This window comes from Oxyura jamaicensis, chromosome 11 (assembly GCF_011077185.1).
Source record: "Oxyura jamaicensis isolate SHBP4307 breed ruddy duck chromosome 11, BPBGC_Ojam_1.0, whole genome shotgun sequence".
Taxonomy (NCBI): Eukaryota; Metazoa; Chordata; class Aves; order Anseriformes; family Anatidae; genus Oxyura; species Oxyura jamaicensis.
The window spans coordinates 18970762-19095594 of NC_048903.1; the positions used below are offsets into that span (position 1 = coordinate 18970762).

The 124833-nt window shown below is 46.5% G+C and overlaps 4 protein-coding genes and 1 long non-coding RNA gene across 8 annotated transcripts in view; 1 reads left to right on the plus strand and 4 right to left on the minus strand.

Moving 5' to 3' along the window:
• JPH3 (junctophilin 3) overlaps positions 1–4658 on the plus strand; it is a 47854-nt gene extending 43196 nt beyond the window's left edge. Inside the window, exon 5 of the mRNA XM_035336799.1 lies at positions 3247–4658. Coding sequence (XP_035192690.1) covers positions 3247–3327 — 81 coding nt within the window. The 3' untranslated portion in view covers positions 3328–4658. The remainder of the gene's footprint in view (positions 1–3246) is intronic.
• Positions 4659–10069: 5411 nt separating this feature from the next.
• KLHDC4 (kelch domain containing 4) lies at positions 10070–35992 on the minus strand. Of its 2 annotated transcripts, XM_035336800.1 has the most exons (12): positions 35675–35992; positions 34621–34712; positions 33643–33721; positions 32559–32657; positions 29720–29856; positions 23023–23115; positions 21918–22077; positions 15596–15677; positions 13324–13532; positions 11759–12164; positions 10941–11057; positions 10070–10662 (listed from the first exon to the last, which is right to left on the minus strand). In XM_035336800.1, the coding sequence occupies exons 1-12, from the start codon at positions 35771–35773 to the stop codon at positions 10487–10489; spliced, it is 1749 nt and encodes a 582-aa protein (XP_035192691.1). In that variant the 5' UTR covers positions 35774–35992; the 3' UTR covers positions 10070–10486. The 2 variants fall into 2 exon arrangements, with proteins under 2 accessions (XP_035192691.1, XP_035192692.1); XM_035336801.1 differs by lacking the exon at positions 35675–35992 and having other exon boundaries at positions 33666–33721; positions 34621–34706.
• Positions 35993–55186: 19194 nt separating this feature from the next.
• On the minus strand, positions 55187–90407 carry SLC7A5 (solute carrier family 7 member 5). The gene is made up of 10 exons (XM_035336802.1): positions 89610–90407; positions 77120–77245; positions 64869–64974; positions 64086–64130; positions 62777–62900; positions 61572–61675; positions 60695–60791; positions 60202–60351; positions 58733–58910; positions 55187–56873 (listed from the first exon to the last, which is right to left on the minus strand). The coding sequence occupies exons 1-10, from the start codon at positions 90220–90222 to the stop codon at positions 56821–56823; spliced, it is 1596 nt and encodes a 531-aa protein (XP_035192693.1). The 5' UTR covers positions 90223–90407; the 3' UTR covers positions 55187–56820.
• Positions 90408–98059: 7652 nt separating this feature from the next.
• On the minus strand, positions 98060–117266 carry CA5A (carbonic anhydrase 5A). Of its 3 annotated transcripts, XM_035336805.1 has the most exons (8): positions 117250–117266; positions 108905–109020; positions 107329–107526; positions 103983–104101; positions 102533–102628; positions 102315–102377; positions 100262–100417; positions 98060–98370 (listed from the first exon to the last, which is right to left on the minus strand). In XM_035336805.1, the coding sequence occupies exons 2-8, from the start codon at positions 109005–109007 to the stop codon at positions 98191–98193; spliced, it is 915 nt and encodes a 304-aa protein (XP_035192696.1). In that variant the 5' UTR covers positions 109008–109020; positions 117250–117266; the 3' UTR covers positions 98060–98190. The 3 variants fall into 3 exon arrangements, with proteins under 3 accessions (XP_035192696.1, XP_035192695.1, XP_035192697.1); XM_035336804.1 differs by lacking the exons at positions 108905–109020; positions 117250–117266 and adding an exon at positions 116811–117060; XM_035336806.1 differs by lacking the exon at positions 117250–117266 and having other exon boundaries at positions 108901–109017.
• Positions 117267–117749: 483 nt separating this feature from the next.
• On the minus strand, positions 117750–121685 carry LOC118172803. The gene is made up of 3 exons (XR_004753863.1): positions 121582–121685; positions 118545–118733; positions 117750–118028 (listed from the first exon to the last, which is right to left on the minus strand). It is a non-coding gene; the product is annotated as an uncharacterized LOC118172803 (long non-coding RNA).
• Positions 121686–124833: the final 3148 nt, after the last annotated feature.

Consider the following 124833-nt stretch of genomic DNA (forward strand, 5'->3'; position numbering starts at 1 on the left):
GGGAGGCAGGATCCGGCCCTGAAGGCTCTGTCTGGGCGGCAGGCAGCACCGCGGTGCTGTGCCCCAGCTCCTGCTCGGCACGCAGGGCTGGCTGAACAGCCCCCAGCAGCTCCTGCTTAAAGAAGGTGCTGCAGCTTCAACAAAAACAACAAATGAAGGAGGAAAAAGGAAAGTTTTGCAGGCTGCTTGCTGTCTGCGGCACACGATCCCCAGGTTGGGAAAATGAGCTCAACCTTTGGCTTCCTATCAGCCCAGAGCCTGCGATGCTGCTGCCCTCAGGGTTTTCTCTGGGCTTCTCCAGGGCTCAAGGAGGCCAAAGATGAGGTAAAGCACCACCGAGCTACGAAAGCAGCATGCAAAGTTGCAAACTAAGGGCGATTTCTCTCATTCCTGAATGTGGGTGGCTCATGTTAGAGGTCTTGCACGTGGCATAGCGTTGTAAGGGCTGCGAGGTCCAAAACGGTGTCCGCAGCTCCGGCTGAAGGCAGCTCGCTGACCTCTTGCCGGGCTGGGCCCAGCAGAACCTCTCTGCCAAAGCAGAAAAGCAGAAGGGGCTCATCTTCTGCATGGGCACTGAGCGGGAATCTCTTCTTGGGAGCCGATGACATGTCCCAGCCTTGCCATCAAAGGGGAGAAGGGCAGGCGTTGCTCTGAGCAGAGGTGAAGGCGCAGAGACCTTAGGAGTTAGAAATAAGCCAGACATAAGCACCACGAAGTGCAGCAGGATTCGTAGCTGGAACTAAAACGGAGGTTTCAGAGGCCCAAAGCTGTTTATGTGACCAGCTGCCGCAGGCAGGGCTCCAGCCCCTGCTAAGAGCTGCGGGTGCGATACCAGCAGGGTGCCAGTGCCGGGGAGGTCCTCGCTGGAGCTAGCACAGGGGAGAGGGTCTTAAAAAGAAGGGGCTGGAAAAAGGAAGCAGAAATTGTGGGTTGTCAGACCACTGGGTTTGGGCTGCCCGGGCTGCAAAGGCCCTTCCCTCCCAGGGCATCCTCTTTCTGGGACATTTTTGCTGGCCAATGTGGAAGACCCCAATAGGCAGTGGCAAAGCAGGCGCCGTCTCCTGGCTCTGCACTGAGCAGGAGGGGACACAAGAGGCAAATGGGGGCAAACTGAACCAGGGACTTGAGCAAAACATTCGTGCGTGGGAACCCTGTTGCTGTGAGCGTGTGCACGGCACTCGGTTTGTTGACTTTCTGGCTGAGGGCACAACTTGGGCGCACTGGTGTATAAATCCCACCCCGTCACCATCCACAGGTACCAAAGGGTTGCGCTCTCGGTCAGGCCAGCAGGTCCATCCCAAAGCGTCCGTGTTTGTGAGGGCAAAGCTCAAACACCAGGGAATTCCGGGGCAGCCAGCCCTGTGACAGCCTCCAGAGCATCCCAGGCTCGTGCCAGCCGGTGGCTAAGTTTGCATGCTGCTTGCTACCGAGACCTTTAACAGTCAGAGCAGAGCGAGGGCAGAAATGGTCACTGCCTCTTTGGCAGGGGAAATCAAACCGCGAGCGGACCGAGGCTGATGTAAGTATGAGAGCAGCTCCGTCCGCCCCTGGCTGCGAGGTGGAAGGAACCGAATGCATTTTGTGCCTCCGTGGTGCCCTGCCAACAGAAACAATGACAGTGATAATCGCCCGCAATCTGTTATTGCATTAACACGAGCTCAAAAATCGTAAAACCCGGTAATCTTCTGAAATGAAGCTAAACCCCCCGAAAGTAAATAACAGAGCGCATCGCAGCGCTTGGCAGCCGTGGGGCCTGGGGGGAGGAGTGGCAGCGGGGGGGTGCTTTCTGTCTCGGAAAAGGCTTTGCGTGGTGCAGGCGGAGAGGTTTGCTGGAAGCAGCCAGGCGTGGATACCTGGCTGCCAGGAGCGGCTCTCTGCAATCCCCGCGTTTGGTTGGCTTCCCCTGACCCTGTTGCTAAGCTACAAACATGCCTTGCCAGCAAGCTCCAGCATCCGCGCTCCCACCCACTCCCAAACGCGAACTGAATCAGAGCCTGCTCAGAGCAGAAACCGGCCCCGTCCAGCAAGGAGCCTTTTCTCTTTATAATTTCCAGCAGCGCTGCAGACCGGCACAAGGACTGGCTCGCAAAGGGCGCCCACCCTGCCGCCAACCCTCCCCCCCAAAAAAAAAGAGGCACGCAGGGCAGGAGCGAGGTGCCGAGCAGAGCACCAGCACCGTCGCAGGCGGTTAAGGCTGGCGCAGCTCCGTCGCAGCGGGAATAGCCGAGGATCCCAGCGACGCCGAGAAATAGCTGCCGCCTACCCGCACGCGCGCTCGCTCACCCCGCCGCGAGCCGCGTTAACGCTTTAGGACAGCAAACGTTTTACGGCAGGGCCGCGGCGGCAGGGTGGGTGTTCTGGGGCTGTTCTGCATCAGGATGCGGCGGAAGGCTGCGGGCCTGGTGCTGCGTGGTGATGTCCATCGTGCCTGGGGTGCCCAGGGGGTCCGGCACATCCGAGTCGGCCGCGATGGGAGCTCAGGGAAGCAGCCCGCAGGGAACTGGGGAATGTCGGGTGAGATGATGCCAGGGCAGAAACACGGATCACAAGCTTAGCGATACGGTTTGGTGGAGGACTTGTTAGGGTTAGGTCAGAGGTTGGACTAGGTGGTCTTGGAGATCTCTCCCAACCTAGATGATTCTGTGACCGCCACAGGCAGGCGTTCCCACACCGACACCTTGCTGGGATGTTTCCCATGTAGTCCCCGAGAGTGGAATTTGGTCCATATCAACCTCAGAAAAAGTTATAAAATGTCCTAAAATGTACTAAAACATTGCCTTATTGGGGACCACCAGTGGCCTGCCCTTTGCCATCAGCAGGTTACCTGCTCTATCAATGGTGTTTATTGGAAAGGGTCCTTTGGAGACGCCTCCAAAGCATCCCCACGGAACCAGAAAATCCAATACTTTTTATTATTTTCGTTGACCACCTTGGATAACCAAGCAATTTTGGTCATTAATTAAGGTCAGATTTCCCACGTGCACGACATGGGGGAGTCCACGAGCCATCTCACCGGATGGATGCGGTGGGTGTAGGTCCAGGGGTCTGCCCGGCAGGCAGGGGGTCCGGAGCTCACATCGGGACCCCCACCCCACTTGGGCTAATGCTTGGCTCCAGCGTCTGCCCCAGTGGTGGCCCCGAGGCCCTGCAGGTGCTTTGGGGTCGGGCGCTGCGGGGTGCACATCCCTGGCCGTGGGCAGACCTTCGGGGCACCTCCTAACTCCTCTCCTTCTCTTTCTCTTGCAGGGCTCAGCTCCCATTCTGGTAGTCATGGTGATCTTACTAAATATCGGAGTCGCCATTTTGTTTATTAACTTTTTCATCTAACTCAAGACTGTCTTGTTTGCAAAAATAACAGTTACATGTATGAATGGGGGAAAAAAAAAACAAACAACCAAACAACAACAAGAAAAAAAAAAAAAAGGGAAAAAAAATCATAACTCGAACTGTCCTACGACAATTTCCAAGTCTTTTCACAGAAGAACAACAAACGATCGAGTCTCACTCACAGTTTGCCTTTTTTCCTGGGTAATGTTTTTTGGATTTTAGCCAAAATTCTTTGCTTGTATAACACTATGCTGTGTGGCATGGCAAAATGCTAGCAACACTCTGCCCCCCCAACACTGGAAAGGATGAGAAGGAATCCCAACAAAATAAAACCTCATTTCCCTTCCCCTCAACCCCCCCCCCCAAAAAAAAAATATCTATTTGTAACAACGGTAACCAACCCAAAACGGAGACTAGACGAGGGGACTGTGGGGAGATTCCGTGTCATGTGTACGGGTCCTGGGATGCTCCAGGCTGAGCTTCCCAGGGAAATCCACAACAGCTTTAACGATTAAAGTAAATGGGAGAGAAAAGCAAAATCAGGCAGCCGGTGCTTTTCTTCCCTTCTCCCGTCACGAATGGAGAAGAGTCGGTGGAAGAAGGAGGCGAGAAGGAGCGCGGGGAAGGCACGAGCCCTGCCTGGATGTGACGGACGGGAGGAGGGCGCCCGGCCCCATTTTATTTGTTTTTAAAACCAAGCTGCAAGGGGTGTTTTGCGAAACCCCATGGGGCGGGGGGGGAACGGGGAACACAAGGTGTGAGCGGCGGCCCCACCACCCTCCTGCCTTCAATCCTCCTCCCGGGCTGCTCCCCCTCACGGCAGGGCTGGAAAACCACCCCGGGCTGCTTTCTGTTCACTTTCTCCTGGGTCAGAATTTGTGCCCAGATTTCCCCCCCACCCCAACACCCCCGAGCCCACGGCGACCCGCGAGGAGCAGCACTACTCCGCGCCGAGCATCCCATCCCAAACACGTCCATGCACAGAGGTGCCAGGGAGCAGATTGGCGGGGAGAGAGGGCTCGATTCCGACCCACCTAGTATAACGTAAAATAAAGCAAAATAAGGTTAAAAAAAAATAAAAATGTTTTTTTTCTAAAGGCATCTGGGGAGGAGCACTGGAGCATGTCCCAGAGAGGAGGGAGAGGGTGGTGGGTTTGTCTCTTACATCTTGCTGTGGACTGTTTCAGACATCATGCTTGGGCTCTGAGCATGTAGTATTTTGCACTTTGTAATGCAGGATGTATATTCCAGCTTCCAACATGTCCCTGTAAAAAAAAAAAAAAAAAAAAAAGAAAAAAAAAAAGAAAAAAAAAGAAAAACAAAAAAACAAACGTCATTGGCAATGGCAGCCTCTAAGGATGTATTCTTTTCTTTTTTTTCTATGTCACTTAATTTGTTCGTTTCTACCATCTTTGTAATATGCCTGCCTTGATTTTCTCCCCTCCCCTGTCTCCCCCCTGATAATATGCATACTCATTAAAGATGCCGTATCCCTGTTCTGAGCTGTTATGGTCCCAATCACCAGAGCGTGGTCTTAGCTCCGCCGCCCGCCTACGGCCGGCGTCCCGGCGCCTTCCAAGCCCTCCCGCAGGGTTTCCTCCCGTGCCCTGGCACCACGAGCGCCGTCTTGCCCCACCTGGGAGCTCGGCGATGCTGCTCCCTTCGGGTTGGGGACCAAAATTCCCCCCCCCCGGGTGTCCCCACCGTGGGTCCGCAGCCCCATGCAGGATGTGGCCCCTGCACGGCTGCAGCGGGGTGGGAGGCGGGGGGGGACCCTCCCCGGCATTTCCCACCCAGAGCTGTGGGAACAGCCCTGAACGCGGCCTCAGCTTTGCTTTGCTTCTGTTTTAGCTGTTTCTCTGCTACCTTTTCAGCAGATTTCTTATTACACTGCACTGGATTGCTATATTTTTAACCAGAAATAAACTAAGGATTAGAGCATGTGCCAGTTAAATTCAGTTCTTTTCCTTACACGGTCTTTCTCCCTCCCTGTCGCAGTTTTTCTTCCTTCCCCCTTGCAGGCCGAGGGCTATGGGTGGACAGGGCAGATGTCACCGACGTACCTCCTGTTGCTCCACGAGAAGTCTCCACCCTCTTGGTACCTCACCACTGTTTTTTTGGCGTTTCCTTTTTCCTCAGTCACCTTTTTGTACTCTCCAATGGTTGCTGCGTGCCTGAGAGGAACCCAGCGATGCCCTGTTGTGGCTGCAGCCCCGGGAGCTCTGTGATGCATTCTGTAATTCCGGCCCCAGCTCCTCATAAAGACTCTGGAGAAGTTTTTTTGGTGCATTTCGGTGGAGTGCATGACACAAGGGAGCAGGTTAAATACATGCAAACACGGTATGGTATCTAGATGTGTCTCATTATCAATGCCTCTCGTTACCAAGGACAGGCACTGGTGATTTCACGGCTAGCTTTTTCACACCGGTGGCCGACTAGTTATTCCTGCTCTTGCCCACGTACCAGCAGTTATGTGCAGACACAGCACAGCAAACGCAACTCAGATTTTTCATCTCTTTATTCCTTGGGATAAATCCTTGGTCGGGCTGAAGTCTGTTCAGCATGAGAGATAGCCAAAGACTAATATTAATTGGCTCCCACCCCCCGTGTTTAAAAATAACGGCGCCTTTATTAATCAGGGGGAGCTGAGCAATTTGTCTTAGTCCTGGGCTTTTCACATCTGCCCAAGGCCAGAAATATTCTTGAGAAGTAGCCCGGGGAGAGAGGTAATTCAGCATATTTCCCTGTCTTACGAGCCCCGGACTCACACCTATCTACCTAAGGCACATTAAAACGTCCGTCACCGTGGTGTATAAATCTGTGTAAAGCGTCCATCCCTGCTGTTTTATGTCCACGCCGACAGATGCACGGGAACAGCCGAAGGTTTATCTCGTACTTTGTAGGCTGCGGCAGTGATTTTATGCTCCTGCAGCAGAGGGGCTGGAGGAAGCAGCCCACCCGCCGCCCCTCCTGCCCTTGTGCTGAGTGCCGGAGCTGACACGAGGGCTGCACATCCCCCGTGGGCACCCTCCGGCCAGGACACCCCTGTGAGCAACAGCTGGCTTGGCACCACATCTTTGGGGAAGGCAAGAAAGAAGGAACACAGCCCCTCCGCCCGCCTGCACATCGGCTTCTCACCAGCCCATCTGGCGTCTGCTTTGCTTGCACCCGAGACCTGGCTGCTGCGAGCGGTGGGCCTCCTGGGCCTGATCTTGCAGAAATAGCGAGCTGCTGCTGCAGCTATTTGTTTTGTGCAGTTGTGAAGCCTTGGTACTGCTAAAAAAAAAAATAAGTAACTCGAGGCTGCGACAGGAAGAGAGGCAAATTGATGTTGTATCGATGATGAAGGGCTTAACTGAAACCCGTGGAGTATTGGGATGTCCCGATAGGCTTTGGCAAGTTAAGGGAGGAAAGTAGGAATTTTTTAGAACTGTCTTTGGCTGTCATCTGCCTTCCAGCCCCAGTTTGGTACCCCGTTAACAGCACTGAGCCTAGCAGGACTCGGGCTCCCTGCCAGACTCACTTCTTTTAACAGGGTGAGGACCCCAACACCCAGCCCCTTCCTTCCTGCAGAAAAGCAGGCGCCACCCGCCCCAGCAGCAGCTGCGTTTTGGTGTCAGGTACCAGGTCCTGTCGGAAGGACAAGCTGTGAGAACGACTCCTGTAAGCTGCAGAGCTGCTCCCCAGCCCCTTCAGCACAGACCACGCTGATCCCAGGCTCTTTCCTTGGTTGCCCACCACGCGAAGTCACCGCGGGTTACTGGTGAAGGATGCTGCTGCTGTTGGGCCAACTGCTGGTTCCCAGCAGAAGTTGAAGCAGTTGCTGTGTTCCCTTTCCCCCTTTGCCCTCACAAAGTGGGATTCACACCTCTGGGCCAGCCCGCTTACCCTGGATGCTCTCTGGCATGCACCACAGCACGGTTCACGCGCTTCCACACCCCAATCACACACTAATGTGGGGAGAAGCATGTGCTGCAAGCTGAGCTCGAGCTAGATGTGAAACCACTCACCTTCTACCGCAGCCTTTGCTGTGCAGCTCCTGAAGTAAAACGCATTCCAGCTGGCACTCGCCCTGGTCTCTGTTCTCCTTTCTAGCTGTGCATGTAAGTGTGATAGAAAAACCTGATTTCGCCGTGTTGCTTACAATGCAATTACAGGATGCGTGTGGCCCAAAAGAAAAGGAATTACTGAATAGTTCCCTCAAAAAGTTAAATATATATATATATCTTTCAGCCTTCTTTTAGCTGAAAAAAAAATGTTTCCAGATATAATAAATTGAGATCCCTTTGTGCTATGTAAATGTTTACGTATTCACCCCTTTACAACAAGATGGGCAAATGCAATGCTCTGAAGGATGCCAAAGGAATAATTGAATTTTATCTGGGTGTTCATACATTAAAAAAAAAGGCACAAGCTGTTCTTTGCACAAATCAGACAAGAATAACTATTCCTATGACAGACACTGCTGGAGTTTCTCAGCTCCTCGTTTTCCACCAAATTCTAGGCCCAGCCCTTCCCTTGGGTATCATTTTAGGCATTTCACTGATGCTTGGCTGCAAAATACTTACCTCCTTCTTTTTTTGGGCCTAATACATGAAAAACTACCAGCTATCTGACCCAGCAACAGGCTTCAGTGGACTTTTAGTCAATGTTCAGAAGACTGAAGTACCGTTACAGCCTGACACCAAAGCATCACAGCTTAAATTTAAGTCCAGGGCAGAATCTCCTCTGTAGGCACCAAGCATAGTAGTCATAATCAGGCTTCCCTGCTCAGGTTTCCACCATGGAAATCTTTTACCTTTTATCAGAGGTTTTATTTGCTGAATCAACACGTGACAGCTTCCAAGGCTTCCAGGGTTACACCAGCATGAGATGGGCCGGCGTGCCCAGACATCCTGCGGCTGTCGCTGGCTGCAAGGCTCCGAGGGAGTGCTGCATTTGTCTCGTTTGTTCCTCTGAGCAGTGGCTGCAGATGCACCAGAATTAATTTCTGTCTCAAGTCCAACGGCTGCAAATGCTCCAGAGAGAGCGGACGCTGTGTGGGCTTCAGTCCCCACGCAGGCTGTTCCAATTACAGTGCTACAGGCTCATTTTGTCAGAGCTGACAACTGAGCCTCAATTTCCAGGCCAGGCCAGCATCCTCCCAGCACGCAGCCTAAGGATGGCCACCAGCACCTCCTGCACCGGGCTGTAAGACCAACCTCCCCCTATGCTGGCTCAACCAAAACCCCAGCACCAGGAGAAACTGAACCAAACTGCACTCCTGGGTCAGCCCAATCTCACAGCACAGCCACAACAGCCCCAGGAAGCCAACATCTCCTCTCCAACCCACCCCAAAGCCCCTTCTCCCTGGGCTCTGCGAGGCCAGCGGTGTGCTGGGAGCCTGTCACTTCCACTCTGTGCCTTCCCCAGTCGTCCTTAGCTTGGCACCGAGCACAGCCACGACTACGTTCCAGAGCCCTCGAGCAAAAGATGAAAGGAAAAACCTCAGACTATCACTGCACAGACTGCAGCTCGACTGATGCATCTGCTTCCCTCATCCAACTCTCTGTACCGGAGAAGGGCGGAGGGAGATTTTTTTCCCTGTGGCTGCAGTAGCACCGTTCAGAACTACTCTCCATCCCTGGCACAGCGCTACCAGGTTTCAGCGAGGGGGAAAACTTCTTTCCGGGTATGTGTCTGTATTAGAAATAATCAACGGGGAAAAAAAATGATAAAGTAGATCTGGCAAAAAGTGCACATTCCTTTCTCTGGCGGGGCCTTTGGAACCGAGCCCTGTGCACAGATGCTGTGATTTCAAAACCACTATTTTCAAACAAGGGCGGAAAGGAAAAAAGTCAGCAAATGCAACTCAGTGGCAGATTCCTCAAAACTTTGCACAGAAACCCATGGCTGTCACAAACACACAAAGCTGCTGTTAGCCAAGTGAGCACTACAGATTCTTGCTTAGGTTATAAATGAGTTGTTTGCACCTCTCCCATTATTTTGCATGCAAGGCTCCTCCCTGTCAAACATGTTTTTACCTTGACAATTAAATCACATGGGCAGCCTGCTCTACTTAGCCTTTATTACATTCTAATTAACCTTGTAGGACCTAGTACTGCTCTCCTGAGAGCTGGCTCCCTGGTGATGCCCCTGCTAAAAGAATACCCATGGCACCCTGGATTTCTCTGCACAAGGACAGCCAGTGCCTTCTGGTGTCAACTTAAGTCATCACTTGCCTGCTGCAACAGACACGCTTGTATCCCATCTGTTGTCTCTGTGGGCAAATGGCACTGCTCTGCTGCAAGGAAAGAGATGCTTTGAGAAGAAGGGCTGAGTCAAGGAAGAAGGGATGAAAAAACCCGTTGTGTGTAAGCCCACTTCCTCCTGACCTCAAAATGCCATCAGGTCTCAAGGTAGGACGTTTCACTGGTCATAAACTGTTCACTGATCACAACTGCTTCTTGGCTAATGTGAGAAACTGAAGTGGGGAATTCCACAAGCAAAAGCAAAACCCATTACAGATAATGCTAAAAAGGAAGAGACTTATTCTGTTGCATGCATCAGGGATTACGGTGGCTCCCATACAGACAACCTACGGAAGGATTCCCAGGTTTCTCCAGACAATGCAGCCACACCTCAGGGCTGCTGGTGCATCTTATTACCACTACCTGCATATTTCACAGAGGGGGCAGCAATCCCTCTTCCACAGGCTGGCAGAAAGGAGAAAAAAAAAATGGATGGGATCGAGAAAAACCAATTTGATGTAACAAAACAAAGAAATTTATTATAGACATCCCTGGGGACAAGTTCTGGCCCCAGTAAGGGTAGGGAATTTGGGACTAGAGAACCATTGTGATGTGCAGTTTGTCTTCACAGACTCCAAACAACTTTTGAACAAAATGATGACAGTATTATGTACTCCACTCTCAGAAGAACAAGTGCTTGGACAGCAATCCTGTTCCTCAAGATCCTCCCATAACCTCCAGGGGAATAATAGCACATTGAGAGCATTTACCAACCCGGCATACTGCGACAGGTCAGCCCAGAGGCACTCATATGGAGTTCCAGGGAGCTTTCTGGATACACTGACTGCCTGGCACATCAGGCTGATTTCAGTGGGGCCAACCACTGCTCCCAGCATGTTTCTGCACTCACAGAACAGCCTCAACATCGGCTAGACTGAATCTTCATAGAATGTCTTTGCCATGGCATGTGCCACTTTCACCACCTTCTTCTCCTTGGCATCTGGGCCCATGTTGCTCCGGGCTAGTTTAATCCAATACTGCTCCGTCCGGGACAGATAGTCTGCGTGCTTCTCATCAGGCTGAACAGATGGGTGTTGCTCCTCTCCTGGTACACAATGAGAGGAAGAGAGAAAGAGAGGTCACAAACAGCTAATGAAGTCAATCTGCTCTCCCATGTGCCAACCCATCCAAGGCTACGCTTCAGTTTACGTGTTTAAATGTAATAACCTAAAAACCTCTCAGTAGCCAAAGAAATTTTTCCTATACTCCTTGAGAACCGTGTACTATGAAAACTTCGCTGAAAATCTGACCTGGATGCCAGCAAGTATTGTACCAAAACACACTTTCTATTAGTAAGAAGTAAACATTCATCTTAATCATTACCTTCTTCATCTTCACTCTCTTCTTCAGAGCTCTCTTCTTCCTCTTCCCCGCCTTCTGCACCTTCCGTATCATCCTCCTCTTCATCCGATTCTGACTCCTCCAGCCATTCTTGTGCTTCTTGGATTAGAAAGAAAAGAGAAGAAATAAATAACAACCTGCTTCCTACTCCTACACCCAGGAATGTCATAGAGGGAGCCAGGGCAAGGTCAGACACGCTCCTTAAGAGTCCTGCTGTATTCATTTCCCTTGCAGACCCACACTGTACAGGGCCTGGATCTGACAGGCAGCAATGGACAGCAGGAAGAGATCTAATAGAGTCAGGAAGAATTAAACAGCACAGGACAGCTGCGGAAGACAAGCTGGTTAATGCCAACACTGACAAGAGTCAAGTCTCCTCCCAAGCTCTTTACAGCTCCACAATTACGAGAGAGACTCCTTCCTTTCTGCCCTCTGCCTGCTACACACATGTGGACTGCGAGCTTCCAGCGCAGGGATAAGGTTAGAACTTGCCACCAGTGAATAAAGACGCTCTGTTTACATGTCTTGGTTTTCAAAGCAGACAGACCAGAGCTCACTCTCTGAAGTCACTGCAAATCTCTGGACAAGACAGGTTTCTGCAGTGCATAGAAAGCACTATAAGACGCTGCATATCCCTTAATTCCAAGCTATTTCTTGTCCAGGAAGAACCACTGTTCATAGCTCATCACCACCCCTTGAGGAAACTCCACAGGTCCTTTCTAAAATACAGCACTGCTGGAAACCACATCCTGGGCTTTGCTACACTAAAGGCATACAGACATCCTACCACCAGAGCTTACTTGGATCCATCTCCACTAGCACTTTCCATTCTTCCATCTTGTGCAGGTCGATGCTGTAGAGGTCACTGAGGGTGAACTGGCGATCGCCCACCTCAAACATTCCCCCATACACATAGAGAAGCCCGTGCTTCACTGCCAGCATGGCATTCGAACGTGGGCACGGCTCTACTTGTGGGCTCAAAGCTCCATCTTCCTCCTCCTCCTCCTCCGATTCAGACCTCTCCTTGTCTCCTGCAGGCCCAGAGATCACCTGCTTGATCGTCATGACAGTCCCATCTTCTGCCACCACTTCTTTGACTACCTCCACTGGGCCTTGCAGAGCTTGCTTCTCCACCTCTTCACCTCCAGCTCCCTCTGCCTCAGCTTGTCTGCCACGTCTTCGCTTCCTCTTCTCTGACTTGGGTCCCTGTTACCAGGAACAAGGAGCAGAGGGAGACTGCATGTGAACTGTGTGCAGCTAACAGCACATACAGCAGTTAATACAATACCGTGGATGCTGCTGGGAGGGAAGGGGGGGGGCGGAATTCAATTATTTTTCACTAGAACTGTAAGTCTCAGGTGAGAGCTACAACCTTACACTCAGCATGAACTTCTACCAGCCATAAAACAAACAGCAGTGAAACCCCTGGAGAACCCGTGGCGTGGAGCCGCTGCCTCTATCAACAGCAGCACTGCTAGAGAGGGAAAAGAGCGTTTTTGCTCCCTCTCTTGCAGATGTGCACACACGTGCATGTGCACACACAGTCCAGTGATCTATGACAGGAGCAAGAGAAAATAACCTACCATTTTGTGAAATCGAAACAATTGCTGGGTGCTAAATTACAGTGCATTATCAGGAAGCACTCCAGGTCTTCAAAGTACCGTATGAAAAGGCTAGAAAACAGTCAGCTAGGAAGGCAGAGGCAAACACCTGAGTGGATGTTTGCCTGGTATTATGTGATTGACTTCACCTTTTTGAGGACAAAGCCAGAAACAGTGGGGGTGGAAAGAAAGAAGTTCAACCAGGTCGTTTGCACCTTGCTTCCCCCTTGAGAGTGGTTCAAACAAAGCTGAAGATCTGAGGGCCACATTTCTGAAGTGCCTATGAGTCAAGGGTTAATATTCCATCCCTTTCGGCAGCTCATCAACAATGGAGAAAAGGGGGAGGCCATTATCTCAATGCAACACAAGATCTTTTCAGAATAGCTTTTACAGAACTAGCTCACGTCAGACTTACACATGTGACTGGGAGCCGGCCTCCAGTAAAACACTGGAACTATGTTTTCATGCTGCTTTGCTTCATTTTGCATTACACAACAAGAGGGCACATGCAGCCTGACTCTCAGAGGAAGAGGACTGCCTCCTGGACCACTCTCACTCACTGCGCAAGCATTAGGGCTCAGAGGGTTCCTCTGTCCCCAGAAGGGTGACAGCCTGCACCACACCGTGAAAGCAGGGCATGGAAAACCCAAGGGGCTATGTGATGGGGAAGGACTCTGAGGAAGCTGCATGGGCCAAAAAAGAACATGTTACAGCTGATGAAGGAGAAGGAACCGAAGACATTTGTATTATTTTTAAAACAAGACCTTTAGCTGTCCAGGAAACCAGCGGTTTTTCCCAATATCGTAGAAATAAATATCATTGAAGAAGTCGCCTTCAATGCTCTCCTCCTCTTCCTCATCATGCACACCTCCAAACAGAAGGGAGCGGTTATTGGGACCCACTGCCACGGAGAAGCCAGACCTCGGGGTGGGTTTCACTCCAGATGGGTTGAGCCGACTCCATGCCCACTTTTCTGGTAACAGATAAAAACAAACCTGAGCGTCAGTAAATGGAGAAACGTGACCATTTTCACATCTTTTGAGATCCTTCAGTTCTCCAGCAATCTTTGCAAGCATCTCCGTGATCCATTCAGACACTCAGAACCGCGCCGTGTAGCTCAACAATAACGTTAATCAGAACACCACTTGCATTTCCACTTCAATCACCCAACTAATCCACACTTTTCTCCTACTCTTACAAAGCAGCTATGTTTCCAACAAAAGCAAACGCAGAGATCTGTCTTTACGGTGTGTTTCTCAAACAAGGGGCCTACTGAAAGGTGTGTACGCCCTTACAGGAATGTGGACTTCAAACCAGGATTGATTAGAGCCTTGGATGCCAAGGAAAGGTACCTCAGTTACCCCATGGGGATCACATCACACTATATTTTTTCCACAGGCCCCTTGTACCACAGTACCTTACCTGCCAAATTGCATCATTGCCTTACCCCCGAAGAATAAGCACAGTTCATTATAAGGAGACCCAAAGTTCAAAAATGAAAAAAGTGCTCAGGAGAAGGCTTGGGCTCCAAGCCCTTTGCTTTCGCTCCAATCCTTCCTACTGTGGATTTAGAGTAAATCCCTAAAATGCAGGATGGCAGAAGCATACACACTGGCTAGAAAATGTATTTCTGAAGGAACCACAATTTCAAAAAGATAAACTGTAAATAAGACATCGTGCAGGCAGGGTCTGGAATCCAGACAATATATGTGACCAACCTGCCTCCCCAAGTCCCACTTTAAGATGGTTGGGTTTAAAGAAATCAGCCACAGCTTCAACATTTTAGAAAATCAGACCAAAGAAGATTGTTCTACCCCTTTAGCCCAGGACAGAATACATCCTCTCCTAAGGGAAGGGATGGAACTCCTGTTTCTGAGGGCACTCACGGATAGATGGGAGAAAACAACCAACCAACCAAGCACTGTCCTTGGTGGTACAAGTATCCCTGTCATCTCACAAGTTCATATCCTAATCTTCTATCTTAAGAGTTTATGGATGACCCACAACTACTAAAAAGAGCTTCTCAAAAGCAGGAATTTCCAGTGTGAAAAGTTCTGGAATTCCAAGGATTTTCTGTTGAGAAACAGAAGAGCAGTGTTCAAAATGTCCCAGAGAACAAGAATTTCAATGTGTTGTTTTAATTCCCTCCTACACACAAACCAAAAAAAATCCCTAAAATATCTTTCCTTGTAGTTTTTCCTGAAGCTGCCTGTGCAGGCCAGAGCTCCTCGCATCGTTACACAAGGAGCCTGGAGACCCTCCAGTCCATCTCAGACTATTCCGGGGCCAATTGGGAAATGTCAACACAGACGATGCCACAAGCTAGAAGGGATTCTCCAACAAAAAGTACACCCTAAACCTCCCTCCAAGAGCTCTGCCAGTTCCTCGCAGAAGTTTCTCAAGCAGCTCCAATCCCCGATCTGTTTCACCGTGTCAGCGCTCCCATTTACATCAGCTCTGAAATCAAATCACCTGGAGATGAGAACCATGACTCCCTTCAGCCAGCCAGCCAGCTTTGCCCGGCAAAGACAACACAGCCTCATCTTTTCAGGCTGTAAAATGGACTGGGAGAAGGAGACAGAAGAGGTGTGTGGCCTGCACTCTGCTGCAGCAATTGAGCACCTCTCCCCCATTTTCCTCTGCAGAGCACAGCGGTGGGGAATGGCTGCCTGTAGGCGTGATGGCCCACCTTCCTTCTCCAGCATACATGCAAAAAAGGAGGACGTAACTTCTCTAGTCTCTCTTAGTAACTCCCATGTCTTTCACTCTAGCTCTACTTTTTAAGCTATAGTCACAGTATACAAATGCACTTAGCTACTCCTGGGAAAAAAAAAAAAAAAGAAATGCTTAAATCAACTCATTTGCTGTGTTTAGCCCCTAAGCAAACACTGGGGTATAGTGCTCTTAATTAAAAGGGAAATTTTGTCCTGGGTTTGGGGCTTTTGGCCTCTTCTTCAATGGAAGAGAGAGAATTTGCCTTCACAGTCCTGCAGCATCACTTCCAGCACAGCCCTCCTAGCTGGAGCAGCAGCTTACCTTCCTCCTTGCCTGAACCTTCAGCCTTCAGCAGGAACATATCTGTATGCAGGGTGCCTTTGTCAACATCTTTCTTAATTCTCTGCAGAGAAGGGAAAGACAGGGATGTTCAGCGAAACAATTTCGATGGCCAAAACCGCTGAAGGCCCAACTCTTCAAGGCCTGGAAAGTCACCCACATCAGGCCGTGCCTTTCTGAGCTTACCACCCCACAGAAAAGCCCAGTCACAGCCTGAATCTGCTTGTTCCTACATATTCCCACACTGACAAAGCGTACATTGTGATAGGGTCAACAAGAAGGCACACAGGTAGCCACGCTGTGGCTCCAGAGCTCACAGCTTTAGCATTCAAACCAGGGCTACTTTCTGTGATGAGCAGCAGCAATCTGAATGCCTCAGGAGGGAAGGGAGGCAGCCAGAAGGGACAAATGGAGGCTGGTGTCTCATGACTTCAAGCACGCCTCACTCGGTCCCATCCTACAAGCGAGTAGTGGGAGACGTGTAACAAACCACAAGCAACTTCTGCCTGTGACAACCGGTGCCTCCCTCCGCTCTGTGCTCTCCAGGCTGCGACAGATCCTGGGGCCCGTGGGCTCGTGAAGTCTGCAGGATGCAATGTGAGGGCAGGAATTTGGGCACCTAGGAAAATAATTATCACAGGGGATGAAAACTGGTTTTTACAGAAGAAAGCAAGGATGGGCGGCACCAAGGAAACCCAAGATTCTGCCTTTTACACTGCCACAGACAGCAGCAGGTGTTCTCGAGGGAGTAATTTAACATCTGTGCCTCTGCTCCTCTAGCTGTACGGGAGGGCAGATACCTGCTCCAAAGTGCCACACACAACTTCCAGCAGGGCTTGTACGGCCCTCTGGGATGCTGCCCCTGAACGCTGAGCAGAAGCTCAGAGTGTCTGTGCTGCATCATTTGCATAGCCCAAGTTTAAGAACTGATCTGTGAGCAGCAGACCCGCCGTCCCTGCCACCCCCCAGCATCCGTCCCACTCCAACAAAGGCGGAGGTGACAGCTCTGCCCCACAGCACGACTGCTGCCGTCATTAACAGTATTTGAGGCCCCACAGAGCCTCGAGTCAGCTTTCTCTCCTGAACAGAAAAAGAAGCCCCACTTCCACCCCTACTACAGGGGACCACAAACCACCAGCAAGAGCAGGATCAAGCCCCAGGTGAAGTAATTAATTGCATCATTTAAAATGCAGTTTTCCCTTGCTCCTTTCGCCCTAAGCCCCTGTGCTCCAGTGCTCATAGCAACATGCACCATTTGAAAGCAGCGCTGTGCAACGCCACCGTAGGAGGTCTTTTTATAATGTCATTATCCACCCATCCTGCATGCACAGCTCCTGCCTCCTTGTAATTCCTTTCCTCCTGGGGGCGACGGCATTGCTGTGCTGTGTGACCACTGCCAGGATGCAGGCAGTGGATCCTGGCAGAAGCTGGGAGGGTTGAGAGCAGTGCTCTGGAAGGAGCAGAGCTTTGGGTGCGTGCCATGGTGTCGTCTTGTTCTTGCTGTACCCAACCCAGCACCCTGCACTCGGTAGGTTTTGTTCCTGCAGGCTATGTTGTGCTGTTATTACACGGCCCCTTGCTCCAGAAAGCACACCCTGAAGATGGCTCTTAGGAACGGTATTCGATTCTTAGAAAGGCAGAGAGGAAAGGGGAACAAAGCGTTTTTGAGGCACTGCACAACACCGCTGTAACTTGGGTGATGTTGAAAAGCCCTGGGGAAGGCTGATAACGAAGCGCTGTGAGAAACAGGAGGACGCTACTCGCAGTGCAGCAAAAGGGAAGCTGTCGTGGGAAATTTGTTGCACGTCTTCTTGCTCTCTACATGCACATAAGCATCCCATCAGCACACTGAAAGACTCAGTCTCCAAGACAGGGTATCTACACGGGAGAGATCCTCTTCTGTGCAGTCACTTCAATGAAGTCAGCAACTGCTCTGTTCTACCTCCCATCCCACCAGGCACACGAGGGACAGGAAGCCTGCGGGATCAAGCATCAGTGACAGGCCTGTTTTCTGAGGAAGGGCATACACAGTGACAACTCCTTCTGCCGCTGACACTTTTCTAGCACATGGAAAACAAGCAAGACAAGGTTTTGCGTTGGTCAGTAGTCCTGATGCATCGCTAGAGGAGCCGGGGACACAGCTGGGGGGGCTCAGAGCCACCCACTCTGAGCAAAACCTTGACAGTAGGCTGCCAGGGCAAGAAGGTGTTAAAACACCTTCCAGGAACAGTGCTCTATGTACACCGATTTCACGGACTGGCAGTGCACACATTGTGGCATCTACAGTAGTAGCTCTGAATTCCAAGGGCTGTGAGTCACTGCACAGAGCAAACGCCAGGCTCTGACAATGTCACGCTTTGCTGTCTCTGTCACACAGGTCTTGAGCGGCAGAAGTCACCAGTGAGCTGCAGGCTGTGGACAGCTGAGCTACAGCAGCCTTTTTAGTCTGACCCTCACTTCAAACACACTTCCAAGCCTCACCTGAGCAAAGAGCTGTGAGAGACGGGCAGGGGGTTTCACAGCTTGCAGCACTGAAGCCCAGCCCAGCACAAAGTGCATGCCTGCTCACAGTCATGGAAATGGCATTTTTTTCTCTTCCAACCCCAAGTAGGCTGCTGTTTGTCCTCAAATACGAAGCACAGATCACGCTCTCATGTCTAGGGGCCACACAGGCTGAGGGGTGCAGATGCACAGCTGTCAAGCACAGCAAGATGAGCACTGTCTGCATGGAAGAAGGGGAGACAACATCTATTGAGAGAGCCGTTGGCTTCACTATCCTACAGGCTGCGCAGAATAACTGCATCATTTTTCTCCTGAAAACCACACAGCTCCCTGTAGTAAACACACTGCGTATGCAACATGACAAAGCTTCTTGGGCTGAGAAAACCCCAATGAGGTGGAGTGGGAGTTAGTTATTTGTTGTCAAAGCGATGCCTGTTTTCCCCAGCTCACACTGGCTCAAAAGCAGACACTTCACCAGCAAGCAGTACGCTGCTACTGGAGAGATCAATCCCCTCGCAACCAGGACACCCACTTGTTTGCACACACAGGTAAATTAGCAAGTTACAGGAGCTTTATGGGCTTTAGCTGAAAACCTCTACCTCCAGTAACAGCAAGAGCCATGCCCACCCCCATTCCAAGAGCAGGGGGACTGAAGCGCAGCGAGCTGTTCGCGAGAAGACTGGGACTCAGGATTCCCCGTGTATAACCTGCTAAACATGGCTAATAAAAGAGATCAACAGTGGCAAAATACATCCAATTAACAGAAGCCCTTAGCAGGCAGAACTGCGGAGGGAATGCTTCCCACAAGACCTTGCCGTTCAGTCTCCAGCCCTGCCACAAGCAATCTCCCAGCAGAATCCACTTCAGCTTTGCAGAGCTCACCACTAAAAAAAAAAACACAACACATGCTAGCCTACTTTGGCATCCAAAAGCCCTGCACGCACGCAGTGCCAGCCCCCCCATGGCTCCTAGGCTGCTTCCACCTGCAAGGTAGAGCAGCGTTAGCCTCCACCACCTCCCGGCTGCATTCGCCGTGCCAGTCAGACACAGTGTGCTCACGTTGCCTAGCAATAGAGAGGTCTCGCTGCTTTATTCAGCCAAAAATGCAGCTTGCTGCAGCAAGCCCCGTTCCCAGCAAGGGAAACGGGCGAGGACATCTTTAAGATCAGCAGGCGAGCAAGGCTGAGCGTCTCACGGGCTTCTGGGGTACGTTTCGGCAGAGCTGCCAATGCCTTCAGCAATCCCTTCTGTAAGCGACCATAGGAGTTGTCTTTAATATTCAGTCTAGAAATGATAAACATGAACACAAGGACACCGTTGTGCTAAGGATTGTGTACTGAAAGTATCAGGCATGCTCTTGTTCAATTTGTGCACCAACACCCCATGTCAGCAGCACTCAGGGTTGTACAGCTGGCATTTCCTTTTTCCCCACTTGCGCCCTGGATATTCACCATTTGAACATTCTGGGACAGCAAAATCGAGTGGCTGGCAGAGGAAAACATGTCTGGGTACCGGGGTTCTTGTCCTGCCTCTGTCCACGAGTACTGGAGCGCCTCAGACATGCCATTTGATCCTGTCTGCTTCCACTTCCCCAGCCAGAAATTATTCAGGTCACATCACGGGAATTTAGCAACACAGCCCAGAACGAAAGGCATTACTGAAAACCTACCCTCCGTGGTCAGTTTTTTGTCCAGTTCCAGCAAAGCAAGGCATGGACCAAACCTCTCTGCTTTTCCCTTCCTAGCTCACAGTGCCTGCTGCCCTGCCTGGAGACAGGCAGACTGATCACTTGACCAGGGAAACATTCTTGGCTGCAAGCCTGTAGCGTTGCTCAGGCTTCATAGGGCTCTGACAGCCAGCCTGGTACACAGATACCTACAATTCCACCCGTAACTATGAATCCCCTGGGCTTACGTCTCTTTTTGTTTTGGCAACACGCATTATACCCCACCACGCAGCTATTTTGGTACAGCACTTCAAGGCAGATTTACAAGGGCTAACGGGACCACAGGATGTAACGCACCAGAACTGCCCACTGCAGTTGGGTGGTTTGGTGCCTCTGCATCTCAAGAAGGCTATAGAGAAAATTCTGTCCGGTGCTTGGGTCAGTCTGTAGCTTGGCTGCACCGTTCCTGCCCCAAAATTCACCTGTGCTGCAGGAGACACAAGCAAAGTCTTTGTTAGGAATGGCACGTCAGAGAGCAGCAGACTCAGCTCTCTCTATTACAAAGGAAGGAGATGCATAACGAGTGCTTGTTATAATCTAAAAGCTGTTCTCCAAGCTGGAGAGGAACTGCATCCAGCTCTTATCCTCTCTCGGTGCCCTGCATAAAGGCTGAGTGCTTATTTGTCACAGCAAAAGGCTGAGGGCGGCTTTGCATTCCCCCATCCCTTCTACTTCATTTTTATTAGCTCAAAACAACCCAGAGCAGTGCAACAGAGCCCACCCTCGTAAAGCAGAACAGAACTGCAAACACGCGTCAACTTCTGTCTTTCCACAGGGCTCGGTATGCACTTGAAACCCAGCTATTTCCAGTAGCCGTAAGAGATCCACACCTGGCAGAGCATGCAAGCTTCCCCCAGCCTCGAGAGTGGGGGAACAAGTCAGAGACAGGAAGCAGACAAAGCCCTTTTGGGTAGAAAATGCCTTTGTATTGTTACTGCTATTTAATCAAATGCGCCTCTGAGGAGTTAGAGCCCTAAGCGCAGGCCGTGAGGAGGCACAAATGCTTCTAAATATATAGACAGACTACTCTCCTCTTTCCCTGCTTTTCTTCTTTGTTCACTTATTCACATCAGAAGAACAACGTGTCCTGCTCCCCCAGCGATGCGCTGCTGGAAGCGATGCCTTTCCACTGAGACAGTAGCAGCAGGATCCGGGTCTTCAGGCTGCATTCGTAACATTAAAAGCTTTTGCAGGAGCCTTTTGCTCAATGAAATATTTACTTCCTCCATCCCAGCATGGAGACAGGGATACTTGGTCAATGAGGACATATGGGCTAAAGGCCTACCCGGTATAAATTACCATGATTAACAAAGCAAGAAGCAGAGCAGAGGAAGCCTGGTGCTCATCAAAAGTCTTCTTTGGCTTATTGAGTTTGCTAACTAGTGCTGCTGCCTTAACTCTTTCCCTGATCCAAGACAACACAAGGCTCGTGGCAATAACCACTGCCACTGTCAAAAAATGCGGCAAATTCCAGTTGCTTATTCCTACCACTGTAACATCACCTCCTTTTGTTGGGTCAGATTAGCAGGAAAAATACGTTAGTTTTAATTAAGATCGGCTCCTCGGTCAGGACAATTAGAAGACAAGAAGCCACTTTTGGTAGCAGTACCGGCTCGCAGCAGCCTGAACACCACTGTGTATGATCAATGCAAGGACACACTTGCACAATCGCTCCAAGCTGGCACACCCACAGGCTAACTTGCACTCATTACCAGGGGTTTTTGGACATCTGGCAGCTGCCTGACAAGAGGAAATATCAGCCAGAGCAGGAGCAAGTTACACAATGTGATCACCAAATCTTGCACTGCAGACAACACTTGTGAAACAGGGCAGAGGGAAGGAGCAGAATGGAGATTTGAATTCCACTCTCCCACGTGCTAAGCCCATTGCTCTCTCCCAGCAGTCAAAGCACAGAACCCTGCAACCACCACAGGTCAAGACCATTGCTTTGGCCCTAATCAGGCAGTTTGAATTTGTCACATTTCAGTTTTCATTTTAGCCCTTTAGCTTTTCCACCAACTGTTCTGTTTGGCGTTTGGGAAATGCTGCACTGCCTTACCACGAAGTCCCTCCTACCTGTTTGGAGTAGCCTCCATAGATGAGAATGCTGCCCTCAGGAGTTGTAGCCATTTGACATCCCGATCTTGGAGCAGGCCCAATCCCCGATGGAGACAGCTTGCTCCAGGTGAAGGAGTCCAAGTTGAAGGCATATACATCATTATAATAGATGTAATCTCTACAGAGGACAAATCGGCACACCATGAGGTTTTATAATAGCCACCGTATAGGACAGGATAAAACATCACTTCAGAAACAGCACCAGGAACCTCTGAAGAGGTGCAACACCTTATTCAACTCTGCATTTATGGTTTTTTCTCCTCCTGTAGCCATGGTAATGTACAGATTTGTTCAGTTGAAGGTTACTATTTCAGTGCAACAATATGCATTTAACAAAGCTCCTTTAAGCGAGACCTCTCTGGGTTCTTTTTTTTCCTATGTTATTCCTTACTACAACAGAGCTTTCATCAACTCTTTCCAGGAAACACAATCCAAGGTGACTTAAACCAGAGCACAAAAAGATCAAAACAGATTAGTGCAACGTCTGTCTAGGGGGTGAGGGAAAAAATAAATATGTATATATACACACACACCCCTTCTCTTTCAGCTAGCCAACTCACATAATGCTAGTGGCAAATGCCCTGCACCGGTTAAACCGCCAAGCACTTAGCCAAATCTAGGGTAGGCTTTACAACTTGTGCTGCGCTCCCAGGGACCGCACTTACGCAGCTTAGCATCTCTGAGAAAATATGTAGCTCAGCTCCCTTCACAGTCCCCATGACAGAGTAGCTGTGACCTCACACAGTATGCTAGAGCTTACTGGGGAAGATGCTTCTAGGAAGAGAAGGCTCTTTGATAGGAGGCAGAGGCCAAAAGGGATGTACTGAGCTTTAGCTACGAGGATGAGGAGCTACTTCAGTGATTATCTAAGAGACACGATGATTTCTCAAACACTTGAAGGTTTTAAAAACAAGATCACTTCTCTTTCTAACATAAAAATACAGTTTGCTAACTACTGCTAAGGAAAATCCTTGTATTAAAGCCCGGCTTCCTGTTGCTTGTGAAATACTGTTGTTTTTGTTACAAAGGATCCAATACTACCAATCATCCTGCGGTTACCCACCTTGCACTCTCATGGAAACCTCCAAAGAGGATCAGCTGTCTTTTGCAAGCAACCATTCGATGCCCACTTCTTCCAGAGGGACCTCCTGATGCCCTGAAAGACAGAGAAATTCCACTCATCAGCAAAGTTCCCTTTCCTCTTAGTGGGCCAGTCCAGCCACGGAGGAACTTTGCTGCCTTAACACAGATGTATGTTTTTTTCCAGAACAGTACACGTCCTCTGCCTCTAACACTTGGTATTTGCAACACAGGCATTTTGCAATAACAGCTTTATTCCTAGGGATAAGCCATCTAGTCTCTAACAGTACCCAAGACTTGAAGTCTTTTCTGCTATGACTCAGGAGGTAATTTTTCAGGAGAGTTTAATGATTAGCAGTTAACTCCCACAACTGCAAGAACAGCACTCCAGACAGAGATGTTTTCTCTAAGTACCAGGTAAGAGCCAGAAACTGGCTCTGACATCCACTCTCCTTCAGTGTCGTAGGAAATGACCTATCCACAGCATCTTCACTCATCTACCTGCAGCTAGGATATACCATCAGACCAGTGAGAAGAGTGTAAATCACTTCGATTTCTTCAAGAACAAAGGCACTGCAGCAAAACAAGTTATCACTATTATCTTCTTATTACAGGAGCATCGCTGCTCTGCTCTCTTCAAGGCTGCATGACCTTTTAGTTAAATATGCCACTTCCATTTCCAGGAACGAGCAACATCACACCCCATCTGTCACATCCAAAAGCTTCTGGCAAAGCCGGGCAGCTGGCAATGACATCCCTGAGAGGCAATGAAGATGCACCTTCCTTCATGTTCATCCACAGGCACAGCTTCACATGAGACAGAGAACAAAGAAGCCTTCAAGATCTCTCCGAAGAAAGGAAACTTCAGGCCAAGCAGGGAGAAAAAAGGGTTTCGCTTTGTGTCTTCCCTGCTCCCTGGATTAATCTATCACATTTTTACTCTTGCTGAGGAGCCTCCCAAAGCACACCCAGCAAGGTTTCTCAATAGGCAGCATCAACACGTGTTAAATGGTTGCAGGAGCAGGGCCTAGAAACCTGCCCTCTGCTGAAAACAACAACAAAACCTAACCCCCCAACCCCACTGCTCCGCTTCTAACTGGCAGCGGGTAGCTGTAAAGAGCAGTGACAGATTTCTGTGGAGAGAGAAAATGAGAGCCCTTATTCACCATCAGAAATGACAATCTCACACCAGCCATAATGAAGAGCTCCAAGCAGCGTTTGGGTACACCTGAATTAATATTGATTGCTTGGACTCTTTATTCTAACAGAGAATAGGGTTTTCTAGGCATTTACTCGATTTTTAAGTACCGCCCTGCAGAACATCACCTCTTGTATTAATTTCATCAAGATCTGAAATCATTTTCTCTTCTGTAACAAAGCTTCCATGTTATTATTCCAGAGGATGGCACCTTTTAAAATCTGCTGTTTTGCTTTTTTTTTAAGGAAAGAAGGAATTAGAAATCAACATTAGCAATAAAACCTTGTTCTCAGAGAACATCTTCTGCCTTGCTTCTCAAACACATTTCCTGCAAGTCAAAAATCAATTCTGAATGGTAAAACGTTTATTCACTGATGCATGTGTTTTAATAAACAAGTTCCCACAAGCATACAATTAACTCCAAGTCACAAACAAAAACATCCAGGCTGGGGCCTGATCCGAATTCAGAGAAGTCTCACTGGCACCAGCATCAATTGCTCCCAATTACAAGGCACTTCTCCACTTTCCTTAGGCTAGCAATACAAGCTACAAGAGCAGATGCTGAAACAGTTTCAGAAGGCCTTATCCTGCGCTCTATTTTGCCATCTCAGCTTCCTTGGCTTTAGCATTACACGCCATACAGGAATCAGCTATAAAGGCCTGTTTATACACTTTGATTTAAGGAGATGCCCTCTACACTAGCAACAACTGCTCTTAGAAAGTATTTTTACACAGACCAATACATACAGGTCCTTCTTCCCCAAACACAGCACTGTAAAAACGCACGACACAGTCAAGCAAGAGTGGCAGTAGCAAATAGTCACGCTGCCGCTCCAGAAGGCACCTGCTGCTAGCTTGAAGCCTTGATTCCCAAACGCAGACCGTCTCTTTTTACCTGTGTCACTGCTCATGGTCCAAAACAAACATCTTGGAAATGGCTTCGCTGACTTTATGATTAATAGTCTACTTCATGGGGTTGACACCAGAAAGCAGACATGTGGGAGGGAGCTGTAAATTCTCCAGACTTTTTTTTAAAAATAGATCAAAAGATAAGTCTGGATAAGGACTGGCTCTACACATGTAAGCATAAGTCTGATCAAAACTGCTCCATAAGGAATTTGCTTTTGCTTGTGGAGTTACTCTGGGACTCATAGTAATGTTACAGACCTGAATTCAGCCCCCAGATTCAAGAATTAATGACTTGCGTGTCACAGTGTCTACAGGCTGCGTGAGTGAGCTACCTCTTCATTCATTCCTCCATCCAAAGGAAGTTCAGAAGAATCCCCAACCTTTCCATTAGGAAAAAAATGAAATGATGATGCACAGAACATCCCCGTAAATGGGCATTTCAGTAAGAAGCATGTTTATTCTCCAGTACTCAAGACAGCTGAAACCCAGGACTTCAGTGTTCAGTTTTCTATCTTACAGTTGACAAGTATTCTGTTATTGGCATACAGACATCACACCCAGATGTTTGTATACTTATTTAGGAGGTACACAAGTGAAAACACAATTGCCACAAGGCATGGAACCCCCAAACCAAATCCTTTGCAAAGTTAATCAACAGTTATACATTTGGATCTTCATCTACCAAAGCACAATCTCACAAGGCTCATTTCTGGTCTGCCAGAAGAAGTCTACACCAAAATACCCTCCTCTTCTTTATGCACCAAAGCACCTTTCTACCTTGTGTTGAAGGATCTGATCTTCCAGGTGACAAAGAGCACACGAGCAGGAACAGTCATCGGTCATAAACAAACCTGTGCTGAAAGGCATCCTGCACTGCAGCGACTGCTCCAGTTCTCTCTGTAAACAGCGTTAAACATACGCTTGTGAAATGCTACCCTGAAATATTTATAGCACCACATCTCACAAAACTGTGAAGTATCATTAGCATGCCAGAATTAAAGGCAAGGGAGCTATCCAGGTTCATAAGCAAGACAAAGAAGTACACAGAGGAGGGATCCGCCTGCTCCCAAGTACAACCCCGATGTGTGACACTCCCCATCCCTCTTCGAGGGAGTGCACTGGGCCACACAGGGCTGAACAGAAGTGCTCTCCCTAGGAAGGAATGAGGCAATTAGGTTAAAATATTGCTTAGCTCTAAGGCAGAGTAAGAAACTCACACACTGACACAACCTCACGGATCACACACATGATAAGGTGGTCCCAGTCAGTCAGCAAAGTCAGTTACTGGCACGTCTTCTAACAGGCTCAGATTTGTTGCATTTGGGCCATCTTTGTGCACCAAAATGCACGTGAATACAGCTGCCTGCAGTTTTTACCTCTGTCAAGCTGACTGACACGACTGTGGCTCTGCGCTAGGAGATGATGGAGATCCATTTCCCCAGCAGCCTTTGCAGACACGGAACAGGGGTGAGTTATTCAAGGTTTTATCTTCAGGAGTGTTTTACAGTCAAGCTTCTTATGGCACCAAGATGGTCTCTGGCACAAACCATAGGCCAGAAAGGACAACACAGTTGTCTGAAATCTAAGGTGTGGGGCTGGAATAAATAGAAGGAAGTGCAATGCAGCATACGTTAAAAATCAAGAGTTTCAAAAGCACAAAAAAATCCCTCGTACAACTCAATCATCTCTGTCCTTTGTTCTTCCCCTTCCCAAGCTGGCTGTCATCATGAGGCTGTATGGAAAAACAGAGAGGCAGCAGAAACTTGATTTTCACACTCAGCCAGGTTAGCATTAAAACAAAGACATCCTCTCACAGCCTCCTCCACCAGATGCCTAATTAATGCAGCTCTTGGAGCTCTGCCCGAGGACGGGGAGGAGATGCACTTTGTTTTATTTCAACACTGGAACCAGGGCACGGGCGTTTTCTAAATTATGGCAAGACTGAAAGACAGCTGTCCACCCAAATGCCCCAGGAAGTTCAAACGGAGTTGATCCTGCATGGGGCAGGGAGAAAGAAAAGATCATCTCCCCAGGGCACTTTCACTCATAGAATTTATGATGCTCACTTCAGAAATGTCAACCCATTTACCTACCAAGAGACAACAAAGCATCATCGTCTCCAAATGCATCCTTCCACTGTGTCACAGCAGCCAATGTGACCACCAGCACCCAGGGACAGAAGGTAGCTCTGGGTAGCTGGAAAAGCATGGCATCTAGAACTTGCTTCTGCTTATCACAGGAGTAGGAGCTCACCTTAACAGCCTGTTTCCCTCCTCACTATCCACAATAACCCATCACGAGCTCCAAACAAGTTCTCTTGCCATGGTTTAGTCCACCTGGGGCCAGGGACTGCTGGCGGTGTCCTGCAACTTGCAGCACGTGTAAACTTGATGCTGTGCTCCAGGGTGGGAGCAGAGGCTCTTGCAGTACACCCAGCATCCCCGAGGCTACTGTACCACATGAGGTAAGATGGAGGCTGAGCTGAGCCTTGTAACTACCTAATTTTGTCTTCCCAGGCAGGTCAGGCACTGCAGCATTTGTTTCAGGAGTGGATAACCCTAAATCAGCTCTACAGCAACGCATCTGCAAATCCACAGGAGAACAATTTGCGCCATCGCTGGTGGAACTAACGAAGCCTCATTTGGATTCTCTGATGGCTCACAAAAAACAATCTCCCGCCCTCGCTCTCCCTGCAGCTGGGTATTAACACTGCTCTCTGGTGAGGATTTTTTTCAACCCAGAGTTTGGTTGAAATGTCAACCCTTTCTCTCAGCAGGGACTCTGTGGGGATCATCACTTCCTCTCCCCCGCCTGCGTTCATGAAACTGGAAGGGCCGTAATGCATTCGAGCTCCATCCCCTTTATCTGGCTGAGGCTGAGCAAGGGATTCAGAAGTTATTTTGGGGGAGCTGGGAGGGGTACAGTCGCAGTCATTACGTCAGCTTTTGCCTCACAACAACAGGCAGAGCAGCCTGCACGCTGACAGGTCTTTTTAAGCCTCGCACCTCTTGAAGAGCCCTCCATCATCCCAGAGAGTTTCTCTCACCCCCACTTCTCAAAGCCAAGCAGGGCTCACTAGAGTAAACCCGGCTTCCTGTAACATGACAAATTACAGCTGCTATTAGATTAACGCTGCCAGGTCTGGAGCCAAGAATCACACTGACAGACAGGAACCAGCCGCTGAGGAACAGAGCAGTTTTCCCTCAGCCTCCCAGAGGTACTCAAAAGGATGATCCCCAGACTCTCGCAGAGCAGTTGCTGCCAGGATACCGCGCTGTGAAGCATCCTTTCAACCCTGCATGGTTTGGACTCCTTGGGATTTTTTGCTTTGGCTCCCCTGCACCTTCCACGCCAGAATCCCTTCTGTACTACGTTAACCTTAGCAAAATTAAACCTCCAAATTCCCCTCGTCAAGCAGTCCCAGTGCTCCCATTTAAAGGGGGGTGAAAGGCAGCCAGGCACCAGGCAGTGAGTCACTGCATGGCCTCAGGCATGTGCCGAGGCAGAGCCAGGGTATCCATTTCTGCATAGCTCAGCCCCGAACCACCCTCTCAATTACCGCACGAGATGAGACAGACACAGATGACAGGCACCTGCACTTCGTAAGCGGGGCAAGAATTGATCAGCCTAGGCAGATTTAGGGCTTTCCACCAGAAGCAAGGACAAGGAGTTCACGCTCAGGAGCTTGACGGGTCAAACAGCAGATGAGCAAACATTCAAAAGCTGCTGCTTTCCCCAGTGGCATCTCAGGGGTCAGCTGTGCAGGAGCTTCAGCCCAGCCAAGGCTGTGTTCTGGCTGGTTCCGCAGTTAGGAAAATCCCAAAGCACAAAAGAAAGTCTGAGTCAAAGTCAGAACCAAAGCCACATCTCTTGCCTCTCAGTTTACCAGATGACCCACCAGAACTCTTCTCACGTGTAAATATAAGTGAGCAGAAAAACCTAGAAGCCAAAGGTTAAGGAAACATTAGCAGACTTTGGGCCAGATCCATGGAAGATATGTAGGTGTCTTTACTCCTGTCAAACATTTCCAGGGCTTCTGGCACATACTTACCTTGATGGGTCTGAATTATTGCTTTGTTTATCCCAAGGAAACTTTAGACAGAAAATGCCAGTTATCAGGAGTGAACTTGGCTCTGGGGAGAAGACAAGCTGTCTTCTCAAGCAATGGCAAAATTGCATAGGATCCTTTAAGGTCTTGTACAGCCCATCCATGAGCACAGGCCCAGATGGAGTAACCACTAGTGTTTTAAAGTTGGATACCTACACTCACTGTGACTGGGAGGACACAGCACTGTTCAGGATACTCCTTTCTTCAGTTACATAATGCCCAGACACACCCATACTCCAAAAATCAATTAATAAATAAATTGGCTCTGTCCTCAATGGACTTGGAACACATTTCCCATTTCCACTTCTTTCTGGAGGTTGTCCTCTCCATTGTTTCTAGCATGGGCACCTCTGAACTCGAGAGAAAGATGGGAAATCACAGCACCATAGCAGGAACCAAGTTCAGACCATGCTGACACAGTTCCTCGTGAGGTCAACATCGTTGACTTGCGAACACACCACTTACTTGATCTGCTCCCAGGTCTTGGTAGCCAAATGCAGGACCCAGAGATCCTTGTAGTGGTAGAACTGCTCCCCGTTGGGAGATGCAAACTCCCCGCCGAACACCCAGAGCTGCCCACCGGCTGTGGGCACCACTGCTGCCTGTCAGGAGAAGGAAGAACAGGATCAGACAAGGGTGCAGGAACCAGGGACAGGTCAGATGCACAGTTGCCACCAAATATCAAGGAGTAAACAAGTAGGAGCAGCTACTGCTGCCGTGCTTGGCAAAAGCAGCTCTCTGGGGCTGAATGAGGGGGAATTTTGAACATAAGCTACTCATTGTGTGGCACACCTTCCCTAGGCACAGGAAGGTGAGCCAAGGAACTCACTTTCGAGCTTCTCTAAGAAGCATCTTGGGATGTGGTTTAACAGCACAGTTCAAATCTTTCTGCTCAGCAAAGGAAATCTCCCCACAGCCAAGGTTCAGCAATATTTCACCCACCCTTTAGTCGTCATGCAGAAGATGCACTGGTGGATGATGAACCCCAGGCCATCAGAGGAACAGGGGCACTTCCTGCCTCCAAAACGCATGTAACATCCCAACACTGGGCAGGCACCGTAAGGCAGGGAAAAGTCTTTTGGAAAAGGCCATTAAGTGCATAACCACCCTTTAGACACTACCATTTTTGGTAGATTATGAAACAAAAAACAGTTCAAAAGCCAAGCTGCAGTGCAAGTCCAAACCTGAAGCTTTCCAAGACCTGAAAGGCATTACTGCTCTTATCTGAAGGAAAAAAATAAAACAAACACTGAAGGAAGTGTGCAGTATTTGAACAAAAGGAGACTGTTACTGCTTTGACAAGCGGCAGGGAGAAGAGTATCAAAGGGATTTGTTTTATTATTTTTGCACAGAGCAGCATCAAAACACCCTGTTGCAACACAAGCTGACAGTTACGAGGCAGGAAGCAAAGAGCAAGACTCCGCTTAGCTGGAATTATTCACACAAGGACTAAGCAGCAAAAGGCAGGAATTCCAGAAAGGAATCTAAGCTTTTTTTTCACACATTTTTTCCAGGGTACTCTCACAAATCAATATTGTTATCCCTATTTCTTCAGAAGGGCTTCATTACCTGCCTGTCTTTTCCAGCAAGCAGCAAAGATTTCTAGCATTAAACTTATGACCATGCCCTGACACAAACCAGCCCGTACAGGCAACAATGAGACACGACAAAACATCGGGTGTGTTTGCAAGCAGGGTTTGTGCAAACATGAAGTTACCTAAGCAAAGGGGATACACGCCTGATTTTCATGGGTATCTAGTGATTAAAAGCTTAAGTGAAGGTACAGACAACAGCCTGCTCATACTTGTGTGTCACCTTGTGAAGAGCTGGCTCTAAATTCATTATATATTAATTATTATACCTTTTCCTCAAACAGCTCAATCTTACAACAGCCATCCATGGCTATTCTCCCCTCAGTTCTACTGAGCTGATGTAATGAAGCCAGCATAAGTCCAAGGACTGTGTGTCAGAGACCAGAGATGACAAATAAGACTGAAAACATGCACAGACATACTCCTGTTTACCTTTAAGCTAATGCAGAAAACGTGTTAAAAAATAAAGTCACAGGGAAGACAACAAGCCATTCAGCTAAAGAGGCTGAACTGTCTCCTGTGTGACTGTAATTAATTACCAGACAGAAAACTTATTGCTGAGGCACGACTCCTCTGGTATGTTCCTCATTTTAGATCTGCTATAATCCAGTTGCAGCTCCCTGATGCACAGGCTGCTCGCTCAGCTCAGATTCAGCTTCTAGACAGCCACCTGCTGGCTACCAACACACAAACAAGCACCTCTCAACTCCACACCCACCAGGCAACCTCCTTTTCACCTCAGGGAACAAGTATTTGAATTTCTGGCCTCCTTGTGGAATTTGGCCTCCGAAATCACGATTTTAAGCATCGCAAGGTTGCCCAAATATCAAGTCAAAGCCTTTCTTTTTAAAGAAAGCACACGCAGCTCAGAGCAAGGCTGGCATTTAGGCACAGAGTAATGAGGGAATATGAACCTAGCCAGAGTATTGGATCTTACTGGGAAGCTCTAAAGAGCTTTGACCACAGGTAGGAAAATAACATTCCTGTATGGCAGCTTTTGAAACGTACCCATCACCCAGCCACTTGCTGCAGCAGGCAAGATAATCTATCTGACAGCTGGCGAGGGCCAAAGACCTGCAAAAAATACAAGTCTCTGATCCAGTTTCTGTGTGCAGGTGTTCACGTAAAGTAAACATCACATCACAACCAGCCAGCGATGTTCACGACAGAGGCACCAAAGAGGTGAGGTCTAAGGGACTTTCATGATATCCCACAGAAAGTTCAGACAACTTTGTCTGAATTTGCAGACACCGAAGAAAAACGGCCTATATGCCACAGAAAAAATAATCACAAGCCAAAGGCAGGACACATCACAGAGCATCCGGGACACTTGGCTAGCAGGAATACCTGCCGCTGACAGGTCTTTCACACTGCTGGAGTGGTGGGATCTGTAGTGCCCACAGAGGCAGGCCTGTCAGCACTAATCACGCGCAGCAACCCAGCCACCCATAGCACTGTGGTCAAATTCTAAGTTACATCCTGACCAGCGTTTTGAAAATCCAGCACCTTCCTGGAATTTTGGGTGGTTGAGCTGGATCCCACATAGTGCAGCACAACAGTCCAAAAGAGCCTCAGCACAGGAGACGTGACACCACTGGCAGCCCATTACAAGGGGAATGCAGAGAAGCCAGAAAGAAACCCCTGGTAAAAAAGTAAATCTTTAGGATGGCATTAAACAATACCAGCTGCTGCTTTGGCACCCTGCACCTTACCTGGTGAGCACATCGCCTTGGGGGTGGGTTGGGGATCTCTAGTTTAGTCCAGCTGTTCTTCCGGATGTTGTAAACATACAGCTCATTATACAGGTAGGTCTGTGAGAGAGGAAAAGAAAAATACAGATCACCACAGCTCTCTGCTGGACAGGATCAGTCTGCCCAAGCCTAGACACGCCGAGGGTTATCTGTGAGTTAGGCAGAGAAGGTACGCAGCTCCAGCTTTCCATTCAGATTTGTACACAGAATGATTTAGGTTGGAAGGGACCTTAACAATCATCTACTTCCAAGCTACCTGCCACGGGCCAGGACACCTTCCACTAGATCAGGTTGCTTAAAGCCCCATCCAACCTGGCCTTGACAAGCAACAGCTCACCAGCCTCCACCAGGCAGGGAAGGAGGGCAACCTCCTCCACTAGCCTTGGAGTCAGCAACTTTTTTATTAGTGTGAGCCACTGGATGGGACTGTTCCTTCCCAAACCCTTGGTTAAGACTGTGACAGCTTGAGGTATCAGGGCTTACGAAGCTGAATCCTCAAGGTGCAAATAACACTGGGAGGCTTGAGTTTTCTAACTACAGTATGCGCTTCTCAGGGCTGGAAAGATCAATGTCTCCAGGAGCACAATAAGCACGTGCAACTTGCAGAAATTCAGTAAAGCATTTCCACTTGCAATTATTTGCTATTGTACACATCTCCAAGGCAGGCAATCCCTTGCCAGCTGCAAAACTGCAGAATTATCTTGCTTGGAAAGGTGGAAGACTGAGATTCTTCAACAGTTATCAAAAATGAGGGTCAGAGATGGCTACTATTAAGCCTGGAGAAATTATGAAGTCCTGAAATATTGATGCCGAGACAATCACTCTGACTCCTTAATGGGTTCTAGCATGTCTCCTTCCTGCCAACTGTTCAGGCATGAGACAGTATCACAGCAGAATTAAAAGGCTATTTTGCTCTCATTCGGGGACAAATACATATTTTATGACTGCTGCTTTGAATCTTCGCTTCAAATGAGACTCATGCAAATTACAGTAAAAGGCAGGGGGGGTGCAGAAAAAAGGAGAAAAAAATTGAAGTATACATTACTTTTTGGCCATTGAAATATTCACCTCCAAAAAGGATCAATTCGTCTTTCTCAGGGTGAGCAGACAAGGAGCCATTCAGCCTGCAAACAAGAGGGATGACCAAAAGAGTAGATGTTAAGACTTGTAAAACTCAGAAGCTTGCAGCCTTTAACTCAGCTAGCATTAGCACCTCAGCCCTCTAGACACAAAAGTCTCTCCATCGGCTGCCAAATTAGTAGGCTGCGATATTCACCCCAGGGTGAAAAACTCCCCAAAGAAATTAACTTCTTAAGAACTTTCAGCAAGATTAATTCGACACTGTCTGAAACCTTCTCCTATTTTAGGAGCACACGTTAGACTGTCATTTAACATGCCTTCTGACGTGAGCTCTTGAATTTTAATGTTGGTGCGTCGAGAACAAAAATTAGTTTTATGAGGGCCCATAACTATGGGTGGAACTGAGCTGTCTCACGTCAAATTATCTGCATCATTCGTCTGCAGTCACCACTGTTCACCACTCATCCCACCAAAGTACTACTCACTGTGTAGAGACTGACTTGGCCCTCCATATCGGGAGGAAAAGATACCACGCAGAGGGGTTTTTAACAAGCCACAGCAAACAGACATACAGAACCTAGCAGCATGTAGACCCTAGGCCTACAGATCAAGTGTCTTGTCCATCACAGCATATCCTTGTGAATCCTTTCAGCTTCCTAGTCCAAATCCAAAGGTTCCTCTTAACTCTTATTTTGCAAGGCCCTTTAACTTAATAGTGCTTTGCCTCCTTAGTTGTACTGGTGGGATGATTAAAAAGGGGGTTTCAAGTCTAAAAAAATATGTGTTTGCTCCCATTCTTAATCCAGGGATTCAATATACCATATATTTTATAGCTCCAGATATCAGCCAAGCCAGATATCATGCTCTCAGCAAGTAACTTTACATAAATAAATTTCATCAATAGCTGTGTAAGTGATGGCCAAAGTCTCACACGATCTCTTACCTGGGTGAGGGCGGTGGGCAGGATGTCTCAATTACTTGGGTCTTTTTAGCATCTAAACTCTGGAATTCTGCTATCAGGGCTTCAAGATCCTCCTGAAAATAAAAACAGACATAAGTTCCTTGATATGCACAGAACCACTTGCACACCATATAAAACCAGTGTTCACTCCTAGAATTTCCCCATTAAAATAAAAAAAAAAGAAGGAAAAAAAAAAGTCTGCATAAATTCCTCTCCTTCAACCACAAAAAGTGGATGCTGAGTACTTCCATATACGCTTTAAAGATTAGGCTCTCCTAAAGCACTGACAAGTTGCTCAGAAGAGGCCTAACAAGATGGCATGCAAAGTGCATTTAGCATGCACCCGCTATCCTGCAGCAAAAACACCGCACAAATGGGCAAGGAAATGGCTATCATTTCATCCCTGGCAAAATTATGATCAAATACATGCTACAACCCAACTAGTCCTCTTCTTTGCAATGGAAAACTACCCAAATGGCATGGGAAACTCTTGTCTACTGCCTGTTTAGCTGGAGAGAAACCTCCACGTATTTTTATCCCCTTCCAGGATTAAATTTAAATCTGCCTCCAAAGTGCAGAAAACACCGAGCAACGAGGGCACAAGCAGGCCGGCAGCTAGGGGGAGTTCCTGATCCGAAGTCTCTCCTACAGCCCCATGCATGCTCACCAGCTCCATCACCCAACCCTTCCTTGCCAGCAGCTGCATCCCAGCAAACTTCCAAAATCTGGGGATTTCGCCCCTGCAGCATGGCAGCAGCTCTCCCTGCAGCCAGCACAGACACACGCCGGCAGCTCCCCTGTCTGAAGCTGTGCACAACGCTGCATTCACGTAGGGAGCGCAGAAACATTTTCCTTCGCTTTTAAGGAAAAGGCTGGGGGAGATGGAAGGCAACTTAAATCACCATTTCTCATTCTCGTACCCTCCTTTCCCCGAAGTGCCCTCGACCACACGCCCCTCCACCTCAGCTCTCCCTTCCAAGGGAGCAGCGCCCACAAAACTCCCCGAGACCCGCACCGCCCTTCCGCCGCCCCTCACCTCCTCCTTCCTGGCTCTGCGGGACACCTTCCTCTCCATCTTCGCCGCCGTCTTCTCAGCCCCCTTCCCCTTCTTCTCCCGCTTCCCCTTCTTCCCCATGGCGGCAGGCCGTGCTAGGCCGCGCGGGACGCACCGCGCTCGCCGCGCCGCCCTCGCCGCCCTGGGTGCACCGCGGGGCGGGCAGCGCCGCCTGCCTCGGCCCGGTGCTTCCAGGCCGCGGCCCGCCTCCTGCCCGAGCCGCGGGGGCCCTCTGCAGGCCCGGCTGGCTCAGCTCGGCTCGGCTCGGCTGCTGGTGGCCCCGCCGCCTTTCCTCAAGCAGCTCCGGGTTGGGGCTGAGGGATGGCGGCGGGCTGGGGCTTTACTGTCCCGGTTCTGTGAGCCCCGCTGCGCCGGGCAGAGGTTTTTAACCCAGCTCCACACACTACCTATAGCGCACCCGCCGAGTCCGAGCCCCTTTTTGTGCTGTTTTTTTGTATTCCTCCCCTGAGGAGAGGCAGTTGAACCCACAAAATGGCCCCCTCCCTCACACAAAATGGAAGCAGAGGGCTTGTGGGTGGCCCCAGGGCATGAGGCTGGGGGGATGCACTGGATAAAAATAAAAGCAAACTGTGGGATGAAAGTGTTGGGGATCTGGGGGCTGCATGAGTGTTTTCGTTTTCAGCAACAGTTATGGAGAGTTTGTCATGTTGGTGAGCCAAAGGAAACAGCGGGTGCTGCAAAATGATGCAGGGCAGCTGCTGTTTAGTGATCCCTCGATGATGGAGAAAAAGAACAATTCATATTTTTATGTGGTATTTTATGTAGATGCTGAGCCTGAATAGAATTTCTGGGAAAACACCGGCTTTGAACACGTAACCAGCACATACACTGTAAACATGACTTGAGTTCAAATACCTCTTTGAGCTGCAAGTTTCCTTCATCCCACCATGCTGTACAATTACATTTGTTATTGTTCCTCACTTGCAGAGGAGTACAGTTACATTTTTCACTGAATTCCCACAAAAGCCTGTATTGCCTAGAGGCAGGGTGGTTTTCATTACTGTTCAACCCACTGCCTAACCCAAAACCATCAAGGATATCCACTGAAAGTACGGCTCAATGCTCACAGGTTCACCGAAACATAAAGTGTTATAAATTTGCTCCCTTAGATTAATTTACAGAGAGAGAGTTTTGTCCAATAATGCAAATGATTTTATTAAGTAAGCAGCCAACAAGCAAAACAGCGCTGGGCGGCCGGGGAGTCTCTGCTCCACCAAGCGTGTCACATCCTGGCATGTCCCGCGGCTGCGCGAGCTGTTGCTAGGGGGTCATCTCGAGCCCTCTGGTGGTCGTGAAGATGAAGGCCGCGGTCTTCCTCAGCATCCCTGCTCAGTTTCCCTCCTTATATGGTCATTTTGGCTCAGCAAGAATGCAGGAAGTGAAACAGGATGTTGTAAAACCAGTTCGACAGTTTATCAAAAAAAGGGGGGGGGGGTCACATGGGCTTTGAGTCTTACAATTGTTTACTTATCAGGAAGTTACCACAGTTCATTTACTTAACAGAATATAGTGATCGTGGATGTTCTGACCATGATTGTTGCGAAACTCCGCCCCTTAGCAGGACTTTCCTATTTTAACAATGAACAAACATCTATAACATATTACATAAAGTATGTGCCATGGAAATTGCAGTAAAATTCCCATGCTTTCAACATCTGCCTACACTTGAACCTCACATCTTGGAAACAACCCGAAGCATGAGGCATGAAGGGAAGAGCTGGGAAAGTGTTTTGAGGTTGCGGACAATGTACATCTTCACCAGGATTTTGTTTGTCTGGTCATTCTGAAAACACTGCGGTTACAACTAAAGCTGCAGCCTGCCTAATGTTTATGCCCAGGAAGTGAACAGAAAGCCACGGAGAGACCAGGTCAAGAGAACGGGGCAGTTTCTCAGCCAACAAGTTAGAAGCGCTCTGCTGAGTTCCCTGGCTCTATACACAGTCTAGGAAGCCCCCCTGCTGCTTCTTGGTCTTTAACCTCAAAAAGAAACCAGTGTGTGAAAACATGTCCCCTCTTGATGTCTCCAGGAATTTGGTCACTGGCTCCCCTTGGGGACAAATCTTCAAACTCTTTTTTTGGGAGACTTTGAAACGGAAGAGGCTACCTCTTCACCAAACGTGCTCCATAACTGAGCATGCAGAGGTCCTCAGCTCTGTGAGCTTAAATTCCACTCTCAAAACTTTGTTTTCCGTATTTGTGATTGTAGTGTCAGATGCTCGGGGTCATTTGGAGCTAGCCACCACACGGGGAAATACATTTGGCAGAACATTCTTGTTGTGAGTTCTCTGATCTCTTGAACTATACTGTCTGGTTTCTCATGGTTTGTGTGGAAGAAAAAAACAAAAAGAGGATGAAAGGACAAACAAAACTTTGCACTGCACTGTGAAAATGTAAAGCACAATATAAGCATGAACCACGGCATGAACCTCTCAGGGATAAATTTTCCCCAGATCCGCCAATGGGGGTAAATGTTAAGAGACGTGTCTTCCTCAAAGGGATCTGATGGACACTTGGCTGTGTAGAGGAGATTGAAGATGGTGTAGTGACAGTACAGATGCCCCAAGACTTGAAGGGAAGTCTCCAGAAGTGACTTAGGTGAGTTCTTTCCACAAGTTTCCCATCACCCTGAGCAAACCACGTTCCCACACGACGTGCGCGGATGTACGCCTCCACGTTCACACAAACATCCTCACCCAGCTGGAGGACAGATGTGTGCTCCCAAACGTGGCTGAGCCCGGGCGCGCACACACGTGCTGCCAAGCACAGATGTCCACACACTCTAATTTCCGTCTCGGTTTTTGTTTCTGCTTTGTTTGGGGGTTCTGAACTGTGTGCTGATAAGGAACATGGCATAAGCTTGACTTTGCCAGTGTTTGCACATTGCATTCTGTTGCTATGAAGTGTTCTGTGCTGTTATATCTGGCAGCCCACATCCAGTTTTGACCTATACAAAGAACACGTGGGTTTACTTTTTTTTTAATAGTCTGGAATATGCTCATTCAACAGGATGGTAAATCCAGCTGTATCAGCAAAGTTAAGAATAACAGGCATGAAAGCTTCAGAAAAGACTCCAAAGCTTTTTCCCACAAGTCTTCTTTGTGCTCTAACACTTGATTTATTTTTCCCTTGCTAATGCTTTCTGAAGCCAGTAGCAAGGAAGGAATTAACGACACAGATTAAACAGGAGGACATGCTGACAGCACAGTAACTAAAACAACCAAAAACGCATTGCAATTTTAGGAAGAGCCTGTGTTAAGAGTATCCTGACAGCAACCTTATAGAAAGATGAGGGCAAAGATAAGCCCAGTGAACAGACTGGGGACCACTTCAAGCATGCTGGCAGGATCCAGCACGGTGCCATTTTGGTAGAGTCCCTTCAGAGCAAGAGGAGAGGGCTGCAAGGGAGCATGAAACCATGCCAGTGTCACACCTGGGAACAGCAGTGTGCTGGAGAAGGTTTTGAGAATTTGCTGTGAGGAAGGACAGCTGTATTCAGCAGGCTGAGGGCGCTGAGTGCTGCTTGTATTCCAGGGAATACCAGGATGCCCAGGAAAAACTATTTTTATATATATATATTCTGCACTACTGTGTGTTAACAGGTCAGAAAACAGGTCCCTCAGTCTTCTCCAGGCTTGAGCTGCAAATTTTCTGCTCTGCACATGTAAAATAGGGAGGAGGAGAAAAAAAAAAATCACATTAAAAATGCCCTCACAGATTCTGGTGAAAGCATTTCAAAGTCACACATCTCTAAAAGCAAATATGGCTGAGGGTCAAGGGCATGTGCCTCCTCAAGGCTCACCTTGAAGAAAATCCCTCCCATCGGAAAGTCTGGGTTTTATTCCGGCTGTGCTCACAGTCCAGCAGAGGCCCCTCGGCCCCTGCTGATGTGCGTTTCACCTGGGACTGGATTCAGACCAAGCGGGCAGCTGCTGCAAGCCCGCGACAGTGCTTTGCTCCATTCAGGCTTATTTATAACCGGGAGCTGATAATATCTCATTCAATTGGCTTCCCGTATTTTCTGTTTTGAAATTGGTGCTTTTATGTCTTGGAAACAGAGGAAGCAGAGGAAGGCAGAGCCTTCCCTGGAGGGGAGTACAAAGAGGAGCTTTATTCAGGTACGGATCCCAAGGGATATCAATCTAAATCCATCAGCAATTTGTCACACTTGAAGCTACATTTCTCCAGTGAATCTGAATAGGCCCTTTCTCTTGCCATTCCAGTGGGACTTCGTTGGCTTTCTGTGTGTTTGAAAAGAAGCCTGCAGAGAAAGAATTAAAAGGCAAGACAGAGCAGGAGAATTGTTTAGAAATTCCCATTTTTGTTCATTAATTACGATGCAGTAATCTTGCACATTCTAGACAGGGATACTCAACCACTCTGGTGTTAGAGCACTAATTATTAGCACCAGTGCAGCAATAAAGAATATTTAAATGCCAAAACGAGCGTCTAATACCTACAATACAGTTTGGTTTTAGTGAGCCCCTCCAGACCATATCTGCACACGTGAAGCTTGCCCAGCCTGGCTGTACTTGGCTCATTTTTAACGAACGTACTCACAGTGAAAGCACCAGGACGAGAGGCATGGTAGATACTGGACAGTAAGTATTAATGTGTAGTTCCTGCTGCGTTTTTTCACTCTTCAGCATCACACCGTGCTCATTTGTGGGAGATGGCTCTGCATCTCAGAACAAGGTCATTCTGCACAAGCACTGGTTCCAGCCTTGAAGGTGGATGGAGCAGAGGAGCCTTCCCAGGGCAGCAAAACATTCAGCACAGTAGCAAGGCTGATCAGCATTTTAAGGGTGGCCGTGCACTGGGAGGATTAAAAACCTTCTGATTTGTGTAAAACAGCTGCAACCGCCTGCAAGGGTGAGGAGTGAATGCTGATTGCCTTGCAGTGCCAAGGGTTCCTGGTCGTGGGGCACGCACCTTTTCCTCTAGTGAGCAGCACAAGACTGCTAAATTATTTCAGCTGTTCACCCTGAGCAGCTGCCATGTGCTAAGTGCCCCCTCGCGCCGTTTCCTGAGCATGGCTTTCACATTTTTCAACTGATAAGCACCACAATCCAGAAAGGGCTTTCAAAGAAAGGCTTTGCAAATTTAACTTGAACGCATGTGAACATATGCATGTCAGCACAGGAGGACGGGACTTTTGGAGGAGCTGATGTTTTAATGCTAGTCAAATCAGCCTTCACAAACATCTTCGTAGAGTGGCAGAATTCTTCTGCACGTGTCACCGCTTTCTTTTCCTTGCCCTTTTTCAAGCATCCTATCACACGAATCGCTACAGGGACTGGTCTTTGCCTTCCCCGTTTCATCAGAGCAGCTCTGATGGTGGTATTTCAAGTGTGAGGGTGTCTGCAGTGCTGCTGAGCCATGGCAGCATTTACCAGCCCGGCCTTGAGCCTGCTCCTGATTAAAATGCTCCAGCAGCTGCACAGGCGATCTCTGTCCGGCTATTGTCACGTCTTTCTGCGACATTGCACCCCATCAATCTGCTCAAGTCAGTGTGCCAATTCCCAGAGCGGCGATGAGAAAGCAGAAATCTTAGTCTGCCTGTATGTCTGCCCTGGATCTTCATTAATTAGGCTAGTGAGCCATTAATTAGGCTACCTATGCTTCTTTAGAGATGCTTAATGGTCCCTGTGTAAGGCAGTCGGGTTCACAATGTCAGGGCTGGAGTCTGGCTGCTACCAGCTGGAACTCTTCTTCCTCACCTGTCATCGGGGTCACTTTGCTGTATTCCTGTTTTATTTACGAGCACGTTTCGATACAGTTCCACTCATTTATGCACAAAGATGACACAGAGCACTCCTCTCAAACGCCAATATTGTTGCACAAGTCCTGGCTCACCTCACCCTGGGCTCAGGGTTTTGTAGAAAGATTGGGTCCAGCCGCATAGTTTGGGGCTCAGCCCCATCCGTGGCACCCCAGACATCATTGAACTCCCACTGTCATTTCTAAAGAGAAGTTAAGTAATTAGGTTAACAAGGTAGAAAAAAGTGAGTAAAAGGAAACCACAGAAAGCCTGGGGTGAGAAGAGAGCTCTGGACAGCAATGGTCATATTGCTCGTAGGAGCAAAGTAGCCAAAAACACCATAAAACCTCCAGCCCTCATGTACACAACCAATTTTTTCCCCTCGTTATTCAGGTTCTGAGTCTGATGCAACCCGGCCTGGGATGTAGTAAGACTTGCAATGGCTTTCGTGTCCCACCAGATGTCAGCTCCTTTGCAGAGAAGGGCCCCGAGCCGGCTCCCAACTGCTCCATGGTGCAAGACTTGCTGAGAAGTTGCATCAGCTGCGGAGGTGTGCGGCTCTTCCTGGAGCAAACGGACAGCCCAGCCCAGCAGGGTGCGAGGAGGAAAGCAGCACAACGTGCTCAAGTTTTCAAAGATTTCTCCTTTGGCGAGGAAATCGCCTTTCAGATTCTCCAGATTTGGGTAGCCCCTACCTCTTCGGAAATGCTCGGTGATGACAGAGGAAGCGGTTCCAGCGGGGACTCAGTGCACTGTTTTTGCCTGCCCCAAGAACAAGCCCGAGCGCATTCGTTTCACCCAGCCAGGTTTGTTCTGCTGTGGCACCTGGAGTGCCCCGGCGGCTGCTCTCACCCACGGTGCCTCCAGGGATGTCTTGGACACAGAGCATCGGCTAGTGGGTACGGGTACCAGCCCCGTTTTCTGCTGCCAGGCAAATTAGATATTTGTTCTTTAAGAATAACCGGTGCTCCGTTAGCACCTAGCCAACCCTCGGTTCCCATTACAGACCCCTTCATCACGGGACATCGGAACATTCTGGAGGAGAGGAGCATTTTCTTTAATGGAGAAGGAACCACTGGCACCACGAGGCAAACGAAGCCCTGGTAGCATGCCGGCTGCCAGGGGCAGAGCAGGGTTTAGTGTCCAGCCCGGCTTTTGTTGCAGTCACCATACAACGCTCCCATTCAGGTGCTCCCAGGCACCAGTTTTCCTCCCTCGGTAGGGAAGGGGAGACGTCAGCCCCATCTCGCTGCTCACCTACCTTGCTCCCAAGGGGAGAGGCCTCCATCATCTCACGGCAGGTAGGCAGAGGAGGCTTACTGCGTATTAGCTGAGGAAGGGTTAGTTTGGTCCTCAGACAACCGAGTGCCAGGCCTGAGAGACATGAGAAGAGGCTGGGGTGCCTGTGAGGTTTCCAAAGACATTTCTAAGGCCCAGCGTCTGCCACAGATGCTTGCAGCCTGCCCCGTGAGCCGGGCTTGTCTCGTTTCTCACCTTTCCCTCTTGCCTAACTTCTGCATTTTGGTACAGCTGCGGAGGTGAAGGACAGGGATGACCCTTAGCGCTTGTTTTTCGCCTACCTCGGTCCCGATAACAGCGATGTTGATTAAATTAACTCTAGTGCTGATTAAATTAATTCTGTTTTGTCTTCACAAAGAGCCACTGCCCCCGGCCTGGTGGGTGACCAGCTTTTTCCACAGCTGCCTGGCAATGGATTTCCTGATAGTTCTGTGGCAGCTGTTGGGGCCAGATGATCCATTTAGTGGTGTACCTGGCTCCTGGCTCCGACAGGGCTTTTCCAGCCTGAGCAACGCACTGCGCAGGGATTTGGTTTCTCCCACTCCAGTTCAGTCTGGTTTTGCTGGCCCCTCCATAAAGATAGCTCCCCGCATCCCTTATCACGCTAAACATTTGCCCTCGGGAGCTGATGACCCTGGCGAAATTCCTTGTGGTTTTGCAAAAGAAAAGAAAATATTTATTCATTCTCAGTGGCTTAGGAAGGTAAGCCTGGGTGTGTTAACCACTCACCTGTGGGTAGACGTGTTCTCTAGAGACAGTTAGCAATGTAGGGATCATGAAATGTAGATAAAGCTCTTTTCTTCGAGCACGGTGGCTCATTTACAAAGCCCACCGTTAGCACAAACCTCTTCTCCTGCAGCGAGCGTCTGGCTGGATTCAAACCCCAGCAATTGGTGTGATTTAGTTTTTAAACTAAACATCACATCTGCTTCTGAACACCTTTCAGGGTGTTTTTACAGCCGTGATATCATAGGTGGTGGTTCCATATCTATCGACCACTGACTCATTTTTTAAAAGAAAAGGTTTAATTTTAACCTTAAGCCGCAGTCCCGGTGCAGCTAATACCCGCTAGGTTTTCTTTCACCGAATGAGAACCGTTCTCTCTCGGAAATAACGTCATGGTTTCCTTACCCGCAGCCCCATTGCTCTTACCAGAAAAAAAAAAAAAAAAAGACAAAAACCACAACGGAGGTGAAAAACCGCGTCTTGGCGATACGTAACGTCAGGCGTTTTCCAAATGGAAAGCCCGGCCGCGTGGGCAGCGGTCTGACACCCCGCGCACCGGCACTGCTGATGAAGCAAAGGGGAATTGGGGCCCGCTGGAAAGCCAATATTTGCTCTGCTATCTGCTGCTTGCTCCCCGGCACTATCTGGCGAGGATCGCGGGCGTAAGCGGGGTTTCTATGGTGGCTGTTGACACTCGGGCCAGCTTCGTGTTTTCCCACAAGATAAAACCGGGGCGAGAAGCAGCTCAGCCGTGCGGGGACGGTCGGCTGCTGCGGGATGCCCTATTTGTTACCGATTTATCAGTGGGAATGGGTACAAAACAGAGAAATGTGTGGCAAGGGGATCTGTTAGTGCTCTGAAGTGCACGGCACGGCTGCTGGGAGGTGCTGGCGGCTCTCCCCGCGCACGGGCTTGCTTGGCAAGGGGTTCAGCTCCCGCTGGGGTTCCTCGTTCCTACCAAATCCCTCACCTCTCCCCACTGCACCTGGAGCCAGCAAGGTTTGCACAATCCGGTGGTTAGCTGCTGGGGAGAGGCAACGAGCCGAGCACGGGGATAATCCTTAAACCCCGAGCATCAGTCTGCCTCCTGGAGTTAACCGGCCTTGGGGCTCATTCTGCCCTTTCATCTCATTTTCTCAGTTTTCCCCGCAGCCATTGCAGCGCAGGGGTGAGGATGCTGTGGGTCAGCCCTGTCCTTACGATGATGCTCGGAGCAAACGGCCCCAAATCACCGGCACAGCGCTCGCCCCACCGCGACGTGCACCAGGAGCAGGGCTGGTGCCTGGGGAGACCGTGGCACGCAACGGAGGCCGTGCAGCTCCACCGAGGGGCTGGAATTTGGTTAATAAAGGCAAGGGAAACCGAATGAAAGCATCCTTCCCCACCTAACCCCTGCGTGAATCAACAGAGCTGGCTCCAGTCTCCAAATTCTCCCAGGCTGAAGGATTTACCCCAGCGCCCGGGTGGGGAACAGGCTACGACAAGCCTTAAATCATTGGAAATCTTGTTGCTGCAGGAGATCCCTTTCTGGAGCCCGTTTCTGTGACACCGCTACAGCTCTGCACTGGGCAGCCTCTCGGGTAAAAGGCTCCTTTCCTGCAAAATAAACAAAAAGATCCTCCTGCAGGGATGAACCAGGGGCCATGGTTTTTGGGGAAGCATTTCCCCATGGCCCCAGCTGGCCACAAAAAGGCTCCCGTGGTCTTGTCCTGCTGCAACAGCTCCTGGAGGGGTCTTGCAGCAGGCGGCGGGCATGAGAGCGGTTTTCAGGCTCGGTTTGCTGTGAGCATTGTGTGCTGTGGTATCGGGCCCACGCAGCGAGGAGAAAATCCCATAGGGGATGTTTGGAAAGCTTTGGGGTTTAGCTCATCTGATGGGTACGGGAGGTGCTCCCAAATGCGGGTTACAAAACCTGTTCAACCTTTGCTCAGCAGTGACAGCACCCACTGAGAAACTCCACAGGGTACTGGAAAAAAAAGAAAAAAAGAAAAAGAAGTCTTATTTTTGCTTAAGTTTTTCACATTTTAACTTAAAGTATGAATTTTAAACCTGGAAGCTAAAACCAAGCCAGAGAGACTTGGGGCTTGCAGGCTTTTTAACTAGGTAATGCCAGGCCTTTGGGTTTCTCTACAACCCGTGAGAGGTACGTGAAGAAAACAGACACAAGTCACAAAAGGATTTTTCCATCCCCAAATGTTCACTCTAAAAATAAAACGTTGCCAGCGGTGGCAATTTCCAGTTACACGGCGTCTGCTCTGCGCTCCTGTAGGAGCTGGCGTTTTCTTTGGGTGCAATTATTTTCTCCACCTGAGGAAGAGACGTCCAATTAGCAGCTGCTCAGCCAGACCTTTCCGTTCGGCGCTGTGTCCGGCTCCTGCTCCCACCCACCAGCGCTGGGGTTTTGCAGAATTGCACAAGCGAACGCATCATGTGAGAGCTTAAACTTCGCGTTGCGGAGAGCCAGCGCCTCTGTGGAAAGCCTTTCAGGCAGCTTTGTCCGTCTGGGCTTTTTCCTAATGCAAACACGGCGCTGGCAAGAGGCTAAATGCCGTTTCGTGGGGGTGAACGCTGCAGAGGGGTGGGTGGACGGATGTCCAAGCTGCAGCAGGCATGCAGGACACGGTGAAACAGCCCCGCGGTGGCAATGCCCGGTGTGCCGCTGGTTTGTGGTCCCCGCGGCATCCCGAGGCTTCTCCTTGGCCCGCAGCAGAAATGCTCAGCTTGATTTTCTCAAGACTCTTTGTAGAAAGTTTCCGTGCACAGTTGCTCTGCGCAAACCTCATTTCAAGCCCTCATTTCAAGCCCTCGCAGGCCCAAGAGCTTTGCACGCCCTTGCTCACGCCGAGCTTTGCGTGGCGAGAGGTAACACGGCCCCTCCGGACATCTCCCGTTTGTGTTTCAACCGATCCGCTGCCTCCGCAGCACCACCGCCCCGCCAGGCAACGTGCACCGGCACCTCCCCGCACCTCGTTGCACCACAACCTCCCCCCGGGATGCCTGAGATGCCCAGACGTGATTTCTGAGCTCTCCCAAGCCGAAGGGCAGGAGGACCGAGCTCTCCGCGGCACACAGCGGCTACGCGAGGCGACGGGCAGCACGGGGAGCCCTCGATTCTCCAGACAAGTCAGAGCAGAAATGACCTCTCCGAAACCCCGAGCCAGGCTCCTGCCTGTGCTGACCAAACCGGCCAGAAAACTGTCCGAAGGGGAGAAGGCATTTGTATTCCCAGCACGTAGCTGCACTACGAGGGTTTGCACAGGCATCTTGCCACGTCCGTGCGATTTGTTTATGGCACAGAGCACGCACGAGGCTCTGCGCATTTTATTTTTATTACTCATTTTCGTGATAATGCTGCTGGCTTGCTCTGGAGGCTACAAGCTTCATAGCTCGGGGCTGGTACAGACAACACCTCATTTTCAGCAGGCTGGAGAGGCGTTTGAGGATGCCCTCCTCAAAGCTTGAGCTCTGCAAAGGGCCTGGCACGGTGCACGGACAGAACACATGGTTGCAGAGGCATGCAAGACCTTCTCCTCTTCCACCACCAGCCTTAAAAGTCAGAGGCATCTGCTCTTGCCAGAGCCTGACGTGAAGCCACTCGACAGCCTGCAGGCAGCCAGGACAAGCACATCGCACCCACCGGGGCAGCTCCGCGACCCGCGCGTGTCCCTGGCACCGCTGGTGAGCTGCCCTGGCCCTAAAGGAGGCGGTGGCAGGCGGTGACAGCCCTGCAGAGGAGCCAGGAACGCAGCACAGGGCAGGCTGCGGCCCCTCGGGCTGAGCCGTTTGCATGGGGGCCCCAGAAGGGCAGCAGGACAAATTCGTTGAATTAGGGGCGAGAGGCTCAGGAGAGAGGAATCGTCTTTTCTGGCTCCTCTCGTCTCTAATTCTAAGCAGGATTCAAGTCACGGGATGGCTGAACGCGTGTTTACCTTCCTCGCTGTGCAGCTTGGATGAACCCCAGGGGAATTTCCAGCGCTTTTTGCCCCCACTGAACGCAGGCGGCACCCTTCTTCTGCTCCAGGCAGACGGGGAAACCGAGGCACGGCCAGGCACGGTGGTGGCTGGCCAGAGGAGAGCCCAGCCGTGCAGCTCCCCCCAGCCCCGCTGCCACCTCCCGTGCCATCCCTCCCCAGGGGCCTGCGTGGGGCCAGCGGCTCGCGGGGCAGCAGCCGGGCAGAGGATGGCGGAGGAGGATGGGGAGGAGAAGCTGCGGGTGACACAGTGAAATTAGCTGGGATGCTCTCGCACAGCTTTTCTTCTTCTGTTTGCACTGAAGGGGTGCGTCTGGGCCGTCTGCCCATCCCTTCTCCTTCATTGTATTTCTCTATTTTTGAAAAAGGAGATCTTATTATGAAAATTCATGGCTAAAAAAAAAAAAAAACGACACTGAGGTACGCAGAAAACGTGCACATTTCAGGAAATCTGCAGGGAGGGAGAAGCTTTATAGGTCTCTGAGAAAACCCTCTGCTATATTTCAAGGTCTGGTGGTCGGGGTGGGAGGAATATTTTTGTTTGAGATCTACAAAACCTGCTCTGCAATAATCCGGTGTCACTGATCTCTGACACCTTGAACAGGTCTCCAGCAAAATCCGGACAGACCGGCATGTGCCGTGCAGGCACCCCCAGCCTGTTCCTTCCGAGGAGCCAGCTTTATTTCACAGCTCTTGTGCAACAGGTGAAATATTAGCAGCTCCTTGCAACTCCCTTTAAAAAAAGGCTTCCACGCAGAACTTCTGCTGCTTCAGTTTTAGGGGATGATTTTGTTGCCCAGTGTATTTTGCTTCAAGGACGTTTGTCCACCTCAGCTCTCCTTTTGTTACTTTGCCTCATGCCTGTATCACATTTTTGCTGCGTTTATCTGCCTCCGAGGATCCCTGTGTTAGCTCTCTCCACAGCTCCCCGTCAGCTCCTTCCATTCTTTTATTTTGCACCCTTGAAGCAGCTCCCAGCCCGTCACACCCCGCCCTTGAGGCAGCTTCATCCCAAAGCAAGCAGATTTGCTGCCTTTCATCTTTCGTGCCGATCTTCAAACAAACAGCAGTTTAATTGCTTTTTCTGGGCATGCCTCCCGTTTGCAGAGGCATTTCTACCTGCTGCTCCGAGGGCTCATGCTTCTTTGGTGGCAGACCCCCCAGCTTCTCTCCATGCCACTCAAACACGCAGCTGAACCTGCTTTGGGGGGAGAAAAATGGAAAAAAGTGTCAGTCCCTCTCCTGCACGTCCTTGCTTTCTCCTTCACATCACCAGCATCAGGACAGAGGGAAGAGGAGTGCAGGATCGGAGCTGGGGAGATGCTGCTGGGCACTGCGTTGGAGCCACGAGGGGCTCCCCTGCAGCGCATCCTTCCTGGGCAAACCCAGCATGGGGCTTTCCCTGCTGCTGGAGGCAATCTGATGTCCACCCGTCCATCCATCCATCCATCCATCCACCCACCCACCCATCCATCCCCCAGGCACACGGAGCTGTCCCCAAAGGCACGGCTGCCGCAGCGGCACCACAGGAGGGGACACCTGGGGTTGGGGAGCCAAGAGCCACCCCATGGCCAAAGGACCACGTCCCCAGCAGCCCCCAGCAGCCAGCTTTTAGGGAAAGCTCGTACAAAGCAGGAGCTGATCCCTTCCCTGGTGTGCCCATCCAGCCTTGGGAATGCGGAGATTTAGCGCTCCCCGAGGCACCGGCTGCACCAGGGTTGGTGCGCTTCCTAACAAACCCTTTTGTCTGAGCTCTTTTTGAACTTTCAGGCGCACGTACTTCTGGTCTCAGCACCATCCTGTGACACGGAGCGCATGATTAACGTTGCTGCGTGTGACAAAACGCTTTCTGCCTTTGTCTGGGGCCGTCTGCCCGAGCGCTCGCCCCGTGCTTGCGGAGCTGCCAGTCCTCGATTACTGCCCGCTGCCGTGCCGTGGCCAGCTCTGTGCTCAGGATGGGTGCTTGGATTCACCCTACGATGCTCTTCCCATGTCTCTGCTCACCATAGCCCCTGTCACAGCTCCTTGCAACATGCCCAGGCTACCCCTGGACCTTCCACAAGCACGTGCCCGGGAGCGGCGTGCACCTGCCCGCTGCGAGCGCGGCAGCCTCGGCTGGGGCCCTTTGCGGCTTTGAAGGTCTCCGAATCCTGGAGCCTTGCTCCAAAGCACGATGCGTTATCTGGCAGCGGCTCCTTGGGCTCACTCCCTGCGAAGAAAAGCTCCAGCATGGGAAGTTCTCCAAGAAAGCCTGTAGCAAGCATGAATGCAAATAACTCATTTCATTTCTCCGCTACCGCCTTATCTGTCTGCAGCGCGGCACCGGCCCCACTGCGGCTCTGGCAGGCTTCCTGCGGCCTTCGGAGCCCTCCTTGTTCTCATGCTGCTGCTGTCACTCGTGAATGCCACGTTTGACTTGTCTTATCGAGCGCTTACATTTAATTTACCGGAGTTTATTCTCTCTTCTGTTTTCCTTCTTTGCCCGCAGCCGTCAGTTTTTGAAGGATCTCTTTCAGATGGCGGTGGCGCTCTCTGTTCCGCTGTTTAGCCGCGCTGGCTTTTAGAGAGGTTTTCCTTAATTACTCTAATACCTCCACTAAGAGCCTCTAGTGCAGAACGTGCCCCTTGTTGCATACAATAGTCCTGTGAACGCGCTCCCATTTCTGCACCTCTAACTTTCTCCTTTATTACCCCCATGTATTTAAAGCTTCCGCAGTTACTGGGTGGGGGCCACGGAAGCTGTTAGGTTTCGGCACGTAACACTGCGGCTTCTCTCCAACTGTTGCTTTCTGAAGCAGCCACTAGACACACTACTAAATCAGCAATCGTCCTTCTTGTGAATTCTCTCATTGTTCTCAAGAAATAGGCTGCAGCGCCTGGAATTCAGTATCAATGAGTGCAACATGAGCAGGCATCACTGAAGACTCCCCCTGCTGCTGGGTTTTCTTGGCAGCCTTTCCAAGCTCCATTTTGGGCCTACTTCTCGTTGGTGCCTGCATGTGTGTCAGATGAATAGTGTCAGCACCACCTACTCCTTCGGGAGGGAAATCTGAGCTCTTCCCTCTGCACCCGATCACCGCGAGCCTTCCTGCAGCCCTCCCACCTGCCCTGTCTGCGCCCAAGCCCCCCGTCACCTCCCGCCACCCACGGAGCATCCCCAGCACACAAGGACACGGGGAAGAGGGAAGCAGGCTGGAGGATCACTTTCCCCTTGTGAAGTCTGAGATCTTCCTGCCGCCAGACATTTCAGCTGCGAGCTTCCAGCAGCAGCCTGAGCAGCATCCATACCCTGCAGCCGGAGCCCGGGAACTAGGGCATCGCCTCCTCCTCCTCCCACCTCTTGCACGAAGCTCACCCAGTTTCCCAGCCGCCTCGTTTGCGTTATGCAAAACCAGAACCGGCCACCTGGGCTTCAAATAGGAGGCTGGGGACGGACAGAGGAAGGGACGCTGTGCTTGTGGAGGAACACTTGGGAATACAGGGCTCAGGTGCACGCAGGGAGAGCCGCTGGATGGGGGATGAACAAGGCAACCTTGCGCAAAACCAAAGCTTTGGAGGCAAAAACCAGCAATGAGAGAGTCGTAATTCAGCTGTCTTTGTTAAAAAAACAAACAAAAAATCCCAAAACATAAAACAACCCAAACATTTAACAGATTTGTTAACCACAGACATAAAAGAATCAAGAATACTAGAAAAAAAAATACATCGCAGGAGACATTTTGTTTTACAAGGCAATTGGATTAAGTCACTACTGGCTGACCAGCTGGTCAGCTGTGGAATAGCTGTGTTGACAGGAACACAAACATTGTAAAGAGCATTTACTGTAGAAGTATTAAGACTAAAAGATATTTACCCTTTAAAATAAATAGAGTGTCATCTACAGCAATATTTAAATTAGTAAAATATTTTTTAAAGCAACCAAATACAACAAAATTGTAAATCAGATCTACATTTTCTTCTGTAGGTTAAAATCCTTTTTTTTTCTGTTAAAAAAAAAAAATAACACACAACAAAAATATGAACTTTAAAAGAACGGTATCGCTGAAAAGTCAGATTACTCACTAGAAGTGAATTTCACCCTGGCTTTTATTCTGAGGGCCAGAGCAAGGTCCGGGTACCACCTAAAATTGGCCCCATGCAAGGCTTTAGGTGGGGCACGGAGCCCACCGGGCCCTCGGAACCAGCCAGGATTTCTCTCTGCATGTGAAATTCGTCCCGGGCAGGAGACGCGGCTGGGTCGCATCCGAGAGCTCGCCGAGCCCCTGCGCCGAGACGAATGTCACCCAACGGGAATAATTCAGGTGCAGATAGAAAGTCTCTTTTAGGCCACTTAAAAATTAATTCAGTGTTTAAAAAAATACTTCTTTTTTCTCTCATCAACACGTAACAGCTGGAGGAAGCAGCACCCCTTCTCACGCAAGGAACGGGGGGGTTAAAAGCAAAGAAAATCCTCTGGACATCGGTTCCTTAGGGGTGACCTAACCTGAGCGACGTTTCCTACCGCCACGACCCGCGGCGGAGAGCGCCCGCACGGTGCCGGGAGCTCCTGGTTCTGCCCAGCCCCGCTCGCTCTCCTCCCGCCCAGCTCCACGCAGGGCCCTCGGCTTCCCCCCCGGCTGCTAGTTCCAGTTCGGACCGTGTAAACCGCGAAACTTGGCGAGCGTGGGCAAAACCAGCGCAGGGTGCAAGTCCTCACGTCGTGAAGCGAGGAGAGCCCCTCGAGCATCTCTTAATGCTGGGGTCCCGTGGGACGCCCTGATGTGGGTAAGGGCACCGATTTCCATCACCACTTCGTGCCCCGGTCGGCAGCCAAACGCCACCAGCTCCAACCGTGCCGGCCTTCCCATGGCCAGAGATGCTCGTGGGGCTCCCTGGGCTCCCATTGAGGGCTCTGCCGAGGTCACCACACCGCCAGCAAAACCCAGCACGAGCCCCGGAGGGAACTGGAGCTTCACCACTGCGCTGCCCTTTCTCAAGCCACAGCACGAAGCGTGGCTTCAAACTGCAAACCTCGCCAGGGCCCGGCGGTCCTGCGCCTTCCCTTTTGATGTCACGGGGAACGGAGTTGCGCAAGCCGCCGATGGAAAAGCTGGTGTCCCACAAGAACAGCCAGAGCGTTGTGTCAGGAGAGCAGTTGGCTGTTTTTGTCTTTATTTTTATTAAAGCCCGAGAACACTGGAGCCTCGGTTAAAGGCACAGGCACCGTCGCAGACCCAGAGGAAACCTGCTGACATCTCGTCCCAGCACTGCGAGGAAGAGCTCTGCCCAGACACCGCTGTCCCTCCGGGCCCCGTGGCACAACCCAGCACACGGGATGGACACACGGAGGAGCCCGATTTATTCCCCTGCCCGAGCCGCCCACGAGGAGAGCACGTGGAGAAGAACAAAGCGGCCTCGCCGGGGCCCCCATCCAGTTGAAGGGTCTTTAAAGTTTGTTCAAGCGACAGAGCCCCTTTGAACTCGGCTGTCCGCAGAGGGTGCCGTTACAAACAATAGCGTGTTTACCAGAACACAGTAGCTGGGATGGCGAACGCCGCAAATACTGCAGGAAATTTAAAAAAAAAAAAAAAAAAGCTTCCCCCTGTTTTTCTTGCCCCTGTTTTTGTCCGGGAGCAGCTTGCAGGGCTGGGCAGGGCAGGTCCCGTTGCAGCCTGGGAGGTTTCACAGTTGGGAAGAGGAACCCGCGCCAAGCCTTCGGCTCCCACCCCGCTGTTACCAGCCCCTGCGGGATGCTATTCCACGAATACCCCTAACAACTGCCCCCTCCCCCCCGGGACTCTAAAATACTCCAAAACAAGCTGCATCGAAGAACAGCGATAACGGAAAGGGGATTAGCACAACGACCAACTGCGGGCACAGCAATCACTGGCAGAAAAACGTAGCTGCGGCCCCACGGCTCCGCTGCCACGACAGCTCCGATGAGCTGGGGGCCGTATTTGCAAGAACACTGGAACATGGAATATAGTCACAAGGTACCTCATTTAGCTCTAGCTACTGTTGGGGAAGGCAAACGCACGGTCACTGCGGTTGTAGGTGTCCTCTGTGGGGAGGGTTCACCTCCCGTGGCGGGTTGTGCACAGATTACGACAAGGTGACTGATCACAGGCTCAAGAGAGTACAAGCAAACAGTAAAAACGCCAGAAAAATTCCACATCCAGTTCTGGGAGCAATGAGAAACTTTCCGTGAGAAGTCTCTACTGCTCCCCTCAGCCCCAGCGAGGCATCCCGTTCCCATTTTGAGGGACACAAACAGCGAGGAGGCTCGCTGAACCAAAGCCCACTGAACACGACCAGCAGACACTGCCGTTCCCTGGCTCGCGTTAAAGCTTTTGCCCTGGACAGCAGGTGGTAGCAGCACTTCCACCCACTGGAGAAATCGCTTTAGTTGGGTTTGCTTTTTGAAATGAAATTCAGTTTTACCTCCTTATTCGTTGTCTCCCTAAGCTCTGGCATAAAGAACCCCTCTCTCTTACAGCCATGCCACCAGGCTCTAGTGGAGGGGAACTATTGGCCTCAAAAACTCAGGGATAAAAGGAATCAGGCTTTGAAAGGTGAACTTTGTCCTGAACCAGGCTGAGATCTGAGCTGTGGCCGACCAAATTCAACATCTGCATGATTCTGTGCTGCTGCCTGGTTCGGTTTCTCCCTATACATCTCTTGCCACGGACACGCTGGCGAGGTCACCACGAAACCTATGACATCAATGCCAGGGCCAGCAGGTTAGTAGTACGAAGGGAAGATCCTTAGCAGCAAGTGGAAAACAATCAAAGCTCTTAAAAAGCAAGCAAGCCAGTTAAGGATTTAATTAAGATCAGTTAATTAAAAAAATAAATCTCAGTGTGACATCTCCTCTTTAAAACCAGTGTGAAAGGGTCACCAAGAGGATGTTGTTTATTCACGGTCTTCATCGCTGATGAAACTCATTAAGAGATATGCCCAAACCAAGCAATCCCCACGTCTGGGAGACTTGGACCCCTTTCTGAGCTCTCTGTGGACTGGACTTGAGTGTTAATTTACACTGGATTGCGGTGCATTTCCTTTGCATCACAAGTTAACTGCTGGTATATATTAGCACGGCGAGCCTCTAAATTCAATCCAGGCTCTGCAGGAAACCAGTCCTGAGACCATCACAGCCCCAAGGATGCAGGGTAAGTGGAAGGTGAGAGACTGGTTCTTTAGCCATGAAACAGGTCCAGCATAAGGAGTGATTTCCAATCACTACCCTGCAAAAACATCTCGGCCTTCAGCTGGAAGAGGATTCCTGGCAGGGAGGGAAAACTGAGCTCAGGCTTTATGGTTCATGACCTTATTTATGCAAATGCCTCTCCACAGGCTCTGAGATGCTCCAATTCATTGCACGTAGGTCCCTGAACAGCCACGCACTGGCCATAACTTTGGGTAGTTCTGCACTGCAGACATACCCAAACCAGCTGCGATTCTCCATAGCTTAACTCATCTCGAGCAGAGCTCTAAATTAATACATTTGTAGTGCAGTCGAGCTGGCTTGGGTATCTCTACACTGTAGTGCCATGGAAAAAGCAAAGGTTTTCAGCATGATGATTGTCTCACCTATTCCTGCCTCGAAGCAAAGGTGTGTGCCTGGTGAAGCAATAGCGAAGAGCTGCACGCGGATACTTGTTGGCATAACTGTGGTCATTGTCACACACACTGGAACAGAAGCTGCCACCTGCTATAAGATAAATGCCTTTTTTTTTTTTCTTTTTTTTGCCAAAGAGCTTCTTAAAAGGACAAAGCATGAGCTAGTACCATTGGTGTCCTTAATGCCTCTTTTCCAAAATGACTCTATGCTAAGAGGAGAATCCAGTAGGAAGCGTTAGCTCTTGGAGGATCCCAGATTCCAAACAGCTTAGTTTACAAAAATAATATATAGGAAAAAAAAAAATCAACAACCTAATTTCTAAAGCACAAGCACGGAGAACATTTGTAACAGAGACTCGTGCAGCTCACTTGTAGGGACAAGATGCATTGGATTTCCAATTGACCATCACCTCGACTGCAGAGGCATTACGAGCAAACTGTTCAGGAAGCCTCCAGTCCTTGGTTCTTAGAGCAAAACAACCTACAGCAGACCAAGATCAAAGACAGGCTCCAGGCTTTTGGGGATATCTGCCCCTTTCCGCCCCCCAGAGCCGGTTGGTCCCATCTCCCCTGCAGGCACTGGTAACGAAGGGCTCAGGGACAGGCAACGTGGGCAGCTCCCAGCAAACGAGCCAGGAGAATCCCACCAGAATTTTATCTTTGTCATTGGTTTAGGGGCAAGCATCGATCACGCTGAGGGCAATGAACAGGGCCACTTGCAGAGCAGAATGGTGCTCATCCCATGCTGGATGACAGCCTATCTATGGAAAACAAGGAGTGAGCAAGCTGTCTCGACTTTCTGCTAACTCATGCAATTCCCTGGGTTTACTGGGAAGAACTCCACCCTGGGGCCTGTACCTGACCCAGTGCTAATCCACAGGGCCCAGGGGTTGTTGTTCTGGTGGAGAGCATCCCAGAGAACTGGCTCAATAGCAGGGAGATAGCTTGGATCTGAGAGTTAAAAGCCACGTGCTCATTTCAGGAACACAAGGAAAGTCAGACAAGGCCTCCTCACACCATTTCTCTGACACTAATTCTGCTCTGCCTTGTCTCGCCTAAATCACTGCCCGTGGCACTTCCTGGGCAGAGCCCCGAGCATCCAGCAGCAGGTATTTAGGGGTGTGTGTGTGTGTGTGTGTGTGAGCGAGCACCAACACCAGACAAAGTCCTTAAACAACCTTAGCTTCTCAACCACCCCCTGTGACCAGGCAAGGTGGGTGGGTCGGGCTCAGGACCACCCTGTAGCTGTGTTTCAGCGCCCAGCCCCAGCCCCGACACAGGCACCTTTGCACAGCTGCTGATGCTCAAACTGCTCGAGAGCAGATCCGCCGCAGCCTGGGGGATGCTCAGCTCATCGCTAACTTTAGTTTTAGAAACCCTAACAAGTTACCCTACACAGAGCCGAAGTACAGTCCGCAATATCACACACACACACACACAGATGCCGACTGGACTCGCTGCTGCCGGACACGCAGGACCCCTTGGAAGTCACCGGCAGGAATTCCTCTTCCTGGTCCACGTTCGTACCAAGAACTTCTCGTGGCTGCTCGTCTGCCGGGCTAAAAGGTGGCAACAGGAAGGCTGGAGGAGGCAAGGCAGGGCAGGTGGCATGGTGTCAGACATGAAGCAGCTCTGTCGGGGTGCTCCAATGCCTGGGTTTTCTTTATGAGGGATCAGAAGTGTTTTCTCCTTGTGTTGTCTTAAAATAATATTGTGCGTTTCCTGGAGCTGAGTGTCTCTGCTTTTCCTGCTTATCATTCTTGAGGAACCACTTCCATCAGTTTCTGGCACACAGCAGTTGCGTGGACTAGAGGGGAGAAAGCAAAGTATGGGTCAAAGAGATTGCACACGGAGGGCCCAACATACATCTTGACTCGGTTCATGACACTTTGCCTCAAAAGGGGCAGAGTACACGCTTTGGTTCTGGGCAGGATTAGTCCAAATACAATTTTGGAAGTGAAAGCAAATGAACTACAGGCTGCTCTCTACTCATGCCTAGAACTTGAGCATGTAACATTGGGAGCTTCACTCCTGCAGCAAGGATACTACACTGCCCCGAGAGGCTCCTGTACCTCTCAACACCAGTTTTTACTTGCACGGTGATATGGTAACCACATTTGGATGCCAGAACTGCAAACAGTCCCAGCTGAGTCAGGCACAATACCAGGAATGGGCATAGAAAATATGAGCTGACAGTTTCCCTGACAGTTCTGAAAACCTTGGCTGTATGTGCACAGCTTCTTTAGACTCAAGAACCTGGGAGACAAGCAGCCCAGGGTGCTGAACACAAGGCAGAGTCCACTGCCTCACACCGCCACGCAGGATGATGGTGCGGGCACAGAGAAGGGAAGAGAAGCATTTCACTTCTAAGTGCGTACAGGAAAGGCGCTGGAATAACTGTATTTTTCCCCCCATTAGTTATAGTGGCTGCTATCTAACCACACCTGTGCTTTCTGCTGCTTCATCGTGCATTTGGACACCAAACGGACTTGCCAGGCAAAACTAACACCAGTTCTAAATACACTAAGCAAAAATAAACTCAGATTAGTCAGAAGTGATCAAATCATCTGCAACTTATGTATATACAAGTGTTTAAAGTTGACATGTTTCTAATGGGGCATTTGCAGGATTATCATTCTGTGTCCCCAGAATATTTTATCCTCAAAAGCTTTTGGTGGTGAAAAATAATTAATATGGTAATTTGCCAACCAGACACTGCAAAAATGGCTTTTCCAGGAACCGAGCCTAATACCCAGAATAAAAAAAACTGAGTGAGTGAGAGAGGGAAAAAAAAGAATAAGGACTGCTGAGCTCTGTTTAATGCCTTTTTCTTCTTCATAAAAAGCACCCAGCTGAGGCTGGACATTTCTGCTCGTCTGCTTTTCTAGGTCAACCTGTTGTTTGAGAGCTGGGAGACAGATGGTAGAGTTTAGTTACTTAGACAACATGGATTGACTTTCTTGATTCAGGTGTTCAGACAGAGGTTACGTGTCCGAGCTTGATCTTTCCAACCCTTCGAAACACACCACGGTGTATTACCAGCTGTTGGAAAACCTTACACAAAGATGACCTAAAAATTAGCCTCAGAAGAGAGAACGTCCAGGAGACATGGGATTTTCTCTTCCTTCTATGCTGCTGTCACATTTTGATGCCAAGGAGAGCTTTGACTGGATCAGAAACCTTAGCACTGGCTAAGCGATGAACTGGGACCAATTCCCAACTTAACAGCATTCAAATTTTTGGCCAACTGTGCTCAAACTGTTACGCTGTTCTTTCTTTTCCCTCCCAGCACCACTAGAAAGCTATTCTCTGCTGATAAAGGCCTGACTCTGTGCTTTTACAGGAGGCAGAAGGTAACCATGGGTTCACCGAGTTATGCTCCACTACAAAACAACATCCAGTTCGCCAGGAGAAGAAAAAAGGCATTTGGCCCAAACTTTGCAACTATGACAAGTCAAGGTGCATTTTGGGTGCTTGGTAGAGAAGGTAATCATCAGGTTAAAACTTGTTAGCATTAAAAAGCCTTGATCAGAGCCAAGACACTGAAGCCTCCACTACACAGATGGGAGCCAGTGCTACAAGCTGCAGCACGCTCACCAGGAAGCACTGCTGTTCTTGGAGCAAACCCCAAAGGCTGCACCCTTGCCCTTCCTCAGTAATACTTACAGATGCCTTGGAGAACCCACTTGGGCTTGTTTTGCCACCAGACCCCGAAGAAGTAAACAGGAATCCCACTGAAGATGATTGCAAAGCCAATCGCACATTCTACTGGTGTCATCCAGAAGGAAACAGCGATGAGAAACAAGCAGGCCAGGATGAAGAAAATGGGCAGGCAGACGTTCACCTAAAAAAGGACCCAAAGAATTGGTAAGAACTTTCATCGAGGGAACAGGGACAACTTTCCAGTGAAGTTTTTCCATCCTGGGAAGGGAAGGACTTCATGTCCCACTAATGGACTCTCTGTGGACAGGGCTCCTGGCTGTCCCAGGGCTCTGAACAGGGGGACTGGGACCTTGAACTGCCACGGGGTACCAAGTCAGCTAGCACTCCTCCAGTCCTGGAGAAGATGGAAGTAGACTAACACCTAATGTGCACTTTGAACAAACCAAAACATGGAGGTGTAGCTTGCTAAGATAGCAGGGTTCTTTCTCAGCAGTTTCTGACATTCAATTCCATACTTGAATGATTTCTTATAAAAAGCACGCGAAACAACAGCATCAAATTCAGCACCAGCCACAGCACAGGCCTTTGCATCTCATTTCCCAGGGGACTCAGCTACACTGCTCTGAGCAGGGCATCTGTTGAGCGCAGCCCAGGTGTTGTTGTTGTTATAAAAAGGAAAAACCAAAACAGCAACAGCAGAAACAAAGGAAACACGGAGAGTTACTTTGGGAAGGCACTGATAAAGGTTTGTGAGTTTGTTTCTCTCTGGCTCCCTGTTGCCTGGCAGGGACCTGAGCATGCTCGGGGGCTGGGGGGTGAGTGAGAAACATGCCTTTAAGGAAGGCAGACATGCTTGTGGCTGACATGATCTTGGCCTCCTACCAGATGGGATGCAGTACTGCCAAGCTGGCCAAGGACAAACAGAACAAAAGTTCTCATCTCTTCAGGCGTGGGTTTGTCCGCTTTATTAAACTATTCTAAGTGAATTCCACAATGGTACAGAGTGTTTCACAGAGAGCCACAGCCCAAAGCTTGGCCTGGGGAATATGTTAGTCACTGAGAGCTTCCCCCTGGGCTGCCCCACTGGAACACCCAAAACTCTGCCACCCACAGCATCCTTCGCTCAGATGTTCCCATGGCCACAGCATCTTCATCTCCTGGGCACTGAGTGCACAGATTTGTGTTTGACAGATTTTGATGCAGCTGGGACACCTGTGTTAGCTTCCCCTGACAGTGACATCTTTGCAATCCCAGTCCCTTTTCCAAACAGGAAAAGCAGCAGTTCTTGCTGCATGTCCCCTGCAGCTGAGAAGGGACTTCCCCAGAACTGGGGGACTTCCCCCAGTGAAGCCTCAGAGCCCTCAGACAGCTTGAACCAGCTGTTTCCAAGCTGGCACGGCCTTCCCTCTGAGCACAAATGCAAAGACCTAACACATGGAGGACCTGATGGGCAATTCCTGCACTGCTCTCACCTTGATGGGCCTTTCCAGCTCTGGCTTCTTGTAACGCAGCCACATCATGCCAATGATGGCCAGAGCCACGCACAGCCAGTTGAAGAAGCTGAAGAAGTTGATGACTGAGAAGATGTCATTGGAGAAGGCATAGAGCAGGGTCATGACACACTGCATCCAGAAAAATAAAAGCCATTAGCAAAGGGAAAAGTAGGCAAAACCGCATGTATTATAGCACTAAACGTGGGAATTTTACAGGAGCTATCTGCCAAGAAAAGCAGCAGGTTGATTTTTTTAAATAAAAACTTATTTTATGCTATTTTGGTGCCTGGAATGATTTCAAAACAGAAGTGGGATAAAACGATATGATGGGAAGGAGAAGGGCCTATCCTCTCCCATGGCTGTAAACACAAATGGCTGTGTTTGGAGTCCCACTTGGATTACACTGATGGGATCATGCCCCCAGTGCTTTTCTCACAGGTCAATGCTTATCATCACAGAGCTGGGTACTTACCGTAAAGACGAGGGATGGCACAGGAGTGAGAAGCCGAGGGTGAATCATAGACAGAATGGAAGGCAAGTGTCCTTCTCGGGATCCGACGAAGAACAGCCTGTGGTGAGGGAGACAGAGCAGTTATCACCACTGCAACCTTTAGCCCCGGGCTGGGGTTTGTCTTCTACACAAAACAAGCAGGGACAGGTCACGATCAGCCTAGACAGTGCTGAGGCAGCAAGACTGAAATGCCCAAACTCCGAGTTTTCCACCTTAGTGGTGCACTGCATGATGCCAGCTGTGCCTTCTTTTGGTAGTCACTGGTTCAAGAGTGGGGCCCTCCAGGATCAGCCCCCGGTGTTCTGCACGTATGCACACTGGGAAATCTCTGCCCTAGAAGGAAGGCTGGAGACGGGCGAGGAATGCAAGAAATCATACATTTATATCCTCCTTTCCAGAGCGAACAACTAAGTGACTTTCCTAAGGTAACCCAGGAAACGTGTGTCAGACATGGAACCTCCTCAGTCCTTGTCCTGCCCCATCCTTTCTCCCCATTCTGGAGGAATGCTTAGTCTGAAGTTTCGTAAGTTTCTGGTTTTCATTAAAGCCATTTTTTCAGGCAATGCCGCTGAGGTTTAAGCCTGTGTTTGTTTATATTCTAATAACTTCAACAGGACTTTGCCCAGAGGACAGAAAACTAGAGACCACTGCGAGACTTTCTTTTAAACTGGATATGATTTTAAAGCCTTATTTTTTTTCCATCATTCCCCACATGGGCTCCAGACCCTTTAGACTTTGTGTCTACCCACAGCCGCTCTTCAGAGGACACTTATTCCAAACCAAGAGGCACTAAGCACTGCTTGTAAACAAACGCCACAAAACGGAGCAAAAAAAGTACCGGGAAGAAGTGAAGAGAGATCCATTAACGGATCCAAAGCACGATAAGCCAACAAAGACGGGTATGATCCAGGACATGACGCCAAGGTGGTAATTCCCGAAGTCCTAAACAGGAGGGGCAACAAGACAGTCCCGTCACACCCGAATGCCCAAGAGAACTCACAGCTGCCTACAAAGCTTTAACATTTACAGAAATCTGAACAATTAACATGGTTTCACAGCTCAAGCTATTAAGGATTTTTCCACTTCGCCATTTGCTGCTCCTCCTTCCTCAAAAAGCATTTTATGGAATTGCAAAAGAACAGCAGAAAGCCTTTCCCTCAGGGTCAGGAGACAAGATTTATTGGAAAAGTTGTCCAAAAGCTCAAGACCAAATGAAAACTGCGAGCAGATTCAGCCATTCAGCCACTGCCAACTGCATGTGTGGAACTGAGTGAGGACACTGGGACACAGCTCCTCGCAGTGACCCGGAGTCATAGTTTTATGTCACAGACTGACCCCACATTGCTTCCCTGCAGTTTCAGGCCATCATAATCATACTAATTTCAACAGACGTGCAAAGGAACACAAGCAGAATAATGCAATGCAGGCTGGTATCTCCAGTAACTCCCCACAGTGTACTTGCAGGCTGGAGCTTGGGGCTCTGCACTCATCTGAAGGGTGAAATGCTGTCACCTGATGGACCAGACCAACTTACCCTGGACCGGGAGATTCCCCCTGAAGCACTGAACAACCCTGGTCATACTCCGTTTGCAAGGTCATATCACACTGCTCACTTCTGAAGCAATCAGGATTTCTGACCACAATGCCATTTTAATTAATAGAAGTACTGTCTTTCTCTCTTAATTAAAACAAGGGAGATACAGAGAGAGAACAGTCTAATTCAGTATTGGCTGAGCGACCTTTTCCTATAAACATCATGCTCTGGTAACTGATGGTAAGTCATGCAGCCAGCAGCAACCTTGCGTATTTATGAGCGAAGAGCAGCGCTAACTGACCATCCACCCTCGCTATTGTGTGAGATTAATCCCACTCGGTAGCACGCTGTTCTTCCCTGCTCCCGTCACAGTTGCTCTTTATCTCCTGTAATTATTATTTTTTTTTAAGCAGCGTGGAACAACCTAGGAGATGTATGCAGAGATAGCAAGTCTGATTTGAGCAGCCCTGAAAAACAGATGAGTCATATCAGAAATGCACCTATCTTACCACGGCCACGGCTTCGGAGTTCAGCATCTGTTCCGTCGACAGGGTTGTGAAGTAAGCCAAGTTTGTCAGCACATAAACCAAAGTGACTACAGGTAGTGAGATGATGATAGCCAGAGGCAGGTTTCTAGGAAGAAAATATAAATTGTAATGGAGCTCTGCAGTTCAGAGAAGAGCCACTGATGCCAGGGAATGCTAAAGGCTCGTGCTGCAGCCCTTCTGCATTCACTTAAAGTTGGCATGAGCCATTCTGCTCCTCTTTGGCTCTTCAGCTTACACGGTTTCTCAACCACACTCTGCTCCTCCAGGAGAGGAGAAAATGCCCACGCAGTGATAGCCTGGAGGCTGACAGATGTAGAGTGAAGGATCGTGGCAGAAGGGACTTTTTACAGAGAGACTCTGGGTGCCTGGGCAAGCAGCAATCCAAGACCACTCCCAAGGCAATCAATTAAAAATAAAACCCCATGTCTCTTCCTAGCTAGCAGCATTAGCACATACATTCTCTTCTGGACAAGAGAGAAGTGTCTGTGCTGGTGGCTTTCTTGTGGGAGATGGAAAGATCAGGGGCTGAGTGGGCAGTCTTTAGGCTCTAAGCTCTGTGCAGCTGCCTGGACTGATGAATTTCAAAGCAAGTGAGTTCAGACACAAGCTGCAAAACTTTTTCATAACTATGTTTGTCAAGGAAAGAACATGTCAAATCTTAGACTTCCCAGTAAGCACTAATCATTGCCAGGGTCAGCCAGGAATGGGCTCTTGCACAACTGATCCCAAAACCCATGCTGACAGAAGGACTGCACCTTCCCTACAAGCAAAAGCTATTTTTCACTCTGGTGTGGCACATCCTCATCTCACCAGGTCCCCTTGCAAAGCTCTGAAAGACACAAGCAGTGCAGAAGGTGGCCTAATGCTTGACAGAAAAGGAAGAGCACATGAAAAATACATGTACGTGCAAACACTGCTGGGGGAGTTTACACAAGATAGTAATAAAGCCGTAAGTGCCTCTTCCTCGCCTGTAATTCAGAGAGGTGCCATGCCGAGGAAATACGGTTTTACAACAACAGAGATAATATCAGCAGTACAGGAAAGCCGTGTAAGCAGCAGCCCTTCTCATACAGAGACTGTTATTCCCCTTCCCCTAATCCAGGGAAGAACAATGCTATTAGCCTATCTAATTTTCCATTTCCCTAGAAAGAGATCTTGGCTTCTGGGCTGATTAGCCATTTGTTACACGCACAAGACAGCCACAAGGAAAGGCCTTCCCAAGAAAAACAAGTTTTCCTCCCATGGAAATCATCACAAGACCCACACCTACCTGTAGGGATTTATCATCTCCTCTGTAACAAAATTCAAGTAATTCCTGTAATTGAAAAAGAACAGTGATAAATTCTGGTTAGTCCACGAGTAAAGGAAACCCTGCATCTTAAACATCTGCGAGGGAATTTTAGGTGGGGTAGAGAGACCAAGCCTTGCTGAAAAACTTAGCATGGGTGATGCCTAGTTCAAGATCTACAGCACAAAATCTGCAAAAGCACAAGCCCTGGGCAGTGCTGGTGGATCTAGCACACCTTGCAAGAGGAGCGGTGGCTGCAGGCTACAGGCAGGGTCACCCTCCAGGCACTGTGGACGGCTGCAAGTAGCCTTTTTTCACTGCAAACGGAGCAGGCTCCTTGAGCTTGGAAGTGTTCAAAGGGGCTGACAACAAAGTTCAGTTCGGTTCTGTCAGAGGTGGATACGGCAGTCTCTGCTTTGCAGTACCCAATCTGTTGGTAGGCAGCAAATCTCTCCCCTACAAGATAAACCCACCCTCCTGCTTTTTTCTTAACATCAGGAGATAAACTGAGCAACCCATAACCTACTGCCTCTTTTAAATCCCACGATCACTGCCACTTTGTGCTCCTCTAACTTGGCTGGAAACTGCGTGTGAAGAATGAGTATTTAAATTACTGGGCAAGGCCAGGGCAGCTAGCTGCCTCTGCTCTGGAAACAAGAGATGGAAGGTCCTGGATCCCACTCTTCCTGTAAACACAATCTAGGGACAAAAGGAAGGACCTACAGCATTTAGCACTAAAAAAAAAGGAAGAAGACTGCATCTTACCACCCTCCATAGGCAAAAAGACCACTGTACAAAGCTAACACGATGTTCCCCACGCCCACTTTCGTGTCTTTAAAGGAGTGCTCAGGAGTCAGGCTTGTCACATCACCTGCAGAGAAGAAAAAACAAGAAAGGACTGCTGTTAGACACTTGCTTATCGTGCTGATGCATTTTGGGTTGTGTCGAAGAACACCTGCACTCATTTATATTGTGCTGATTCCTCCAGTTTTACAGCGATTAATTCAGCCGGTGTAATGCACCAAATAATCAGGCCCAAATGCACCACCTCGAGCGGCCAGCCGTGAACAAGTACTCAAACTTTCTCACACGGCACCGTGCTGTCACCAAGGTAATCTCTCAGATAGCTCCCTGCAAAAAAACACGTTCTGGGGACCTTCCGGCTGGAAGATGCTATGCAAACAGATACGGTCGCATTGTCTTCTCAACTGAAAGCTGCTGTCGTTCGATAAAAACCCAGGATTTCCTCTAGCCACCTGATAAAGCAGAGGGTTACGGCAGTCCCTTTGATTGTGGGAAGTTAGATTTTTTAGAGCTCGAATATCTGAAGTTAGCTTCTTTAGGGCTCGAGTATTGAAAGTTCCTGTTATGTATCTGCTTTTGAAATAAAAAAGCCATAAATAGAGGTCCCAATTGTACATTTGGTAAGAAGTCTCCCAGAGCAGCCAAAGGTTTATTTGTTTTGCTTTAAAATGCCCTGCGGTTGTTTTGTTCCCTGCCTTTTGATGTGGAGCCTCCGTGCGGGCCTGGCTTGGTGAAGTCACCCTCCCTTCCGCGGGGGCAGCGCTCGCTCCCCTTGGTGAGGAAGGAAGGGGAGCGAGGCAGGGTTTGGTACCACACGTCTGCATCCAGGGAGCCCTCTCCCAGCCCATGTGATTCCTCTTAGGGCACAGATCTTTGCTAATCACCCAAGCAACTGCATCACATGGCAGTCAGCAGTGTCTGGAGCTTAACCCTTCATCTCTTACCGCACGGTACCCCGGACTCTCATCTGGGGAAAGAAAAGGGTTGTTAACAATACAAGGCATTTTTTTCCTCCAACAGCACGTTCTTCCCATGTCACACTGGGAAGTTTCATCCCTCCATGCTGCCAAGAGCTGTTTGCAGATGCTGGGTGACATAATACGGATGCTCAGACCTTTTACCACACGGCATTATGCTCCTAGCAGGGGGAAAGGGCTGCAGCACCGCTGGAGCATCCTTCCATCCGTGGGGCTTTGCGAGGTGCTGCTCCAGATCTGTGCCCATGACACAGAGCAGTCCTGTACGCGTGGGAGAACAGCATCTCGTCTTTCACCCTCTCCCCCTGTCCCTCAGGCTCTATTCCCCATCCTTTCCACAGCTCCTCTTCACCTCATTTCTCCCTCCTGCTCAGTCCTAACCAGGGCTCTGAATCCTTCCCCCGCACAGCCACGGTTGGTAGCAATAGTATAAAAATAGCAGATACGAAAACAGGGCAGTGGGCAGAGGAAAATACAGAAACTGTGAGATAAAACACTGATGTGACTCGTCTAAAATCAGCCAATAAACTGATAGAGGCTACAAAGCAGGGCCCAGCTGCTAGTGCTTGAATGAAATGAGGTACTGAAACAGGAGAGCTGTGTGGAAATGCAGAGACTGATGCAATGCTGCAAGTCTGACCTTAATTCCTGGCTTACAGGTTCAGACATATAATCTTAATTTAGCATTAATGCCCTGGCCTGGCTCTGAACAACAATGCTGAGCCAGAGGTGGGTGTGCATGGTATCACTTTCTGCTCGATCCCTCAGCCTCAGCTTCCCTTAGCTGCCCCTCCTGAATAATTACCAGGCTAGTTCTTTCCAGATCTTTTGTTATGGGAATATGGTACACTTTTCATTAGCAGTGATTGTAATTAGTTACTGGAATCATGCACAGGTGGTCTGGGAGAGCAGGAGAGATCTCCAGGCATTTCAGACACCCCTCGGGATGTCTCCTCTCAAAGGCCTGCTCGTGCTCTGCCAGTGACCCAGCCCTCACTGGGACCAAGATATCACCACCTTTACCAAGCCAGGAGGAGCCAGGGCACAAAGAGCATCACCCCCTGGGGCCAGACTTCTACTACTTGTCCCCAGCTGGACAACAGCTTCCACCAAAAGCCTCTGTCACAGAGAAAAGCTCACAGAGAAAACCGCTCTGCCTTTTGATGCATCTGCAGGTTGTGTTTTGTCTTTCCAGCACAGAAGCTGCGTGCTGCGGCCACCAAGGAAGGGCTGAGCTGCTGCTCTCGAGCAGCTGGCCAGGAAGGGAGGAGAACATCACCCGAAACCAGACTGAGGAAGTGCCAGCCACGTGGGGACAGCAGGCATCTGTAGCCCCTGGGCTAGGAAGAGTCCATGCCTGGTTCGGTAAATGGTTAAATAAACAGAGGACCTGACATTTTTTCCCACTCCAAAAGGACAAGTTATTATTCTCAGGTGTCCATAATGCCTCCTTGCCACAGCTTTTGCTCCCTTCATGCTTTATTGCTTCCTGGTTGCATGGCAGGAGCCCGGGCTCCTTACCAAGCCTGCCCTGAGATTACGTCTCGGTTGAGCAGCTGTCCCCTCCTGACACCACTGCAAAGCCCTGTCCTGCCCTGCCAGCCAGAAGATCACCAGAAAGATGATAATTTGTGCCTGCCAGCAATACCTTCATAGACAAAACTAGCACCACATTACACATCTTGGGGGGGGAAAAAAAAAAAACACCACCCAAAGAGCCAACAAAGTCCAGTACCTATGCCAGAAAGGTATGCCAGATGTCTTCCTGCTTGGGCTGCACTGTAAAACACAGTGGGGAAGCTCTGAGGGTGCCCACACCTAGCCCTGACCTCCACCATGTCCCCCTCATTCTTACGCTCACCCCCAGGCGATTGGGCACAGCTGGAGACTGGGGACACTGGGCTGGACGGTGCTGCACGGTTATCTCACCTCCTTTCCCAAATACGAGCACTTAGGAGGTCCTGCTGTTCCAAACGGAGGCATGAACTTGTGCTCCAGACAGACGCTCTCCATCTGCCTCTTTCAAGCCCGAACGTACCCAGTTGAAGCCTCCAGACAGACCTCGGATCAAAGCAACGGTAACAAATTTGCAGGCGAGACTGCCAAGTACGGCTTCAACTGCTCCCACAGAGCAAGGGGTTTGTCAGCGAGCACATCCCGGCCCAACGGGAGGTTTTTTTTTTTGCTGCGGGCAAAGACGAGCTCTGCTTATCCTCCTGGGCTCCCGCATCCGCTCTGTGCCACGCTGCTGCCGCCGGCTCTGCAGACAGCCACCGCCGCTCTCCAGGCAGTGCCCTGCCCGTGCCTGGCACCCTGGTGATCTGAAACCTGGTTTGAACTGGCTGTTCAACTGCACTCTGCTCTACAATTAACCAAATTAAAGTAACAAGCTCTGACATAAACCCCATTTGCTGATCTTGCCAGCTGCCAAGACTCTGGTAATTGCGCCAGCGAGCGATGGGTCACCTGGGGCCTTGCTGCGGGAGGGACCTATTTCAGGCCATGCGCGGCATGTTCAGACCCTCTCTTTGAAAAATGTTTCATTTGCGCCTCAGTCGTGTCCGTTCCAGTCTTAATAGCAAAGCAATCTTCTATTGCAGAAAGCCGTTAATCATAATTAAGGATTTTTAACTTGCCTGAGCAGCGAGGAGAGGGAACACAGCCATTGAGAGAACTCAGCAGGAGGGGGGGCGTGTGGCGGGGGCATTCGGTGCGTCTCCCTCATGGAGGAAACACAGCCAGAGAAAAATGTGTTGTATGTAGAAAAAAAAAAAACAAAGGAGAAGATCCACTCAGCAGTTGAGCCACTTCCTGAGAAAAGCAGTGAAAGTTCAACAGACTGAGTCAGAAAAACAAGACAGCAAAGAGCTCGCAGGCGCCAGGGTTAGGAGAGCATCTGCAGCATCTTGCAGCTCCCCGGGACGTGCCCACTTGGTAGCTGCAGAAGTTGTTTGCTTCTCTCCGATCACTGTCACTGGCTTCATGCTCTGCTGCTGCGTTGCATTACAGTTTTGTACAGCAGCTTTTAAACTTGGGCCCTATTAGCAGGCGAGTTTATGGGTGTCTGCTAACGGTCTGAAAGACACCTCTGGAAATCCTGGACCAGCAGAGAGTATCCAAGGAGGAGCCAGAGCTCCTGGGTTACATTTCTGATTCTCATCAGGGGCTATGGACAGGTTATAGCACCTCTCATTTCAATTGCTTCCTTCTGTTTTATGGAAAAACGCCTCTCCTCCCAGTGCTTTGTAAATACCATTCACGAAGAGCTATCATTTCTCCTTCGGGCTGAAGCTGAGGGTCTGTGCTGCTGGATTCACTGCCCCACAACACCCTATCAGGTCTATCACAGACCTCAAGGTGTTCAGGGAGTCCAGAATCTGCAAGAGTTAGCTGCTCCCTGGAGCTGTGTATATAAGCTAACAGGAGGGGAAGAGAACGCCCCCCACTCACCTTCCTAAACTGAGGCATGGTGCCTTGCTCTACATAGGAATTTGCCTACGTCCACTAGCTTCTGCCAAATCTTCCTGAGAAGTTTCTGAAAGCTGAGGAACTAAGATCTTGAGCTTCCCAGCTCCTCCTTTTGCAATGGTACACCAGAGCGCAGCTTGGGCCAGACAAGTTTTATTTACCTTTCCTACCTCCTCTGCATCTTGCTGATATAACCAGAATTGCTTCTGCCCTCCTCTTCTTGTGCAAACACCTGGATTTTCACAACCTCCGTGTCTGCCAGCATAACATTTGCTGATGAAACATAAATAAGCAGACCCGGGAGCGGCGTCGCAAGCCCTGGAGCGAGGCTGAACTGCAGGCAGCCAGGTGCACGGCACAGAACCCATGCCTTGTCCAGCAGCCAGAAAACAGAGGCAACGCAGAGACCCTGGATGAACAGGGTCGCTTTGATCCTCGGCACAGCATGGAAAGGTATTTCCTAAATGCCTCCTTGTCCACCCCTATCAGCACAGATGAACAGCAAGGTGCTAACCCTAAACACACCACCCACTGGGTTTCCAGCCACTTGCCATAAGCTTGGGTTTTCTTTGCTTATTTGCACAGCGGGTTCAATCCACATCCATAGAAACTTGGGATTGAGGACGACAAACAAAACTGAGCCACCTGACCTTCTAGAGAAGGCAAAGAGGGGCTAACTAGAGCCAAACAGCTTGATGTGCAAGACAGCCAAGAACATTTGGGTAGGACAGATCACCTGCACGTCATCCAGACCTCCTAGCATCAGAAAGGCTGTTAAATGCAAGGCCATTAACAGTGCTAAAGGGTCAGTGTAAAAATGCAGGCAGAAAAACACACGCACACACACAGCTGCTGACCGTGTTGACACACCTTAGGCATCAAGGAGTGCTTCTGCTGCACCCGAAGACTTGAGACAGGGAGAGAGAGAGGGGACACCCAGACAGAGATGCAAAGAAGCAAACTGCAAATACCAAGGTATTAGCTACTCTCTAGATAAATACGTCTGCGTTGCTGGGATAGCTGCACTTGGAAAACTGAGAAGTCAGAGTCTCTCATGGCAGCTGCCTTAACAGCCACTCAGCTCACAACAGGAGAGAGCAGGGTGCCAGGGGGCAAGTGCAAGATGCACTCCTTAGGCTCCAACACAAGACGCCTACCTTCATCCAGCCTAGTATTTGGCAGTTCCTTCAGAATATCCAATATGAGCAACATGTAATGTGCTACATCCACAACTCCTTGGAATAAAAGCTTTTTCCTTGGAATAAAAGCTTTTCAGATGTCAAGGTACATTTCTACCCTGAGCAGTTAATACAGCTATGAACCTCCACAAGATATTAAACAGTTCACATCATCATTACTAAAACCCAAGCTTTCAGGGCATGCAGGAAGAGCCACTCAAGCTTACAATGATCACAACAAGCAGCCCAGATCACTGACTGCTTCTGCATTTTGTTGCTGCTGTTGGTGGTTTTTGTCCATAAATGCATTTAATGCAACCCTAACCCTAATGTCATAAGTTAATGCAACCCTAACCCTAAAATGTCATAAATGCATTTATTTTTGGACAGGCAACTTCACACTTGTGAAACACAAACACCCCAGAAAGCTGAACCTTATCCTTGAATCTGTAATTGCCAAGAATTTTCTGGGCAGAGTGGGCAAGAAACAAGTTGGCTGAGCAGAAACAAACCACCAAACCAGAACAGGCAAGCTGCATAACATGAACCAGCCATGCCCACCTGGCCCCAGCATCTGAATTCACCTTTGGCTGGAGATGAATTCAAAGATTAGAGAGTGAGAGGCCCATAAAACATAATTGTGTTGTATCAGCCCTCCAGCATTAAGATACCTGATTAATCTCCAACATGTGCTTGATGTGATTTAGAGGTGCAGAATGCTGGCAGCTTTCCCAGCTTCCTTGTTCGTGCCCTCCTTCAGCACAGGCTTCCACTTTCCGTGCCCTCCACTAACAAGAGGGTGAGTAAGGGAAGCTATTGTGCTTTTCTTCAAAGCTTGCTCTTAGAAAAAATATTTTTTTGGAATTATGAAATATGGATTTCTGAATGCCAATGTAACAAGAAACAGCACGGGCAGCTGCAGGGCACACTCTTCTTGCAATCTTCTGTGCACAAGCCTCAGCCCCAACTTGTAGGGACACAATCAAAAGCTGGAGGAACATTTACTAACAATAGGCTTTGACTCACCTCTGCCAAAGAGGATCTACAGTGCAAGTTAATCATGCTCCAACTGGGTGAACACCCATCAGGTTTGATTTTGGCCTCCAGATGCATCTTAGACACCTACAGCTCCACCACCAGAAGATGCCCACGTCCTGGGTTGTGTCCCAGAGCCATCCCTTGGGTGAGCTGCTCCCTCCGAGCACAGACAGCGATGCAGCAGCCACCCTGCTGCATGCAGGGGCACCACTGCCCGCTGCATCTAACTTCAGCTATCAAAAAAGCAGGTCGTGACTGATGTGACAGAAAATTAAAAAAAAAATATATCACTTAAAAACAAACTCCTAAATACTGATTTGCTGTTCAGATTCATTCTTGGGTTTACCCTAGGAACATGAGAGGTTATGAGAACTGGTCAAAGGAAAACTTGTGGCAGATTTCTTTAGCTATGCTCAGCACTTACTTCTTTCTAGATGTCTGAGTGACAAAGCGTAGGTATACAAGAAAGACGATTCAGACAATGACAATGCTTGTTTTCTCCTAGTATCTGTGTGTGAGAGGCTTGGAGTAGCCCAAGATTTTGATTACCAGCCATGAAATGCAAGTTCTGTCATTTCAGCAGGACCCCTCAAGAGAAATCTCACCCTCTAAGCTAAGAGCTGTATTCTGTCCTCTGTTGTTTGAATTTATCTGCTCAGTCCTTGGCTCTTGTGACAGATTTGGCTCAAGTGGCTTTTCTTGGACATTCAACTGATGTTGCCACTGGCAGGAGAGAAAAAAAAACTCAGAGGAAAGGAAAAGGGAGTAAACTCCCTCAGGTCTTAATCACAGGATTAGCCACACACACACACAGAAAAAAAAAATAAAAACTTTGGTTAAGGAACTAGCAAAACAACCCTCACAGAGAAAGAGATCAAATGGGCTTTTTCTAGGAAAAGGATTTGAAAAATGAAAGTACCACCCAGATCTGCATACACACAGCACCAAGATGTTGCTTTGCAGCTGGAGTACTTAGATGGCATTTTTATTAGGCTTCACAGACATGCAAAACACATTAATTCATGACTGAATGGTTGGATCTTCATTTCTGCATTTTTAGAAACCCTCCCATGCTGAGTTTAAAATTTGCCAGCCAGAATGACATCTCTAAATACCCCTTTACAAAAGGCAAACAATATCTGGGGGGGGGGGGGGGGGCCAGTGCTGGCTAATATTACACACATCAATTTAAAGAAAGGGCAACATGAAAAGCAAGATTCCCTGCCTAGTAAAAATTCTCCATGGCAAACGTCTGGAGTTAAACCTGCCTGCTTTGTCCTTAATTCACCTCGTGCTTGTTCAGCAAATGCAGCTCTGCTGGTCTCTGACAAGCACAACGAAGGGAGCTAGACGGATAATGCTGTCGCCATCAAAACAGGCACTTGAGGCACTGCAGACAAGAAATTTAAGATCAGAAATCAGGCATTAGGAGAGAAAAAGGGACAATAAGCTCAATAAAAATAATTGAGTGTCAAATTTTGTTTCCTTGAGTCCCAAAGGCCCAGTTTTTTTAAACAGAACTTCTGGCCAGGAGTCACAGTGGAGTCTGTAGCCCAGCACTGTGCAGCAGCCAGAAACCTCACTGCTTGTGCTGCTCAGGGTTAGATACATGTTCAAGAAACCCTAAAACATCTATGAAGGAAGGTCAAGTATTCCTGTAATTCTGAGATATGATTCTAGCTTTTTTCATATGAGAACTTGCTGAATATCCTTACATATAAGAAGCACGAGCACATCCTTAAAGATCAGCACAATTCCTGATGGTTTCATTCCTAGGTGACTTTGCACCGTGCCCTGCAGGGTGATTTGGGTATGAAGAGCACAGCTGTGGACCCAACCACACACCTGTGTGTCACATCCAGCAGAAACAACCCTAAAACCTGCACAGTCACCTTCCAAACTGGCTGCGCTGTCTGGCCCCAGGCATCCCAACTTCCAGCCGAGTCCTGCTGCATGCTCACTGGGTAAATAGCATGGTCAAAAATACAAGAGAAGGATGACAGAAGGCAGCTTGGGAGAGCTCATAAAACACAACAACAAGCAAAAAAAAAAAAAAAAAAAAAAAAAAAAACCCTAGTTCTTTCTAAGAGTAGAGTGAAAAAATGCTGATCCAGTCAATGCCACAAGTTATTTATGCTATTTGGGTGGTACAGGCTGGAGGGCTGTACCGATGGGGGCACAAATACAAGGTTTTACACACTAACACGCTAAGGATGGGACACTGAACTTTTAAAGCAACACAGCTTCAGTCACACAAAGGCTTTTAAAAATTTAACTTTTATATTAGCGAAATAATTGCATCCCAAGTGGATCAGTTATACTGAGCCAACCCTCAAGAAGTTGAAAGGCTGTCTTAAGTAGGAAACCAGTTTCTCCCCTCCTTTTGAGGGCACAAAAGAAGATATGAAACAGCTGTCCGCAGAAAGATCACAAGCAAATCCTGTGTTCTGTGTGGTAATATTGCCACATACTCCTTTGTCTTGAGATGTTTCTGCTTTTTGGAAAATAATGAAAACGTTCAATGGAAAGATAACAAGAAATAAAAACAACAAAAGCTGAAGGCGGAAGGTCAGTGCCGAGAAGGACATACTTCTGTGAAGTCTCAGAAGTTTCCACATTTGAGCAAGAAACTGTGGTATTGCTCCTCTGTTTATGGATACTGTAAACACAAAACAGCAATGGGAAAGCAAGCATTAAAGCAAGCTAATCGGCTGTGCTCTGACTCTATCCGGAGTGTCATGGGAACATGCAACCCCTCCACCGCTGAAATTTCTGCACCGGAGAAATCGCCACAGGAGGATTTTCCACTTGGCGTGTATTTCACCCCAGCAGCCATTGCCAGCTTGGGACTGAACCTTCGGAGCCGGTAGCGCCAAGAGTCCTATTTGTCCAAAGAGCATTGTGAGTGGTATAAAAGAAAACAAGGGCGCACACAGGAGCAGAAAAAGCATGACACTGGCGATGGGACTCAGATCACCCACCTACTCAGAGGTTAAACGGGCTTTTAGAAAAAAAACTCACCATTTTAAAGTGTCAGCACTTCAAAAGACTGGGCCTGTAGTATTTTGCCTGGAGAAGATCCAGCAGCTCTGCACTGTGCTACTAGCACATAGCACAAGTTCAGGGAGCAGAGGCACGAAGGTTTCCAACGCGCTGACTTTGTCTCCCTGCTCCATGGCAGGTTCACCTTACTTGATCCACTCCTGAGAGATGTTTACTAACCTGTTGCTGCAAATCTCCGCTGAAACAGTTTCACAGCCTCTCTGGACAATCTACTTAAGCTCTGCAGTATAGTTAAAAATGTTTTTCTAATGCCTAATCTAAAATTTCACTCGACTCACAGATTGCACTCATTTTTCTCATCCAAATGAAGACTGAGAACAGTGCAGCGCTTTCCCATTTTTAGTATGCTTTAAGCGATGGCAGTATGTTCTCCCTTGAAGAAAAAAAAAAAAGAAAAATGACAGTTTCCTGATGTATGCCTGCTACATAAGAACATTATCTGCCATAATTTAAAGAAAAACAGAAAGTTGCAAATGGCATATGTATGTGATGTGAAAGCTAATAGGAAGGACATAAGAAGGGAGATTGCAAATTCTTAATGACTTAGCAGAGAGCTTGCAACTTCCATAAGGAGATTAATAAAATCCATGTTAGACCATGGGCAGAATCCTAGGCAATAGGCTGTAAAAGAGAAACTCAGACAGACAGTAGTGTGTCACTTATAAAAGCAGGCTTTGTAAGGAATGTCCCCTGTAGATGCCCAGGTTGCCAGTCTGATCCAGTCTCCTTTACAGTGAGTGTGGTGTGTACACACAGGAGGAAAATTTATTTGCTTTTAGATGTTAAAATCTAACTATTGCCTTTAACTGTGGTAATTTTTATTCTGTCTTAGGTGGCGAGGTGGTTTATCAGGAGACTAAATGTCAGCTATACATTAATTTAGCAGGAGACTCAATTACAGCTATATGGCAACATGCATAAAAGCCACAGTTAGTACCTCTAGAGACCCACCACAAACTTGAAAGTGTAATAGGTTTCATACCACCTCCATCCAAAAGATGTACACAGAGGGAAGCAGCTTCAAACATGCTATGGCTTCAGCACAGACCGGCTTTTCTGAGGCAGCTCAAAAGGTGCAAGCCATTTGTTCAGCCCTGGCCCATTATCCTGTTGGGCTGTGCACTTTGTAGGGAATGTTACAGGTCAGCTAAGGGCACGAGAAAGCAGCAACCAGGACAACTTTGCTAGAGAGAACTGCACAAAAGACTCCATTCATAGGTCATCAGATGTACCACTGGCAGCCAGAAGACTACATATTATAATACCAGGAGAAGAGAAAAACTGAAGATTCCAAGTTACCAGGAGATAAAAAAGCTGCTGAGACAAAGGAATATAGGAAGGGTGGGTCTTATACACAAGACCAAAATGTCATCTTGTTTACAGGTTATAAGCCCATGGAATTAACACACATTTATACATGAGGGACCAGGAGAGTGATTTACCCTCAACAGAAGGACCAAAGATCAGTACAGAGGGAGGGAAGATGATTCTGAAAATGCAACTTAAGATTATTATCTGCCAATGAAAAAGCAATTGTAAGGACTTTTAACGGTGTTAAAGAACTATCAAAGGTTTATTTTTACTTTTCCTTCTAAGAGGGGGAAAAGTTCAGCAAAGCAGTCTGGGGAGATATGAAGAGGAGGGAGGTATATTCTGTGATAAGCCTCAAACAACGTTCCTGTTGAGTGCAGGCACTGAGCTGGAAGAAAATAAAACCTCTGATAAAGCAAGAAATTCTGCAAAGACAGCACTAGTTCCCATAGCTGAGACAGGAATTAAAATGCTCACGTGCATACACATACCGCCCCCCTGCTAGTACAGAGACAGGAGGAACTATCTATAGCCTATTTATGTTTATTGTATAGCTACTTTTATCCACATTGAACAAGTAGGGTTTGTACTATTCCCAGAATGTTTTTTTTTGTTTGTTTTGTTTTAAACAGAACTCACACAAAAAAAGCAGACAGTAAAGCCTATTTGTGTAGATTAGTTAATCAAAGGGGGTTGGAACAAAATATCTCCCTAGGTTTTGAGAGGATTTTACAAGTGTATAAAGCAAATAAGCAAAGAAAAAAAAAAAAAAGGACCAGAAAACTTGCTTTATCTTCTTCTATCAACATTGTCTGGTTGTTAGTTGACAGACATGAATGCTGCTGTCAGCTGAGAGCACAGGTTTCTGCAGCCTTGGCTGAGCCAGCTGTCTGAGCCTTTCCCTAAGCATGAGCTTTCCCTACGAACTTGCCTGAGATGTTCCATACTTCAGTGAGGTAAATAAAAAATGCCATAAACAAAATGCACAAGGGTACTCAGCCATTTACAAAGCACTAGCTGGAAATATTGGACAAGCATGCAAGACATCAAAATTTGCTTGGAATACACTTCTGCTAGCTCTGAAATGCTTGGGATTGGACTGTTGGGTTTTATCTCCAATTCCCAGATTCTGCTGCAACTACACACCACGTTCAAAAGCAAAAGGAAATGTACTCACCCCTTGCAATCTGAACGAAGCCAAGAATGATGATCAAAGCCAGTGCCAGCAGTTTTGCCGCAGCAAAGGCATCCTGAACACGAGTAGCAGCTTTCACACTGTAACAGTTCACTGCTGTGAGGAGCACTGAAAAAAACAGACAAGAAGGGAGACATCAGTTTTCAGTAAAACAAATTATGACAAACTGGTATTTGCTTTTTGCCAAAACCTAAACAAACGTGAAGTGTCTCAAAAAAAAAAAAAAAGCAAACACATTCCATGAAGTTCACAAGTGTAACTACACGCAATGGTTTCAGGAGTTCTTTTCTAGTGACTTGACAGAGTTGAGACCATTCCATATCACACCAGCCACAAGCAGCCTTCAGTCGCTGAGGATCACATCCTGACTTCTTTCAGCCTGAAGTTCAGAAGGCTGTGTTCTTCTTCAAAAATTTGCCATGTTTTGAGTAACAAACTTCAAGTTTTGAGTTGCTTTGTCCAGGATCTGAAATATTAACTTGTCAAAAAACAAGACTCTGCAGCTATGTACTTCTCTAATTTCTCTCTTATTTTTGCAGCAGGCGGTTTGAATGGTGCATGCACCCTTTGGGACAGGGAACTGCCCTTCTGCACTGGAAAGTACATTTCTGAGGGCATATAAATAAAAGTGGTTACCGCAACCATTAGACTCAAAGTACTCGGCTGCAATCCCTCTTAAGTTGATCCAATTAATGTTGCAGTTGCATGGAAACACCACAAAAATGTCAGGATAACTTCCAGAAGTGATATATTGTTACTTGTTTAACAATAGCACCTAAAAGGCTATCAAGGCCACATTGTGCTGCCCACTGCATAAAAAAAAAGCAGCCCTAACACAATCAGCAACCTCCCAAACAAAAAAAGCCTACAGGTCAGCAGTGCAAAGGGAAGGGAACCCAGATCTGATGAAATCCTCAAGCTGTTGCCAAACACAGCACTTCCTGGCTGAGTTTCATCTGCTTCGGAGAAAATAATGGTTAAAACCTTTATTGATTGTCCAAACCACTTGGTATTTCTGTGCCCTGGTCATCCTCTGCTCCCCACAGCTTGCTACAGAGACGGGCAAATGTCACACTGTCACACGGAGAATGACAGTGCCCCACGTGCTGGATGCCCTCCCCTCCTCCTTGTCACCGTGCACTAAGCCACCCCTCGTTCCCTCCATGTCCTGCCAGCCGGCTTGTCACCACCACTGCCCGCGACATGCCCCCGGGGCCAACCAGTCACGGAGCAGCTCGGGGAGGAGTGGATGGACGTCAACCTTCCCTCTTTAGCCGGAGGCTTCTCCCTGCGGGCTCTGATCCTTTCCCACTCAGGTTGCAGCTTGTATTTTTACTCTGCAGGAGCCAGGCAAGTTTTTCTAAAGCTGGTAGAGGACGGAGCAAGGCAACCGGCGCTGCTCCGTTACAGGATGTACTCGAATAAAACCCGGCTACTGCGTTCCTTCAGCCTGCCACCCATTTCCCTTTCACTCTGGCAAAGGCTCCTTCCTACATCCTGTAGCTTGTTTTCACAGGACCCCCCCTGCCCCTGCCAGAGGCAAGGAGCTGCTCCCCCAGACATTGAGGCTGGACACAGATGACCCTCCAGAGGTTATCGGCTATATCTGCATTCACAGTTTAAAGCCCAGAGCATTTGGTGCAGGTATTTCAGCCTTCATCAGCCCCCAGAGGAATATGAGGGGGCTCAAAAGCACCTTCACCAGGTCGGAGCTCTGTCTGCAGGAGACTGCTGGTGCAGGCTCCATCCCAAAGCCTGTCCCCATGGGGCTGAGCCATGTGTGGTGTTTCAGAACAGGGGGGGCAGAAGGCTGATAAAGGCAGTAATACCAGCAGCTGCATGGCTTGTGCCCTTAGACTCCCAACACACACAGAGCATCACAGGGAAAACCCCAATTCTCCTCTACCCTAAAGCAGGATTACACCCAAAGCACAGACCCACACCCAACTGAGTGTGCAAGTACACCTGAAGGACATGGACACCATTGTGCCCTGTGCTCACCAGCCCATCTCCAGTTTGAGACAGGTGGATGGCAGCAGCAGTGCCTGCCTTTGCTCCCTGTCTCGCAGCAGCGAGTACCATTTTTTGCTCGTCAGCTCAGAGCAAAGGCACAGTCCCACATCCTCCCACCCCGCTTTCCAGGCAGGGCACGAGTGGAACTAGCGCAAAAAAAAAAAAAAAAAAGCAAAGTGAGAAATAAAATGATGGGAGGAGGAATGAGCACTGACATTTAAAAGGGCCTTATCAGTTGTCTGCTGCCCTGCATCGTGCCCTGTCTGTGAGAAAGCAGCTTTGCTGGTAAGAGCTCAGGAAATCCCAGAGCCCACAGCAGGGCCAGGAACAGCCTTGCTGGAACTTACAAACACGCTCAGATGTGCCCACGGCTGGCATCAGAGGCCCTGGTCTTCAGGGACTCCAGTTTCTGGGGCTGACAGCAATGATTAGATTTAGGGTTCCCGCTCGAGTGAGCGCTGCGGAGTGACAGGATTTCCCGGTGACTCAGAGCACACACAGGCAAGAGGGGATGCAAATTGCATCAGTCATTCACACATGGGTCTGAGAGCCTGAAATGACCACAGCACAATGGTGATATGCTAAGAGGATTTAGGTTTCCATGTACAGCTAAGGGCTGCAGAAGAAGCTTGTAGGGGACCTTTAGGTGGGGAAGAGCAAAGCCAGTCCCAGTGCAGCAGAAGGCATGTCCCAGATGCCTGCTTTCAGGACCATTGGCTTTTTTCCTCTCCCCTGCAAAGCCCTAGGACCTAACATCATTTGAACACAAGAGTATAAAGTTTGGAAAAATGAGAGAGATGGAAATCTTTACAGAGAAAAGCAAGGGATCCAAAACTACAAGAACAAAAGCCAGCAGTAAATAAGGAATTTCAGATTCAATTTTTTGGGAGGATCATGAAGTTGAAGCCCATTTGGCACGTTGAGGGTGTCTGGGCACTTGGAGTTGGTGAGAGAGAACTGACCCAGTGCGGCAGGGCCGAGCTGCTTCGTTTGGGCTGAGCTGCTTCATTTTGGCCGACCTGCCTCATTTTGGCCAACCTGCCCCCACACAGAGCAGAGAGCACACGATGAGGAGTGGTGCTGAGGCCGGTCACGCTGCCTCTATCGCATGCTCCCCCCGCCACGTGCTGCCCCAAGCAGATAGGCCCCGGCGCAGACACCACGTGCGCGGCCTTGGAGGCCTCTCAGCACCAGGCCGGCACTGCCGGGGTGAGCAGGGCCACAGCTCTATCACCCCGCAGCAAGAGACTCAGACACGGTTATACAGATATACAGGAGAGGAGAAAACAGTAAAATATACAGCAAGGTCATCTTGCTGTGTGTCTGCGCTATGGGGAGGCAGGGAAGAGGAGAAAAGGAAACCGTGAAGTGACACCAAACACACAGGACAGCTCGTCTCCCGAAAACACCTCTGGTGAATCCTACCGGGGAGGGAACCGAGGATCCAGGATTCACTTCGACCAGCGATTATGCTAAAAATAAATCTCTCCTTGTTTACAGAGGGATATTTAAAGGATGAGCTAACCCATCTAAAAGCACACTTTTCCCGTTAGCGAGGGCAGCCCTTGGAGGTGCACCATTTACATTCTCTTCCCCATTTAGGCATTCTGTTTCTTTGACAATAGCTGGTTCAGCCTCCCCGGTAACTACCGACTTTGCCGGGATCGTTTTTCTTGTTCTGGTTCTGTACGAAGCCTGCTGCTTGGGCTGCGGGACTGCAGCAGTGTACATAAAAGGCAAAAGCTTCTACATGGTCCCAAACTGAAAAGCACCACAAGCTTCTGTATTCAGCCCTTAAAAACATATCAGTGCCAGATAACGAGGCTTTGTAAAAATAAGAACACACTTAGGGCCAGAGACTCTGAATAGGGCTGAGATCTTCCATGCCAGTCATTACTCAGAGTCTTTCAAGCCACGATCTCTTTGCTTTGCTTTTCCCACCATGGAATAATATTTGTCTTTCCTAAAGGAGTGTGGTAGAGTTATTACACTTCAGTGTTTTCCAACATAAGACAGGCTAAAACAAAACAAACCAAAACCAAAACAAAAACAGTTTCACTCACTAGAAAGGCTCGTAAAGACACCGGCACGAAGCAACAGACCAAGTGCTTTTTCAGTAAAACTCCAACACAAATTCCAGTGGTTGCTCAACTTCTCGGGAGACCAGAGGGCTAGGGTTTCTTAAAACACAACATTTTACCCCTTTTTTATTCCTTTAATCTGAGGTGCTGCCCTGTAAAGCAGGGGCTTCGGGCCTCCTGGCGTCATTCCATTCACCTGAAATGAACTGCTTTACATGAGCAACAGGGAAAGCTTCAGAGCCACAGCTATGCTACAAATCAGCACCGTGATGCAACACAGGGAAAGATCAGACCACACTGCCCTAATTCCCGTAGCACCCTTCCTAAAGCTACCGCTGCTGGCAGTTGGTTGTCAGAAACCAGCGAGGCAGCCCATCGGTGTGACCTATCGGGGCTCTTCTCAGGAGTGATTCGAGGAATAAGAATTTCAGCATGATCTGAAGTGACACCATCTGCCTGATCCAGCAGCCCCAATGGCTTTACATACTTGGGATAACAGGAGTGAGAGTGCTGCAGAGATCTGAAATGTAAAAGATGGTACTATTACTTTTTTAAATCCTTGGTAGAAATTAAAAAGATACTCAGCTGTAGACGCAACATATTCATGAAGTACTACGTACCCCTTCATCTCTCCTGGTGACTTCTCATATGAAATAGCCCAGCTCTCAGGGGAGCTGCACTCCAAGCCACTCAAGCCACCCCTGACATGGGGAAGGTAACAGCAGCTGGCAGCCAGGGGCTTTCAAAGAGACAGTTGGCTTTATAAAGATAACAGTGGGTCCAGTTTCAATTATTTATCTGTCCTAGTAGTCCCAAATGGTTTCAGGCATGTCACTTAACCTGTTCTGCTGGCACTCACAGGCACAACTGGGTAATTTCTCCATTGCACTGATAGGAATGAAGGATAAACTGACTAAAACAACACAGGATCCAGCGCAGTAACTCCTCTACTCCCACTCCCTCTTATTTTAAGGGCATATTCCTTTCAACTTCATGGTCTCAAGTTCCATGATCCCTCCCAGATATGATTTCTGGGTGACAATGGGAATAAATCCCTACAAAACAGGTACAGAAAGGGATTGTGACAGTTCCCCACATAGAAGGCCATGATGAATGCACAATGTGCAACAACATCTCCTGTGTCTAAAAAGCAAGGGCAGGATGTAGTAAAGCTCCCCTGTGGGCATGTAGTTCTGCCCAATGCAAACAGTACATGAATGGGGCCCTAATACAGGTACACCAGGGCTCGGCATTTATGATGAAATGGTCTTGGCAATTACTCCCTAGAAAAGGGCAGGGCTGCAACGGGTAATGGAAGGCGGCCAAGGGCAGGAGATGGAGTAAAGACAGTGTTCGAGGTGGCTGCATTTGAAAAAATGCAAACGGACGAGCAGCGGATCTACAGCCCTGGGCACTTATCCCCATTCACAGTGGGGAAAAAGGATCAAACTCCAGCAGCCTATGTGGCTTGCTGACCAGGAGAGCTTGCTTAATGCCTTCCCAAGATCTTTAGCAGCTTTTCAGGTGAAGCGCTTCTGAAATGGGTGTAAGAGCTATTGAGATACTGCTACAGCTGCCTTCATGCTGTGTGTGAGGTTACTACCACCTGGGGAGCCTTGCACAGTATCAGTTTTGCCCTTTATTTCTTTTCCTTTGTGTTTCCCTGGCCTTGGTCTGCAGTGCTTCCTACATAATTCTGTATACACCTCTATAATGAAAACGAAATTATTTAAGCAGCATTCAGTTAACTTACTGCAAGTCGCCAATGGATTCCTATTCGTGATATTTCAAGACCAGAATCAAAGGGCATAGTAGGGCAGGGAAATTTGTGGAACACGTTTTGGGAAAGAATGAGGAAGAATGAAGGGAAATGCTCCACCTTAGCTTTCCTACCAGGAAAACAGGGACTATAACTGCAACGCTGACCACACACAGAGGATGAATCATGCAGCAACTCCTGTTTATATCTCACACATTTCTAGAGTACTTAGTCCTTACAATCCTAAGATGATGCTTCCATTTACCTCCTGCCATGGGATAATGTTAATTTTCTCCTTGTAATTGCAGAACAGTTCCCAGCTCCTTTCCATGGCCCCATCCTAAAGCAAAAGCTGCTCCTTCCTCTCTTTGTAAAGCACAGACACATTCTGTCTCCGAGCTAGGGCCGTGCACCCAAGTTTCAAGCAGAGAGAGACAAGGCAAGCTGAGTACATGGCCACCAAGAAACAAACCACAGGGATGACACCAGTACACAGCACAGAAACAAAGCAGTCCGCAAGCTTTCAAGAGAACACGCTGCCTGGTGAGAACTGCTGCCTAAGCCCACAAAAGGTTTAAGAGTTACTCTACGTAGTACAAACAAGTGAGGACGCTACGCTGACTACAGTAGTTTAAACAGGTTGGACTAGATGATCTCCAGAGGTCCCTTCCACCCCAACCATTCTGTGAAACCAATGCCTTAACTATTTACTAAGGTCAAAAAAAAACACCTTACATTCAGGCAGCTGTGAAGCCACAGAGTCTCCCTGTAGCCGCAGATACCTATTTCTAATAGCACAGCCTACCACAAGACATGCATACAAGGGTGTGCACAGAAAACGGGTAGGAAAATTTCAACTTGATAGATACTGAGTGAGGCATTGTGCCCTGCACAGTGGTAGAGAGAAAAGGCAGAAGGAAGACTTCTGTAGATATTTCTTCAAGGACCACTCCCTGGAGAAATGAGGCTATTGAAAAGGAGCGCTTGGCCCCAGAGAGAATGTGTCTATGTTAAAATTAACTTGTATTAAGAATAATCACACCTGGAAGCAGTTTCCTTTTCACTTTTCTTCCCAGAATAGCAATGCTGAGGAATTAGGGGATGAACACATAAAAAAAAAAAGACAGGTGAAAGGAGAAGGCAAAATTCCACTGGAGTTAAGTGGGATCCTTTCCAGAGCCACCTACCAGCTGAGACCATGAACCCTGGAAGTCTCTAATAAATGGCTCTTTTGGCTAGTTCCAGCCAACTAAAGTAATACGGTGTGTGGCATGGAGGCCATGAAGTATTGGTGCTTTCACTGATTACAGAGTGGAAAAAAAAAAATGAGGAAAGAGGTGTCTATACACTGGACTGAGGAAGAAGATGGTTAGCAACAAGATGCACGCGACAATAACCACCTCCAGACAAGGTGGGAAGAATAGAAGAACCACCACCCCAGGGAAAGGAATGCTTCTCACTTCGGTTCATGTCACACAGGACAACAAAGAGAGGGGCTGTAAAGCTGGCCACTGTCACAGCTCCATCTCTCAGCCAACTTTCAGTTCCAGGACGCCTCTGGTGCTGTACCAGGCTCGGCAAAGGCACCCATAGAAGTTGGCGCCAAGGGGGGATAACGTGACTATTTCATCATGTATCACAGCTCCCAGAAGCATCCACACCCTCAAATTTCCAGAACTCTGCAAGATTAAATTAACAAGCACTTACTTGCCATCTCTCGAGAGCTGTGCCAACCTAGCGCAGCACGGGGCAGAACGGCAGCACCAGGAACTGCTCAAAGAGCTCCATGAAGAATTTCAGGTTTGTAGGAGCCTGGATCTCAAGCCGAACGTGATTACCATAATTTCATATGAATTATCTTCTAAACAGCAAATGAAACCTTACCGATATTTTATGTGCACATTAGGCCCCACAGACATGTCACCAGCCCTCGCTGTACTGAATCAGGTTCCACAAATCCTCAGGAAGGCGGCTGGCCTTCAGCACCAAGTGCTAAATCCTGGGTCGTGAACTTATTGAAAAATTTCAGGCAGGTTTTAGTGAAAATCATGCTACCTATGCCATGCAGGAGGCCAGAATTCAGCTCTGTATGCTGCCTGGCAAGAACCTGCTTCCTCATCCATCGTGTTTGGATTGGGAAACACTGCAACTGCCAGACTACTGGAATACTTGAAATACTTAGCAACGTTGCTTTGAATTACACTGATTATGAGGAGTTTCTCTGAAAAAGCCTTCCCAATTTGTTCATGTTAGAAGAGCAAGACTCCAAAGGATCTCAGTGGTAATGTAAATCATTCAAATACACTAAAATTTAACGGGACATTTGTTGTGAGAGCCAAGAGAGGGGTGCCAAGAAATGCAGTAGTTGCTTGCTGCGTTACAAGAGTCCTCCAAGCCCTCATCCATTTCAGGAGAATCCTGCTAGAGTCAGAGGCTATTTTAATTAATGCTACTCTCTCTAATTAAACACAGATTTTAAGAAAGCAATCTCTGTCTTGCAGTATTAGCTGTACAGCAGGGATCCTACAGAGACCCCTTCCTTCCATTCTGACCACACAAGTTCACATTTACAGATGCAGCTTAGTTACCGAATCCAACTTACAGAAAAAAAAAAAAGCCTTCAGAGCTTTACACCTTGCTTGGCCTGGCAGATTAATTCCAAGCATCAATGCTACAGAACAAACCCATCTTAGACAAGTATAAGGTGTTTCGTGCTTGCTTTGTTTACCATTTAATAGCTGATGAGTTCAAAATCCACCTACAGCTTCACTTTAAATCTGGGTGGCTGTTTGACCAGCTGCTTAAAGTAAAACATCAGAACCAGATAAAAACATTCCTGCTTTCAACACGTGCGGTTTCTAGTTGAAATGCTGCCACTGAATATTCACTTATAGACTACAGCTATAATTTGGCAAGCATTCAAGGCATGCGCTTGCACACTTCTGCCAGACCCTGGATTTGATGCTCTTCTCCTTTAACTCACCATGTACGCAGGGGGCTGGCAGGCACTTAAGCTTCCACATGACACGTGCTGGTAGATATAACTCAACTCTGCACTGACTGCTACTCTTCTTCCACTACTAGGATGCTCATAACGAAAGAGACAAATGACAAGTATGTGATCATTTTGCTGGAATTCCACGCTAGCAGGAGGAGGTCCCAAAGTAATATTTCAGAAGTGGCAAAGGAAGCCTAGAGAACTTTGCAGGAAGATTAAAATAGCGGAGCTTTGGCAGCAGCAGATATCGCTGCAGCAATACCAGGGTTATTATTGCCAGATTAGCATATATAATTAATAAGTGATAAAAGGCTCGAGAAGCTAACGCTCAAATCAGTCATTTGACATTGAAGATCGAGAGCAAAATTATATGCAACTGGCAGAGTTTCTCAAGCTTCTGTGGAGCAGATTATGTTGTCAAGTATAAAATAACCTGTTAGGCAGCACACAAGGGGTGCGTAGCAGGCTGTGTATAAGAATGTGTGTAGGAAGAACAGTTCAGGCACTTGTGAAACACCAAGCAAGAATGAGTTCATGTCTGGAAACAACATTATCCCGTCTCCCTTCTCTGCAGGAAATTTATTGTACTACAGTTCAAAGAGCTATCACATGTTGAAAATCTTCAAATTAGCAGCTGGAAGTAAGAACTATGTATGTTATCTTTAACCGGATAATTTGAAACTTCCTATCCTTGAGCCACCTCCAGAACATACACAAGCATTGGGCTATGCTCTGATTTTTAATGACTTTTGTTAAGATTTATCAGTTTATCAATACTGATGTTATCAACTATGAGAAGTCAGCACCTAGTAACTGTCCCTCCAACGTCTCTAAAAGGGGCAAAGTTGGTTTACAAGAGATCATATTTGGGGGAATTCAAATGGCTCTTGAATTTTCATGCCTATCCAAAATTCTCAGTTTCACAAACTTTAACTTAGTCTGTTAAAAAACTCTTAGATATCAGGTGGAGTTTGCATTTATCCTTTAGCATTTGCTTTTTATGATTTATCAGCCTTAGAAGTATCAGCCATCTGATCTTTCGCATTAAATGACACGCAGTTTATATGACCGTAAGCTACGTAAGTAACCCACAGCCTGAAAACCGCTAATTAAACTACCTGCAAATTCTTACACCTGGGGAACACTGGGCGTTTCACAGTGAACGTAAAATAAGCCACGCTAACGACGAACTGCTTGACCCATCTTACTAGAGGAAGACTTCCTTGTAGTGAATTCTCACACTTTTATTTGACAACCTTAATTAAGCATCCGTGATGTCTTGTGGAATATGCCTTGCATACCAACTGAGCGTAGATTACAATCTTGATTACAGAAAATATCTTTTTTGAAGTTAAATTCTACTTACCACCCACCTTGTTTTCTTCAGCACATGAAGAGGAACAAAATTCCCTCTTCCAACCATATTTTTTCTTTCACGACTGTGATTTATTTAGATTATCTTAATGCCCAGGAATTCAGTTTTTGCATTCCATGGTGACAAATACTGAACAACACAATTTATTCAACTGTTCAACACCAGTAACACCTGAAGGGGAAACATGTAACTTTGTATTTCTCCTCTTATTAGAAACCACACAGTCAATTACATTTTATGTTGACACACAAACTTTGCAAAGAATACAGCTGGTACTGTTTTAGATGGCTGGGCTTTGCCTGCATAAGTCATCCACTGTTCAGGGCCCCAAATTCCCCCATTGCTTCCCAAACCACGCTTTCCCTCTTTGAGATAACTCATTACCATATGCTCTAGAGCGTATGACCATTTTTCCTACACTAAGGCTCCTGAAAAAACAGAGCCAACAAAAAACCACAAAGTCACTGGGTAGGGGTAAGCCTGGAACAACCACGTAGCAAGCGGCTTGTTAGTCCGTGGAAGCTTTGTGTGATTTGCTTAGTCCTTGGACCAGATTTACTTCATTTATTGTTCCCATTTCATGATGTGGTTTTGGCACCAGACAGTAGGAAAGCTAACTCCAGAAATCAAAGTTGCAGAGAACTAACTTGCTGAAGGCAATGCACGATGAACGAACCTTTTAAAGCAGAGACAAAGAAAGATTTAACCCAAAGCATAAACAAACTAGTAGCCAGGGGTGGTGGGAGTAAAGTTTAAAGAAGAAACACATGGAAATGACGCAGATTTGTGGAACCAGCAACTCTTTCCTTGGCATTTCAAGGTAAAGGTTCAAGAACAAATTCTGCTTCGGGAAAACTACTAATTGCTAGCATAAGAAAGCTGCAGAAACTTACACTACTTGTTAGAGAAGAAAAAGCGGGAAGGAGAGCTGGCATCAAGAAGTGTCATGATGCAATCCGCCCTGTCTCTGAAGAGATCTCGCCACAGGCAAGTCTACTTTACTCTTGTATTTATTTTATCAGTAAAATGGGAACAGAGACACCTGATCCAAGCTCTTTTGGCAAAGCTCCTGCAGATGAAAGTGGGTTATTCTTGATTATTATGTTGTTAATTATTGTACAGTTTGCTGCCATGCTGTTACTTACGTTACGTTATCTGTTAGCTAGTCATACACAGTATCTATCAAAAGGCTTGGTCAGCTTGCGCGTGAAGACATTTACAGATAATATATCTTCCCATAAAGACCACGTGCTACAACTTGTGAATGCCTGCGATCCTCGGAGGGTGAAGGACTCTATCACAATCTCCCTTTGGACAGCACAAACTGGCTTCTCTTTACAATAAAAATTACACAACTAGCTTCCTACACCAAATAAACGTTTTATATAAATTAATAGATCTCTCTGGATGTGTTTCTTTACAATGGCACAGGAACTACCAGCGGAGTGGAACACTGACTGGCTAGGAAATAAGGAAAGAAAGGCAGAAAATCATCCTGTATTTAAAGAATGCGGGATCTGGATGGGGTGACTTTGCAGTCGCCAGAGGAACACAAAATGGGGCTTCACTGGCAAAGTCACAGACCTCAAGATACCAGAGAAAAGATGAGAACAGCAGCAGCACGTGGCACAGCAGAGACACCAGCTCATCGTGGCACAAATGAACTCCTCCGTGAGGCACCCGCTCACAGAAAAGAACATTTGCTAGCAAAAAGAAAGCAATAACCCCAGTTTCCAAGCATGGTGCCCGTGCATTTGGAGCTAAGAAATGCTTCAGAAGCGGTGCAGCAAACAGCTGGGTGGTGCAGCACAGGCCACCTTCAGCACCAGCTGCTGGCAGCAGATAATTCCCCAGCAGCTCCTGGCTGCTCCCACCCCAGCTTGCATTCAGCAGCCCCACAGCACTGGGGGCAGCAGAAATCCCATCCCAGCGCACGCACCAAACCCACACCACATTTGTCGTGTATGCTTGCTGCATGTCCCAAATCACAGGGCTTCCCTGGGCCAAAATTGCCAGCTAGGGAATCCTTGCACTTGAATTATTTGGGATGGCGCCGTGCTTTCTGCTCTCATCATTCAAAACTGAGCCAAAAGCGTGCCTGCAACCAGCACGGGGATGGAGCAAGGGCACGGCGAAGGGCTGGGCTACGGGCGGACAGCTGCTGCGGCTGGGTTTTGCTGCATGCAAGGAGGAAATCAGTGAGCAGGAGCCACGTGGGACCGTGCAGTAGGACAGCGGCTACTTACAGACACACAGACAGGCCACCAGCTTGGCAGCATCGTCGGGCACCGGGCAGGTGGGGAAGATGGGCTTGAGCAGGTAGGTGGCGAAGACCAGGGCCACGATGTACTGCGAGGAGGGCCGGATGATGAGCAGCTCTATCCAGAGCTTGAGGAAGGCGGGCAGCGAGCCGTACACCTCCAGCATGTAGGCATAGTCCCCGCCGGACTTGGTGATGGTGGTGCCCAGCTCGGCGTAGCAGAGGGCCCCCACGATGGAGAACGCCCCGCAGACGGCCCACACCACCAGCGACAACCCCGGCGAGCCGGCCTCCCGCAGCACGCCGGTGGGGGTGACGAAGATGCCGGAGCCGATGATGGTGCCCACGATGATGGCCACGCCGTTGAGCAGCGTGATGGAGCGCTGCAGGGCCACCCCTTCTCCCTCACCCTCAGCGGCGGCGGCGGGCGGCGAGGGCGAGCGGGCGCAGCCGTTCTCCTGCGCCCCTCCGCCCGCCGCCTCCAGCATCTTCTCCATCGCTTGCTTCTCCTCCTCCTGAGCCAGCGAGGAGGCCGAACCCGCCGGGCTCCTCTTCTTCACCGTGCTGGCGGTGCCGGCGGTGCCGCCGCTGCCCGACATGGCGGCGGGGCGCGGAGCGGGGCGCGGAGCGGAGCGGAGCGGGCGCGGCCGGGCGCTGGGCCGCCACCATGCAGCCGCCCCTTTTGTGCCCTGTGAGGCGCCGGGGGGCGGCGAGCGGGGAGGGACTTTCGCATGAGGCGGGGAGCGGCCCGCCGGGACGGCCTCCTTGCCGAGGGGAGGAGAGGAGGAGGAGGAGGAGGATGGAGGGGAGGTGGCGGCGCCGCCGTCACCGCCGGGTCTCTCACGCAGCGGGGTGAGGCGGGGGGCGCACGCTCGGTGGCTGCAAGTCAGCAAAAGCCGCGTCTCCCCCTGCCTCAGCCGCCGGTATAAAGCCTTATCCACACAGACACTGAGCCAGGGCCTGCTGCTGTGTCACCCTCCTTTCTGCAGAGGCACTGCAGAAAGCTGCCTGCCATTTCTTATCGATCACCTGAAAGATTATATATATTTTTTAAAGCCAATCACAGAATCATCGAGGTGGGAAGAGACCTACAAGATCACCGAGTCCTAACACTCACAAGTCCTCCATTAAACCGTATCACTAAGCTCTACATCTAAAGGTCTTTTAAAGACCTCCAGGGGTGGTGACTCAGGCAAAACAAGCAACTTCCACCCCACTATCTCAATGAATTGCCTCGTGAATGTCCCTGGATGCAAGTTCACAACAGCCCCCGAGGAACCGATTCTTTAACAAATGCCTCTTGTCCTTCTAGGATAGGAGATGAATTACAGACAAAAAGCCTTGAAGCTCGGACTCTGAGCAACAAAAGCTGCCATTGAGAGCTGGACATGATACCTTTGAGGAGCTCAGCAAGCGAGTCCTGGTGTCCTACAAGAAGTCGTGCCCAAGCTCCCAAACCCAAGGCTGGTGTCCTTGCCCGTACCATACTCCTCCTTGCCAGTTTGACACACATCAGCGCAGGCATTAGGGTGGGTCAGGAGGTTTTCTGGAAGACACCTCTGAGAAACGCGAGATCTGCATTTTTGGGAAAGAGGCAACAGTTTAGTAACGTTTGCAGGTAACTCGCACAGGTACTTGGCATCGTGACCCCTCAGGCGCACAGCGGAGAGCTGGGCTCTCCCGAGCAGCATCCCGGAGCACTTATCAGAACCTGACACCTACTGGCTGCTCACCACAACTGCACAGGGCTGGTTCTCGATTTATGTAAGCATCCCTACTCAGGAAGAAAGCACGGACAAAAATTGCATCAGCACCGAGCACATTTTTCTAGTTTTCAAAGAGAAATGGGATCCCAAAGAAGAGAAATGGGATCCCAAAGAGATTGTATAGACTATGAAAAGCAATAATAATAATTTAAAAAGCAAACAAAACCACAGCAATACACTGTGGACGATATCACACAATTTTCCTGAAATTCCCAAATGTTTTTTTCAGCCTACCAGCTTAACGTTAGCCCCATCACCCAGGCCATATGATTGCAATCTAAACGAATTATTTTTCAAAGAAAGATTTACCAACATTTACTTGTTATATCTCATTTATCCTAGGCACAACATTCACAGGCCCATACAATTAGGAAAAAACCAAGTGCCTACTACATATAGGATTGCCTGGGTGTTAGCCTCACTACACGAGGATCCAGCAGACAAGACTGGAATTGGAGCAAGGCGCATGCTTCAGACGTTTTCAGAAGAATGCTCAAATTGAGCTGCACAGTGAACAAAATCATTCAAGAGATTTATTTCTCCAGTACTCGAGACCAGGTTCTTACCTGAAGACAAATAAATCAGCTGCTTGCCCATTGGTATTTTACTCCTGATATTACAGCTAAGTCACAGCATTTTCCACAACATAGGTTCCACAACAATGGGGCCAAGTTATCTTTTTCTCTCTGCATCTAATTCTTCCAAAACGGAACTTATTAACAGTCTGGCAGCCAAGAATTTGCAGACTTCGGGCTCAGCTTTGACATCATTTCTGTTTGGAAATCCTGGGATCAAGAAGCAGTGGGGAAGTAGCACAACTGCCACTGAACCACCACATTTGAAGTCAACACATACCTGGCTCCACTGCATGTTAACCAGAGTTAATTCTGCAACTGTTTCTCCATCGCAGTTGCGGTGTTAGGGTGTGTTCAGATAGCGCTTTGCATCTTCAAAGCACTTTGCAAGTGCTAAGTATTAGTATTATCAGTTCTAACCGCAAACATTAAATCTCCTCAGGCCCCCAAGTCATTCTGCACAATCTTTGAAGACGATTTGATTATACAATCAGTTCTCCGTATGCTAATACTCAGGCACTTCAGGTTTGTCACATCAAAAAGAAAGTCAGTAAAAATTATTTGTCAGAAAGGCAAATAATTACCAATAGCAGAAGTAAATTGGTCATTTGTTAGAACTGATGTGTATGTTGTTAACCGTTTATCAGGAGAGCTGCCTTGATCAAAACAAGACAGCCTACTGGAACCTAATAAGCTGCTTCTTTAACCAATGGCTCAAGCAATGCTATTGCAAGAGTGTCTAAGCTCTTTTTTTGCCAGGTAAAGAAGTGGTGTTAGCTTTTGGAACCCTTAAATAGCATTAGTAGAGCTGGCATTACTCTTAACCTGTGCCAATCTTTCTTCCCACTGAAATGGCTTGCCTACCCCAGTTCTGGAGTCCTTACATAGAAGTATTGTCTGCAACTATTTTTAGGGTTGAATTCCTTAACCAGGAACACAGCCTCCTAACTCTACCAGAAGAAGTGGAAACTTATTTGAATAAATTCAACTTCGCATAACAGATCTATCTGTAGGATACCTAGACCCTAAGCCTGGCTAGCTGTGAGTCAGGTAGTTGAATTAGTATTTGTTTTACCTGATCAGTCAATTATCACTAGTAAATGCAATTTATTTTAAATCTTTTTTTTTTTTTTCCTTTTTAGGTTATTCAAGAACATTATTAAAGCTGTAATGGTAGAAGCACTACAAAATCACTAAATGTGAAACTCTGAGTTATACCACACACCAGACCACTCAGTTTTATCAGCACTAATTACACAACAGAGAAAGAAAATTAGCCGACAGTTTCTTTAGGTCGAGTTTAATACTAAACATCAAACAAGGTAGCTCAGTAAAGATCTTAGAAAGTTGAAATCCCATTTTAGACAGCATGTGGCATCTAGCTGAATGTAACAAATAATTAGATATCCTTCCATCAGTGCAGCTGCAACACAGAGGTCATTGTTCTTTCATTGCAACTACAATACGCTTCAGCAGTCTGTCACAGACTGAAGTATCACCATGTCTGACATCTGATTAGACTCTGCTCATAATGAACTGGTCCATTCTGAAGGATGAATTATATTATTTTCTTGACAGAAAATCTACTTTCTAACTTGGAGAGCTTAATTACACAATGAAAAAGAGACACAGGTTTCTCTGTTTCTTTATTGCATAGTTGCACACTAATTTAACAGTTTAAAAACACAGCAGCTACAAGTTTCTTTACATCAAGTAAAAACTGGAGAGAAAGGCCTGTATCCTAGGAGAATAAAAAGCATTCCCCGTTACATATGTTGGCCACAAAGACAATGATTTCAATCAATTATGATTAGGTAGATTACATACATTAAAATATACAATGTAATAACTGCCATGAAAACTAGATGTGCAAAGAAAAGAAGTAGAGATGTGCCAACACATACAAGTTAAGACATTCAAAATTAAGGTATTCAAATTTTAAAGCAAACACTATTGACTATGAAGTTGAACAGAACAAGGGTCCTTCCTTCAGAAGTATGCAGCGTACAATTCCAGTATGTTAAAACCCAGCAGACTTTTGTGAGATCAAAGCAACCTTAATTCCTATAGCTTTTAAAGCCAAAAGATACACTCCCGTCAGACTTGCAGTAAGAATACCAGTGCAAGCCATCCAGAACAGAAGACAACAGAAGACTGCTCGGGTGTACGTGTTGGTATGTACCTGAAGTGCACTGGTGCAAAAGTTCTTGAATGTAGGAATATGGATCAAGCATCCAATGCCAATTAAAGTCATTCCATCTATGAAATTGCTAAGAGCAAGATTTCTGTTAGGAGCAATATTTAAATACCGAAAGGAGCTTGGACCAACACAGATCTATGCTCAAAAGCCTTCTACTCGCATTTCAACAAGCTCTCCTCAAAATGATTTTCTCTACAGTCTTTAATTCATAATACTTATTGCCACAGGAATGTTTCCCAGTATAGTATTAAGTCACACAAATGATTACTGTTGCAACAACAAATACAGTTGTCTGTTTTGACCCTTCTCTATTGTACCATCTAACAGGAGAGCCTGAAGATTCCTATACAGGCACCTGCCAAACAGCTTAACTCAATTGTGCAAAGTCACTACAAACATTAGCTAACATCCACCAATTCAACCAAACTCTTTTTCCCCATTTTTCCTGGAAGAATAAGGCAAAAGAATGATATCCCATCTACAATTTTGCGTACACGTGCATGCACGCAGAATCATTCTCCTTGAAGTTAGCGTTCACAAGGGCAATACAGTCGCTGTAACATAAAAGTTTAGGTAAAAAATACAAACAGAAGAAAAGCAACCAAAAACAAACAAAGATGAAAGAAACCTCCCCTTTTCATTACTGGTCTGCTAATTTCAACAAGAATCTGCACTGCAGCAGTGAAACTATTCATCTCTACTGGAGATTCTAAACCACTAACGTGTCAATGCAAGACCTACTCTAAAAGCAGCACAGTAACTGTAACAGAAAATCCCTGTAAAGCTTATTTTTGTAACACAGTCCAGTTAAATTTTTCTATGCTGACCTCATTTCCACATACATTCAAGACTCAGTGCTGAAACTGAAGTTGATTCATTTTACGTCAGAATATTTAGATGTGGTTTTATATAAATATATGGAGTATAAGTTAACTGTATGACTAGATAATACGCCTATTCGCTAACAAAACTTCCATGACAATACTTTAACAAAATAAGTAAACTTCTATGAGAATTTTCTCTTAGATCATCGACAGAGTATTCAACAACATCTCAGACATCAGCATGGTGGTTAACATGCTAAGGAGATTTACCCAAATAGGAAGGAAATTTCCTTCAATGGAGCAAACATGACCAGTGAGAACTTAGTTGAGTATGAGCATGCTAGAGCATAACAAAACATCTGAAAATTAACCAATTATCCACGGCAGTTCCCTAAGAACAAAATGTGCATTTTGTATTTGCATATGCCAGCAAAGCTGTATTAGCTAGTGAAACAAGCTCAGCAGATCAGAGGTGCACAAAAACTTCGTGAAAATTACCAAGGCAACTAAAAAACTTTGAGCAATTGCATGAAGCATTTTTTTTTAAAAGACCCATTCCCTTGTGATAGGGAGGGTCTGACTTTTTAAGGACTTAAACTAATAACCACAAGAATTCCTCCTAAGGGAGTTTATGTACTAATTCAGAGATGTTGTCTTAACTTGCAACTTTAAGCACGGCAGATTTTCATGTATGTTTTTATCTGGTAATTCAAACTGATCCAAATTAGGCCAGGTTGTTCCCTTTATAATCCCAACAGTTTTCCTCCACCAGTAAAGCAAATAGCTGGCTTCTCACTGATCTCACAGAGCTTATTTCAGTTCCCTTTACTGTATCCACCTCAATATTTATAAGGCAGCAGTTCTAAAGATTCTGGTCGATGCAGGCTACACGTATCTAGCTTAGTGCTGTTGAATCACCTGCATTTTTAAATGTAAAGGCAACATTAGGAAAAAAATACAAAGTTATCTTAACTGCTAATAATGGGAAGCAAAAATCTCAAAGACATACAAGGTATTTGCAAGGCAGCCAGTTCTCCATCACTGCCATTTTTCTAAGGGGTCCTCCTCAGAAAAAAGCATTTGAACAGCACTGAAAGAAAACCTCCAGTTTAACAATGACTGGATCAAGTTCACTCAGGCTGAAAGTGAAATAATTCTCTTCCTAATTTCACATCTGCAGATGTCCCTTCTTCAACTGTTTTCGGAACCTGTCATTCTCTGGAAAAAACATTACTGATGTGGTTCTGTGGACCAGAAACACAGTACAAGATTTGGTTGATGATGCCAAAGACATACATGGTATAGTTCAACTAAGCTGTAAGGGTTTGGGAAAGGTGGTGAAAGGTGATGAAGATACATACTGCCACTTTGAATACACTACGCAGTGAAGATATATACATACACTACTACACAGGGAATTGAGAGAGAATTTCTTGTCTTTACTCTGTAGTCACCCTAAAGTTAAGCGGGCACATTTTATACTGCCCAGGAGAAAGGCACAAGTGTTGCAACCCAACAAAAGCCTGAGGTAGAGCTATTAAGGAAGCAAAGGCAGGAACTTAATGGGTTAAACAAGAACATTCAAAAGCTTTAAAATCATTAGGGTCACACTAAGAAGTGTTAAGGTGCTTTTAAAGTGAACACTTGGAATTGGAAAGTATGGATTCCGAAGTTCTGAATTTCTCATTGACAAGCTAGTGTCCTGGCATCGTTCGTACTGAATGACACCAGCAACCAGAGACCACTTCATGGCAGAAGCAGACCAAGAAATATTTGTCCTCCAAAAATACTCCTTAAATGCAGTCAATTACGATTGTATCGTGGGTTTACAGACAGAACTGTTCCTCATCAGAAAATGCAACTGTACATTTTGTACACAAGTTCACGCATAGGCACACCGTTAAACACAGTAAAGCATAAGAAGCCACTGAGCAAGGTGCACTCAAGAAAGTTATAGCTAGTAGCATACTTCAGAGGTAGACAACGTTTGTGGCAATTGGACCGTAACTTTAGCATAAGGCTCCACAACTGGCAACTCACACAACAACTTGTGTGGTCCACAAGTAAATTTCAAACATCACTTAATTTCATTACCATAAGGTGCTGTAATATAACCTGGTCCCCAGTTGTCATGAAGGCAGGTATCTCTTAAGAAAAGCTTAAGACAAAACTGTGGAAAGAGTGCACTAGTGCTCTACAAGTTGCTGAAGAACATCTTACAGGTATTTGAATGCCGCATTTTGTCCATACTCTCCTAGTGCTGAATTAGGTTTCAAAACTAAAGTTTTCTCCCAGATCCCACTCAGAGGGGGCAGGGGATCAGCTGGTACCCATTCAATTTTGTTTTCCCCTGATGTGATCAATTTCCTGGGTTCCATTGGACATTTTCACCTAATTCGCTGCTCTTGCCAGTCTTGAGATACCGGTGAATTCTTTTCTCCTGATCTCTTCTCCTGGCACATTATCAACACGGAAAAGTAAAAACTGAAAAAATTAAGAGCTTCTCCATTTGTTACAAGGTTTTGGAAAAGGCATCTGGCTTGGGGTATAGACAGAGCAGACAGTCTGCATCATCCATATCAGACACGGGTCATACCGTCGTCAATGTAACAGAAACGGGCTAGATTCTGTAAGCCAGTTTCTTTCCTTCTCCTCTTGTCAGTCTGAGCACCAAGTCTTTTTGTTGTTTTGAGAAAAAAAAAAAGGAAAAAGACAAAACATCTCTGTGTATGTGACTAGAGAAGATAGTTCTCTTCCCAAAACTCTAAAGCAGTTCCACAAAGGACCTTTATCAGTATTAATAGACGTCTCACTTCTTCACACTTTCTGCTTGAAGTGTTTTTAGTTGGGAGTATTAATTCACGTAAGTCACTGAAAGAGCTTTTGAAAAGACACAGAATAATTCAGAAGACAGAAAGAGGAAAAAGATCTCCTACACTTATTTTTCCTTTAACTTTCAAAAATAGTTCCTTATCAATCCCTGCTTTTAAGTGAGTAAATTTGTTAAGAGTTTATATAATTTACTTAAAGAAAATAAAAAAAAACACCAGCTTTCCTACTGAGGGTCAAATGGCACTTAGCAGAACTGAAACTAGCCAAGTGTGAAACTGTATGGCATACCCACGCTGCAAAAAAGGAAAAATAATTACAAAGTCAAGTAAAACCCAGTTACTGCAGTCTGGACTGACATTTCATGGGCCACCTATGGTCTGATCTGCTGGGCGTGGTCTGAGTGCTGTGCTTCAAGGTTCAAGACATGGCTGCTTTGGAAGGATGAACGGACGGTTCGATTCATTAATGGCTGAAGAGGGCGGAAGTTGTCTACCATCCTCTTTTCTTCTTCACCATCTGAAGTAAAGAGCAGCATCCGAAATGCCTCCAGCTGAGAATGAGAAATGGCCAATTTGTGACTTCACTAACTAGAGATTTTTTGGATTACGTGACAAAACACAGTCATTCCTGCTTGGAAATTATCAGAGGTACTATTACATTCCCATTCTGAAAAATTTTAGCATGGCCTTCTGGGACTTCTTTGTCATCTGCTGGTAAAGATTACGTCATCATCCATATCAATGCAGAAGATGATCTTTGGATTATATGCCGTCTTTAGGCAAACTTGATTTCAAGTGTGTCAGGTCTTAGATGGAACCAATTCCCATGTGAACACTGGAACTTATGCTATCTTTAAATAAATCTCTCCGAACTTCTTAATTTGCACCCTTCCTGGAGTTCTGTTGCATATGTTGACACCCAGAAAAGAGACAATCTCAACAAGCAACAATCTGCATAGCTGTCGTTCTCAATAGTGGTTGAGAACTGGGGATTAAAGTGTGCAGCAGATCAGATTTTTAATGCTCACAAAGGCAATACAATGTGAAGTAAACTATATGCCTTTCTATGCCATAAAAAAATGAGTGAAGAAAAAGCAAGAAATAGAAAATGAATCTAAGTTTGAATTGGAAAAAAAAGTTAAGCATTCAGTTCTCCTTGCTGTCTTACAATCCTCAGTTCTTGCCATCCTGTTCCTTTATATATACTAAAGCATTCAAATCACATACATGCTTGTTCTTCAGGGTTAACATTTTGACTTTGCAGATGGTCTAGCTGCATGCAGAAGTTTTATTAAAAAAAAAACAAAAACAGTATTTTGCCTCCTATGATTCCACTTGTATTTAATTATTTACCAAAGTCTCAAAAAAACAACAACCAGGGACAGTGCAGAGGAAACTTTCTGTGCCTCAAACCATAAGGAAATTGTAGATAGGACCATAACTCATTTTTACGTATTTGCAACCATTGCCAAGGTTTGCTCTATGCTGTAAGGCCTTTCTATTTATTCCACTTCTTTGAACAGACAAAAAAAAATCCTGAAAGCTTCCAATAACAAATATAGTTGTCCTCCTTCTGGCCATTTTTTATTCATCTCCACATCTATTTAATGCCAAGGAATAACATCTTATTGTACAATAAAGTAGTAAAATTAAAAACATGAGGGCATATGATAACAATTTAGGGCTGGTGTCAGAGCATACTGCTGATCATCAGCTCCTCCATTTGAACTAACTTCTGTGTAATAACATTTGCTGAAACCTTTGTCTGTTTTAAAAGGCAGTTTAATAAATGTATTTCAAAAAAATAAATCAAGGACATTACAGCCAACTACCAAATAAACATGCTTACAAAAAGACAAAGGAGAAAACCTAATGGGAATTCTATCTTTGGCCATCAGAACGGCACGTGAATGACTCAGAGCTGCCACCCTTTGGTAGCTTCAGAGCCTGCCCAGGGAAAGAACAGAATTAGCCCTTGCAGGCTCTGCAAGACTTCTATGCAAACGCAGCACTACCAGGAATATGTACAAAAGGGCAGAGGTCAGAACATCACAGAATTTGCCCTTTCTCCTCCCTACCTACCACAAAAAGGACTGCACTGTGGTAAAGAGAGCAAATCACACATTTTTCCAGTAAATAACCTTGCAAGTTTTCAAGGCGTGGTTTTCAGTATAAGGCGTTGTTTATCAGAGATCAGAATACAACAGTTTGGGAAGCTGGAAAAGCATCTTAAACTGCTTTCTGCTGAGGTCTTAAGTCTTTCAGTATCTGTTGTTAAGGTGAGGATACCCCCCCCAGACAAATACGGGTGTGAAGCAGCTGCTGATCTCTTTGTATACACAGAGTTACTAGTATTGGGAAGCAGCTACTTCTGTGCATCTTCCCCTCTGTGGCAGCAGAGGGTTAAACAGGCATGGCATTAAATGTTAGCAAGAGATTTACCTGATTCTCGTCGACCTCTATTGGCTTCTTCTTAATTATCCATGTGACAGATTCGGTAAGCGGAGGAGTAGTCAAAGAGCCCGCATAGGTCCAATAATCAGGGCATGAAGGTATCAGACAGGAGGGGTCGAAGACATCAAACTCAATAACAGTGTCCTAAATCCCAGAAAGAACTTACTTTTAAAAGTTGCAATTTGAGAAAAGATAAAGGACAAAAGATTTAAAGATCTTAACAATGAGATTAAATGCTGCACATGTCACGTGTACAAAGTTATGTGTTGTGAATATTACTAATAATCTACATAAAATAGTAATTTAAAACCTAAAATTTGTAACAAAATGTTAAGCTGGGTTTTAGGCAGAGTCAGCTAGTGAGTAAACATTTAAATATTTCTGTTCTCCACACAAACCATAAGGAATTCAGCACAGAAGAAAAAAGGTGTGCAAAGAAGCAACAGACTTCATCTTTGTGAGAGTTAGATGCAAACATGAACAAAAAAAAAAAATGAATGAGGGAATAAATTCAGGTAGTTCTGCCAGATATGCTTAAAAGATCCAATACTGGTTTTGTTTTTCCACTAAATTATTTTAGGCTGAAAGGAGAGGTAAAAGGACTAAAATTCTACTTAAACCACATCCATTATTCATATCTCTAAGACTGTGTGCGCTCCCACAAGTGAGATACCAGTCAGGATATAGGAGCTTCAGAACCCATGATTTCCTACACAAATATTTTACTCCTGGGGGATTTCCTGGATATAATGGCAATGCAGGGAAGGAAGATCCTGTTTATCCTGAGATAGGCTTTATCAATTTCCCACTGAGAATGAGAAATAACACAGTAAAGATTGTTTTAAAAATAGAAGGTTGGACAAGAGATTCTGGGTGGGAATTTTCATTCATCATGTGAGAAAGGAAGATGCAAAGACAGAGCAGTTATCAACTGCCCTCTCTCCTCTGCCAGACCAGGATGATATTTCCCAGGGTTTGGTGCTTAAGTCAGTGATGAAGCTGGCAAGGCAACAAGGGCTTTCAGACATTTTAAATCAAGTGTTGATGAGCTGCTGGGTGACCAACACCCTTTGGAAACAAGAATCCTTTAGGAGAAGCCCACATGCAGCTCAATAAAACTAACATTTGATATTATTATTATTTTTAAAGACCTTATCCTGAGTTTACTTCTAATCCAGACGCTATAAAATACTATATTTTCATAATGGATGCATATTTACAGATTTTTGTAAGTCTCTTTTTGCACTGAACCAACTTGTACGTCATGTCATTCATCCAACTTGTATGTCATTCATCTGGGTTTCCACTACACTGCCATAAATATTTGTTTTAATTCAGATAAAAACAATCCTCACTACAGTAATTAATGGCACAGCAACTTCAACTGAGTGTGCCTGCAAACCAGAAATACTTTTGACACGTCTTTTTTCTGTGTACTTTCAAAATGGAACAAACACCTGGAGGAGTATGAACTGCTTGTGTACAAGATCGGAGACAGCACTCCCTCTCCTGGCAGAAGTCAGAACTGAGCTATGAAGATAGAGTCACGTTGCCTTAGCAGAACATTTTAGCTTAAAAACTAGCAGACAATATATTATCCCCTCAAAGACCAGACAAAAATCAGACAGTCTGAATTACACAAGAAATAAACTACCACTTTACACAGTGCAGAAAGTTCCCTCAAAAAAAAAAAGAAAAAAAAGAAAAAAGGATCCAGTGGCATCTGTTTTCACAGAAGCAGAAAGGAGGCATCAGTGAGGAGGGTATTAAAAATGTCCATGCTCTTCTAAGGAGATACAAAATCAAGAGTGCCATTTCTCAAACCAAGGTGTTTGGGAAGCTTGAGGTATACAATCTCCTCCTTTAAAAATAGGATTTTTTCTCCTGTATTTTCAATAACTTACCCTACATGCCAGTCAGGCCACTTGTTGACACTTAAGAAAGCATTTAATAGCATTTTGTTATGCCTAAACTATCATTTATGTTGAATAACCATTAGCTTTGCTGAATGATAAATGGTGGAATACTTGAAAACACTTACTTTGTGTTTAACTGCTGGCAAGGCATCAACCAGGGTCTGCAGCCCTTCATGATGTGCTCCTAGCTACAAAAGATGAATAAGAGTTACATTCTACACATCTAGCTTAATCAGAACTTTGAGACAATCAAAAAAGCCATCTAGAGATAGCTTGTACTAAATGTGCCTTAAGTTACAACTAAGAAGGCGTCACTACAGCTTACCATACAAAGTGAAATTACCTTTAAAAATACTCCAATAACAGCCAAGCCGTTGCCTTCCATCACAGCTTCTTCAAAAGTTGGGTATACAACAGCATTCCAATGTACTAAATGCAGCTGAAATACAAATGAATGATAAATCAGCACATGCAGACCGCACAGCAATGGCATCAAATTTGGCTTTTGATCTTTGCTCCATTTGGTCCTTGGCAATTTGCAACACTACAGTCAGCTACCACAGAAATCAGAGAGCACAAAAATGAAGACCAAAGTGTTACTGGAAAATAATGGTACTGCCCTTCTTTTATTGATGACTATATATATTTAATATATTTTTTTTCTTACAGGTACTTGTGAAATTCCTCATGCTCTCAGAGCTCTGGCAGGTATCAGATTTACAACAGGAAACCCTCCTTAGATAAAACTGCTGGAAACTCTTTCCTTCATTGATTCCCTTCTTCCTTCCTACTCTTATGACATGATCTGTTCCCTGTTGCCAGTTCAGAATTGAAACTGGTAAACTCCATAGTGCTACAGGCTCCTGACATACCCACCTCTCCTGCTGTATTATCTAATATCTGAAAGGTTTCTGAGATTTTATTAAAAATCCCAACTGTGCTGAAGTGTGCTGCAAGTTATCATAGAATGGTTTGGGTTGGAAGGGACCTTAAAGGTTATCTAATTCCAGCCACCCTACAACAGGTAGGGACACCTTCCTGTAGTAATAATAAACCTTTAGTAATAATAAACCACCTTTAGTAATAAACAAATATTAAGAAAGAATAAAACCTTGTTTAGTAATAATAAGCAAAGTGGTTTTAATGCAGTAAGGATTGGAAGTTTTGGATGTCCACTAGGCAGCAGCTGAGATGCAGGGCATTCACTGTACTGTCAAGAAGAGATCCTACACTTCATGCGAACTTACTGCAGCTCAGATGTAAAGCACTTAAAAAACAAACAACACAAGATGTCAGTTTGTACATTTTATCTCAGCATTTGCTGTCCACTGGATCTGCGCCACATCAGCTGAGACCTGGGAGTTCATTAAGCAAGAACAAATACCTGTCCTGACTGTGAAAGTCTGCTTTGTGATCCTTTTCCCCTTTAAAAGGAAAAGAAAGGCAAGCGATTTGTGCCATTCCATCCTGACAGAGTTGGAATAGCAATTACACTCCGCTGCCTGCTATTGGCTTGTCCGGCAGCTACCACTGCGGGCATTCAGGGAGAAGAAAACTTTACTGAAACTTTCAGTCACGAGACCAATGTTTACTTTAAGCCCGAGTTCTCCTCCAGAAAATTAAGACAATATGAACTTACTAACACAAAGGTAGATGAGGTGTAGCACCTATCAGGCTTTACCCTTAAGAGTAAGCTGCAATTCTTTACAAACACAGAGCTTTCGAGCAAGCACAATAGTTAGAGACAGCCTGAGACGTAGACTCTGGTATGTTGTTCAGATTTTTCATCATACCTCTGCTGGGTAAAATTTACTATCAACTGTGTGCTCCGAACCCCACTCGTTTATAGCTCCCCAGTGGAAGTGGAACTGCTTTAGCCTGTATTGGTTTTCCAAGGGACCTCCGACGATTACTAAAAAACAAAACAAGACATACAGTAATAAATATGATTTAGAATTGTCCAGACAAGTAGCGCATTAAAAGCCCCCTTCAAATACATTTGCCCAAAGGAAAAAAAAAAAAATGAAGCAGTTATCTTACTGAAAGCCTCATGATTTTGTAAATACACCAATGAAAAAAAAAATCTATGCCTGTTTTTTCTGTGTCCTTTTTTCCCCCCCCTGCTCACTTCCTCCTATTTGAACCAGGAATATCCAGCAAAGTCTTCCTGCTAATTATTACATCAGAGCATCTGGTAAATTAGAGACCATAACTACTTCCAAAGGACTAATAACAAATATGTAGCTGTAGAGACTAGTTTGCTGATTTTTACTTAACTGTACAACATGCTTCAATTTTATAGCAAACAACTGTATGAAGTACATAATCCCAACACTACTTCTGGAAAGAAGTGAATCAGTTTAATGCTAAAGAGAAAAAAAAAAAGAGAGGCATTAAAAGGCTTTTTTTCCTCTCTTTTTTTTATATATTTTTTGCCAGCAGTTTTGAAATTTTAACTAGGTAGTTATGCACGTTATACAAACAAGTTATGCGTAACGACATTTAATTAAATCTCATCCACTGCTCCTGAGCTCTTTGCAAAAAAACAAAACTGACCACCATTAAAAAAACACAACGGAGTAAGGTAACTTTCAGGGACAGGATGAAGATGAAGCCCACGCTACCAAGTCAGAATTAAGGCTTCTGTGCTCTAACACTATCAATTCCTGATTATGCAAAGATGCAAACACACCAGTGGCTACGTTCATGTGAACAGTCACATTCTCTTGAATGCTTGTTTGCTCACAAGGTAGGCAATGGCACACATATATAGAAAATCAAGTTCCTATAGCAGGCAGTAGAAAGTGACAAGAAAGAAACAGGAACTTGCAATTCCTTTATGAGCATTTTCACCTTCTATTTCCTCTCCACTTACCACAGTTTTGATAACTTGAAAGTAAAATACAAGACTGAAAAAAAATATGATGATAATAAGAGGAAAAAAATCACATCAGCTGCTCGTTTCTTTGCAGAGGAAGCCATTCATGCATACAGACAGGACCACATTCTGTACATACCTTCTCCACACCCTCTTTTTCATCCTCCTGTTCTGCTCAAAAGCAAACACCCCCTTTCAGCACTACCTTCAGCTTTCGCCAAAGCCTTGTTTTGCCTCATCTGAGGAGTTGGGCATTTCTGCCTAATCCTGGATGCACACTTTCATCTTCTGTTTCCATTTTGTTGCCTTTTTCTTGTTTGTTTTTCATTCATAAACTTCCTTCTCTAGATTTCTATTATTGTTAGACAGAAGCTGGCAGAAAGAAAAATGAGAAATAGCAATAGTAAAGAGGAAGTTGGAGGAGAGAGAGAGGCAGGCTGTAGGAAAACAGGCCATTTATACAGCAACACCCCATAACCTGTTGTTTCTGTCACTTTGGAATTCTATCACTAATTTGTTCGATACCATCATTAGCCATCATCACCCTTCATTGACTTTAATTCATTTAAGGAAGGTGATGATGATGATGAAAAGGCAGCCATCCAGAAAGAGGCAGCAAGAATGCTCACACAAAGATTTACCTCAAGTATTTAATCGTAGAGATAAAGCAGAAAAGATCTTTCAGAGCTGTGATGGACTCTGAATACTCTGCCTCTAAAAGGCGCCCCTCTAATTGACAGTCTCAATACTCTTATGCTTGATTTTTTTTTTGTCACAAATACTATTTCTGTGTATTTAAATGTTGCACATTTCTTAATCTCCTGCTGGCAACTCCCCTCCAGTACATCAATTCTTGCAGAGAAAAATGACTTCGTTATCCACTGAACTGCAAACCATTACACTTTTCAGGAGTGCATCAACAGATAGCAAGGTATGGCTGTATAAAGTGAAAGACTTAAATTAAAAGCAAAACAGAGCTAAAGAGTAAGAAAAAATCACTGATGAGCTTGTTAGTGCGTCTCCATCTTAATCTCTCCTCTGACTAATGCAATTGCAGTTTATATTGTAAAAACAGACTGCTTCTTTATTACTTATCATAGCCCTGAAATGAACAAGGGTGAGAATACTTCCTGGGTGGACAGCCATAAACAATAAAAAACAATTAAAAAAAATAAAAACGAGAACACTTCACAAGTCTCTGAAAGGTCCATGCATTCTACCGCTACTGCTTTTGCTGCATTGTTTTATCAGCCTCTGTCCAAATATCAACCAAAAATACTGCAAAATCCCGTAAGAATTTCTAGCGTTGCTCATGGTAAGCGGTCATCATCTTAAACATAAATACCTCTAGTCAAACAGGTTCATATTTGCCAGGTTCCCTCAATTTTTCCCTCCAAGACAAGTTGGATAATTGACACGACCCATATGTTTCACAATATCCCTGACCAACTGCTACCACTTCACCTCCCATTACAAAATACCCTCTTTATGTATAACAGTAACATACTTTGGTAAACAAGTTTCAAGCAGAACAATCTGCCCGTGATCTGGAATTTGGTAACAATATCTTGATTTTAAATCACTTAATTCTACCGAGCATTAAAAAGAAATTAGCTGCTCAGGTCAGAGTGCTTATTCAAAACAAATTGCTAGAATGCATAATTGGATCTTACACGCACAGACTTATGCTTAGACTATAACAACAGGAACACTTGCACCTGCTCCCCATGGTCACAGCTCAGTATTATTTAATTCTACAGAAGGTTATTGAGATAAGTACATATGCTTTCCAAGTGAAAGTCATTTTTCTACTAATTATTTCACATGCATTAAGCGTATCTGTTAACACTGCAAAAGAGATAAGTGGTAGATTACTTTAATAAAGCTGAATGATGGAACCTCATTTAAAATTAAGTAGATACACACATATATGACTGAAGATTGACTCATGTAAGCAAAGCTGTGATATTATAAGGCCTTATCAAAAGGCTGGGCATTAGGGCTTCTGTAGTAAGAACAAATTTCACCCTACAACAGAGGATCTGTGCACAATGGCCATAGTAATAAACACATAGTAAAAGTTAGGCCCACACAGAACTTCTGTATTACAGTTCCCATCACTGTAAATCTGTGTTTAGCTAAAGCGTTCTACCATTTTCAACATTTGTGATGTTGTTATTGAACCCAAGGCTTTACAGCATGCAAATGTTTCTCCACTCGAAGCAGTAAGAACACATTAAATAGATCTGAGTTTTGCTTACTTGATCTATCAGTAGAATCATCAAACTCAACCAGGAACGAATACCCGTTGTTCCAGATGTGAAGACACGTTGTTGGGTCGTAGTTGATTTTCAGAGGCTTCAGAAAGGGGTCGTAAACGCTATCTCTCCACTGGATGTTGATAGGAGACTGTCGACTGCCCCCAGGAATTGAAAGTGGACTCTGCCAAAGTGGATGCACTAAAAGACAATGAAGAGAGTCAGCTTCTAACACATGATTCCAGAACTTACGACTAAACACTTCAGAATTTTTGGCAAGAAAAGGTGGCTTGGAATATTGGCTCCAAAGGATTAACTCAAGTCAGCTGATGTACATAAAAGATAAAAAAAAAAAAAAAGAGAGTAAGAAAGAAAAACATGCCAGTTGTCTGACTCAGGCTACTAAGTGCCTTTAGTTTGACTTAGATCTTAGTATCTGTGGTGACATCTTTTACATTTGCAAAATGCTCTTTGAATAAGTTGTCCCCTTTATTTGTCAGAAAATTGTTCTCCTCTTATTGCAAATGGGTTTTAAGGTAGCTTCTGGTTTATAGCTTTGCCAGAGCCTCACCACACCACTTCAGCTTTCTTTACACACCACTACCATTAACCTACGTCAGACGGCACCAGCCAGGATGACTCCTGCAACGCAGAAATACTCGCGTGAAGGTGCCAGTCCCTCACCTACATGCCCGTGCTCAGGGGTTACATCAGTGCTCCTGAAGAACCCACAGCAATATTAAGTAAGAGCTTCTTACACAGTCAGGATCTAAACCTACACCAGGAAAATCCTAAACTACCAGTTTTGGGGTCAGCTTGGGCCTTTCAAGCTTTCACGAGCAGGGCAGACGCATTTACATGGCTTCCTTGGGACTTTATTCAGCTTAAAAACACAGCCGAGAGCTACGTGGATTTGGGGAGCACTTGCTCACCTGCAGCCCCCAGACACTGATGACCCACAGGGGTTTTTGTGCCTTATCCACCCGCTGACCCCAAAAAACCAAGGCTCCAAAGCACTGCACTGCTGGCTGCTTCAACACAGCCGCTCTATGGCCCTTCACAAGGTGAAAAAAATACATTATGCTGAATCTTTTATCAAACCACTCACACGAGGGGCGATTAAACAACCTTCCCCCTTGGCTTCTTCAACAAGCGGCAAACTATCGGCCTGTACAAGGTCACCGCACACAGGTAAAGCGGCGGCAGTGGAGGAAAATATCCTCTAAAAGCGCCACGGCCGCCTGCTGTCGCCGTCACTGCCATTTCCTGATGCTGCAACGCAGGAACCAGAGACAAAGCAAGGCTAAACTTTGTGAGGCGAACCCCTGAGGAGCCCGGGGGCGGCTGACGGGGACGGCCGGGGGGGGGGGGGAACGGGCGCTGCCCGCCCGGGGAGCCCTCAGCCGGGCTGCGGGAGGGCAGGGGCGGCGCGGAGGTGGGCTGCCTCGGAGCCGGGGGCAAGGAACCGGGCAGGGACAGCGAAGGGGCTCGGGGTTGAGCCCCGCTCTCCTCAGGCGAAGGGAGCGGCTCAGTGTAAGGGGAGCCCGTCCCCCCGTTGAGGGAGGGCGGCGGCACTCACGGGCGTTCCGCAGGCGGTAGGAGCAGCAGGCACCCAAGCTGCACCGTCGCGTCCCCCGCCACGAAGCGGCGGCCCCCAGGGCCCGGCGCAGCAGGGGCAGCATCGCTCAGCACCGCTCAGCGCCCCGCCGATCACCGCCGCCACCGCCCAGCCCGGCCCGGAGCGGCCCCTTCCGGCACGGCCCCGCGCCCCGCCCGCCACCATAGCCCCCTCAGCGCCACCCGGTGCCCCTGAGGCGAAACCAGGCGGGGAGAGCGGCATTTGCAGGGCCGGGACTTTTTTAAGGTTCGGCTTTTAGCCGAGTTTTGTTCCGGGGCAGTGCTAGAGAAGAGACTGTGGTTCCCTGTGGGTGGGTGTTGGCCGTTTCCTATGGTCAAGCTATCCCACGTGTGTGACTTATACAAAACGTATTTCCTCTGAGGTAAAAACTGCTAGGCCTTGCTTATACGCCTTAGGATATTAGCAAATAGCCTTATTTAGTTAGCTTTCCTCCAGTAGAAGGCTTCAGTTTCTACCAGATGAAGGCAGGAAGGCCTTCAGCCTGATCCCTGTCACACAAGGATGGAGCCCTGCTGTGCCACCTGAAATCATGCATTGAAAAGTTAACATTATGGCCATTTTACCTATATATATCTGCCCCAAAAGCTAAAAGTCAAAATGTGCCTGTTAGAGGGATTGTAAGAAGGGCCAATTCATCTAGCATTTGTCTGAAACTGCCTGAGGCAGGCCTTAGATAAGATGGTAGTTAAAACCGTGGTAGTTAAAACCTTGGTTAATTCATGCATCTTTTCTGTGTTGCAGCTGCCAGTGGGCACACAAAGCAAAAAAGAGAAGTCCACAGAAAGCTGACAGTGTTGGTGATAGCACAGAGATGAAGTAAGTGTTATGATTTTGGCTGGGTCCATTGGGCAAGCAGGAGCAGAACGCCATACCTCAACTCCAGGCCTTCATCTTACCAATTGCTTTGGATCATATTTTTTTGTTAGTGTATTAAAAACATTTACCAAACATTATTTACCTTTTGGAGACCCACAGTCTTGTTAGGGTCAATGCTTTTGAGTTTCAGCAAGGAGCCTGACACAGCACTGAGAACATTTTGCTGAAATGGAGATGACTAGCTATTCAACTGGAGTCAACAAGCATTTTTAATGCTGTGTAAGAAGTCTCCGTTGCATCCACATTATAATATTTATAAAATACCCCTGAACTGAGTAAAAAGAGGTCAAAATCTGGCAAGTGATTTGCTTTGAATGGCTACATGATCGCATACGACAGGCCATCAGGCGATGAACAAAGTCAAGCAATGTGATCATATACAAGTATTCATATTTTTTGAATCTGGGTTTGAAGCTCATTTTATTTCCACCCACATCTAGGTATGCTTTTTGTTAAGGGCTGCATTTTTTTTTTTTTAATTGTATTCAGTTGCAAACACTATTAATTCTTGGTTTGTCTGTCAATGCTTTTCAGGATGGCTAAGCTTATTAACATCCACACATAGCTTCCTACAACTTCAAAAGAAGAGATAGGTACTTGATAAAATCGAAAACAGTTGCTGTCCTCAAAGGTCATTATTCATTCAGGCTTAATGACAGCTCAGTAGTTTACTGATTATGCTTATGCCCTTATATTCAGCATAGGTCAGATGTGTTTGTTGCTGAAGCTGCCTATGAGCAGTAGGTAGCTGCTGGTTGTGAGGACAGCCCACGTGAGCTTCGTGCTGGACTGCAGCAAGGAACACTGTCATAGCTTCAGATATTTTAATAGTGGGTATAAACAAGAGATACATCTTTTTCCTCTTATCTGTTAACAAAACAAGCTTGTCATTTCTTCACATACCATTCTTCTGTGACATGTCCTTGAATCACAGTTAGCATTCTTGGGTCACTTAAAAGTCATGTCTACCATATTAACTAATTTATTTATACTCTATATCAGCATATATGTTTATTGTTGCAGAAACTATAACCTGATTTCTGGGTAACTATCACTTTTCTGTATGGGAAAAGCAATTAAAAATAAACCCCAAACTGCACCTAGTCTGCTTTACACAGTGTCTTTAAGATGACCAAACTTTGTCAAGCTTTTTGAGGATTTGATCCTGCAAGGTTTTGAAAATACAAACATTTATTATAGAGCTACTAAGCTGAGCAGAGTGAGTCAGTTCTTGTGGGTTGAACAACACAACCAAAGAAAATCTCTTATAGCATAGGCATGCAAGAAACAATTGGCTGTTCAGCTGCAAAACTAAAAAGAAATAACTTTGCCCCACAACACTTTTGTTTCCCTTCTGAATCATCCACAAAATCTGCATCCACTTTACATGTGCATGCTACTTCTTATTGAGTATAAATTTCAGTAAAGCCTGAATATTTAATTAAAAAATAATCATAAAACCAGCAATTTCTCTAGGGGGTTGAAGAAAACCCTTCAAAATACAAGCTCAGTGGCAGTGAGGTGTTATTTGTTTTGGAAACTACAGACAAATGCAATAACTAGGTGCAAAAGGAAACATAAGCCCTAAACCTTGTTCCCAGCACTCAGAAGGGTGGCCAAAAACATCTTTTCTAGACCATTTCAGAAACAGAACTTTTCCTTGGCAGCGTCCCAATTACAGGAGGTGTTTTATGCCAGACAGGCATGGCTCTCATGCAGCAAGCTAGAGAACAACAGCAGCCAGAATTTCAATATGTTTCCTTTGTTCTTACGTTTTCCGAAATTGTTTCTGGACCACATGGGAGGTTTCATTTATGCCCTCTTGTTCCTGAACTGAGCATGCTTTCTGCAACAACCAGAAATCTGTCAGTTGGCCTACTGGATGAGTTAAAGTGATATAGAAGCACTGTGGAAAGCAAAATCAAAATCTTATCTAATAGGTCTTTTTTTAAGTGGGCAAATTTAAATGCAGCGTGAGAATTAAGATAGCGTGCCGTTTGTACTTTATGTGTGCCTCATGTATCAGCAGCTCATTAAGGAAGGGTTGAGTCTGTTATTTACCTTCGTTACATGCATATCTATGGGACTGTCAGAACAGTTATAGTAAATACTGCATACTGTAATATAACAAAAATGACCAAGATGCGAGTCACCCATGAAGAGAGGTCTATTACAAACAGATTTTTCTTAAACCTTTCCAGACAGAATCAATGATGTTCCATTTAGTTTTACAGTATTTGAAGTCTTCTTATATTTGCACTGTCCTTTTTTTCCTACCTTTCCCAGCTGAGGCAGATTCAATGGCACTGATGGGATGGCTCTGTACTTTGAATTGTTTTCTGTAATTATTTGCAGCTATGGATACTTCATCAGATTTTTTTTTCTCAGTAATCATTAGAAAGTTCACTTAGCATTGATGCAAGTATGAAAAGTTTCAGGGAGGGAGGAAAGATCCAGATTAAAATAGAGGTTGTGTATATTACTGGATTGTTATAATTTATAATATGATTTCCAAGAAGGCATTTTGAAGGTGACAGTTCTATGGTAAAAATCCAGAAAAAGTTCAGTTAAATGAAATGATTTACTGCCAATTTACACTACTGTAAACTTGATTTAAAGAAACAAAGCATTTTTTGATGGTTTACTAAATCTAGTTTGGCAAAGCCAAAATAGTCTACAGTTCTATGAAATTCCCTCGAGTACTGTGGGGAGGAGAGAGTTGTCACATATGGGATATAAAATTAGAAGAAAGAGTACAAAAACTAATTCAGGTAGCTGTCAAGTAAGAACGAGGGATAAAGCGACTCAGCTTTAGTGGATTTTAGTCTTTAAGGTTTTAATCTTTAAAAAGGACAATAATAATAATAATAGTAATAGACCTGTTGAATAAAGCACTTTGTTCATATAGGGGTTTTCAAACAAGCTTCACCCTGCTCTGAAGTAAAACAGGGAGGGCAGGACTGTGGGGGCAGTTGGGAAACCGCACCCACTTGAAGGAAATGTGTTTTTGTCCTAAATTGAGCAGCCGTGCTTTCCATGGCAACACATTCTGAATTAGAAAAATAAAAACAAACATTACTGAAACTCAGTAAAGAACCATATAAACTTTAAAGGACCATGGCTCTGCTTCAGCCACTTGGATTGAATATTACACAGGAAATCCAAGATAGGTTGATTTCTTTGAGGTTTTTTAGTATGAATCAAGATTTTGGATGATAACAGCCGTGGCTGGCCGTGGTTCATCATGACAAGGTGTTGAAAGTTCTGCTGAATTGATGTCAGAGTTGGACTGTGATGTAGGCCAGTTTATTGATAAACAGTCCAATGCTTTTTATCAAACGGATGCAACTGACAGAGTACTCTAAGCTCAACAGGAAGGCAGCAGCAGATTGTGAAATGCTGAGCTTTTCTCTGCTTCCAGAATGTTTGGCTGAGATAGGAGCCTGGATGAGAAGGCAGTGGCTGAGGCTAAGTCCAGATAAGAAGAAGGTAATTTCAGCTGGCAAGGTAAAGCAAATAGGGGCTTTATCTTTTCCGTATAAAAACATTTGCTAAAGTTATGCATGCAGGCTTAGAAGATACCTCATGGACAATCCGTGTCTGGGTACTGCAGTTGGATGTGCAGTCCTGGAGATGGCACACCTGGATTGTGTGTCACTGCTGTACGTGGGCATTTCAAAAAGAATGGAAGGATTCTGCTTTTCTTGTACCTTCTTCTCATAGGATAGGAAAGAAAAAAGCCTTTCAGTTCTGCTCTGGCAATAATTATGAGGATGAAGGTGTACTCCACAGCCTTAAAATCCTCATGGAGAACATTTCCAGCAACTCCTTGTCTATTTTGTTGAAAGGTGTCTGAAACTGCTACCTCCATCTATTAGCAGGTATCACAGAGCTTACTACAGGCATCCACCATAGCACTCCCCGTCATTAGAAATTGTAACATATCCTTCAATTCTCAGAATTGCTTCTACAGTTCTTTTCCAGTGAATTGCAGAAAAATACTTTTGTACTTGTGGGGTGACAATGGGAATCCAGAGGAGGCACTGGGAAGCGTCAGTCTTTGCATTGTTTTATCTATTATTAATTGTCATAGCAAAAGTCTGAGCTATCACCACCCAGCTTGGTGAAAGACTCCTCCTGTGAGTGGGAAGCCTAGCCGGGAAAGGTAAAAGATGAAATTCAGGAAAACGGTAGCGAGCATGATGAACTTCAATATGAAGACTTTAGCTAAGAGCTCAGTAGCCTAGCTTTACCAGGCTTCAAAACGTGGACCATTTTTTCCAAGTCTTTGTCGCTGAACGGGCTGTTTATGCTGTCATCTGTGCAGAGCTGAATGTAATTGAATGTGCTTTTTGCTTTCAGTGCATGTTATGCACAGGGTCTAGCCACCAGATGGAGGAACCCACGGGCTGGCTTATTCAGAGCTAGCATCTATTCACTGGCAGCTGAAACCAACCATTCCAAAGATGGTGTTTTTTCTGAATCAGTTTGTTTTGGCATTTCCTGCGTGAATGTCATGGAATAGAGAAAGATTTAAGTAATCAATAGCATCTGTCTTAAATTGAAGAGGAATGTGAGTAAAAACAGTTAGCATTTGTAGTTAATTTAATCAGTAGTGGTCTTGTGATCAACCAGCCTTGTATGAGCTCTTCCTGGAACATTTGGTAGCACAAACTGAGTTTTGATTTCTCAGTGCAGTTCCCAATAGACCAGTGTTCACAGGAAAAAAACACGGCATCATTTAGCCCCTTATTGGGAACTGGTGGACCATGGATAACCCCCAAAATAATGACTTTCTCTATCACATGTCAAGACAGAGATCTCAGCCCTTCTCTACTTTGCCTCTTTACTCCATCAAAGGATTTCAAATAATTTTCCTAGAGTAATACTTTTACCAATTGAACAGAAATGTCACACTAATAGTAATATATTCAATTTCTGAAGTTTTAAATTCTATAGGCCTTAAGGTTTTGTGGTATAATGATACTGAACAAGCAGGAAAGTGAGGAACTCTGCATAGAGATTCTGTGCTGCTGATTTTTAGGTTTCAATACTTCTTTAATGAAGGGTCTGAATTTATATTTTCTGTATGGCTTCTGCAATCAGAAGCCATTGGACTTGCAGCCTTAATTTATTACTTCAAATATAAAGATGAATAAATAACAAAGGGAGGATGCAGAATTATGAGAAATCTTTTTAACTATAGTTATAGTAGATTCTCTGGGTTTGTCCTCTGAAGCAGTAATTCATATCACTGCACACCGTGTGCAGTATGGGATGAGCCCAAACATTACACTTTTAGGCACAGGTGTTGGTTTTAGCTATTGAATCTCAAACACTGAAAAAGTTTGCTGCTAATTACAGATAAAGGAGTGATACATTGCTTGTGACTATTAGGATACATTCTCATATGTGTACATCCCTGTGTAAGTGGAATGAATGTCTTCATTTTTCATTATGAATGAAAAAAGAAGTTCCTAAACATGCTTGTAAGTGGAAAAAACTGATAAGGAAGTTTAAAAACTTTTGTGTATTACTAAGAAAGTACTCTAAGCAGGTTAGAAAAGGAAAAAATACTGTCATGGATGCATACATGACTTAAATTTTGCATTAGGAACATGTTAATGGTTCTTTCTTGTGGACGCTTCACTAGCAACAAGCTCTAATGCTAATCTTGCTTCTAGCACTGGGCATCTTCTACAGATTTTAAAAGCACTTTTTTAATAAAGGTGAAAATACTGCATTATGTTACTTGATTGAATACACATTCTGTATTATATTTTCAGAATAAAACACACCTTTTCTGTTCTGAGTAGCAAAAAAGGGAAAATTTAGACTGAGAACTCAGGCAAATACTGTATATATACATTCTATAATTATAAAAACTGCTCTGAATTATTTCTCATGAGCGATTGAGCAGCTTGCATGCTACATCTTACATACAGCTTCCATGTCTGGGAATATATACACAGTGCACAATGCACTCGGCAGCTCATCTATCTGTTTTTGTGAAATGGTGGTCACTTAGTGACAGAAAGTATGTTGGTGTCACCTTCCAAAATGCACTTACAAGTGCAGAGCTGTTAAACGCTGACAATTATTGAATATTTATTGTAACTTTCAGGAGAAACAAAGCCTTGTGCTAGTCTCCATGCTGCTTTGTGTTGTATCTGCCGCATAAGATAAAATCAGCTGTTTTTTCATTATTTAAGTAAATATAAATTTTATTGTTTGGTAATTTAAGTAGAGGAGAATCATGATGCCGTTTTCAAGGAGGAATATGGCTATTCTTTAAGTAAGCTAAATATGTTTACAGAGAAAAAATAGCGGAAACAAAGGGATTTCTTAGATGTAAAACGTTACTCTTTACTATTGCTCCAGTTGCCATTATCTCCACACAAGTGGGTAGACGTGTAATCTCTGGCTGGCCTCACCACAAGTCATATCTGAAGATAAGTTAATCAGCATTTTAAGTAACTAAGCCTTTGACATTTTAGTTTATGCATATATTGCACCTCAGTAAGTCATTCCCTGTACATCTTCTAGACACCAAATTTCAAGGGCTTTGTGGTTTGTACTTCTGTAAGGCCATATTTTCAAAACTGAACCTTGTAGTGTCTATTAAAGTCACCCAGAGTCAGTTTGTATGAATTTCATTGGAGACAGTCAAAACCTTACATGACAAAACTGTTTTAAAGTCTATTTCTTCATTAGAGTTAAGTTAAAATCACGAACTTAACACACAGAAATAATGAACAATGTTTTAATCCTGCATATGGAGAGAAATAATGCAGTTCAGTAAGGTATTTCTGTCTCTAGTTTCTCTCCTTCTGTTCATTTTTTTTTCTTTAATCTCTCAGCCACATTGTCACATTTCCCTTTTTAGTTACCTGATGAAAGGGCAACAATTAATTTGTTATCTTTGTGCCTCTACATCTCTCTTATACAGGTAATCAAATGAAATACTTACACGCATCATTCCTGTCTTTATGAGTGCAGGTAGCCAGGCTGCAGAGTCGTGCTGGCGGACTCCAGAGCGTTTTCAGCTGCTTGTATAAATGTACCAGAGTATTTGTCTTCACGTTATTCATTATTATCACCTTGGCACTTGAAAACTTTGGCTAATCAAACAGCCAGAGGAGCTTTCTGGAGTCTAGCAACCTATCAACGCAGAGAAAAAAATGCTGTGGACATACAGCTTCAAGGGATCCCCAGGCCTATTTATAAAAAAAATTGAGAGCACCCTTTCCTGGTTGGAGAGAGGGAGCTAACCAAACAGTTAATTTTCAACTTATGCCTGGAATGGCTTTTTTCATTGGCTCTAATTTAGTTGGAGGCCGGGCTAGTTGGTAATTATTTATGCACTTTCCAGGCTTTCTCTCATGTGGCTCCAAGAATACCAAAGGGTTACAAAAACCACTCTTTTGTATGCAAGGAGAGGTTCCTTATCACTTCTTCACCCTACGTTCTTTTGAATGCTGATAGCTAACAGTTGCTATCACTGATGGTTGCGGTTCTGAGGAGCGGTGACTGCTCAAACTGAGGAATTTGCAGAAATCTCTTAGATACAAAGGCTCATCCAGAAGAACAGGCAGAGCAGCCTCCTACAGAAAAGCATTTCAGCTCCTGGCATGTAATACAGTACTATTGCACTGTATAGGTGAAGAAACTCCTGAACTGTAAGGTGCCTCGTAAGAAGGATAATTTCTTACAGGTTAGAAACAGGAACAGACCCAAGGATCCATCATTACCCCTACCCCTCACTTCAGCTCTGTAGATCCTTAGATCTTTGATCTCTGTAGCTCTTTAGATCTGTAGTTAAATTACCCCCACTTTCTTTGGGATGTTTCTCTCACCAGATTGACCTTCCTGCCCTAGCTGCAGATAGGAGCACTTCTTACAGCTGTAGACCAAGCAACTCATTTTCCACAGACTTTTTTGTGATGTTACAGATTACTATAGGCCCCATAGGATTAAGATGGAATGACATCAGAACAGGGTGCCTGGGCACACCAGGGAATGAGAGCCAGCCCTCTGCACTAAGAGTGACTGCAGCACAGTCGGTGCCCTCACCAGCCAGGTGCCATCCCATAGGGGCTGAACACAGCAGGCAGAGCTGGGCACAGCTCAGTGTCCATCAGCAGTCTCAAACGCAGCAAGCAGCAGGTCCAAGGTCCAACCTGAGAGCCTGGACAGGAGCAAGAGGAGCCAGGGCCAAACGCAAGCAATGGCAGGGGTCCAAAGTCCTTCTTGGAGACAGGGCCAAAGGCAAGCCTGAAGACAAGTGCCCAAAAACAAAGCTTAAAGGGCTGAGCCTGAGCTCAAATGGGCTCCTGGGCCATGGGTGGGAGTGCGGTAGAGTCTCCTGGTGAGCCGCATCAAGGCCATTAGGCATTATTATTAGCAGCCTCAGCCTCAGGTTTTGTAAGGCCTTTAATAATTCTTACGTATTTGTAAAATTCATGTGGTTATTCTCCTCTGTTAAGCACATTGGAATGCATGTTGTGAAAGCTACAGAATCTATCAGTGACAGCAAGCAGAAATTATAAGACTATTAATATCCTGACATTAAAAATCAGTCAAAATGCCATGTAAATAATTTTTCAATAGGTGTTTTTATGTAACAAATACTGGTATTTTGAATTAGAAACTTACTTGCTCATTGATATTTTCCTTAAATACATGTGAATCTGTCATCTCTTACTGCACAGTGGGTAAGTGCTTAGGCTCAGGGAATCCTTTTTGGTATCCCAAAGTGGCAGGCTTGTCTGTGTTATTTACTGTTTCAACACCAGCTATATAGGAGAGTTTTTCTTAATGGTTGTCGTTTATTACTTCAGCTGCCTGCTTCAGTGTGTCTTAAGAGCAAGCCATTGTTAGCCAGGGGTTCTGCCTGCAGGAAAACTGCAAAATCAGACTTCTGGTCTTGCTCATCATTGTGGATAATCACATACCTGGAGTGTCACTGGATACAATGGAAATGTGCAATGGAAATGTGCATGAGAAGTGAAAATTGAGAAATTTCTTGCTGTTACTACCCGTCCGACTTTACTGTAAGGGCCTTCAGACTGGACAGAGAGGATCAATATTTGTTTTCTTTCTGCTGTTTGCTCGAGGGTTGTCAGTATGTACATTCTGTATTCATTTAATTCTGCGCAGCCTTATCAACATTTTGATTCCAGTGAAGAACTATTCAAATCACTCTGAATCAACAGCTTTCTTCCCTGAAAGAAAAGTGGCCGATGCACTTGATGTACTTTATTATTTACAGCTATTTCTGTGAAGCCCCAAGCTCAGTTCAGAACCAGCAGGGAGCAAAAACTTGTTGCTTTTAGGACAAGAATTATGGAAGTTAAGTGCAGCTACTGGAGAGAAATGTGTTGCTTAGTCCTCCTTGCTGAAGTGCCAAGCCTTGACTGCTCAGAGTAGAACCAGAGGTGAGCACATTAACAATGTCAAGGAAAACTGGTATACATTCGATGTTCTGCTCTTCTTTCCATCTTTCAGTTCCAGTTTTTGGCTTTGTTTCTTGGCCGTGTGGCACTTAGTTCTTTCACAGGAGTCCGTATTACAATGTATTTTATCTTTATGTCCAGTGTGCTGTCTCTGCACCATTTGGAATTCAAACTTCAGAGAAGATAGAGGAAAAAATCTCCTCATTTCCTGATCCATAGAATATTTCAACCATAGTGTTTGAAGAAATCTGTTTCTCCTGGCATTATGCTTGCCAGGGTGTTCCTGTGCTACTATTACCTTAATTGCAACATTGGCACGCCAAGTCCACAAATTCAGATAAAAAAATAGGCTTACAATTTTACTGTAGTTAGAAAGATAATAAAGTGATTTCATAATTAACATTTTCTTCATCTAGTTACTGCTTTATAACAGCTGACAATGTGATCAGAGAGTGGGAAGCTGCCTGGACTGGTGTTGGCTAAAAATATCACCTGGAGTAGCTGTCCCAAAGCAGTCAGATCGTTTCTCTGTGGGCTTTAACGCTCGTTTCTCTGTGGATTGGCACACGCTTCCCATGGGTTACATATTACTTCAGCCTAAGGAGAGCTTTTCTTTCACGTCCAGAACTTGCTAGAACTTTTGTTGGTGTGATTGATCCCTCTGGCCCTCTAACCACCTCTGCTCTCTCCAGTTGTTTGTTCTCTCTCTTGCAACAGGGGGCCCCAAATTGGACAGAGTACTCCAAATGTGTTCTCACAAGTGCGTGGGGAGGGGCAATGGTCACTTGTCTTGACGTGCTGGCCGTGCCCTTTCTAACGTAACCCTCAGAGCTGTTAATCTTCATCACCGCGAGGTGCACTGCTGATGCATGCTCAGCTTGTCCGCAGTGCTTCTCTCCAGAGCTTCTCAGTCGGTCCCTGGGTTGTGCCGAAGCATGGGAACACAGCAGCCCAAATGCAGGATTTTGCATTTGTCTGTTCAAATTCCTGAGCCCAGCTGGCTTGTCAGTGGATGGTAAGCCCACTGCCCTGCACGTCAGCAAATGCGCTGTTATATGAAACTTGCTGTCGGACTCCTACCACTGATAAAGATTTACACTTAATTTGTTTAACCTTTAACACCTGAAAAACAAGTTACATCGCAAATAATTTTAAACAAATGTGGGTCTGGGACTAGGAGATAATCTCAGTGGATTCAGAAAGACTGATGATGATAATGGTACCTGACCAAGTAAACATGGGCTGCAGCAAACCTGAACAAAGCTAGCAAACAAGTAAAACCGGGCAAAGATATCGGCCGTGTAACAGAGGTAAAAGGGCAGCAGAAACAGCTGTGAGCATGATCCTGGGAAGATCACAGATGGTTAAAGTACGAACACAGAGCTTGTTAGAATGACAGACTTCTGAGAAGGGGAATAGCCTCCTATCATTTTTTTTTCCATGATGTATACAGGGAGATGGAACAGTATGTAAATAAATAAGAGAACATTGAGATCGTGCCTGACCCTTCTCGCCTTATTTCTCAGTCTAGCACAGATGACCTTACACGACTGTGAACTTTGACCAACTGGGTAACCAAATGGGGAACGGTGTTTTTCTCTCTGCTTGGAGAATTCCAGGCCTTTTCTTCTATCCTCATTCATGAAAATCAGGAGTATCTTCAAGGAGTGAAATGTAGTTGACTCATCGAAAACAGAGATAAGAGTCAGAACAGAAAATGTCTGTGTCTTGCCTTAAGTCAAAGAGCTAGCAGAAGTGGATTCAGGAGTAACACCCACATAATCCTAACCTGCTTTCTGAAATCAATCAATCAATCAATCAAAGACGAATCCTGAGAGAATTGAAAATGGATGTGATTATCTGAAGAATCAGTGATGAGGAGTGTACTCTCATGAGGAAGACTGATAACCAGCTTCAACAGCAGAGATTTCCTATCAATTTATAATTGAGAGATGCTACAGCAAGTTTACAGATAGCATTAGTATTAACTCTATTTTAAAAAGTAATAATTTACACAAATTTTTATATATTCATTCAATCACTTTAAGTACCACCATGTCACAGGACAGTGCATGCTGCGTTCACAAGGACATTGTTTCCATCCCTCTCCAGTTATGAAAGTTAGGATAAAAAAAAAAAGTAATAAAGTTACTCAGCCAGAAACTGAATAAACAGGGAAATTTCAAGGGAGTTTTATTTTGTTTTTATATATTTATATTTAACAGCATAGTATGTGATCAAGGATAGCATAGTATGTTTATCCGTGGAAAGGAAAATTATTCATACAGAGTTCCTATGGCAAATGCTCTGGAGCTACTTGTATGTCCTGATCACATCTTCTGTGTTCTTCATGCCTTTGTTTCTATATTCTCATGCTCAGCAGTGAGTATAATTATGAATGCCTGTCACTTGTTCAAACAAACGCTTTGTTTGGCAACCTTTGTTTTCCTGCTGCTGATGCAGCTGCAAAATTGTGTGCACAGTGTGTTAATTTTTTACCTTTGATGCTATGGTAAGTTTTTTCTTCTAGCCACAAAAAAAAAAAAAAAAAAAAAAAAGGAAACCAATGAATGAGATTCTAATCTTTTTTTGATCCACACAAAAACATGTGAAAACAGCAGCTTCCTTAGGAAACAATAGTAAATGAATGCTGATACAGAGGTAAAATAAGCTAGATATTTCCTGGAACCAAATAATTCTTCATAATGTGACAGATAAAATTTAGCACGTATATAAAATGCAAGAGGGAGAGACTGAAAAATGAGCATGAAAAAGGTGAGGAAGTAAAACAATAAGGAAATATTTCATTTGGGACAAGTCAACAGCATGTATTTTCTTCTATTTAAAAATTATATACATATATATATATTAGCACCCAAAAGTTCTTACTCGCTTTTATAAGGGGCAGGGAAAATAAGAGTAGATTTGACACGGGCACTTGAAGAAGATACCATAGTTTAAATCAGAACATGGAGCATATCGGGCTCATCCTGGTGCTTGCTCAGGAGCAGTCTTTTATCCCATGGTAACATGAAGCCCTCATTCACTAAAGGGGGACCTACACTTAATTTCAACACATTATTGCACAAATGCTCAGGTGAGCACATTTCTGAAAGCTCATAAAGCTTCGGAGCTTTTCTGAAGCATGGCAAAAGCTTGGTTATCCTTAGGTAAGTGGTTCATGTGTTGGTACTGTAAATTAAAGGCTAAAAGCCAAGCTTGGCCATTCCAGTTTAAACACAGTAGGTCTGCGCTGTTAGGTTGTGAGCAGGAAGATCCTCCTTATTCTGCTGTTTATCAGCGTTTCTGTCGTACGTCCTGCTGTGTCATACCTGTCTGTGTGAATCTCAAGGGGAGCAAGGCTGTGATAGCAGGGTCTCGTCATGATTTATTGGTGTAATTTAACATTTTAAAAGGGAACTCTCCCTGCCGTGGAAGAAATGAGAGGAAAAAATCTAAATCACTATCTTGGGTAAAGAGGGAAAAAAAATGCTTACAAGAAGTAAAGGAACTTGAAATCGCTATAATGATCAGTAGAGGCTGATTTACCAACAGGAGGTAGCGCTGTATCTTTTCTTAGTGCCAAATTGCTGTTTTATTTTTATTATGTTGTGATTAAAGATATAGATGTCAGCTGGATCCTGCCAGAATTTCCTACAGTTGCTTTGATGGCTACAGGTGAATAGCATAGTTGGTTTATGACAATGAAAGATTTTCTGTTTTGTGTTGCTTTAGCCGAGCTCTCTGGCTATACAGAGAGGAGCTATACATCCTTAGCAGAATGTAAGTTAATTTCTGGAAGGGAAGGTACTGATGAGAAAACAGGATAGTTTTTATGCTGGATTCAGATTATGAAGCAAAAGCTTTTACTATCAACCTTCCACAGCAGATCGTACACTGACATTTATGCAGTTGTTTTTCTAGCTGGGACCTGGAAATTGCTTGAGTTTGCCAAATGTGCTACAGGGCAAATCTGTGCAGCAAAGCATGAAATAATTCTATGTGAAATGTCAGTTTAAAAGTAGTTTAACCTTTGAACTTCCTAATCTGCTTGTGAAAGAGGAGAACACACTAAGTAAATTTATGGACTCAGTTGAACATTTGCAAATCTGGAAGCAGAGACAAGGGTTTTCCTTAAAGTACCAATTGTTAATTTCTAGGCTCATGATAATTCTTTAACACCGGAAGCACCAGTTTAAGAAGTTATTTCTACCTCTTTCCAAGAAGGGCACAGGGAACATGCCTCTGTCAGGATAAATTTCCCTGCTTGAAAGATGTTCTGTTCTCTGATTCTCCCTGTAGCTCCCGGACAGATGAGTAGGAGGAATTGCTTCTTTCCTGGGGTCTAAGCACTTGAGAAAATGGTGCTTCTGTGGCTTGCACTGTTTACACATGTACAAAAGTCCTGCAGTGGACAGCTTGAGTTTAAACATGACAAATCTGCAGTGCTCGAGAACAGCACTTCAGTTCACTAACCCAACAGCTACGGCATCGACTCCAAACCGTAGGTCTGTAGATGTTGGCACAGCCAATTACTGGAGAACCAGAACGGATTCAATCGCATGCCATGACACTGCAGAGCTGAATGAAGCTTCTCAATGAGGAACATTTTAATGTAAAAGTCTGAAAGTCACCGCTGGTCATGCAGAGGCTGAAAAATGGCATCTAGTGATGGTCTTGTTTGGGCATCGCTGTGATATATAAGGAAATAGTAATCTATTTTTTATCTTCTTTAAGAGCTCTTTGCATTCTTCCTCCATGCTTGCTTTCATGCTTTTGCATATTTTTGTCATTTCCATAAGGTTAACAGAAGGTTTTCCACCTTCGCCCAGTCATTCTGTTCTCATAGCAAATGCAGGAATGAGGCAATAGAAAAATCAGACTGCCGAGCTAATTTAGCAAATTCCCACTTCCAAATTCCTCAGCAGTGCTCTGAACGTGGTGTCATTTTTCCCCCTAATGTGACAGCTCACATTCAGATCATCCCATCATATGCTCAGGATCTGTTTAAGCGGGGAGAGATTTAGTGGAAGGACCAGGGAAAGGTATAGGGAAAGGCAGCATGTCAGTGCACGAACGGCTCCCTGTGGGAGGCTTTTGAGGTGCAGATACGTATTTAATCTGCTTGCTGACAATTGCACCGACCAAATGCTGCAGCTACTTCACTTGGCAGGCCTGGAAACACATAATAAAGAAGAGAGGTGACACTGGAGCTTGCAACAGCCCTGAGACACTGCCAGAGAAGGATTTGCAGCGCTGTGCCCAGCACTACGTGACTGTGGGCTGGGGGTACTGCCACACAAAGTATTAATTTTGCTGTGCTGTCAGACATCCTGGCGGAGCCTGCACCAGAGCTGGTGTCGCAGTCAGAGCAGGAGGGCTTGGGGAGCTCTCGGGTCTGTGTCGGGGCTGGGTGTGTGTCTGGGGAGCAGGACATGGGGGGAGAGAAGGAGGACATTGTGTGTGGTGCTTGCACGGGTGAGGTGCGTGAGGTGTGTGAGGAGCATGAGGGATATATGGTGTGTGAGGAGCGTGAGG

Coding starts and splice junctions, on each gene's coding strand:
- KLHDC4 (XM_035336800.1), bottom strand. CDS start 35,773: ATGGGGAAGAAGGGGAAGCGGGAGAAGAAGGGGAAGGGGGCTGAGAAG. Junction 13,533..15,595: donor AGGTTCAGGCAAGGAGGAAG/GTAAGCTGCTGC, acceptor ATCTGTTACCAG/AAAAGTGGGCATGGAGTCGG. Junction 10,663..10,940: donor AGAGAGTGAAGATGAAGAAG/GTAATGATTAAG, acceptor ATTGTGTACCAG/GAGAGGAGCAACACCCATCT.
- SLC7A5 (XM_035336802.1), bottom strand. CDS start 90,222: ATGTCGGGCAGCGGCGGCACCGCCGGCACCGCCAGCACGGTGAAGAAG. Junction 77,246..89,609: donor GGTGGCCTGTCTGTGTGTCT/GTAAGTAGCCGC, acceptor TGTTTTTTTCAG/TGCTCCTCACAGCAGTGAAC. Junction 58,911..60,201: donor AGCTGGAAAGGCCCATCAAG/GTGAGAGCAGTG, acceptor GTCCTTTTTTAG/GTGAACGTCTGCCTGCCCAT.
- CA5A (XM_035336804.1), bottom strand. CDS start 116,931: ATGAATAACGTGAAGACAAATACTCTGGTACATTTATACAAGCAGCTG. Junction 100,418..102,314: donor TGCCAGCAGTTAAACACAAA/GTAAGTGTTTTC, acceptor TCTGGGATTTAG/GACACTGTTATTGAGTTTGA. Junction 98,371..100,261: donor TAGAGGTCGACGAGAATCAG/GTAAATCTCTTG, acceptor TCTCATTCTCAG/CTGGAGGCATTTCGGATGCT.